Source organism: Saccoglossus kowalevskii, chromosome 16, assembly GCF_978046115.1.
Source record: "Saccoglossus kowalevskii chromosome 16, keSacKowa6.1, whole genome shotgun sequence".
NCBI lineage: Eukaryota > Metazoa > Hemichordata > Enteropneusta > Harrimaniidae > Saccoglossus > Saccoglossus kowalevskii.
In genome coordinates, this window is record NC_140656.1 from 8,737,254 (window position 1) to 8,859,510 (window position 122,257).

Genomic DNA, 122,257 nt, shown 5'->3' on the forward strand with positions numbered 1-122,257 from the left:
TTGTGGCCCTGGATCAGTTTCAATATCTCTAATAAGAACAAGATTACTTCTCATACGACAATGATACAAATAAAGTGCAAAAATCCAGAAGAATATTATCAAGTTTTTATTATCATACATTAATATTAACAAATCGTGTGAAATTTTATGTACAGAGAAAACACATATTTACACCTTGGTTGACAGAACTTCTCAAAAGTAAACAAGTCATTGTCAATGACACGTCCCCGTTCCGTTCATATTTGAGTGACACATACATTCAAAGCAGATCATGACCAAAATGCACCTGCATATGTACAACACATTGTACTAAATCTGAACAAAATCCATCCATGCATGACTGAGATCTGGTTCCGGAATTGTGAAAATATGTGATTTTAATGCATTTTCGGTCTTAAAATGGCCATCATTCAGCTATTGTTAAGCGGATCATGAAACAAATGCACATATCTATTTGTGACATGATGCACCATGTGTGTGTGAAGTTTGAACTTGATCAATCCAGACATGTCTTGGATACGGATCCAGAACTGAATTCTTTAAGAAAATGGCCGCCAGTCGGCCATTTCGAACTTGATCCGGGAAAAAAAAAAGACGTGCATCAAGGTCCTATTTTGTTTAATGTAAGTACCAAATTTGAACGAAATCCGTCCATGCATAACTGAGATCCGGGTTCAGAATGGTGAAAATGTGCGATTTCAATGCATTTTCGGCCTTAAAGCGGCCGCCATTTGGCTATCGTTAATGGGATCATGAAACAAATGCACATACATATTTGTGACATGATGTACCTTGTGTGTGTGAAGTTTGAACTTGATCAATCCAGACATGTCTCGGATACGGATCCAGAACTGAATTCTTTAAAACAAAATGGCCGCCAGTCGGCCATTTCGAACTTGATCTGAAAAAAAAAATGACGTACATCAAGGTCCTATTATGTTTAATGTATGTACCAAATTTGAATGAAATCCGTCCATGCATAACTGAGATCTGGGTCCGGAATGGTGAAAATGTGCGATTTCAATGCATTTTCGGCCTTAATGCGGCCGCCATTTGGCTATCGTTAATGGGATCATGAAACAAATGCACATACATATTTGTGACATGATGTACCTTGTGTGTGTGAAGTTTGAACTTGACCAATCCAGACATGTCTCGGATACGGATCCAGAACTGAATTCTTTAAAACAAAATGGACGCCAGTCGGCCATTTCGAACTTGATCCGGAAAAAAAAATGACGTGCATCAAGGTCCTATTATGTTTAATGTATGTACCAAATTTGAACGAAATTCGTCCATGCATAACTGAGATCCGGGTCCGGAATGGTGAAAATGTTCATAATGAATACCATAAGCACAGTTTCTTACCTTTGAGATAGAATTTAATCTATGTAAGCCTTGTGCAAAGAAAGATACAGTTCGGAATAAAATATCCTCAGACGAAATCGCCGCCGATTTCCTCAGCGGTTGGACTGGCGCATGTGCAATACGGTATGCCAGTTCTCTTGCGAGATGTCGTTAAAACTCGGATTTTTCCGGCAAATTTCGGCATTTGTACTAGTAAAATGTTGAAAATCACAGAAAAACACAATGAAACTTTGGCGAATCAAAAAAATACTTGGCGTGCATATGTATGGCATTGAGATATACATTTGCACCAATTTGGAAAAAAATTGGACAGAGCATATCAAAGTTATAAGAGGTAAAAGACAGACGCACGGACGAACGGACGCACGGACAGAACCCAATCTATAAGCCTTCAGCAGATCTCGTCTGCGAAGGCTAAAAAAAATTCACGAAAAGTGCCCACGAACCTGCATCTCTACCGTAACAGTGTACAGTATAAAGAATGATATTTTAAAGAAAACCTTCAATTTTTTGTAGCAAAGATTACATGAGAATAGAAGATTCAATTTCCATGACAACGGTTAATTTCTATGGTAACATTACCCGGTACTTACCCCTGAAAGTGCACAGAAAATTCTATCAAAACTTTCACCATGTGCTGTAATTGGAATCTTTTTGAAGTAATCATATCGTCCTAACCATACACTTGACCTTACTAAAATACCTGAAAAAACAAATCAAGGCGTGGTTAAGTACTGGTGTACTTGTTTTGTTTTTTAGCTACATTTTCAAGATATGACTAAGACTGTAGAAAGTCGGTCGTACCTAATATTAATCTGTTATTATTAATAAATATTGCGTATAAACGAAATAGGCGTGAATAAATTGCGAACGCCGGGACAGGAAGTATGGAGTACCGTAAGGCACGACCGACTGTCCGGTGTTGTAAATTCACTGGTAAGATTTCTTACCAGATCAGAGTACTTTCATATGCAAATAACAAGTCGCGCAGATGTCTATCATTTTATCGTGGCCAATCGTGAAAAGGGTCAGGGGTCGCTGGCTACTAGGATCGCCCATGACTTACGCGAAGTTTGTTTTGACTGTACTACATGAATATGCGATCGTGACACTTTCCACAGCAGTTTTTGATATCATGACACATACAAATCTTGACGAATGCATTATAAAAGTGCTGGAACTACCATGATACCGTACTCGACCGCGTTAGCGCCCATGCCCGGGCAAGCGCCCACCCCCAACTTTTGCGCAATTTTTATATTTGGGGTCACATTCGGCAAAGCGTCCACCCCTTCAAAATGCAACTAATTTAAAACTTGGTCTTGCGTAACGAATCTTGGTAATCATTTTTATATGATACAGCGTGAACATGTTGTGAATGCTTAGAACTTGGTAACTGTGCGTAAACTACGCTTCAAATATTTCATGCCATATTCAGTTTACCTCTCAAAAATGGCTAGTTACGTTTTTTTTGGAAAAACCATGCCGTTTGATCGCTGAAATCAATTCCAAAAGATAGTACTTTGACATCGATAATTCACCTCGCATTGCGTTACTGGAGAGTCTTCGGGAATTTCCAAAGAATTGCGTCAGTGCAACACAGCATTCTGATTGGTTAATAACCAACTTGACCCATTAGGTCAAAGAACGCTGCTGCAGGTTAAATCCGCAAATGCATCATGGTGGAAAGTGATTTTCATCAAGAGTTTGCGTACGATCCAACATCTTCATCAGTGGAGATAATATGACAATTTTGACTTTGACTGCGTTCCAACAGACTCCAATGTTTTTAATTTCATAAATTCTGGTGGTACGTAATTAATATTGTAATAAAATGTGCATATTTTTTGCGATCATTTCTGTTTTTTCATTGTGAAAATCAATGACTCAACTAATTTCGTAATTTGATTTTCCCTCAAAGACGTAATTTGTCACGTGAAGAATCAAATTATCCTTTGCACTCTTTTTCGAGGGGGGTGTTCGGGTAAGCGCCCACCCCTAAAAAATCATGATTTTCTGAGTTGAGGCCCCTGGGCGCTTACGCGGCCGAGTACTGCATTTCTTGCAAAAAATACCAGCGGGACACTATCACAAACTACACAGAGGGAAGAGACGTGTTCATCAGCATGCCGTGTTGACATACGTCTTGTCAAAAAGAACTCGTTTAAAAACCAGGGATCCCCCATTTTCAGTTGCCATTTTCTTAGATGAAAATGCCTGCGACCTTTCCAACGACCTTAATTTATGCATTTACAGTAACAGCCATATTGTTAATATTGCTTGGTATAATTCTTCTACGTTAATAATAATGCTAAGAGGTGTGCAGAACAGTTTAAAAATCTTGTAGAAGTTTAAAGTTTCTTCTTTGATAATGTTACAGTCACACACTGCTCAATATTTATGGGCACGTCATTTCATAATTTTGTGCAGCATTAATGAAAGTTGATTTTCCATTTGATAACTTAAAACAATATCCTTGAAGTAGGAACTGTGTTTTTGAAGGAAGATTAGGTGTTGAGGAGTGATGACAGGTAATCAGGAGATGAGTAATGTATATTGTGAGTAATTAGAAGATTTTTGTAATCAATACTCTTAGATATTTGGTAACCAGTGAAGATTATATAGACCAGTGATCAAAATTTTTTGTCTTTTAGTCTGGCTGCAGTATTTTGTATGTGTTGGAGATTGCTGATACTAGCAAGTGAGATACTGATTGAATGGTTTGGATGTGATGAGACAGCTCATTTACCAACTGTACAATACCTAGACAGCTCATTTACCAACTGTACAATACCTAGACAGTTTTCACTCAGGATGATTACTGTAAAATCTGTATTAGAAGCTGCACCCCAAATAGAAGTCGCACCCATTCTTTTTGTACAATTGAGAACCAAAAATTCATCATTTCTCATATTTGTAGAAGCTCTAATAGAAACCGCATCCCCTCTGTTGCTTTGTACCATTTTAATAGAAGCCATGGCTTCTAATACAGATTTTACAGTAGTTTCTGTTTTTAAAGAGAAGCAGAGGCTTTTGTCACTCTGTACATGAAATTTGAGATCTATGAATGAAGTCTGCCGATAAAAACAACTTGTATGTGATGCGAAATGCCCTAAATATCGGGAATAAAAGGGGCTGTGAAGTAGACAACAAACGTCCTCTTTGCCTGGCGTCATTTCACCTCTAGAGGGCCAGTCAATGATGTCACCAGTGAACACTGATTATTGAACCCATTCATTCTAGTACATCAATCCCATAGATGTGCCATTATGAAAGACATTGTTAACTGACAATTTAAAAGTTAAAACATAGCGAGGTGTTGTGCGTATGAATGCTATAATGATTCATGTTAAGCTTCTCAAAATTATGTTGTTGGTTGCAAGAAATCTGCAGAAGAACAAACCTGAAAGTGAAGACACAACATTCCAGCTATCAGTAAACAGTGATTAAATAAATATTGTATGAGTTAAAACCGAGTTAGAAATACGCTAACATCACTTGAAATACAGTAATCATTTCGCGTAACTTTCCACTTATGAATCAACCGCTTTTCACTTCATTTTTGATCGCATGGTATTTTCCGACTGGAAAACAACTGCATTAATATTTTATCCTTTTTATCAATTTCATATACAACAAATGCACTACTATTGGAGAGGTAGAGCAAATACTGACTTGCAAAAATGCTAGTGATGAAAGAGTCCAATTATGTGAGAAACAAACAACCTTACCTATACATGCAAGAAAATCAGCTACAGCCAACCAATCTATGATCTTCCTTTGCCTGTCCTGGCCAATGGATGTCCTTCTTCTAGCATTCTCTGGTACTTTTCGAGGCAGCAATGTGTAGACAGCTCCTAAAATACTTAGCGATGAGCTCACAATGCATGTAATGTTGTAAACTTTGGTACCAAGCATAAAATCATCTTTAGTGTCAGAAATGTTAATACAGCAAAGAGACTCAAGTCTGGGAGATGCCATAACGCGAGTCTGTAAATCTAGCTGTCATCAACGATCACTTGGTATTGAAAATCATTAAACCTGATTTGAAGACAAATGTAGTTTTTTTTTCCATCTTTGCAAAGAATCAAAACAGGATTATTAATAGAACTTCCTCCTCTATGATGCAGACCTAAAAAAATAAAAGAATACAAAAATAAGTTGAAACCATAAACACTACAATAGGGTGTTGAAAATCATTATTTTCCCTTTAACAATGTTTTATTTGTCATTGTTCTTGTGCATGTTAACCTTGGACGGAATCACATTAAGCAATTTGTTTTGACATACCCTTTCTTTGAAAAAAAAATGCTTAATCATAAATGTGTCATCTTTTCTTCAAACACTTCATGAATATTTGTTGTCTATGCTAACTATTTTGATTTAGTATTTCCCTGTGGAATAGTTTTGCTTCTGATGTAAAGCGATTTCTCATTGTGATTTTTGCTGCCGTCGCAAGGGTAATTAAGATTAATATTATTATCATCTTCGGCCACCGAACTGTTAATCCAGGTTGAATATATGCGTCCATGATTATGCTAATGCGTTAGGTGAGGGGTATGGTTTCCCTCGTAATCGGCGTCGTCCATACACTACCTCTGCATCCGGAGCCGTGTAACAGTATATATTACTTTGTATTGTGTCCCAAATGTCTTATGTCTTTAACCTAAAATAATTGAATCAAGACATGATCTTAATATAATATTACGTCACACATATTACCTGCGGCGAATTCGAGACTTTCGTTGGATCCTTAAACTTGAAGTTCACTCCCGGATCGCCGTTCCTCGGACAGTTCCTCTGTATCGCTGTAAGTTCACCAAATAACATCGGCGTTCAAAACTGATATGGCCATTCAAAGTGTCAATAATAACACTCAGTCAGTCACCGGAAAATGAGCAACTACCTCGTGACTGCACAGCTGGGTACATGACAGAAACTGCAGTTTCGTCTCGAAGTGAGTTTGGTCATGTGACGTTTTTTTATTAGGTCAATCGTGGTCATCACTCGATGAACTATAACCTCTGACATAGAAAGCTTATAACATATTCCCGTTCATCGGAAAATCTGGTTTCATATATATTCGAATTCATGGTATACAAAGCCATGTGAAACTATTAATAAAGTAATACCTTGCCTTTAAAAAAAAGTATAACTTTGGTATGCGCAGGTGCAGGTCATGGGGGAGGTATTTTCTGTTTTCAATGCGCTGAGGGACAAGGTACAAACGACTTAGCATCCGGGACATTCCAATTTAATCTGACGTGGCTTTTGTTTGGGGTGAAAAGTTACTTAGTAATTTTCATTTATACCCCGGTTTTGTGTTGTTTTGCCCCGTCTGTGAGACTGGAAGTCATCTTGAGTGTCAAGTAATCGGTGGTAAGTATGCCACAAAGAATATGTGTGTGGTGTTGTCAAGTTCAAACATTTGGCCACCATTTTGATGAAGTAGGCGCGTCCGTTTTGCCTTGTTCAACTTAGCCAGTGTTTACAAACACTGTTATACCGTAATGGCGGCTGGTCTCATCAGTTTTGTGTTCCGATGAGGAATATGTGAAACCAAAATATATGTACACAATTTATTTGAGATCAGAATCAGAATTTATTGAACTGGATCAAGTATTTCACACTGTTGATTGTCGTCTAATTGTTAATATTTATTTTGATTATTCGTATTTTTTGCGGCGTTTGGGTTCTGATCAGTCAGTCCATTTGCCGGTCAAATATATTTGGACTCCGAATGCCGCGGAACTGTGGAGCATTAACGTCCATGGTCTGAACAAATCTTACTTTTAAGCCACAGGGGGCTTGACGGTGCAAGTATGTTGTGGTTGCTTAATTTACAGGAAATATTGCTTAGAAATGCCCAAAATGTCACAACTACGATTTATGCAGGGTTCATTTACAGTTATATTATCTTTTCTGAAACAACAATGTTCTGTTACACTTGGACAACAAGCCGCATACTTAGATCGTGAAGCTGCCATGGTTTTACTATATGACTCTTATAAAAAACAACGTAGTGTATATTCGCACACAGTGTGCAAGCCCTTAGAAACTATGACTAGAATATTGTAGTACAGAACATTACATCTCTTTGCATACATGATAAAAAAAAAACAGACAACAAATTTTGTAGCCCAGTCAGTAACAATTGCTACTGTGGTTGTTGGTAAATAAAAGTGTAGAATAAATTTCAAATAAAAACCAAACACATCAGTTTAGTAGAAAATGATCTCAGTAGTGTAAACTGGCCACGCTATTTTACAAGACGAATAACTTGTTTTCAAGTTGTTACATATTTTGATTATTACTCAGTAGTGATTATAAAATAGCATACAAAATATCACTTCATTGGTTTATGAAATGCAGGTAAAATTTGCATGCAAATATTAAATGCAAAATGATATTCGTCATGTTTTTTTCATGCACTGAAGTGATTTTATAAGTGTTGTAGTATGATCTTTTGGCTTTGATTTCGATGACAACTAGCCGTATACTTAGATCGTGAAGCTGCCATGGATTTACTATATGACGCCAATAAAAAACAACGTAGTGTATATTCGCACATAGTGTGCAAATTCATAGAAACTATGACTAGAATATTGTAGTACAGAACATTACATCTCTTTGCATACATGATAAAAAAAAGCAGACAAAAAATTGTGTGGCCCAGTCAGTAACATTTGCTACTGTGGTTGTTGGTAAATAAAAGTGTAGAATAAATTTCAAATAATAACCAAACACATCAGTTTAGTAGCAAATGATCTCAGTAGTGTAAACTGGCCACACTATTTTACAAGACGAGTAACTTGTTTTCAAGTTGTTACATATTGGCGATCCGCTCCGCTAGGATTGCCCTTATAATCACTTTTGTCGTTTTGTGTGTGTGTGTGTCTGTGTGTGTACATTTCCAGTGTTCCAGTGTTCACGTATTATTTCTTCTGTGATTTTTTTGGCTTGGCCGATTTCGTTCAAACTTGGCAGGTAGGTCACACCTTAACCCTAGTTATAAGGAAAAATCTGGAAAATTTTGTTGGCCCACCGTTGCCATAGCAACAGCCAAAAAACTGATTTTTGGATAGCTTCGCGCCAAATGTATCTCCTTCTACAAATTTGGGATAAAATACTTCAAACATAGCTCATTCTACTCAGCTTGAGTGTGGGCACAAAGTTACCATTTGAATTTTTGATATCTGTTTTCATTACCGAGAAATTTGACCCCAAAGTTGGGGTAACTTTTCACCAGCAACGGCTCGGCTGGTTTTGTTCATACTTCACAGGTAGGTCGTGCCGTCACTAATTGGAAAAAAATCCTGGCCCACCACTGCCATTGCAACATCCAAAAACTGATTTTTGAATACTTTCGCCCCAAATGTATTACCTCCTACCAGTTTTGTACACAGTCAGCTGGCATCGGTGTCGCTGGGTGTATATGATAAAGGGAAGTTGTGCAACCAAATTTGCCGAGTTCGCAGTTTTTCGCCAATAAAAAAATAACTAAGACAACAACTCACGGTTTTTCAGCATTTTTGTAATAAAGACATTATTCTCTATCAATAATCCGCCCAAAACAGGAACATTTCTACTAATTCTTGTGTTTTTTAGACGTTTTTCGAAAAACCTGCTATTAGGCTGCAAAAGTAGAACATTCCGGAGGGGGCGAAAGGGAAGAGCCAAATTTAACGCGTAAAAATAGAACGCGTATTTTGACCTCTATGCGGTCGTTGCCAAAGAGCCCTGCGTCCATCGCCTGGCGATGCTCTTCTGTTTCACCAGTTGCGTTTTTTGACTAAAATTTGGGCAGTACTGTCAGTCACGAAAATTGATGAATAAATTAATACACATAAAATATGAATCACGGGCTAATTCAATGGTCACCGAACACTCCACTACTAAACAATCTGTGGCAAGATAGTAGCGTACTGTATATTTGACCCAGATTTGACAAGCGTGGTACAGTTTTTTGCGCGTGTCCGTAATAATGCGCACAAAGGATTGTGGGACAGAGTCCTTTATTTGCTGGCATTCTTGACTTTTGACTGCAGTTCTTTTTTTATATTTTAGAGTAAATGCTTCTGATATGCTCTTAGGTTGCTTAATATCCGTCTGAAATTCTGGACTGTGGTCATATTTTTCGATTAGGAGTCGTATATTTAAATTACTCACTGTGACTAGTGTTTTGCATTATGAAGTATATTGTTATGAAGGTCAACACACTGCAATTTAGGTAAATATTTACCATTTCGTTATTTCATTATTTCGCTTTCCAGCATTTCCGGGAAACGCTTCATTCTAAAAAATGCTATCGCAAAACGGTTGGAAATAATAAATGTAACAGCAGAATACGTCCTAGCATGTATAGTCACTCTACTAGAAGAGAGTAACTCTGGTCCTAGTACTTAACTAAGTGACTTCTAAAGACTGAATGGTGTTTGCGAACTTCGTATTAGTTATAAACCGACGTCAGCTTCACGTTTATGTCACCATGGAAACAGCCAAAAAACATGTTGCTTGTTTTTGAGCGGAGCGGATCGCCAACCAGCCTACCGGCTTGTTTTGATTATTACTCGGTAGTGATTATAAAATACAGTAGCATACAAAATATCAGTTCATTGGTTTATGAAATGCAGGTAAAATTTGCATGCAAATATTAAAATGCAAAATGATATTCGTCATGTTTTTTTATGCACAGAAGTGATTTTATAAGTGTTGTAGTATGATCTTTTGGCATTGATTTCGGTGAAAAATACACATTAATTAAAGTGAATTTAATAAATAGAACTCAATCCAGACCACTGAAAGAATTCTTATACATGTAGTGGTCTCAACGTGGTAAACTTTTGTTATTAAACACTTGTAAACATTGTTACAGAGTTTGAATACAGTGCAATTTCAATATAAAATAGGAAATGTATACCTATAGAGCCTTGCATAACAAAAGTGTACTCGTTTGAGGTTTATGCCTTCCTGAAATGGGTGCATCTCCTGAATTTGAACTCTTTCTGCAGTTTTGCAAATGCTACTTCAGGTGCACCCAGTGTTGTATTTGAAGTGCACTGTATACAACATGTGAATGCTGACAACACTTTGCATTCAAGTTTAGTGTAATTTATAGCAGGCAAACATTTGCTGAACAGTACAGAATCAAACAATTGTAACAAAGTATAGTTGCTCTTTCACTGTAATGTACACATATTTACATGATAAAATAGGTCATAATCTCATTTGAGGTACCTATACATAGGTAATCCGACAATTTCAAGAACCTGGCACACCAATGTATGCATTGTAACTATTTATATATATATCTATAGTCAGCACAACATTTATGAGCCACCCTTCAACACTTTCAGACTGATTTACTAGTCCATTATTTGAGATTTGTCAAAGTCCCTTGAACATACACATCTAGTCTCAATCCATGAGAAGTGTCTAGAAAAAGTTAATATAACAGCTACATGTATATTGTCGCAAAAATACTGACAAATTCAAAGAAAAATTCACATGTAATTTTAAATTGTAAACAAAAAACAACACATTTTGATACTTATTTGTTTGTTTTCACCTTGTTTACTGACCAGTGCATGTGCAATAACATTTACTGTCATGTACTAGTACCTGTCGTCACACAAGTAATTACATTTATATATAAGAAATTTACATTTATATATAAGAAATTTACATTTATATTGGATAATTAGAATACTGGCTTGATGGAAACCCTTTCACCCTCTTTAATTTTCAACAATGAAGTTGCTTTTATAACTTTAGATCAAATCTTACTTTTGTATATCTATAGTAAACGTATTAATTATTCACTGGTTTTTAATTTTGCTATACATGTATCATTGATAATTAAATCCACATGAATATGTAAAATAACAATAGAACTCTTTGTTTCTCTGCCAAGTTCATGAACTTAAAATCCAGTGAAAATACTGAAATACCCAAAGATCATCAGGTGAAAACAAATTGTGTGGTTCCTATAACCTACCCTATTTTTACTGCCTGATCATAAACTTTTTTTTGCCATTTTTGAGAAAATGTCACAAAATCACAGGCTTTGAATGAGATTTTATGGAAATTCGCAACTTTGCAAAACTGGGTAATGTAAACACTTTCAAACATCTGCAACAGTCCTCATCTGTAAGAGAAAAAAATTATAACCATGAAAAAAAAAATGTATAGTAAAATTTAAAAAATCCCTACTTCCCTATTCTATTTTTGAAAAGCATGGTACATGTATAACCTCAACTTTTTTTTTAATTTGGCCTTACACAGTGTTGAAAAAATCCCATAAAATTATTTCCACTGGTACCACTTATATATCAAGTGCATGATGTAACCTTGATATGCACAATAATTTTGTTTCCCTTGCTTTGTATTAATTATAGTTTGATGATCCTGGCTTTGTAAAATAGTTTTTATTTTATTAATGAAAATTTAAAATACAGATAAATTATTTACCCTAGAAGGTAAAAACTTGATTTAAATTAAAACTGCACATTTCCAGTACACTGCAAATCTATATTGTTGGTTTAAAGAATAAAAAACTGCATTTGAAAGCTGATACTCTAACATCCAGGTTTTTTAAAACTATATTACATATGGGTTATAAAATACATTTATTCGTAATATATAGTTCAGTTCCAAAACGTGATCAAGCTTTGGCTCATCTGAGGTGTGTGAAACATCTGTTGATATATCATGAGACCATTATCATATGGGAACACCAGAGGGCTTGAAAATATCCTGTTTATCATGAGTACAACGCTGAGTTGTCCTTAGCTTATTGGTCTATATACCCGAGCAAAAAATACATGCATCACATTGTTGTTATCGTCTGATAATATACTGTACCCTGGAATCAGGCCGTATTATTGTGTGTGGCCGGAAAACAACTTGAAATTACGTGAAACTCTGGTAAAATTTATCATATTAGTTTCATTTTAGGTGTTAGATTTTGTACGTTGCGGAAATTTTAATTATTTTTGTGTTTTTAAATAGCAGGATGTGATTGTTTATATCACCATATGTTTACATTGAGGACACATACATGTATTCATGGCCAGGAATGGTGGGTGTTTGTTTTAATCGTTTGTAATTTTGGTGTTTTTGTGAGTGTTAAAACTGATCATTTGCCTTCACCTTAGTTAGTATGCCTATTATTTTGTTATTGTAAGTTTTCTTCTTGTTTACAATTATTTTAAATTGTAAATTATAATTGAAATAATTTTCTGATGACATCAATAATTAGCTTCCAGCATGCTTGTTATTTTTGGATAAATAATGATGTTTTTGTGCCCATTTCATAATTTTAAAATAATGCTATAACAGTTTTGAATGTCATTTTAGTCAAACCAATCTTCACAAATATCTACCCCAGACCATTCGTCCCGGTGTTATCGCTATCGCCACACGAGACTCCAGCTTGTCTCCTATACAATTTTCCTTCCGCCCACTTAATTTTAATATTCATATGACCTTTGCACTGACATCGATAGCCAATCGCATTCGACCGCGGACGTCACTCTAAATAAACAACTGAATAAATTAATATACCATATTTGGAAGATAGCGGGTAAATTCAATGTTGTTGGTGTGTTCCTTCGGGTTCCGAAGTCGCACGAAACGAGTTCATGTTCCGTTATCTTTCGCAAGTAAAACAGGTCGATATGTATTAAACATGGCATTTGTTTTCTTGTTTTAACCCCCTTATTACGCAAGCTTCCGTCGAAGTGGTGTTTTTTTCGACGATTTGTGGCATGTTGCAAAACGAACGAAACATTGCGGCATTCTTAGCGGTGGATAAGGGATCGACTATGTCGTCACATTTATGTCTCGACGTTCAAATTTCAAAAGGATGTTCGATTTGCAATGACGACCGTTCATATGTACTAGGCGACGTTACTAATTACTACTAGGGTCGGTGTTTGCATTAAGAATTATAGAACAAAAGATCAGCAAAGCGGTGCTTTTGTCGGCGATTTTGTCAAAGGGAATATTGATAAAATGTTGCAAAACAGAATCGCGAGTTGGGTGAAAAATTGCGCCGGCGGCATTCTCAGCGATGGCGACACCCGAGAAACACCGTGTCACGGTGCATTCGTGCATCAGTACACCGAAGAAATACATACATATTGTTGCGGACGACTATTGTAGACTGTGTTCGTGTAGTCTTCGAGTTTGTGGACAGTTAAAGTCGTGTGTGAATTTATTCAAGCCAGGAAAAGCAGGAGGGATAACTTATGGAAATCGTCTTTCCAATTTGATCCAGTGCGACGTTGTGAAAGGAGCGACTCTGTCGTCTCATCTATGTCTAGTTTGTAAGAGAAAGATTGATAGCGCAGAAAAAACCGCCAATAATGTAAAACAGTGGCGTGAAATTGTCAGTCATTCTAATATCTCCCAACCTGTGAATGAAGGGTTAAGCGTGCTGCCTTGAAATCGCCTGCCAAAACTAAAATGGCGCGTGTCACGTGACTTTGTTTACTAAAGATAGCGTGGGCGTTTGATTGACACTCAACTCATTAGTATTCCACCAATCACAGCTACATCTACTTTCTGGATGTGCGCAGTCAAATTGTATAGGAGACAAGCTGGAGTCTCGTGTGGCGATAGCGATAACACCGGGACGAATGGTCTGGGGTAACAAATATCTGACTCAAATGCTGAATTTGGTACACCTTGGACATTTGTTTTTATTAACTCTTTGAAGGCCATAATTTTCGCCACCATTTTTATGCAACATTTTGAACATTTTTTTTTATATTGTTCTATAATTTCTTCGTCAATTTTAGACGAGATAGTCATTATTTGCTATTAGCTATAGCAGGGGTTTTTCTAGAAAAAATAAACAAGGGGGGGGGGGAGCACACACAGGCGATTGACCTGGAAACGTCATATCGGAAGGTTTCTACGCCGTTTTAACAGTGTATCTATCACCATTAAAATATTTTTGAAGTAATTTGAGTGTATTTAGTGTCCAGACACATTGTCAGCTGGTGTTGCTGAGAAGTTTTCATGAAGACAAATATATTTGAGAAAGATTTCATGTTGTACGGCAGCACAGAAGTGCACTGCTCAAGAAATATTTTTATGACTTGAAAGTTCAATCGTCAATTCAGTAAAAGGATGCCAGCTGAGAGTATCAGGACGCTGTGCCCCTATTCCCCGGTTTAGAAAAAAACCTGGCTAAGGTCTTTATCAACCTTTCTGAAAACATATAAAAAAAATATGCAGATTAATTTTGTGAACGGTGACAAGTCTACTTTGGTTCTCAAAAAGTTAAACATCAAAACACTCAAAAGTAAAATGAAACAGTTTACAATTGAAGTCGCATCATATTTTTTTCTGAATTTAAATCCCATCATCAGATAATATTGTTCAACACTTTGAGTGCCATTGGCAACTTTCAGCACTTATATTTACAAAATTATTTTGTATAGTCTGCTCTTCCCCATCATGAAATGTTCAAAAAATGACAAACCTTTTGATCAAAAACTAAAAGCAATCTGTGAAACTGTCTGTATGGCCCAAAATAGTGATGAAATTCACTAAAAATTTTACAAAATGTGAAGATATTTGCACTGAAGTTTTTGCGGGAAAAATATCTGTCATTCGAAATGTTAAATGGATGTATGACAGTATTTATTGACAGATGTACATGGTGTTTTGTTTGTAGGTGCCAGAATTAATCTGGATACATACACATCTGTTATTCTGTACAGTACTGGATCACTAAATTGTTGCCATGGCTGAAGGTGGATGGGATCCGTGTGAGTGTATATGGAATCATGAACATGCTATGAGAAGACTTATATCACTGGTAAGTTTGTTGAAAACACCATCCTTTGTCACATCCCATTAAATAAACCCACAAATGTTTTTTTCCATACATGTATTTTTTTAAACAAAATTGTAGCTACAGTGTAATGGGAATTGTGACCATTTGTTCCAGAAAAATAAGTGACAGAAAAATGTGGGAAATGTTTGAGAGACTCAAACACTCAAATTAGTGTATTGTATTATTTTTGCTGATTTAGATATGAAGATGACTAGAATTATGAGCAGTATATACCTAATGTTGTAACTGATGCCCTTTGGTTGTTTTTTGTTTACTGGTTGCAGTTTGACCTATGACCTAATTGTTATTGACCACAGTTTGATTCAAGTGATTTTGGATGCATTTTAACCCATGACTTCATGGAGGGGATAATAATTTCATTATGGGAAGATTGTAAATACAAAACAGTCCGAGTAGATCATATCTATAGATTATATATGTATATATTTTTGGAGAGTTAAGTTTTGTGTTTTTGAAGACATTCAGTGAGTCCTGTCAACAATCCTGCACTTTACTGGTCACTGGTAGCATAGCAGTTGATTCATCAGACTGTAGACCCAAGTTAAAATTCTACCTTAGGCTGAACACCAAAATGGGTCGACCACTACCCTGAGTGAGTGTGCCAAAGACTCAATGGGAAGGCCAATTCCACTGGCCGAGATTCATTCACTAATGAATGCGACTTTGAGAACCTTGGTTAAAGTCCACAAGTGCTTGTGTTCGACAGAGCCTGGTTGACGCCATTTGATAGGGAGATGGCTACACAGCCCCGTCATGTAGTCCTAAACATGAATATGGCTTCTGTGGCAAAAATGCACTAAGTGTCAGCACTTGCACTTGTCAGGAGAGACGACAGTGACATTCACAATGTCTGGAATTGTCCCCTGGCACAAAAACATTTCCAAAAAAACAATCCTGCACTAATTTCGTACTGAGAAAGAGGTACCATGCCCCTATTTTCTAATTAATGGAGTATGCTATGAAAGTGCTAAAACATGAATTACATAATTTGAGTATGCAGCATATCTATATATCTCAATGGGCAGCATGTCTGTCACATGGATCATTATTCACTCTGATTTTGAAGCTCACCTTAAGGGTTCCTACTTAGCATGACAAAAATTGGTCAGTGTTTGTTTCACATGATTTAGGACAATGTACGAGAACAAAGGCATATCAATGTCCTAGGAAATTTATGATATAATAAAAATGCTAGGACAATTTATGAGAGTGGAGATTTGACTTGAGGAAACAAATCAGATTCAGGATCTAGGACATTTAGTGTACATAAAGTCTTGTAATGGAACATTCTGATTGGTCCAAAAGCACTAGGTGGGTTTTAATACTACCAGTAAACAGGTTTTTTTCTAGAAGAAAACTGCAAGAGGGAGCACTGCAATTCAGCGGTTCTCCCTACCAGGGTGTGGAGTTTTTGATGATTCTAAGTTAAAATGGAGCATTCTATGGCTTTCTTGGGGCCAAAATTACTGTCAGATAGGTCACAGTTCAAGACTGTGGCCACATGTGATCCCTGGTCAATCATAATTTTATGGTTGCCAGAGGATCTGCTCTCCAGGGTAAGGAGCACATGGCCATGGCATGAGCGCGCTGCTCCCCTGTTCCCATGTTTAAAAAAATACCTGGGTATATACAAAATTTGAAAAATGTGTTGCCATGCCTTTAAAAGTTTGATATTAGTATGACTAGATACATTTTATATTAATATTTTACAGAAACCTTCGTAACCTTGGGATTTTTTTTTTTTTACAACTTACCCATCCACAATTTCAGTGTGCAAGCAGAGTTTATTTTATTATAAGAAATTTATGACCCATGGCCTGAATACACTGTAAAATATGTATTATGTACTATAATATTATGTAAAGTATTTTAGCTGGAATTAATTTTTGCTGAAAAGACTTTTTGGGTGTTTTGTATTTTCAATAATTTTTGATAAGTGGAATGTAAAGAATAAGAAAAAAAGGTTTATTCGCTGGATTTTAATTTCACCTAATCATTCCTTCATAAAAATAAAGTATTTTACACTACAATGTAGATGTATTTTCTCTCTGTGGAATGTCACATCAAAAAATGTTTCCATCATTTGTGTAACTATAAATTCCATAAACGTCACAGATAAAATAAATAAAGTGATATTGATTATATCATGGTACTTATTAGCCCTGCTGTTGACTTTGTCGAGCGGAGCTTATCATATGAGTGATTGTCCATCTCTGTCGTCCATGTCAATGTTTTACTTTTTCGACTTCTTATTGAAAACTACAAGCCTGAATGCTTTGATTCTTGGTGTATATGTACCTTGGGTAGACCTCTCTCAGATTTGTTCATTTCATGGTGATATCTTCAATTCTCTAATTTTGGTGAATATTTTTGTCATTTTTGGTATTTTAGCGGGAATTAATTTTCGCTGAAAAGGCATTTTGGGTGTTTTGTATGGAATTATTTTCACTGATTTTTGATGAGTTGAATGTGAAATATAGGGTAAAAGTATATTCGCTAGATTTTATTTTCACGGAATCATCCTGTTAAAAACCGCAAGTCCAATTGCGTTGATATTACATATATAGGTACTACATGTGGACCTCTCTCAGATTTGTTCATTTCGTAATGATATCTTTAATTCTCTAATTTTGGTGAATATTTTTGTCACTTTTGGTAAAAAGTGATATTTTCGACTTCTTGTTGAAAACCATAAGTCTGATTGCTTAGCTTGAAAAAGTTGGAGGCATTCACTTTCTTTTGAGATGTAATTTCAACCTGAAAAAATTGAATATAAGGGTGTCGAGAAGCCTTGAATCAATGCTAAATGAATGGACTAAAATTAAAACAAAAATGTCAATTGAACGAGAACCAAATGAATTACAGCAGATAATATGGAATAATGAAAAAATCCTATTTGCAGGAAAATCAATATTTTTCAAAGAATTTGTAGAAAGGGAAATTATATATGTGGGACAACTTTTTAAAACTCCTGTAGAATTAAGGACATGGAAGGACTTATTACAGAATGGAATCCCACAGAATTCAATGTTACGATGGTTTGGCATTATCAATGCCATTCCACATGAATGGAAAACTAATGTAAACAGAAAGAAACTACAAAATTTTGAAATAACTGAAGAAATTATACAGGTGCAAATAGGTAATATAAATGTTCATTTAAATGATTGTAACACTAGAAATATCACGAAAAAACTTGTAGAATTTTATTTTATACCACCAAGATCTGAACTGTATTTCACCTTGACATTGAATGCACAAATAGATTGCTGGTTAGCATTATATTCACTACCATTTATAACAACAATTGACACAAAATTGAGAACTTTTCAGAACTTTTCAGTTTAAGATTTTACACAATATACTGCCAACAAATGTATTATTGGCGAAATTCAAACCATGTATTGTTGAATCTTCAAAGTGTTCCTTTTGCGGAGAACAGGATGATTGTATTTTTATTAGGGAATTCTGGGATGGTTTTTGCATGCTGTGGGGAAGGAAAATGGGATTGGTAAATACACTTAATCCCATACAGGTTATCCTTGGAGATGAAGATTTTTCCATTCTCCTAAATTTTACATTATTGGCAGCCAGATATTACATATACAGTGCAAGGTGTAAAAAACAGAAGCCGGATTTAATGGCTTATAGAAAATACATGCAAAATGTTCAAAGTATAGAATTTCATATTGCAATCAGAAAAAATAAATTAAAAGGACACCTTAAAAAATGGGGAAATTTTCTGAAAGTTATGGGTTAGACTGATGTAATAAATGTACCTGAGGTCATTGAAGCTAGTTATAAACCAAGTATTGGAACTTATAAATGAGCAAGAAAATACAAGAAATGTAATCCTATTTTATTGTGTATTTCAAGTATTGTAATTCATATGAGATACCCCAATAAAATATTACTAAAAACAAAAAAAACAAAAAAAGTCTGATTGCTTTGCTATTACATATATAGGTACTACAGGTAGACCTCTCTTAGATTTGTTCATTTCGTGATGATATATTTAATTCTGTAATTTTGGTGAATATTTTTGTAATTTTTGGTAAAAAGTGATATTTTCAACTTCTTGTTGAAAACCACAAGTCCAATTGCTTTGATATATTATACATATAGGTACTACATGTGGACCTCTCTCAGATTTGTTCATTTTCTAATGATATCTTCTGTTCTTTAATTGCCATGTGCATTGCTAACAGCGGAGCTATCTCAGCCGATAGGCTGCTTGTTTTTAATAAAAAAAAGGACTTCAATTACAAATTATTTCAGCTGGATCGCAGATTGTCACTCCTAACATGTTATTCCGGTTCAATACACAAGTGTAATGCAAGTGTCCTGCTGTTCCTGGTTTTCATTTGTTTGATTTGTAATACTTTTAGCAATCGACACCAGCAGCTTTCAACTTTGTACATCAATTTTATAATTGTAAATTCTAAAACAGTTTCTATTATTATTTCCTGCATACTAAGTCATTGAAAAACATTCAAAATTAACAATTCAATAATTGATTAACATTTGTTCTGTGGTCCTGTATTTGATAAGGGGAATTGTGCTAATTCAATTCCAATTTGAAATATTTATGGACGGACATAAATGGGTATATATGAGGCAGTAAATAATTGAAATTTGTGCATAGCAAATGTAATCTTTTAGTTCAACATTCAACCTCTACCTCATAAGTCAAGTTGAAGCATGGAGCTAAAAAAAAGAGCTCCATGGTTGAAGTTACTTTGATAGCTAAATTCCAGTGTTTTCTGAATGTTCAAGTATCATAGCTAATTTGCATGAGCTTGCCAACATAAAACTATTTTTCCCGTAGTTATCAAAATGTATATATAAACTTTCACATGCTTTAGGTAGCTCAAACATTGAAAACTAGTTTGCCAGTATGGGGACAATAATATATACATTTTCCATCTGTCCTGTATTAACCTTTTCACCACCAGACTTTCTTGCCCAAATTTGCGCTTTTTTCTTGTATTCTTCAATATTTCTGGAAATTAACCTTAATTTTGGAGCCAACAGACAAAATTTGAGTAAATTTCAGTTTCTATTTTCACTTGGCTATTTTTGTCCTAATTTTCTGAAGGAAAATTCTGACCATAAAAGAGACCATTTTGTGAATTTGTGATGAAAATAGGGAACTAGTGGTGAAAAGGTTAACTCTCACTGTGCTAAGGAGAAATTTCCTCGAAGTCAATGTTTCTGTTTTGAACTCCAAAGTCAATTATTGTCACCTTACATAAATCAAAACTTCTGTCCTGAATTTTTTCAAAAATGTTGTTGAAAACCTGTAGTTGATAAAAATTTATATTCATAAGGTTTATAATTAACAAATAAATTATGGAAAAATACATCAAAAAGGGCAAATTGATGCAACTAAATTTGGAATGAAAAAAAAACCTGCCACTCAAAGGGCCTCAGTTACTACAATATTACAAACATTGCATCCCGTAAATTTACAGTTTACAGTACCAAGTACTGTGAAAACATTTGATATTTTGAGCATATACACTGGGTCACTAACAATGGGATTTAGTGTTATTTTACATGTTCACATGGATTTATTTTAGCAAATTTCACTTAGCAATGATAACAAAATTAAAATCTAGTGAATAATCAATGCAATAACAGTAGTTTCATTTAATTTCGTAGATGGGATAATTGCTTTCTGTTTTATTCACAGCTGCGAAACTCACAGAATTATTGTACAGACATTGAATGTGTTACCGATTGTAAGTATTTACAGAAAGTATTGTCATTAATTATTCATGAACTTCAGGCATCATTCAAATTTAATTTAAGAGTTTAGATTTTACATACAAATATTTTTTTTTCATGTGATAATAATTTTTATTCAGAGTATCAAATTTAAAACAAATGCTTCAAAAATCGAAATAATTATGCCCCAAGTATTTATTCAATATAGTGACATTATTAGAGAGCAATGAAATACCATGCACACTTTTGAACACTGGTGGCGCTCCAACTTATGAACCATTTTCATAAACATTAAATAGATGTAGAGGGCAGTATAACACAGTCCTGTTATAATTTTGAAATAGAGGGCGGTATAACAACACATTGCAGCAATAGATCTCTTCAGTCTAATTGTTGTATCATAAAGAATTATGAGTATTTTTCGAGTGAAATCAAAACATTACTGCTATTGCTTGTATGACTTTGCCTTACAAAATACCCATAATTCTTTCTGATAGAACAGTTTTGCTTTATGCGAACATATTCTCAAAAGACTCTTGAGATCTGCTTAGAATACTAGGCTGAGGTAACATCTGTACTGATTTCTTTACATACAGTACCTGGACCCAATAGTGAGGGTGCTGATGGAGGCTACACAATGATGATGATCATGGTGGCATGGATGGTGGTTGCTTTTCTACTTTTTCTATTCAGACCTGCAAGTCTAAGACTTCGAGGTGATGAAAAACCAAGGAATGGTAATCAGGTATGTCTCCCATTTCGCCAACAAATTTCTGTAAACAGTTAAATTTTTGATGCCTGAAATGTTTAATGGGTGGCGGTCATTAAGCCATGCATGAGCTAGATATTGGTGCCATATTAACTTTTATCTCAGTGCAATGCGCACACATCCATAGAACCTAACTGAGTGTTATGCAGATTGGAGTATTATAAAGAGTTGGTACCAAGATTTATATAGATAAATTATGACCTGTTGCATATTTCCTGACATGAGCACTTCGTCTAATTTGTTCGGATCAAAACTTGCACATATTTGCCACAATTTTGATTTGTTAATAAAGCGCTGAGTGTTGAGAGCAAATCAATGTGTTATCATTATAAATCTCATACATGCATAATGTAACGACCACTGCCCTTCAATCATTTCAGGGTATTTGCAAGAGTGAAATTTCTCGACGTAAAATTTGCATAATTCTTTTTATTGCATTTTTAAAAATCTGAGCCTCTTTTCAATAGTTTTGTTTATACATGTACTTGTGGGTCCATAGTTCTTCATATGTCGGTCTTTAGTCTTTGTGATGGTATCCTAGTTATTTCTGATACATTTGGTGTTATTACGCAAGTCTATGGGAGGAACCCTAGCTCTTCTTGTGTTCATAAAAACCCCAATGTCTGAAAATAACAAATTTAATGGCACCAAATATGTCAGAAATAACTACAATATCATCATTACATTATCATAATATTCAGTTCAGCTGCCAATGTATGAATTAAAAAAGAAAACTAATATTTCAATATAATTCTTTCACCAATATAGGATTCTGGACCAGAGCCACCAGCACCGCCACCTGTTGACTAAAATTAAAACTATCACCGTGACAACCAAGCATCAAGGACACCGGATTACGAATTTGTCTGTATCTGTCACTACTGATAATGTACCAGGTCATTCAGAGATTGATGCCGGGTTTATTCAAGAACTCAACCTCCGGATAAACTTGGAGAACTTATCCATTGTCAGTTGTCATTTGAAATCTCATTATATTGTTAGATGATTACAATGTGCCATCAGTGGTCATAAGTAGCTTTCATTCATTGCATTACTTCTACTAAGTTACAAGTAATGTTATGCTGAAGCTAACATAACATGTACAAAAGCAAAGCTAGCTACAGATTTAGCTCTAGATTAAAATGCTATAATAGTCGTTGCACTGCATTGTGTTTGATATGGGACTTATACAACGTGTGTAAAATTCGAACACATACTGTGCGGCGACTGTAGCTCTTTAATTAATATTCATAAACAAACTCACACAGACATTGGTATTGTAGTAAATCCTGATTATTGTCTGGAAAGCTTTCAGCTTTAGCAGAGCTTATGATAAAATGCAGACCTGTATTAAGATTCAGATATGTAGCTGCTGTAAGTCATGTTTGTTTGTTTATTTTTTCCAAAATCTGAAGCTATCTCTTGTTTCTTAACTCAATCATGATTCTATTGTGCAATTTACTTTATTTATAAACAGTGTTTTGCAAACATCACTTTGTACTGGATTGATACCATATCTATCAATACCAATATAAGTACACAATTTGTTTCTTGTTTTAACCTTGGCTAAATCATTCAATATATTCCATACACTCGTACCATTATAAGTTACTATAGAGAGGGAAATATTCACTGATTTTCATTTTAGCAGATTTAATTGTTGGAGGGGTATTTTAAGTTTTAAATTCACTGGTCTATTAAGGAAATAATATATTCTTTACATATTGACTGGGTTTAATTTAGCACATTCAGCTGTCAGTGAAATAAGTGAAAATAAAATCCAGTGAATAATTAGCCCTATACACTATTTTTGCGGTATAATATCTTAGTAGTTAATTAACATAATAATTAAAATTCATGTCAGAAATTGTTTTTCTTACATATAATATATGGAGGGGATTTGAATTGAGAAAATCTGTCAATAAGCAAGCTGCGCTCTGATTGGTCTGACTGTTATGTGTTAGGATTGGGTAGCCAATCAGGCACAATCTTCAAAGTAGCTTCACATTGACTCAAATTCTGAATCTCGCTGATGAAAAAAATGCATTACATGAGGTTTGTTACTTTGGCACAAGATTTTACACAAAAATTTCAGTATGCCCTTAACAAGTGAATGAGTATTAAAATCTAAATGATGAGTTTTTAAATGAACTTGATTTCTAAACTATTTACAAATTACCCATATGTGGATATTTCAAATTTTTTATTGACTTTATCTTGGTGTCATATTGCAAGGAGTCATTTACTAAATATTAGGCGGGTTAATATTATGCCTAGGCTCAAAATGCCTTTTTGGGGGAATTTAGTATTGTTATTGTTTGGCATACATGTTTTACTCACTGATTGAAAATCCATCAGAAATTCGGCATCAAGTGTGCCATTTTGAAGAACTGTCCATTTCATTTTTGACCGCAGACTGACAATGCACTTTTCATTTATGCTTTGGATGGTTCTGGGCCTTCATGCACTAAAGAAAACTTTGGACCTGTGGATAAAACAGGAGTGGCTAATTTTATTACTCTGCACTTGCTTTGTACATTCAAATTTTCGTGTATGAACAAAGAAATTTATGTAAATAAGAGGGTTGAAAATATAATCACCAAAATGTTGTTGTTTTGTACGATGACCAGATGTCTGACGGTCAAGAATAAGCAGCAGCATTGCTTGTGGGTTGGCCTCATTCAGTGTTTGTACAATGCCCAGTACCCTTGCCCTCTGTGTGTTGTATCTATTCGCTTGATAATATGATTTACATATAATTTCTGTGTAAACAAAACCATGTGCAATTGTCAAGGATAATACAACTTGTATTAATTGTTATCATAGTCTTGAATGGTATGCTGTATACAGGACAGTTTATCAAATACTACACTGTGTCGAAGGTCAGGTGAGATAAGTTGTGTCAACATGTATGTGATTGGCTACAAACCCTACATATGCCTGGCAGAGCTCGGTAGATTTCCATGTTCAGTAACTAGTTTTTGTTATCACCAATAAGATTGCTGACCTGATCATGTGACTTGTCACTAATTGCATGATATCAGTGCTGAATGACAAATCCTCCCCAATACAAAATTGTAAATATTCCCCACTTCTAGGGCTACCCTGTTTTTGTTCTGTTCGATTTGTTTTTTTCTCTGATATTTACAATATTTATTTAGATTAGAAAATATATGTTAAGCTGATAATCTTTTCACCACCAGTACCCTCTTTTTATCACTAATTCACAAAATAGTCTGCACTTTTCTTCAGAAGATTGGAACAAAAATAGCAACATTTTTCGAGTAAAAACAGAAAATTTACTCAAGTTTTGTCTGTTGGCTCCAAGTTTTGAGTTCATTTCCAGAAATATTGAAGAATATAAGTAAAAAGTGCAGAAATATTTCGACTAGAAAGTCTGGTGGTGAAAAGGTTAAATTAACATGGGTATATTGAAAAACAAACAAACATATTTTTTTTTTTGCCAGGCCTTGTATGTGGAGCTCTATGATATCAAAAACTATGGTATAGCCTGCACCAATTACGTTTATTAGAAAATTATGAAATACACTACAAATAAAAATGTACTGTAAAAGCATTAATGTTTACTATTTTGATCATATTCACTAGATTTTGAATTCATGAATTTTCAACTGTAATTTTAATGTAGTTGAAATCTATTAGTGATGAAATTAAAACCTAGTGAGTTTTTATTGCATTCACATTCACAGTATTGGTATCCTACCACTGTACTGAAGGGTGCCCTGTGTAACCACGGTTACTAAAAAAAGATAACCGTGGTGTAACCATTGTTGATAGGGTTGTCATACTCTTCATATATAAAACAGTGTTCATAATGCTATTTTTCAAAAGACCACCTTAACCAGTATGCAGAGCTAAGTTTTGAGTATTACTGTCACCTCCATATAGTTTCAGACACCAACAGCATTTTTGCCAGCTTACTTGACAACTGATTTGCTATGCTTGTGTGTCTCAAGAATGTTATGTGATTAGATCAAACCATTTTTATAAGGGTGTGCCATTTGGCTAAAAGTGTGCCCGGTGTGCTTGTAGCACAAACTATTTACTACACACACACACACATGAGGATTGTTTCCTGACATGCAAGACTGTTTTATATTTGTCATTAATGATTTTATATTAATATTAAACATGTCCCTCAGTTTGATGTCTCCTGTTATTGGTTTGACCCAACTTGTTCAAATCAGGTAATGATCTTCAAGTTGACATGTGCATAACAATGCAATGTTGCTGTTTTGTTGTCAGAAACAATATAGCGACACGTGATTGCTAAACATACCAGTTGCAGGTTTCTTGTGCGCGATATCCTATATAGAGTACATTGACAAATTGTTGGCTCATTCAGAGATTGATGTACACGTTTGTCTTGTACATATATAATTACTGTAAAATCTGTATTAGAAACTGCAGCTTCTATTAAAATGGCACAAGCAGAGAAGATGTGGCTTAAAATAGAGCATCTAAACATATTAGAAATGGTGAATTTTTGGTTCTCATTTGTTTGAAAAAATGTGTGCGGCTTCTATTAGGGATGCAGCTTCTAATACAGATTTTACGGTACTTCAAATGACTACAACTCTTTTAGGATTTCAAAAAACATTCATCTGTCACGTCATGGCGAAATATATATTTGGAGATTTTTACCGTACATGAACAAGGCTACGAACAAGACTGAATAAAATGACGGATGTTGTGTCATAATCAGATAATAATATTTGACTCTGGAACCCACCAACAGTCTATATGCTTTTGCAGTTCACTGCAGACCCTATTTATGTACTGGATGTTCAGTTCCATCACAAACTTGTTTTTGCCTAGTGACATCAATTTTCTCAGTGAATCTGCTTCATCTATGAATAAATACATTATTATTAAATAAATTATTATCAATAATATTTATTATCCCATGAATGCTATTAATGGCAATTTCCTGTTATAGAGGTAGAAGTACTGATCACAGAAATGTTCATGCAAGAGTCTGTATTCAGTACTTCACACAGTGAAATCCACTATAAAATTGGTAATCAGAATCTCATTTCTCAAAGAAGAAAATTATTTCATTCTGCATTTTATTTACATTTAGATGTCATTTACTATTTGTGTTTTGGGATTCAATTGTTCATTAGACATAATGCTTCTACCCCTAAGATATACAGTGGAATAATCCTTCACGGTCAAACCATACACAGTCATTGCTACTCGTATATTTTTCTAACATTTAGTTTAAGATTTAATCAAGCGTAAATATTCTAGTTTTTTTTCTTGTTTTTTTCTAATCGGATAATGTATTTATAGTTTCCAATGACCAATAAAACTAACCCTGGTGTTATTCTGCTAGGGGGTTTCCAATAGTATATGCTGTTGGTGTATTTATTTAGCTTTCCTCGAATGGATATGAATAGAAAGACAATTTGTGGCATGTGACATGCTTGATTTTGATACATTTGTAACATTGAAATGATAAATACATGATTTATGTATAAATTTTGAACATGTCAGAGATGCATCTCTAGAACCGCATTCATTAAAACAAAATGGCCACCAGTTGGCCATTTTGAATACGATTTGAAAAAAAAATCTTGCGCAAGATCCTGTGTCAAATTCATGTATCAGGTTTGATCAAAATTGATCCTTGCCAAGAGCCAACCTGTTTCTGGAATGGCAGAAGTGATAATTTTAAGCACAAAAGTAGCCGACATTTGGCAATTTTAAATCCCGAGGTGTAAAATGGATGTGTGAAGTTTGATTGTGACTGGACTGGGCTTGTCCGCGATACGAAGGTCAAGCATGTCCACACAGGTAATTCTCCATCCGAGCTAGTATGCAGGTACAAACTTGAGTAGCACAGTGGATATAGCTGACATACCATGCGTGGACACAAACGTGTTCTCGGCATAAATATTAAAAAAAATGTAAAAGTCTTCCTTTACCAAATGGCTTCTATATCCAATGGATTTGAATGTAGCAAGGGCCCCCCTGGATAAATGTATTATAAATATTATATAAATGTAAATAAAGCAAATTCATGTATACATGTATGGTGTTCACAAAACACGTTACGTGTGGCGGGGAGTTTAAATAACTGAGTTTAAAACCCTCTGGGGTGTATTAGCATAGGCGTAACTATTGCATAATGGGTACGTCAGCGTAAAAACACAGGCTCATATGCCAGGGGACACAGCCGACCATTTGCAAAACGTTTTTGAATCCACTCACAACTACTGTAACTACTTAATTACTGTAACTGGGGCAATGGTCGTCGCGCAGCGCGTGTTGGATTTTCATGTAAAACAAGCATTGCAATTTACACGCTTTGTGTATGTCGCTGTGAGTCCCACGTCGAACAGGACGCGGCGCGACGACCACTGCCCTTTAAAGGCACAACATCCGCGCCGGTGGCCAATATTCGCTAAATACACAATTGGCGAAATTAATAAACCTTGCTATAAAACTAAAAAGATACATTTTCAGTACACTCAGGCTGGAAAAATGAAATATGTGATGATAATAGAAGAAAGGGTAAAGGAAGAAATAAACTAAGAACCTACCGTCTTTAAAAAAATATAAGTTTAGAGGATTATTAGACAAACAATAAAATATTGAACTCCGGGAATTAATTAGTGAGTTTCGTCTAAAAAGTAACAGTAATAGTAGAAAATATTCCAAATGAAAGTATAAGAAAATATGTCTTACAATCAATGATTTCTTTACGTTTGGTTCTTCAACTATTCGTGCAGTTGCATATAATAGCATTCTTGTCTTGCTGCGAATGTGTGTTCGTTTACTCACGTGTCACCTGGCACTTTTAATATTAGCTGTACAGTAGATCTGCATTTCTCGTTTGTAGAATAGCTTAAGCAGGTAAAACTATATGCTTAAGCAACTATGTATTAAATATTTCTGTAAACAACTCTATGCCGACATCATAGACTATGTATTAAATATTTCTGTAAACAACTCTATACCGACATCACCTAATAGACTATGTATTAAATATTTCTGTGAACAACTCTATGCAGACATCACGTAATAGACTATGTATTAAATATTTCTGTAAACAACTCTATGCCGACATCATAGACTATGTATTAAATATTTCTGTAAACAACTCTATGCCGACATCATAGACTATGTATTAAATATTTCTGTAAACAACTCTATGCCGACATCATAGACTATGTATTAAATATTTCTGTAAACAACTCTATGCCGACATCACGTAATAGACTATGTATTAAATATTTCTGTAAACAACTCTATACCGACATCATAGACTATGTATTAAATATTTCTGTAAACAACTCTATACCGACATCATAGACTATGTATTAAATATTTCTGTAAACAACTCTATGCCGACATCACATAATAGACTATGTATTAAATATTTCTGTAAACAACTCTATGGCGACATCACGTAATAGACTATGTATTAAATATTTCTGTAAACAACTCTATACCGACATCACGTAATAGACTATGTATTAAATATTTCTGTAAACAACTCTATGCCGACATCACGTAATAGACTATGTATTAAATATTTCTGTAAACAACTCTATACCGACATCATAGACTATGTATTAAATATTTCTGTAAACAACTCTATACCTACACCATAGACTATGTATTAAATATTTCTGTAAACAACTCTATGCCGACATCACGTAATAGACTATGTATTAAATATTTCTGTAAACAACTCTATACCGACATCATAGACTATGTATTAAATATTTCTGTAAACAACTCTATGCCGACATCACGTAATAGACTATGTATTAAATATTTCTGTAAACAACTCTATACCGACATCATAGACTATGTATTAAATATTTCTGTAAACAACTCTATGCCGACATCACGTAATAGACTATGTATTAAATATTTCTGTAAACAACTCTATACCGACATCATAGACTATGTATTAAATATTTCTGTAAACAACTCTATGCCGACATCACGTAATAGACTATGTATTAAATATTTCTGTAAACAACTCTATACCGACATCATAGACTATGTATTAAATATTTCTGTAAACAACTCTATGCCGACATCACGTAATAGACTATGTATTAAATATTTCTGTAAACAACTCTATGCCGACATCACGTAATAGACTATGTATTAAATATTTCTGTAAACAACTCTATACCGACATCATAGACTATGTATTAAATATTTCTGTAAACAACTCTATACCGACATCATAGACTATGTATTAAATATTTCTGTAAACAACTCTATGCCGACATCACGTAATAGACTATGTATTAAATATTTCTGTAAACAACTCTATACCGACATCATAGACTATGTATTAAATATTTCTGTAAACAACTCTATGCCGACATCACGTAATAGACTATGTATTAAATATTTCTGTAAACAACTCTATACCGACATCACGTAATAGACTATGTATTAAATATTTCTGTAAACAACTCTATACCGACATCATAGACTATGTATTAAATATTTCTGTAAACAACTCTATGCCGACATCATAGACTATGTATTAAATATTTCTGTAAACAACTCTATACCGACATCATAGACTATGTATTAAATATTTCTGTAAACAACTCTATGCCGACATCACGTAATAGATTATGTATTAAATATTTCTGTAAACAACTCTATACCGACATCATAGACTATGTATTAAATATTTCTGTAAACAACTCTATACCGACATCATAGACTATGTATTAAATATTTCTGTAAACAACTCTATGCCGACATCATAGACTATGTATTAAATATTTCTGTAAACAACTCTATGCCGACATCACGTAATAGACTATGTATTAAATATTTCTGTAAACAACTCTATACCGACATCACGTAATAGACTATGTATTAAATATTTCTGTAAACAACTCTATACCGACATCATAGACTATGTATTAAATATTTCTGTAAACAACTCTATACCGACATCACGTAATAGACTATGTATTAAATATTTCTGTAAACAACTCTATACCGACATCACGTAATAGACTATGTATTAAATATTTCTGTAAACAACTCTATACCGACATCATAGACTATGTATTAAATATTTCTGTAAACAACTCTATGCCGACATCATAGACTATGTATTAAATATTTCTGTAAACAACTCTATACCGACATCATAGACTATGTATTAAATATTTCTGTAAACAACTCTATGCCGACATCACGTAATAGATTATGTATTAAATATTTCTGTAAACAACTCTATACCGACATCATAGACTATGTATTAAATATTTCTGTAAACAACTCTATGCCGACATCATAGACTATGTATTAAATATTTCTGTAAACAACTCTATGCCGACATCATAGACTATGTATTAAATATTTCTGTAAACAACTCTATACCGACATCATAGACTATGTATTAAATATTTCTGTAAACAACTCTATGCCGACATCACGTAATAGATTATGTATTAAATATTTCTGTAAACAACTCCATGCCGACATCATAGACTATGTATTAAATATTTCTGTAAACAACTCTATGCCGACATCACGTAATAGACTATGTATTAAATATTTCTGTAAACAACTCTATGGCGACATCACGTAATAGACTATGTATTAAATATTTCTGTAAACAACTCTATGGCGACATCACGTAATAGACTATGTATTAAATATTTCTGTAAACAACTCTATGCCGACATCACGTAATAGACTATGTATTAAATATTTCTGTAAACAACTCTATGCCGACATCACGTAATAGACTATGTATTAAATATTTCTGTAAACAACTCTATGCCGACATCACGTAATAGACTATGTATTAAATATTTCTGTAAACAACTCTATGCCGACATCATAGACCATGTATTAAATATTTCTGTAAACAACTCTATGCCGACATCACGTAATAGACTATGTATTAAATATTTCTGTAAACAACTCTATGCCGACATCATATACTATGTATTAAATATTTCTGTGAACAACTCTATGCAGACATCATAGAGTATGTATTAAATATTTCTGTAAACAACTCTATGCCGACATCACGTAATAGACTATGTATTAAATATTTCTGTAAACAACTCTATGCCGACATCATATACTATGTATTAAATATTTCTGTGAACAACTCTATGCAGACATCATAGAGTATGTATTAAATATTTCTGTAAACAACTCTATGCAGACATCATAGAGTATGTATTAAATATTTCTGTAAACAACTCTATGCAGACATCATAGACTATGTATTAAATATTTCTGTAAACAACTCTATGCAGACATCATAGACTATGTATTAAATATTTCTGTAAACAACTCTATGCAGACATCATAGAGTATGTATTAAATATTTCTGTAAACAACTCTATGCAGACATCATAGACTATGTATTAAATATTTCTGTAAACAACTCTATGCCGACATCACGTAATAGACTATGTATTAAATATTTCTGTAAACAACTCTATGCCGACATCACGTAATAGACTATGTATTAAATATTTCTGTAAACAACTCTATGCCGACATCATAGACTATGTATTAAATATTTCTGTAAACAACTCTATGCAGACATCATAGACTATGTATTAAATATTTCTGTAAACAACTCTATGCCGACATCACGTAATAGACTATGTATTAAATATTTCTGTGAACAACTCTATGCAGACATCATAGACTATGTATTAAATATTTCTGTAAACAACTCTATGCAGACATCATAGAGTATGTATTAAATATTTCTGTAAACAACTCTATGCCGACATCATATACTATGTATTAAATATTTCTGTGAACAACTCTATGCAGACATCATAGAGTATGTATTAAATATTTCTGTAAACAACTCTATGCAGACATCATAGACTATGTATTAAATATTTCTGTAAACAACTCTATGCAGACATCATATACTATGTATTAAATATTTCTGTAAACATCTCTATGCAGACATCATAGAGTATGTATTAAATATTTCTGTAAACAACTCTATGCCGACATCATATACTATGTAATAAATATTTCTGTAAACATCTCTATGCAGACATCACGTAATAGACTATGTATTAAATATTTCTGTAAACAACTCTATGCAGACATCATAGACTATGTATTAAATATTTCTGTAAACAACTCTATGCCGACATCACGTAATAGACTATGTATTAAATATTTCTGTAAACAACTCTATACCGACATCACGTAATAGACTATGTATTAAATATTTCTGTAAACAACTCTATACCGACATCACGTAATAGACTATGTATTAAATATTTATGTAAACAACTCCATGCCGACATCATAGACTATGTATTAAATATTTCTGTAAACAACTCTATGCCGACATCACGTAATAGACTATGTATTAAATATTTCTGTAAACAACTCTATACCGACATCACGTAATAGACTATGTATTAAATATTTCTGTAAACAACTCTATACCGACATCACGTAATAGACTATGTATTAAATATTTCTGTAAACAACTCTATACCGACATCACCTAATAGACTGTGTATTAAATATTTCTGTAAACAAATATACGTAAATTTGTATGTTCTGCCATTTAGTCCCCCACAGCTTTACCCTAATGTGATACCAAATAAAACATAACACTGTTATTGTTATGTAATAATATTTTCCCTAAAATACATCCCGACCAAAGAAAACAGTTTTTCCAGAATATGTTCTCAATAAACCTACAAGACACTACGCATTGTTGTGTTGTAGTGTCTTTTATATTTAGTTGAAGTAATTTGGCCCCTTACATGTGATTAAATCCAACAATAATATTAACAATAAAAGTGGTAAAACGTGCTTTTTATACCACCTCTGTTTGCTAGATGAGATACGGAGATATTTCTGTATGGCTCCACTAATGTCGGCAATATTACTTGTAACGCTAATTTCACATACTCACAGAGTACTGGAGATCGTTTATTTTATAGAAGAGAGCCACGGGCCGAAACGTTCGAGCCGAAACGTCCGTCCACCATGCCCAACACAGAAACATCTATTCACGGAAGCAGCTTGAAGGAAAATATCCCCAAATTTCAATAAAATAAACCATAACGACAAAATCAGATTTATCTTGAGCAATAAATCTCTGTCAATTCCTTTAGGTCAATATTAGCCAATTTGTTTTGAATCTCGACGGCAACACCTAGACAAGGATGTCACCTAATGACCTTCAAAATTCTTTGCCATTTTCATTTTTAATTGTCGTTTTTTTCTCTGTGTGTGTATTTGCTTTGTCATGGCACTTTTCTTGTTTTTTTGTGCGTGTATTGTATTTTATTGTATTGTGTCGCATCGCATCGTGTCGTATTGTATTGTATCCATTATCATTCATTCCAATGGATGTTGAAGGATTAAATAAATAAACAAATTGTCTTACGTTGTTGTTGTTGTTGAAGGGCACCTGTGAGTTTAAAATCAACAAAGATGCTACCATCGTTCATTCTAGGGATTATAAGCAATGACAATCACGTAAGAAAAACAAGACTTGAATAATTTGAATAATCCAGAATGACAGGTGAGTTGATCTTCAGTGGAAGTGTCTATGGACGGACGTTTTGGCCTAAGCACGGTTAGTAACCGTGGCCTAAGTAACTGGCGATGGCGCATACAGTGTTTGTCATGGACGACTGGCGAAAAAAAACGACGGATTTGCAAAGTCAAGAGTCGAAATATGCATAGATTCCTGTGAAAAAACACACTGTAAAGCACAGCCGTTTACACCACGAAAAAAAAAACACACATCCAAACTACGATACCATAAAAAAAGAATGGAGTCGGAAACGAGTAAAATTGAAAAATTTGTAGTTACGATATTCGACAAAAAATAACAATTTTCGCTAAAAAAAAAACAAAAAAAACGAGAGACATATCTATTCACACAGTCTACTGACAGAGCTAGTATTAACAGTTGCCAGTCAGGAGGAAGAACAGGAAAAGATGACCATCATTGCGTAAACTGAGTATGTGGTAATTCGCCATTCGCAGGGACACAACAACTTTCGGTAAATCAAAAACAATGTAGTTTCTGTGCGAGTAGAAGATTTAACATTCTGGCGGTCGATATCACATATATCATGGATCTATAAACTATGGTTTATAGTTCCATGCATGAATCAAACAGATAAGCAAGACAAAGTAGTGACCAGCAAAGACAAAAGGTGTTTAATTCTTTTAATCTTTGCTATTCACCCATGACTAGAAGCTAATCTACAAGCATCTGAGGAGATAACCAAAATGCTCACTGTATAAGAGAGTTATCTTAATCAGGTGTGAACACTGGATTTTGAGATCGTTATATTTTACATGCAAATTGCCGGACACAACTTACAACTGCAACCACGTAACTTTTTTCTAGTGAGACCACGATAGAAATGCGCACTTAGTTAAAGACTACGATAAAGACATTGTGAAATTCTTTCGTTTTTTGTGAGAAAAACAAAACTGAAAAAATGTTGACAAGATAATTCAGAAATTTGTATTAGAATAATTCATAACGAAATGTCTTTCCTATTCACCCATAAATTTTTTTTCATAATTGCTGATTATACACTAATATTACAATATTTGCTACATTCTCTCTATCTTTGCCTTTTATTTGTCTTGAATTATGACTGAAAGAAGTTGAATGAAATTACAAAATAAGCAGTGTGTTCAACAACTCGTGTATTTCACTTGGTAAAATACTGTGTTTTTCTGCATAAAAACGAAAGAATTTCACAATGCCGAAAACAGAAGTCTTTGTCGCAGCGTTTCAGTGTAGTGGCGAGTAACGCATGTTTTTGTATTTGGAGTGTGGTCAAATTCTTTCACCCTTTGCCTATAGATACTTTTATAAACAATGATTCCATATGATGTATGTGTATGACAATTGCTTCTTTCAACTTTTTCTTTTGTTCTTAGTCAACAGTACCCGTAATCTTTTCGCTGTTTGGTTCATGATCCAACTCATCAGAGTAACAAAGGCTCACTGTGTTTTTATCAAGTTTGACATTTTTAGATTACGTAACCATGTAAAGCTGCATTGTAGGGGCTTATGAATGTTTATGTGGATCACATGAAAACCATCTTTTCCTATTGTAGTCTAATGTGTCAATAAAATACTAGTAGATATTTTAAATTAAAAAAAATATGATCTAACTTTAGCTAACAAATTCGGATAATTCAATGCGTAATATACCCGCACTCATACGACTTACTTCCTTTTAACAAAATTAATTACCTTGCATTTCCTTCTTCGACAAAAGTATGATACCAGTTTATGCGAAGTAAGTGACGTAATTTCACGTCTGCAAATAAATCCCCTCGCATCGCGCTACTATATTGTGTGTTATGAATCATTATAACTTGTAGACATAGCATGGCTATAGCCAGGCTTCTGATTTGACATTTTCATATATACGTTGTAGTTGTAAGTTATGGTGTATAGGAAGAGTATGAATTCGAGAGAAATTTTTTTAGGACGATGCTGATCTACGATTATATTTCCTTTATCAAATGTACTTTCACACACAGGTGTTGAGGGACTGTGTTTCACAGTAGGATTTGTGCTTTCCAAATTGTACACACAATTTATATCTAAATTTCAAATGATTATATTATGTCCTACATATGCTAAATATAACAGCAGTCTATGGGCATTATTAACACGTGATGCATTACTTCCTAATTGTCCGTTTTTGTGTAATAGTTTAATTGGGTGCGTGCATGGAAGGTACCTTCCATGGTGCGTGTGAGAATTGTGATATTCCAAAGGGTTTTTTAACTTTTATTTTAATATTCGATTTACTCTAAACTCATTTCAGAGTGTTGGCCAATGCATTAGATACGTACGAAATGGAGGTAGTTTTTGTCATTGGATACGAGTTTTGTCATTTGCTGAACATGCTCAGACCATGCTCAGACCATGGAACTATAATTATAGTTCCATGCTCAGACACACTGAGGAACTGTGCCTCAGACTACGATAGAAACGTGTGTTAATAAACTACCAGCAAGGTCTGACATGGCACGCATCCTGCGGGCGTAATGCCCAATTCACACCTACGATAACAGGCGTTGCTAGTCTGTTCTATAGTAGTCTGAGGCGTAACTTACACACCAGGCCTGTCCATGGTAGACGCACTAAACCAAAATACATTCAAATTCATTCATTGTCCATGGTAGACGCACTAAACCAAAATACATTCAAATTCATTCCTTGTTTAGACTGTTCTTGTCAGAATAAACTTACTCTGCTGAACCTACGCATTTGTACCACTCCATTTATATATATTTTAACATTAAAAATTTGCTTTTATTCTATTTTTATTTGTCTTGTGTTTGCATTGACATTTGTTTCCACAAAATCCCCAGCTCCCCCCTCTCAATTTTCAAGTGGTCCAACCCTAACTAAAACTGTCAGCTGTCGGCTGATTAAATACTAAGCGAGTCGACGTATTTTGTTGTTGTTGTTGGGGGGGGGGGATATAAAAGATCAGAACCAATATCACATCCTTGTGTCGAGTTAGGCGCTGTAAGCTTAGGTTTAGGTTTCGCACCGTCCCTCAACCGTCCCGTTGAGGGACGGTGGGTTTCGCAACAAATTCACAACAAAACTTATTATTCAAGTGAATTATTAGTAAAAACCCTGTGAATATGAATATGACCAAATATATACATACTGAACTTGAACACAGGCGAAAATGAGGGCTTTTACGTGATCTTCGCCAACCAAGTTCCGTTCGGCTATTACATCATCACTATTCCTATGTTTACACCCATACCAGGTCCCAGTACTAAACAAGTCGATTCGGGCGACGTTTTATGCAAACATGGGAGTTTAGTTGAGCGGCTGTGACCACGTAAACTTTCAGGGTTATAATCACATCTGAGTGTTTGCATGTGAAATTTAATTCTGTATTTTGAGGCACGTGATGAAAGGCGTACAACGTCATCCATGTCACCGTTCCATATCATTCAGTTCGTTATTATGAGTAATGCCCGTACAGATAGGAAGATCACGCTATCCAGATAAGATTGTGAATGAAATCTCGCATGTGGGTCACAATGACTGCAGTCAGTATTGTTGCATCACACTGTTTTAATAATCACTGTTTTTAATAAATCAAAGTTCCTTGAACGCGTGCGTTACAATGTACCTTGAACCACAGCCCCTCTATCCACGGAGGGACTGTGCTTGAACGTACATTTTATTTGGTTCTCGTCCATAGAGGACGCTGTCATTACGTTTCGTACCTGACCTGGAACACGCAACTTTCTGATTGCGGCCGGCCGCACTGATGTTAAATAATGATGCAATAAAGAATGAAATTACAAATTTTTCTACTTGTGTTCCACCTGTTGACAACGAATTTAATTACTAGTATCGTAATTTACCACTGTTTACTTTCCGGCGACATCTGATCGGACAACCACGTGATCGTGATAACTGACCTTATATTCATAATTTAGTGGGCACAAATGTAATGTATTAAATATATATTTATTTTCACTGTATTTACGTGAATGTTAATTATCTCTAACAAAGTATGCGAACTGCGTCGTAACTTGAAAGAAAAAAACAAACATATTTTGAGTAAAATATAATTTAGCAACATCACCCCAAACAGGGAATATCTAGTTGTTCCTCCCCTTTATTGTTGCTTATAACCATTCTCTAATCACGTTCTCGTATTTCATTTCGTCAAATAACATGTACAGATAACATGATAAATATGACGCCACCTTTCTTGGCGTTACATCACGTGTGGAGCGTCAACTCGGCGTATCACGGTATGGCATATTTGTGTCTGATACAAAACCCGGGTACACATTACCACTGACCCGACCACTGACACAACATTGAGAAGCCGAACTGAAGCGTTCTGACCTTTATAACATAACACGCATGTCTGAAATAATGGGAAGTCAAACAGCGAATATATGCAATTCCATGTGTTCGTCCATTTTAGCTTGGAACACAAACAGAACATCTGAACGGAAGTTCATTGTTTTCATTTTATGCTTATACGCAGTGAAAACTGACAATACCCGGCACAAAATCAACACATTTGGTTATTTGTTGGGTATTGGCTGTGCATGGGGGTGTGTACGCCATTCTTGCCTAATTTGGAAGTTAGACTTCCTAATTTGGTTATATGCAAAATATGTCTATATATGGATCGTGGTGCCCTCTTGCGTCAGGGATGTATTCTTTACACGTGTAGTCGTCTTTGCTAAGCTTTACATGACAGTGATGGCTGGTGATTTTGAGACGGAAAATTCGCGATCGGAAGAGAGTTCCCAAACTGAGATTAAATCAGATGAGCCGGGAACACCCCCAGAAGGGATAAATAGGATAGGAAGTACAAACTCAGACGGTAAGTGTCAATATTTTTTCGTGAAACCGTGAGGTCAATCACCAGTGCGACCTCAGTCATCTGAGCGAGCACGTAGCAAACACCGGCATGATGAATAGCCTTTTCCCGAATAAAAAAACACAATAATTGGAAGGGTACTGCCATATATTGTGATATAAATTAGATTTGTATAGGTACGTGTTCATAAGTGTGTTTTGCTTTGAACTGTTTCTAACAGAAAATCTCGGTTTTTGTGATCGTTCGGCATAACACTGCATGGGACTGTGCCAGTTTTTCACGTAGCCGAAAAATAATTCCATACAACCGGCAAATCGGCTTTTGTAAATAATATCACTGATGATATCAGCGACTTCAGCTGCTTTCACCGTCCGATTACTGCTATGTTACTCCAGTCTGCATATCTAGTTACAACGGTTTTCATGAACTCTGTAAACGGCGATCTTTGCCCTTCTGAAAAAATCAAATGACCTTTTCTATCGAACGCGTAGGCAACATTTACATACCGCTGGTTGAATTAAAGGTCACAAATCATGCAATCGCGTCTTACTCGATCATTAATATATGTGTAATTCGGCAATGACACCCGAATGATTCAATTTGTTCATAATTATTTACACCATGTACGACCAAAAAAAAAAAATCCTCTCCAAAATGTATCGTATAATGGGTTCGATGCAAATCAGTTTATGGCCAAGTTCACTTGCCACCATGTGACAATGATATCTCCACGCACGTGATCTGAGATTAACAATTGTAATTGAAATCGTACAACCGTCAATTTGTGTTCAAACAATGTATTGATGTATAAATATCCAATATAGTGAACCTGGTGTAGTTTGAGGCATGAGTATTTTTTATTACCTCTTTTTTTTAAAGGCATGAAGGTCACAGTGTCCTGTTCATTGATGTTGACATAATTTACAACCACACGTGCTGTACCTCTTATTTTAAACATAAAACTTGTATTTTAGAAGTGCCAGAAAAGTTGAAAAGTTGTAAACTCATTCTACCATGCATTTCAGCATAATTTCCTTATCACACAAGCCATCGTTGTAAAAACGGAATCTTTTTTTTTTGGCATCTCCTTTTATCCAGCATGCTCATAAAAACATGTACTGCCATTGCACTCAATGCTAGCTACACGTGTTCTCCCTAGTAATCAGTTTTTGGATTTGGTTTGTATAAATAAATCATAGATACAGTGAGATGAAGCAAAGCTTAGATAATCTTAGATTTCAAAACTGCATGGCTGTGTCTGTTACAATCTTGATAACATGTATTCTATTTTTAAATGTAGCCATGTGCGTGTACACAGTATTTTGATTGCCGTGTCAGATCATTTGTAAGGGTACCACTAATCTAATTATAATATGTACTCAATGCTTCAAGATAATTCAGTGTTCTACATGTGAGTACAAGTTGAGTTGGTTAGACCATGGAAATCTGTTCTATTTGCTAGGTTTACCAGCAGCATTTTATCAGAGGCTAACTTGGTAACTATGATTCCTCCTGCTAATTAAACGGAGATTATCTCTTGTACTATGGTTGTGGCCGAATGTAGTCAGAAAATCTGCCCGTTATTCAAGAGCTGAGCTAAGACAGTGTGCCCTTGAATGGGGTTATCATTGACATGGTCAGGCCATGATGAGGCTCAGTCCTATCAAAGTTAAATTCAGAAGGTATATTGGGGTCAGATTCTACTTTGATCTAAATGCATTTACACAGCTATTTTTTCCTGAAAACGACATATTAATCTACTGGTTTACATGTATTGAATCAATAAAAATTGGCCATGGCCATCTATATTGCCTGAATAATCATCCCTAATCTTACTACTGACCTTTGAACTACGACTTTCAATTTCCATCTAGTCTGTAAATCTAGTCTGCCTTAAATCAATGTTACATCACATGTTGACCTTGTATATGCCTTATCTGTTCTTTTAGTAAAATATTATTTGAATGACACAGTCTATGATAAATGTAATATTTGCTTTACAGAGGCTCATATTAGAGATGCGCTACAGTACCACTGGTAACGCTACAATTTTGACAAATATTCCCAACTGGCTCCATCTTGAGTAAAAGCCATTTGTAATGCATTAGATTTAATGCGTACCTGTACATTCTTGTCTATTCACATGCAAATGAATCAGGTTGCAAATAAATTCACCATAGTGATTATGGCAGCCAGGTGTCAAACTTTAACAAATGTTATTGTGAGTATTGTTGTGTACGTTAATCAATAACATTTATCTCAAAGCCAGGTTGCACTTTAGCTCTGTCTGGGCGAATCCATTGATAGGAATCATTGTTGGACGGTACAACGCTGCCGTCCTCTGGCACATGTCGTAATTAGTGGATAAACACATACATACATCCAGGGACGCCGGTTGTTACGTGTAATCAAATGCTTTCTCATAGATCTGTTTCAGATGGTTGTATATTTTTGTTCTTTACAACAGACAATGTCTGTGGACGAGACTTTTGTTGGATTGACACCCGCCTTGTTCAAACAGTCTAGGTTCTCTAGAAACGACATGCATAATCCATGTGATGATCCACCAGTAAACAAATTCTGATTTGCAAGGCGCTGTGCACTCTTTCATGCCTGGACTGTGTAGGCGTAATTGGTAAATTGATTAGGGTTGTCCCTAGTCTTGAGTAGTGCCCCTGGCTTCAAGGGAATGCTGCTCGTCATGGATAACTACATAATGCTGCAATTTGTTTTACTTTTCATACTGATTATCCAAAATTGATGATAAAATAATCTTTGTACTGTGACAATAAAATGTATGCGCATATATAATTACATCTTCACTAATTGATGGTACCATGTAGAAATCTTCAGTTTATTTTCCAGTTGTGTTTCAAAGTGACTGTTTCAAAAAATGCACCATAGTTTTCAGTCAGGGTTACAATTACTCGGGCATTTTGCCAAACCATTGTCATCTTTTGTTCTTTGGGCTGACCTTGTTTTGTGTCCACGTGTGCAGAGAACCTGAGGGATTGTGTGCTAGTTCGTACCTGTACTATCTCGGATCTTATTACTAAATGTACTAGTTTTAAGATTGTATATTTTTGGCGGTAATTAAAAGTGGTGAATTTGGAAGTAAAAGTAAATCTTGTTTTGTGTACTAGATAATTGGTTACATATTTATTTATTTTTATATACGATTTTTTAGTAAATTATTTATCTAACTCAACAGTATTCAAAAAAAAGTAAGGGAAATGCATCTTTCATACTTTCCTCTAAATCCCCAATAATCTTTGCTCATATTTGTAGTGTCGCCTGCCCTATACCGTAATTGCTCTATTACAAGCGCATTTCCAATAGGAGCATGCATACACCAGAAATTGCATTCATACTGGGTTATTAAAATATGAATTTGTTTGACCATACACACATTTAAGTGCATGCACTGTTAATACAGTAGTCCTGTTATTAAATTAGTGCATTCTGAAATATTTGATAGGTGTATTAAAAATCATACATGGTATACAACTTTAATTCACTGTTCATAATGTTATTATGCTTCTGTAAGCAAATCCTAGAACACTGAAACCAGGACACTTGCCCAGAGCAGCTGCGTTTTTTTTTTTTATACCATTCTGTCTAAGGAGTAAAAAAATTCCAGGTTCAGTTCAAATCTGTTTTACTGTGTACCGTATTTGCTAGATATTAGTAGAGCATGCACTTATTTAAATTATAGAGATGTTGCTATGGTGAAAATAAGTCTCATTTTAATGATTTAGTTTACAACAAAGGCATTTTTTATTTTATATATACATTTTTACAAGAGATTGATTCTACTCATATCAAAGTAAATACGGTAATTGAGATGCAATATTAAATATTTGTGCATATTCCCTATCTTGTGTATTTATTGTGTGTCTGTGGGACTGTTGTATCATGTATGTGTATTCTGTGCCCCATTAGGAAAGGGTATTCATTGACAGTGGAAACATTTGTTTGCCTGCATGCAGGCCTGAACATGCTAGTGGTTAGGCCCTGCTTATAGTGTCACAGATGGTGTGCCGTGAGGGAGGATCATTTCAGAATTCTGATGGTATTAAATATACTTCATTAAAGTCATTTTGTTTTAGTCCGAAAAATAAACACGTTTCTGCAAATTGAAAAAAAAATAAGGTGGATACCAGAAGGGAACTTTTTATTTTATCACAACTTTTTTGAAAACTTCACTTTCTAATTATTATCGACACCATGCTGCTATGCATGTTGGCAGTATATTGTGACTGAAATGTATTTATATCACGTGGATTGCAATTCTAGTTTGAATAGGTACAGCATGCAACTGGAAGCATGATCTTTTCCTAAGTGGTTGGTTTTCAGTTCAGCCATAAAAAGATGCAGCGTGAAAATTTCAGGCTTGTCTGCGTTTGTAAATTTTGTCTTGCATTAGTATAGTTAACTATAGTGTGTATATATATATATATATATATATAACTACAAATGCTTAATAAATTATGGAGACAATAAGAGAATACATTCCTAGTGAATAGTTACATCTATTGCCAGCATGGCTACATTCAGTGCATAGCATGGCACAGCAAAATTATTCATAGACTCCAAAATGTTTTGTTTGTGATTTGAACAAATACAGAACAAGAAATAAAAGTGATTTATATAACATACTTGTATATGGAAATAGAATAATCTAAATTGGAAATTAATCTGTCTGAAAATAGATATCATTGATTTCCACTGTTTCACTGACAATGAAATGCTATGTAACTACTGGATATACATTAAAATTTCTGCTTTTAGAACAATTCACATGTGACCCCCGAGTTCATCTGGGGTTATAGCCGGTTATAGTGATTTGAATGAGGTTTTTATAAATCTGAATGCAGCGTGGTGTCTGACTCGTATCTGGGGCTCAGTTTATTTGTGCATGAATTGATATTCGTCTGCAAAGCACTTAAATTGCTTAAATGGTATAATCTCATGCAGCAATGTTAGCTTATATACAAACAACAGAATTGAGAAATCTGCTGGAACTGTTAATACCGGTATTATAAATAAAAAAATGGTAGGTAATTGTAGTGCTTGGTAATTATTCAATATAATAAGGCATTTCAAACAATAGCTCCTTTTCAGTGTAATATTTGAATAGTGCTAGGTAGTTACACTGAAAAAGAGTTATTGTGAACTGTGATAAAAGTTGATATTAGCACTCAAAGATTTAAACTCCTAATTAGAAAATTATATATTATTTAGTTTAATACTTCCACAGGCAAACATTCAGAAAAATATTTGGTATTTTTTAAAAAAAATTTGATGCTAGCAGACAAAATAATATGCAAAAAATTTAGCTATTTTGGTGAAAGAAAACATAAAATAAAAAAACTGCAAAGTTTTAAAAATGTTTGATCAGTGAAAATTACAGAAAATGTGAAGAAATCTTCCCAATTTTGAGTGGAAAAATTTGACAATCATAGAGTAGACTTGCTTGTAGTCTGTTGCGATTCCGAAGAAAAAATCATGAAAAATAAATATAAATTGCGTAAACCAGGGGTGAACGCGAAAGTCACGTGACTGCAAATCCTAACAGACTTGCCATCAGAGTAAGCGCCCTCACATTACCGGCCAGATTCGGGCTTGTAATGATTTACATCTCTAATATGTTTCAACCAATCAGAAGACAGGCTAATTAACATATCATGACTGCACACAATACATATAATTTCTTGTGTTCTTCGAGAAACGATGGTTGTTTTACTCAATTTTGTTATCGTCAATAACATAGTAACATGCGATGTCCGGTTTATTGTTATGATCCATGGCTTGGCTGCTCCACCCACCGAATAACGAATATGCAAATTCTGTTGTTTGTATATAATGTGAAGGCGCTTACACTGATGACAAGTCTATTGGGATTTCGTGGTCACATGACTTTCGCGTCCACCCCTCGTTACGCAATTTATATTTATTTTTCAAGAATTTTTCATCAGAATCGCAACAGACTACAAGCAAGTCTAACTCATAGAGTTGAACTCTAGGTATTCCATTCCCAATTTATTTACATGTTATTTATGTCACCTCTAGAGTTTTATGGTGGTCTTGGGACAATTATTTGATGGTCGGTATTTGTTAACGATCATCTTGACCTTCCATTTAATTGTGCCAACACTTTAGTGTTCAATAATTCTGAATTTGCATCGGTTCTGAAAAATTTCAGAACACAAGCAGTGTTCTCCCCAGGCTCAGAGGCAAGCATGGCGGTCTAATTTGCATGCTAATATGCATACTAATTTGCATATTTTTCAGGATTCACTCTCACAAAAACAAACATACAAGACAGTATTAAAATGTATGAGAGACTTTATTTAAATTACATAATACTTTACATAATATACCATAATTTGACAAGATCGTCATTTAATGTGAACTGTTCCATAAAACTTAGTCTAAACTAATCCTTCTGACTTTGTTGTGCTCCAAACATTGGCTGCCTTACTGTAGTTAAACTCGATCGTCATAGACTTGCACGGGACTTTGTTCCATAAAGAAGATCCACTCTTTGCAATCATGTTGTGCTTTGAGCATTAACTGCACAACATTCCTAGTGGGAAAAAATGATAAATAATAAAAAAAAAAAAATGAGGATTGAGGTTCAAATAAATGTAAACATAACGATTGAATTGTGCCACGATCGGGAACCCAGTGCCGTATGGATAGCATTTCGTCTGCAAAACATGTTGTTTACATGTTGGTTTTGTCAGGTCAACGACAAGGAGACTCGGGGGAATTTGGAGGAAAAAAAACATGAGGTCACTATTCAATTAAAATGAAAACGTAACAATAGAATTATGTATACAAATCGGGATTCCATCGATCATAGCGCGTGATGATAGCAGCTGTCGTTCGCAAGACGTTGACAGGCCGCCATCTTGGAAATACCTACACAGGTCAACATGTGACCGGAAGATTACAAAATTCGATTTTTTTTTTGCTTGGACAAATTATAACATACGCGTACCCATTAATCTATGAAGATATCCATAAATAATCTAAAAAAAGTTGACAGTAACGAGTGATGTTTTTTTTTCATGTCGTGTCTATACCAGCCTCGTGTCTAAGATGTTGATTGAAATCGGTGTAGGCCTACCATGTTCGGTGTTCTTACGATCGGCAAAACATGCACACACTGGCATTTTATTTCTAAAATTACGAAATCTTACCTGAACAATTGACCTTAACCAGGGAAATGTCTTTTTCCACGACTCATCAAAACCAGCCTCACGCCGTTTCTGTGTTTCTACACGCTTCCGTTTCTGTGCTGTGCTAGCGGTGATTGTATGTTTTAGCCGGGCGGCATCACCTTTTTTTCCTTTACATGTTTTGTCATATAGCATCTCGGTGTTTGCAACTTGAGTGACAATTTGTTCCCCATTGACAGCGTCTGTACTTCACACGTGTTTAACAATGGGACTGTTTAATTCGTCCCGGCAAGTTCAAACCGCCGTGGCGTAGACGGTGATAATTTATGCAGTGCTACGTGTGAGCGGGTCAAATGGACGTAAACAAAGCATCCTATTAGCATGGCGGTGAAGTTGTAAGCATGGCGGTCCGAGCCCAAGCGTGGCGGCCGGGTCGCCAAGCATGGCGGTGCCGCCATGCTTTGTTCTATGTGGGGAGAACACTGATTGTGCCAACACTTTAGTGTTCAATAATTCTGAATTTGCATCGGTTCTGAAAAATTTCAGAACACAAGTGTGCACGGATAGTCCTTAAATATTACCTACATTTTCATAGCATTAAATACATCCCATAATAATCTCAATTAAGTCCCATGAGAGCTTAAAGTGCGGTGGTCGCAGCGCAGCGTGTGTTTGAATTTCATGTAAATAAACAATGTATTTTACACACGTTGTACACTTCCCTATGAGTCCCATATCGAACAGGACGCTGCACGACGACTGCCGCCTATTAAGGAATGTTCTCAGAGTGAAAATTCAACAGTCATTGCATATGTTACTTATCTGACATAATGTCATGCGTATGTTATTTATCATCGTCTTGGTAACACTTTAGTGTGGGCAAAACTACCATAAACAACATTGGTGTTTCTGGTGATGACGTAAAAAAAGTATTACTGTAAAATCTGTATTAGAAACTGCGGCTTCTATTAAAATGGTACAATGCAACAGAGGGGATGTGGCTTTAATTAGAGCATCTACACATAGGAGAAATGGTGAATTTTTGGTTCTCAATTGTTCAAAAAGTATGGGTTTGACTTCTATTAGGAATGCGGCTTCCAATACAGATTTTACGGTACTGAGTAGGGATTTTAAGATTACCCCCCTCCCCATTGAGTTGTACTTTTTATGTTGTTGTTTGAACTACAGATGTGAAAAGTGACATCTTAGTTAATTTTCAGAATATATTTCCCCAAAACAACTAGTCATTCACTACATAGAAGGAAGTTAAAAATATGCAATATCGATGGAATGACCTAATTTACATAGAAATAAATAATTTTTAACTCATTTGCGCACCCCCCCTCAATGTAGATTTGGCAGGAACTTTTAGCAAATTCAATGGATTAAACATAAACTTAATTATCCGTGGCCCTGTAATTTATTCACCTACATGTATAGACCACTTTGTGATTTGTGGTTCAATAACCAGTGTCATGACACATTTATTTACTATATGAGGTTATTACACTTAGTTTTTTGAATAATTAGCATATATACATGTATCACAAGCAGTGGGTTCATTGTCTGAGATTCACTGTTCAAAACTTGTATGTCCCCTATGCACGGGAATCAAGTTCAAAATGCCTCTATAAGATTTTAATATCAAAATGAAATGTCCCAAGTTTCTTTAAAAAAATGCATTTTGAGTATGTACATTCTGGTATGTTGGTGATTTAGACCTTTTTCAACTTCTTAGCTTACTTTTCAACAAAGTTCACTGAACAGAGCTTTTCGTATTTACCTGGTTGTCAGTAACGTGTTTGCTGTTCTACTTTTGTGTATAGCAGGCCAAGTTACTAGGATGTTACCAAGTGGTGTTTAATTTGTTAAGTTGTCATGCAACGTGTGTGTAAACAGAACACGTTGCATTGCATTGTAGACGTTGCATGGGACACACGTCCAACAGCATAACTATGGCTTGAATTTTCATGAAATTTATCTCATTTTTTATTTGGGTTCATTGCTTTTAATTTCTGTGTTAACAATGTTGTATACGTCGCCAGAGACCTATATTGACCATGACACAGTACTTCAAACATTGTCTTTCAAACAAAATTTTGCTGACAAGACAACTTTAAAACAAATTTATATTTCCTGAAACACTGGTGCAAATGAGTTTGCGATTGTCTCAGGCTGTTTGTTAGTGCCTTTGCTTTTGAATTTATTTATTAAAAAAACGTGCATCTGATAGAGGGAAGCAAAATGATTTGTTTCCAGGAATATCATGGTAAAATAAAAATCTAGATCGACAAAACAAAATGAAGGGAAGAGTACTGTAATACATGTAATACTTTTTTGCAAATTTAGCGAGAGAACTGATTTGCTAATACAAGATGTCGCTAATGACTTTATTATAAATTCAGAATGGCCGCCAAACAAAGAAATCAACAATGACGAGAGATTCGCTAAATCAACATTTTGCTATTACGTCATTTTACCGCAATTCGCTAAAATTGCATGCCGTTTTTTCAACATGTTTTACAGTGTTTAGAGCAGTTATATTTAAAAGATCGATTACAATTATCTTGGCTAATCTATTGACATAATTCCACTATTATATCCCTGTAAATAGATTTCAGTTAAAAATTAATCTTGCATTATAGCAGAGATTCAATATTTTTTTCTAATTCCGCTGATTTTTTGAAAATTGGTGTAATAAAGTACACCGAAAGTTTGTAAAAGTGTTTAGGATAATTTCCCCAAACGTTTCAAAATGAATGGCTGTTAATGTTAACAGATAGTGTTTACGAAAAATTTGAATGAATGTTTTTAATCATCAAATTAGTAATACTATATACGACGAATATGTCAAAGATTATGCATTTGCATAATTGGGGGGGGGGGGTTAACTAAACCATGATATGGTTCAGTTTTCAGTTTGAATGTTAATTCTGATTAATTCTTAAGTACTGTAGATTTAATTTTGTTTGGAGTTGCACATAATAGGACAGATTAAGATATTTGTCTTTTCTGTGATTGCCAAGATATTACATAAGTTTGCTTTATTTTGTTGGCATGTGCAGTAGCGGCATTCCGTACATGGTTTGGTTCAGTGACCTGGAAACTTAACGCAGACCTCCTGTTTCAAGAACATTAAACATTGGTGATTAGATTTAAAAATAAATCCAAGTCTGAAACGCAAGTTTACTGTACTTTGAAATTATCTAGGTTTACTAATTACATCCTAAAAATATTAAGAACGTCTGAATAAAAATAAGTTATAAAATAAAATAACACAATACTGTAATATATTTTATTTTCGCTGTTTTTGCTGAAGGGACGATTTAGTAAAAATAAATTCCAGCGAATATACCTTTTTTCTATATTTTACATTTAACACATCAAAAATCAGTGAAAATAAACTTCATGCAAAACACTCAAAGTCTTTCCAGCAAAGATTATTTCCTGCTAAAATAAAGTATTTTACAGTATTTTACTAGTCATGCAGTAAGCTACATTGTAGATTATGAATTTAATTTTGTGGTCTGTTATGAGAAAATTACTTTCTTTCCTGTTGTGAGGATTATTAGTTATCAGTGTGAAAACAAACATTGGTTTGCTTGTTTGCATTGTTAATAATCATTCCTCCAATGAATATTCACAGTCCCTGTGGTTACTTCTGAGATATGTTCCCTTATGAATGTCAAAGTCGACTTTTGTTTATCATTCACAAAATTGAACCCACATACATGTAATTTTTTCATTTTTTCATTTTTCCAAAAAATTAGTCTAAAAGCCAAAGGGAACATAAAATTTTGTATTTGGTCAAAAATTAACAAAAGAAATTTTAGAACAATGTAGAAATATGTTGTACTTAAATTTTGGAGAAAAAAATTATGGTGTTCTAAAAGTGACATACATTTTTCTACAAAATTTGATGATTTAACCAAAATTTTGGTGAAAATTTCTATAATTTCTTAGTTACAATTCCCATTGGTTTCTTGTTTTAATGATATTTTGACAAACTATGAAAAAACTTCTGTGGATTGATTTTGTGAAGGCGATTCTTGATTATTTGTGTTCATTCATTTTTCCGTATTTTATCTTATTTACGGTACGTTCAGTTTAATGCAGGATTTAACATTTTATCAGAAAAATATTGCTGTCACATGATTGATCATATTTATTAGGTCTTTATGTGACCCTGATATGACTGACCTTTGACTCTGTTATATCTGACCTATGACTCTTGGTATGTCTTTTTTAAGCCCATGCTGTTAAATGTATTCTTAATGGTATTAAAGGAGATGTCAGAAGATAACTAAGTAATTTAAAGATTGTGAATACTGATAGATTTCTTTTAAATGGCTGGGTATACACAATGTATTAATTTATTGGGAAGCACCCGCCTCTGACTGAAAATGTATAAAACGTTTCAGTTAAGATCAAAGGAAAGACTAATTAGTCTTATTAATGAAATAATTCATATCTTATATACCATAATCAAATAAAAAAATTATTGTTATGCAAACATGTGTATACCATGCATTAAGTTGTTCATAATAGATGCACAGCTGTGGCCTTGATGGTCTAAATTGTTATTACTAAATAGGTATATGATACAAACTTAAGTACACTACTAGTATATTGTTACTACTGAGTACATTGACATTATTAAAGGACTGTATTCAACAGTTTTTTCAGGTGTTGCAAATTTGTTGCAAATTTTGCGTTATTAATTAAATGTAATTTTATTACTTAAATAGTTAGTAAAAATTAAGTTTTATACATTTAGTTGTATTCAACATCTTTTGCCTTGTGTGCTTTTTGACTCCCGTGTGCGAAGCACAAAAGGGAGTCTTTGCAGTTACCCTGTCTGTATGTATGTATGTCTGTATGTATGTATGTATGTATGTATGTATGTCACTTTTTTTGTTCCACCGTTATCTCAAGAACCACTAATCAAATTTTGGTGAAACTTGGTACATAGATGTTCTGGGATAATGCGCAGAGTTGATTAGGTTTGGGTAAAAATCTATGAATATTAATTACCTAATTTGCATGATAATTAGCTTCTTTTTAGCTGTTCCAAGACTGTTCCACTAATATCTGAAGAACCACTGATTGGATTTTGATGAAACTTGGCACATGGATGCTCAGAACTAGTGCGCAGATTTGATTAGTTTTGGGTAAAAATCTATGAATATTAATTACCTAATTTGAATGATAATTAACTGATTTAAAGCTGTTCCATGACTGTTCCACTGATATTTGAAGAACCACTGATTGGATTTTGATGAAACTTGGCACATGGATGCTCTGAACCAATACGCAGATTTGATTAGATTTGGGTAAAAATCTATGAATATTAATTACCTAATTTGCATGATAATTAACTGATTTTAAGCTGTTCTATGACTGTTCCACTGATTTTTGAAGAACCACTCATTGGATTTTAATGAAACTTGGCACATCGATGCTCTGAACTAATGCGCAGATTTGATTAGTTTGGGTAAAAATCTGTTAATATTATTAATTACCTAATTTACATAATGATTAATCAATTTTCGGCTTTTCCACTGATATCTCAAGTACTAATCATAACATTTCAATAAAACTTGGTACATAGATGGCACTGCACAGACCTGATAGTTTTTAGGGTAATATCAATACATATTAATTACCTAATTTGCATAATTAATTAATTTTCAGCTTTTGATATTTCGAGTACTGGTATTAATGATCACGTTTCAATGAAACTTGGTACATAGTTACTTGAGGACTGTGCAGAGATCTAATTAGTTTTGGGGTAAATATTTGTGCATATTAATCACCTAATTTGCATTATTAGTTAATTTTTTGCTGTTCTATGGCTGTTGCACTGATGTCTAAAAACCACTCATTGGATTTCAATGAAACTTTTAAAGAGTACCCATCACATTTCAATGAACCTAAGACTACACCATATTAGTTTTTGGTAAATATTTATGCTTATTAATCACTTAATTAACATAATTAATTAATACTATATCTCAAGTATTGATCATCACATTTGAATAAAACTTGGTACATAAATGCTCTAGGACAATAGACAGCCTGATTAATTTTGGGTTAAAATCTGTTCATATTAATTCTCTAATTAGCATAATAATTAATATTTTTTGGTTCTAATCACATTTCAATGAAACTTGGTACATTGTGCAGACCTTATTAGTTTTACACTTAAATCTGTTAATATTAGTTACCTTATTTTCATAATTGGTTTTCTGCGTTTCCATTTTGAATTAATTGTTAATGTGTCTCCAATACTCTCAGCACACGGGAGTTCTTTCTAAGCTTTCTTTGATTTTAAAATAAAAATTGACAATCTTTTGGTTCTAAATATGTCGAGTGTTTTGTCTCAGTTCACAATATTGTTTATTGTAACCAATTTTTCAGAAATAGCCTTCATCATTAAAGTGCCTGTAAAATGGCTGCTATTTTCCAGCCTAAAATCATTCATAGGTTCATCAATATTGTTAATTTTTATGTTTATATTTTTTCAGCAAAAAAAATCAGTAACTGCATATTTCAGTGGGGCACAGATCTAAAATAGGAAACGTGTAGGTGGGCATTTCACACGCACTTTAAAGATGTGAGCAAATTCCTTCCACTGAGCAGAATGGTAGCGAATTTTACCTTAAAAGCGAAAATAGCGAAATTAAAACCCAGTGAATAATTACTGCATTTACAGGTATATTAGACTCACTGATGCAATTACCATATGTGTATGCTCAAGTAGAAGCAAGTCTCTAATAAAATCAAATAAAATGATAGCAGGTAGAAGCACAAAGATGTAAAACAATGTTTTTTTGGCATCACCCATATCAACGACCAAAAGTTCATTATTTTCAAACTTAGATTTCTTTCCTATTCTCTTTTATATACACTAGTTATCTGTATTGCTTCTCTCACAATCATTATTTCTGTGATTCATTTTCTTAGGTGGTAGTGATACGCCTTCCTCTTCTTCTGATCAAGCTGATAAGATTGAAAATGAGGAGAAAACTGAAGACAAGAAAGATTCAGATAGTCCATTTCTCATCAATGAAAAGTTTTACGTTGTCAAGGTGATAGCACCGGGATGTGATCCTTTTGAGTTGCAGGTAATTCATTTGTGTTAATCACTGAATGTTATTAACAGTGAGCGATGTTTTCTGTGATAGTTATCAGTGTCCATCCGTTCGTATGTCCATCCGTTCGTGTGTCCATCTGACTGTACCAAGTCGTATCCATAGCAGCTTCCACAAAGTCGTATCCACAGCGGCTTGCACGAAGTCGTATCCACAACGGCTTACACGAAGTCGTATCCACAGCGGCTTACACGAAGTCGTATCCACAGCGGCTTACATGAAGTGATATCCACAGCGGCTTACGCAAAGTTGTATCCACAGCGGCTTGCACGAAGTCGTATCCACAGCGGCTTACACAAAGTCGTATCCACAGCGGTTTGCACAAAGTCGTATTCACAGTGGCTTGCACAAAGTCGTATTCACAGTGGCTTGCACAAAGTCGTATCCACAGTGCCTTGCACAAAGTCGTATTCACAGTGGCTTGCACAAAGTCGTATCCACAGTGCCTTGCACAAAGCCGTATCCACAGTGCCTTGCACAAAGTCGAATCCACAGCGACTTGCACGAAGTCATATCCACAGCGGCTTGCACAAAGTCGTATCCACAGCGGCTTACACGAAGTCGTATCCATAGCAGCTTGCACGAAGTCGTATCCACAGTGGCTTGCACGAAGTCGTATTCACAGTGGCTTGCACGAAGTCGTATCCACAGTGCCTTGCACAAAGTCGTATCCACAGCGGTTTGCACAAAGTCGTATCCACAGCGGTTTGCACAAAGTCGTATCCACAGTGGCTTGCACAAAGTCGTATCCACAGCGGTTTGCACAAAGTCGTATCCACAACGGCTTGCACGAAGTCGTATCCACAACTGCTTGCACGAAGTCGTATCCACAGCGGCTTGCACAAAGTCGTATGCACAGCGGCGTGCACAAAGTCGTATCCACAGCGGCGTGCACAAAGTCGTATCCACAGCGGCGTGCACAAAGTCGTATCCACAGCGGCTTGCACAAAGTCGTATCCACAGCGGCTTGCACAAAGTCGTATCCACAGCGGCGTGCACAAAGTCGTATCCACAGCGGCGTGCACAAAGTCGTATCCACAGCGGCGTGCACAAAGTCGTATCCACAGCGGTTTGCACAAAGTCGTATCCACAGCGGTTTGCACAAAGTCGTATCCACAGCGGTTTGCACAAAGTCGTATCCACAGCGGTTTGCACAAAGTCGTATCCACAGCGGTTTGCACAAAGTCGTATCCACAGCGGCTTGCACAAAGTTGTATCCACAGCGGCTTGCACAAAGTCGTATCCACAGCGGCTTGCGCAAAGTCGTATCCACAGCGGCTTACACATAGTCGTATCCACAGCGGCTTACACATAGTCGTATCCACAGTGGCTTGAACAAAGTCGTATCCACAGCGGCTTGCACAAAGTCGTATCCACAGCGGTTTGCACAAAGTCGTATCCACAGCGGCTTGCACAAAGTCGTATCCACAGCGGCTTGCACAAAGTCGTATCCACAGCGGCTTGCACAAAGTCGTATCCACAGCGGCTTGCACAAAGTCGTATCCACAGCGGCTTGCACAAAGTCGTATCCACAGCGGCTTGCACAAAGTCGTATCCACAGCGGCTTGCACAAAGTCGTATCCACAGCGGCTTGCACAAAGTCGTATCCACAGCGGCTTGCACAAAGTCGTATCCACAGCGGCTTGCACAAAGTCGTATCCACAGCGGCTTGCACAAAGTCGTATCCACAGCGGCTTGCACAAAGTCGTATCCACAGCGGCTTGCACAAAGTCGTATCCACAGCGGCTTACACATAGTCGTATCCACAGTGGCTTGAACAAAGTCGTATCCACAGCGGCTTGCACAAAGTCGTATCCACAGCGGCTTGCACAAAGTCGTATCCACAGCGGCTTGCACAAAGTCGTATCCACAGCGGCTTGCACAAAGTCGTATCCACAGCGGCTTGAACAAAGTCGTATCCACAGCGGCTTGCACAAAGTCGTATCCACAGCGGTTTGCATGAAGTCGTATCCACAGCGGCTTGCACAAAGTCGTATCCACAGCGGTTTGCATAAAGTCATATCCACAGTGCCTTGCACAAAGTCGTATCCACAGTGCCTTGCACAAAGTCGTATCCACAGTGCCTTGCACAAAGTCGTATCCACAGCGGCTTACACAAAGTCGTATCCACAGCGGCTTACACAAAGTCGTATTCACAGTGCCTTGCACAAAGTCGTATTCACAGTGCCTTGCACAAAGTCGTATTCACAGTGCCTTGCACAAAGTCGTATTCACAGTGCCTTGCACAAAGTCGTATTCACAGTGCCTTGCACAAAGTCGTATCCACAGTGCCTTGCACAAAGTCGTATCCACAGCGGCTTGCGCAAAGTCGTATCCACAGCGGCTTACACATAGTCGTATCCACAGTGGCTTGAACAAAGTCGTATCCACAGCGGCTTGCACAAAGTCGTATCCACAGCGGCTTACACATAGTCGTATCCACAGTGGCTTGAACAAAGTCGTATCCACAGCGGCTTGCACAAAGTCGTATCCACAGCGGCTTGCACAAAGTCGTATCCACAGCGGCTTGCACAAAGTCGTATCCACAGTGCCTTGCACAAAGTCGTATCCACAGTGCCTTGCACAAAGTCGTATCCACAGCGGCTTACACAAAGTCGTATTCACAGTGCCTTGCACAAAGTCGTATTCACAGTGCCTTGCACAAAGTCGTATTCACAGTGCCTTGCACAAAGTCGTATTCACAGTGCCTTGCACAAAGTCGTATTCACAGTGCCTTGCACAAAGTCGTATCCACAGTGCCTTGCACAAAGTCGTATCCACAGCGGCTTACACAAAGTCGTATCCACAGCGGCTTACACAAAGTCGTATTCACAGTGCCTTGCACAAAGTCGTATTCACAGTGCCTTGCACAAAGTCGTATCCACAGCGGCTTACACAAAGTCGTATCCACAGCGGCTTACACAAAGTCGTATTCACAGTGCCTTGCACAAAGTCGTATTCACAGTGCCTTGCACAAAGTCGTATTCACAGTGCCTTGCACAAAGTCGTATTCACAGTGCCTTGCACAAAGTCGTATTCACAGTGCCTTGCACAAAGTCGTATTCACAGTGCCTTGCACAAAGTCGTATCCACAGTGCCTTGCACAAAGTCGTATCCACAGCGGCTTGCGCAAAGTCGTATCCACAGCGGCTTACACATAGTCGTATCCACAGTGGCTTGAACAAAGTCGTATCCACAGCGGCTTGCACAAAGTCGTATCCACAGCGGTTTGCATGAAGTCGTATCCACAGCGGTTTGCACAAAGTCGTATCCACAGCGGCTTGCACAAAGTCGTATCCACAGCGGCTTGCACAAAGTCGTATCCACAGCGGCTTGCACAAAGTCGTATCCACAGCGGCTTGCACAAAGTCGTATCCACAGCGGCTTGCACAAAGTCGTATCCACAGCGGCTTGCACAAAGTCGTATCCACAGCGGCTTGCACAAAGTCGTATCCACAGCGGCTTGCACAAAGTCGTATCCACAGCGGCTTGCACAAAGTCGTATCCACAGCGGCTTGAACAAAGTCGTATCCACAGCGGCTTACACATAGTCGTATCCACAGTGGCTTGAACAAAGTCGTATCCACAGCGGCTTGCACAAAGTCGTATCCACAGCGGCTTGCACAAAGTCGTATCCACAGCGGCTTGCACAAAGTCGTATCCACAGCGGCTTGCACAAAGTCGTATCCACAGCGGCTTGAACAAAGTCGTATCCACAGCGGCTTGCACAAAGTCGTATCCACAGCGGTTTGCACGAAGTCGTATCCACAGCGGCTTGCACAAAGTCGTATCCACAGCGGTTTGCACAAAGTCGTATCCACAGTGCCTTGCACAAAGTCGTATCCACAGTGCCTTGCACAAAGTCGTATCCACAGTGCCTTGCACAAAGTCGTATCCACAGCGGCTTACACAAAGTCGTATTCACAGTGCCTTGCACAAAGTCGTATTCACAGTGCCTTGCACAAAGTCGTATTCACAGTGCCTTGCACAAAGTCGTATTCACAGTGCCTTGCACAAAGTCGTATTCACAGTGCCTTGCACAAAGTCGTATCCACAGTGCCTTGCACAAAGTCGTATCCACAGCGGCTTGCGCAAAGTCGTATCCACAGCGGCTTACACATAGTCGTATCCACAGTGGCTTGAACAAAGTCGTATCCACAGCGGCTTGCACAAAGTCGTATCCACAGCGGTTTGCATGAAGTCGTATCCACAGCGGTTTGCACAAAGTCGTATCCACAGCGGCTTGCACAAAGTCGTATCCACAGCGGCTTGCACAAAGTCGTATCCACAGCGGCTTGCACAAAGTCGTATCCACAGCGGCTTGCACAAAGTCGTATCCACAGCGGCTTGCACAAAGTCGTATCCACAGCGGCTTGCACAAAGTCGTATCCACAGCGGCTTGCACAAAGTCGTATCCACAGCGGCTTGCACAAAGTCGTATCCACAGCGGCTTGCACAAAGTCGTATCCACAGCGGCTTGAACAAAGTCGTATCCACAGCGGCTTACACATAGTCGTATCCACAGTGGCTTGAACAAAGTCGTATCCACAGTGGCTTGAACAAAGTCGTATCCACAGCGGCTTGCACAAAGTCGTATTCACAGCGGCTTGCACAAAGTCGTATCCACAGCGGCTTGCACAAAGTCGTATCCACAGCGGCTTGAACAAAGTCGTATCCACAGCGGCTTGCACAAAGTCGTATCCACAGCGGTTTGCACGAAGTCGTATCCACAGCGGCTTGCACAAAGTCGTATCCACAGCGGTTTGCACAAAGTCGTATCCACAGTGCCTTGCACAAAGTCGTATCCACAGTGCCTTGCACAAAGTCGTATCCACAGTGCCTTGCACAAAGTCGTATCCACAGCGGCTTACACAAAGTCGTATTCACAGTGCCTTGCACAAAGTCGTATTCACAGTGCCTTGCACAAAGTCGTATTCACAGTGCCTTGCACAAAGTCGTATTCACAGTGCCTTGCACAAAGTCGTATTCACAGTGCCTTGCACAAAGTCGTATTCACAGTGCCTTGCACAAAGTCGTATCCACAGTGCCTTGCACAAAGTCGTATCCACAGCGGCTTACACAAAGTCGTATCCACAGCGGCTTGCACAAAGTCGTATCCACAGCGGCTTGCACAAAGTCGTATCCACAGTGCCTTGCACAAAGTCGTATCCACAGTGCCTTGCACAAAGTCGTATCCACAGTGCCTTGCACAAAGTCGTATTCACAGTGCCTTGCACAAAGTCGTATCCACAGTGCCTTGCACAAAGTCGTATTCACAGTGCCTTGCACAAAGTCGTATCCACAGCGGCTTGCACAAAGTCGTATCCACAGCGGTGTGCACAGAGCCCATAGAAATGCATTGTACAGTGGTGCACGTCTTGGTAACATACTGTGAAATACTTTATTTTAGCTGAAATTAATTTTCTCTAAAGACTTTTTGGGTGTTTTGTATAGATTTTATTTTCACTGATTTTTTGGCGAGTTGAATGTGAAATATAGGAAAAAAAGAATATTCGCTTGATTTTATTTTCACTGAATTGTTCCTTCAGCAGAAATTAATTCTAAGTGAAAATAAAGTATTTTACAGTAGAACGTTCTATGATGTAGCAGGGTTCTCCCCAGAAAAAATGCATAGCGTCGGGGCTAATTTGCATAATAATTTGCATATCATTTACATATCTTTCCTTCATTGATTAACAGAACTTATTTACAATTATGAATATTAGTGAGCTCAGTCACAGGGCAAATATTTTTTTTAATGGAATCAACACATTATGTTTCACAATTTAGAAGAGTTTGAAACATTCTCGAAATACAAATGCTGCAGACTAAAAACAAACACAAATACATTATTGTTGCAATTTAATTGTTTTGTAAAACGTTGAAGGAAACTCATTCAAAACGTTAAGCCAGATTTATGTTCACGAATCTCATAATTTTATTCACTCCAAAAACATTCTCCTTCAAAAAATCAATCACGTAATTAATTGACGTATTGTTGTAATTTATTATTCGTATCATCAACTTCTAAAACGTTTAAAATTACAGTAATGAGCGAACAAATAAAGCTTCAAAACTATCATCAAAGTTACGACGTGACATAACTTACTTGGCCATGTTATACACCAGTTATAGCAATAATTCCTCGACAAATTTTACTTTTTTTTTTTTTTGATATGAAATGTAAGTAAAATCCGACTTATTTTATCGGGAGCGATTATTTTTGATCACTTGATCGCTTTGGTAAAAAAAAACAGACCCGCCATGATGTTTGTGAAACATTAGCATGTGTCCTTTGACCCGATGGGTCAAGAATTCCATTAACCAATCAAAATGCCGCATGGTAATGCCGGTAGAACCCGATGTTTTCCGAATGGTAGTGATCATAAAAATTACATTGCGGAAGTAAAGCGATGTCGTAGCACGATGTGTTGGCATCGATTTCAATTGAAAACTGCATGACAGCTTTCGAAAGAGGTGATTTGCAATTTTTAAAAGGTAAATTAGGTCTTAAAAGAAGAGTTTTTACATGATTCGCAATGATAACAGTTCAAATGTATTTTACCAAATCACGCAATTAACACGTTGTTTTTTTCTTGAGTAGCGTGAACTGATCGTGAACTCCGATTTGACCATGTTATATCGAGGTGGAATTGATTTTGAAATAATTTTAGCTTTCAATCTAAAGACTGTGTCTATCGCAGAAAGTATTTACTTACAAACAAAGAGGTGCTAATTCCACAAATTTGACTAGCCGCTACGTATCGTGCGACTAGGTCTATTGTTTATAAATTATAATCCACGACTGGCAGGATGCGTGTCGGTCGGTACGTAATTATACCAACAATCAGACAATAGTCCTCGTCGGAAGCATGTTCATGGTGGTCACTAATTTTGAGTGACGGTCGGGGCCGACCGGCGTGGCGAACAAAGCTTTTTCACATCTGATATTGGCATGTCAAATATGAAATCAAGCGCCGAGGTGGGAACACATAGCGCCGAGGTCCCAAGTGAAGCGCCGAGATTCACAGGTATAGCGCCTCGGACCTCGGCGCTAAAAAGCCCTGGGGAGAACCCTGATGTAGATCTGTCCCGAGTCTTCAGTGTTCTAACCACATAATCCTCACATTTTAAAAACGGGGTCATATGTTTTTGGTATGTACCGAGTATTCATAATATGCATAGTTTTATAGTTCAGCAAATCCTGCTCAGAATAACTTTTATCGATGCTGATCTATCTGTGTATTCTGACACAGCATGTCTGCATTTGTTACTGAATCCATGCATTAGAAAGAAAAAAAAATGTAACTCGGGTAACAAAACACCAATCAAACCTTGATAATTGTTGGGTTTACACAGGTATGAGCAAGTTCATAGAGAATGGCCGGGAACAGTTTAAGCTTAATAGCTATATTACACCAGCATTTTCATTTTGATTGGGCGAGAGTTTGTTTTAAATTATGCAAGCCATATTTATATAGAAGATATACCATGGATTTTTTGTTTAGGCACCAAGCATGAGTAAAACATAGTAGGGGATTTTCAGCTGTCAACTAAAATCAGCAAATGTATTATTTTGTACACTTTGCATCCATCCTCCAGTATTTTTGTTTCAAAAAGGAATGCATACGTAAATTTAATTCAAATGACGCCAGAAAAATTGTTGTATGCAGTGGCTGGTTGTAATCCTGGAAGTTTTAAAACGTGTAAACTACTCATTGCACAGTTCTAGATACGCAATTGCCTGCGATTCGTTCAAGTATGTAAATGAGGGGTGCAATATCTCTTCATATCAAGCGAGTAAATAAAGAAAGCACAGGAAAATGTATTCAGGTTTTCTGAGGTGTTCAGTATTTAAACACGTCTATTGTGAATGGACGAGAAAAAATGGTTTTTGAGATGGAAGACTCATAACAATTTGCTGTTAAAATGTGTATTTTGTTAATATTTTTCAAGGTTGGTGCTCAGGAGATGGTGCATGAACTTCACCAGCTCTTGATGGACAAAGAAGAGACATGCCATAGAACATGTTTTACTCTACAAATGGACGGCAATGTTCTCGATAATTTCACTGAATTGCGCAGCATCGAAGGATTGACTGATGGATCCGTTATCAAAGTTGTCGAAGGTAAAACTTCAAACTTATTGGAAGAATTGTTCACTTCTTAATTACTTTTGATTGGAACCACATTCCATATTATGCATTTACCATGTCTGTTAATCCCTGTTCAAGTGCAGTCCGAATACGGTGAACTATTGTTTGACCTCTGCCCATGTGTCTCCAGTCATATCTCGGACATGCCAGCACTGTTCATATTCAAACTTCACTTCATAAATAGATCCTGTGACAAATGTTCATGTCCATTAATTTTACGATTTGATTCAAGACAGTGCCCATTTTGTTCGTTTTTCCCACCAGACTTTCTCGCTAAAATTTGTCTGCACTTTCTTCATGTATTCTTCATTATTACTAGAAATGAATCCTAATTTATGAGCCAAATTATAAATTGTAAGACAAAATCTGAGTCAATTTTCAGTCTTCACTCAAAAAATTTGGTTTTTGTCTCGATCTTCTGAAAGGAAGTGCAAACTCCGTAAACAGGACTATTTTGTGAATTTGTGATGAAAAGAGGGAACTTGTGGTGAAAAGGTTAATGAATGCTGTTTTGGAGCCTACCATTCATGTTCAACCCTTATACATTTCTTAAACTTGATACCACACAGTAATTGTTAGGCAAATACTTGTTCATAAAGGTTTAAATTTTGTCAATGTTAAATTGGTGTTAATTTTAATATGGCTTCTGTAGTTTTGAATATACACCAAGAAAATTGTTAATTATATGAATAATGTTGCTAAAAATGTGTTTTTATGCCTATTTTTCACATAGCCAGGGGATCATTTAATTAAATTATCAGTGAATCAGTTTAGATTAAATTCAGTAGATTAGATTAGATTAGAAGTTGAGGTACGCAGAGTTAGCATGGGCTAAGAGACGCAGAGTACGGGTTAAATCTGATCCGTTTTTAAGACCCAGTCTAGATGCTTAGCACAGGCTATCCAAGTGTGTATGAACTCTTAGCTTTGACTAAGCATCCAAAATGCCATTTTATTTAATGTCCATTTGGAAGATTTACTTTTATACTCATAACTGTTAATTTTGGTATGATATTTCCAACCAGATAATAAACGTGAGCACATGTAGGGACATTGTTCTCGACATTATTCTCCGTGTCACTTCCTGTTATACTGTACTGAGTAATAATAGTTGAAAGGACAGAAGATTTGTGTATTCCTAACAAGTTTGGGCATTTGTTAGTTCATGCTAACGATGTTTCCTCTCGTGCATGAAACAATTTGGTCTATCAGATATGCAAATACACAAGATTAGCTTAAATCATAGCCCGTACTAGGTGTAGCATGAACACGACCATTATAATTAATCTGTCATCATAATGACAGTCAATATTATTTGCAGGAAGTAAACGGACGTTTCTTTCTTTACACGTTCTCCTAAACAACCTTAATTACATTGTACTTAACCTAACTATTAACAACTGGAGGTTTGGTACATCAAAGTGACCTAAAATAGAGTAAAAACGCTGACCAGTGAATCACATGAGTGTTCTACTTTCTATTTGCGTAGTGTTGTTTATCATCACCAGATGATTCTTTTTTTACTTGCAAAATTGGCACTACACAGAATGACTTACTTAACAGTATTAAATTTAAAATGTTCAGACCTCTCGGGTGGCTGGAAAACCAATTACAAGTTTTCATTTACAACCTCTTGATGTGGCTCTGCATAAAATTGTAGCCAAATTTGTAATTTTATAAGTGTATAGTGATAATACAAAGCAATTATTTATGCGCATAATGTGTGTAACTTCACAGTGTGAAAATACATATTACCAAACTTTTTTTTAACTGTACCTGCTACAAGAATAATACGTCTGGGTAAAATGCTTTGTGTTGGCAAGGTTTATTTTCTGTATTCAGTCGCTCAAAAAATTTTAAACTAACGCGTATAATCACCACACATCAACAAAATTAGCATACGAGGCATGTACATATATAACGATATATTCCTATTCAGTGTCATTTCAACAAGTGTTTCACTTTGAACACTCCGCCGTTTCAGACTATAGAAATATGCGTGTGATAAATATGTAATAAGGTGATATTTTCTCTGTGGTTGACGTAAGCAGACACTCATGATTACCAGCAAAGTAGAATCCATCCACGTCTGCTTCAATTGACAAAAATGTTGTCGGTAATCACACACGTGTCAGCTTCTATATGTAGGTTGAATATATTGCAAACAGATAATGAGACGTAGAGGTTGAAATTGAAACGTGTCACCGATTGAATTGGTGATCAAGTCTCTTTCGCTTAAAATTAATAAATTTCTCAAGCCATTAGAATATTTGGGGGCTCAGTTTAGACCCCTTAGGTTGCTTCATACTGTAAACAATTTCATTTTGATGAAGATACCTTAATTTTGTTGCAGTTTCATGTGGTTCTTTCCTCCCTGAAATGTAATCCTAGTGAATATACTGCAATTTAAGTTCTATGCTGTTTTTATTGTATCCCTGGAGTAGTAATTCTTACCTTCGTAACCCAGGTGCCTGGAAGCATTGGGTAGCAACTGCTATTTATCGGTGTGATCACCGTGTGACCTAATTTATGGATACTGATACATAGTACGTGTATTGTTTTGCTTCCCGCACTGGATATTTATATGTGCTGAACTATTTCTGACTCTATCAGACAGTCTAATCTTTCAGCAAATTTAGTTACTTTGTATTCTTTAGTAGACGCAAGTCCCAGGAGTTTATGTATGTATGTATGTCAGTCAGTTTGCTGCCCTGATGCGATACAATCATGTATCATGTATTAACCATGCAGTACATAGCAAAGTATGATGCCATAACAGTTTGCACATTTTTATTTTTATTAAATCGTTGTTAATTTTGGACTAAATTTTTTTTATAGTTATTGATTACATTTTAAACATGGGAAAATTATCAACAAATTATGCTAATTAATTTTCATTCATTATTCATGCTGTGTGTCTGAATATGTTGAGAATATTTGAGATGTTTGATTCTTGATAAAATAATATAATGCCATTGGTGAATAAAATATTGCCACTGTTAAATACAATAATGCCTCTGCTAAATACAATAATGCCACTGTTGAATACATTAATGCCACTGTTGAATACATTAATGCCACTTGAATACAATGCAACTGCTAAATACAATACTGCTACTTCTAAATACAATAATGCCACTGTTAAATACAATAATGTCACTGCTAAATACCTTAATGCTGCTTCTAAATACAATAATGCCACTGTTAAATACAATGTCACTGCTAAATACAATAATGCCACTGTTAAATACAATAATGCCACTGCTAAATACAATAATGCCACTGTTAAATACAATAATGCCACTGTTAAATACAATGTCACTGCTAAATACAATAATGCCACTGTTAAATACAATAATGCCACTGTTAAATACAATAATGCCACTGCTAAATACAATAATGCCACTGCTAAATATAATAATGCCACTGTTAAATACAATAATGCCACTGCTAAATATAATGCTACTACTAAATACAATAATGCCACTGCTAAATATAATAATGCCGCTGTCCTCACTAAAGCTACAAGCATCTGAAGGGATTACCTAGAATGCTTTTTGTTGGGTCTTTAATCTAACTCTAACCTCTGCTATTTCTGTACCTTGCTTATAAACCTTTGATAAAACTCAGACTAGTAATACAACTCGCCTATTAAAGGTGTTAATAGTCATAATTGTATATGCTGTGTATGCCACGCTCGGTAGTATTAACATAGACACCGTCAAAGTTTACCGAACGCTGGATATTCTGCACACTTTGCGCTTATTAAAACAACGGGAGATGCATTCTCAACATTTTGACCTATGCAGCTGTGTACTAATTTTAAGAATCAACCAACATTTAGGCGAGTTACAAGTAACTGAATGTCTTAGTGTATACCTCAAATGGTTTTTGAAAATATAATGAGCAACTTTTAAACAATATTTCTCGTTGTCGCAGATTTTGCAGAAGGGCATATTGCTGCGTTTCGACCTATGTCTCGCGATAGTTGATTGGAATATGAATAGATCTTGCGTTATTTTGTGATAACCTTGTTGCTCCGTAACGTGTACTTGGTATGATAAGAACTGATAACCTAAGCAAACGAGGCACGTGTTACTTCAAAAGAAAACGCCGCGTTGCGAGTCTCTTGTATTACTAGTCTAAGGATAAAACATGCAACCTTCTCTGTATTCAATGAAACAAACAACTATCTCAATATATTGTTCGCTTATAAAGACAGGTTTCACTCCACATACTGTGAAGTACTTTATTTTAGCTGGAATTAATTTTCGCTGAAAATAATTTCTTGGTGTATTGTATGGAATTGATTTTCACTGATTTCTGATGAGTTGAATGCAAAATATAGGAAAAAAGGTATTTCACTTGATTTTATTAGTCCCCGTTCGGACGAAGTCCGAAAACGGGGACTTATAATATGGTCTTCGTGTGTCTGTGCGTCCGTCCGGAGTCATATCTCAGAATCCCTTGAACGGATTCCGTTCATTCTTTGCATGTGCCTAGTACTTCATGTGGGACATATGCACATGCAGTGGTTTAGCGATTCAATTCAAAATATCCGACTGGCAGCCATCTTGCTTTTTGAAAATGTTGTATTTTGGACATGCTTTGTCAGTTTTCATTCAAACTTGGTACATAGATCATACATGCTAGGATACATGTCCACGACAATTTATTTCACAATTGGATCAAAGATGGCTGACTGGCAGCCATCTTGTTTTTGACTCCCATGTGCGAAGCACAAAATGGGAGTCTTTGCAGTTAGTGTGTCTGTATGTGTGTATGTGTGTATGTGTGTATGTGTGTATGTGTGTGTGTATGTGTGTATGTGTGTCCGACTGTTCCACTGCTATCTCAAGAACCATACATCGGTTTTTGATGAAACTTGGTGCATAGATGCTCTGGGCCAATGCGCAGATTTGATTAGGTTTTGGTAAAAATCCATGCTCGTTAATTACCTAATTTGCATGATAATTAGCTAATTTTTAGCTGTTCTATGACTGTTCCACTGATATCTAAAGAACCACTCTTTGGATTTTGATGAAACTTGGTACATAGATGCTCTGAACATATGCGCAGATTTGATTAATTTTTGGTAAAAATCCGTGCATATTAATTACCTAATTTACATGATAATTAGCTATTTTTTAGTGGTTCCATGACTGTTCCACTGATATCTAAACAACCACTCATTGGATTTTGATGAAACTTGGTACATAGATGCTCTGAACTAATGCTAGGTTTTGATTAGTTTTTGGTAATAATCCGTGGATACTAATTACCTAATTTGCATAATGAATAGTCAATTTTCGGTTTTTCCACTGATATCTCAAGTACTAATCATCACATTTCAAATGAAACTTGGTACATAGATGTCATACGACACTGCACAGACCTGATAGTTTTTATGGTAATATCAGTACATATTAATTACCTAATTTGCATAATTAATTAATTTTCAGCATTTGATATAAGTAGTTAGCATTACATTTCAATGAAACTTGGTACTTACATACTCAAGGACTATGCAGAGATTGATTGTTTTCGATAAATATTTGTGCATATTAATCACCTAATTTGCTTAATTAGTTAATTTTCAGCTTTTCCATGGGTATCTCAAGTACTAATCATCGCATTTCAATGAAACTTGGTACATAGATCTTTTAGGACTATGCAGAGACCTGATTAGTTTTAGGGTAAATAATTGTGCATATTAATTACCTAATTTGCATAATTAATTTTCAGCTTTTCTACTGATATCTAAAGTACTAATCATTTACATTTCAATGAATCTAGAATTATGCAGACCCAATTAGTTTCCGGTAAATATTTTTGCATATTAATCACCTAATTTGCATAATTAACCAACTTTCACACTGATATCTCAGGTACTATACATCACATATCAATGAATGTACATGGATGCTGTAGGACAATAGACAGACCTGAATAATTGTGGGTTATTAATTAACCAATTTTAAGCTTTCACACTGATATCTAAAGTACCGTAAAAACTCCAAAATTTCGACCGGTTTTAAATAATTGGCGTTAGAAATGTGACATGTTTTTAGAGTCGTGGCCGAGTTGTAACTCAAAATCTAAACAAAGTCATCAATCAGTGAGTATTATGACAAGCAAAACAAAACATCAAGACGCGCAGAAGAGGTCAGCACAAAACTAATAGGTCAAAAGACAAAGCTGTCTCGCACTACCTAGGAAAACTTGCGAATGTTCAAAGTACAGGTACCCATTGGACAAAAGATACATGGAAGTTTAGCACACTATCTCCCCGACCCAGTGCAATGTATCCGGTTAGAATCAAAGCTCACGTGTCCCTTATTTGAGGGACCAAATTCTGCCGTAAATTCGCCCTTGGATTAAAAAATAAAATGGGATTTAAGAAAATAAAATGGGACTTTTAAGGTGTATTTTGGCGTCATTTTTCGGACATTTCAATCAATCCTGCCGGCTAAAATAGAGTCTAAGTTTTACCGTAGTCATTGACGTCTGTCTATTCAAGAGTACACGTGTATGATTTTTATCGTGACTAGCGTGAGCGGGTAAGCTTCCTTTCGAGAATGAGCTGTTATCACTGTGAACAATGTTAAATTATTCTTCAGATGACCAGTTTATTTTTTAAAAACAACTAATTTTTTTATTTAAAAAAAAATCATGCCGTTTTCGCATCAAAATCCAAGCCAAAATATCGTACTACAACATCAATCTCTTCGCATTGCGTTCAATAACATTAACATATTTAAATAAGCTATGGTAATTTGAACACGTTGGCATCATCCAGCTTTTTGATTGGTTAATTAGCGATTTGACCTATTTGACCTAAGAGAACATGGCGGATATCCTACAGCATCAAACGTTTATACGAGACCGGAATCATTCGCTTACGATGAAACTTAGTTGACTTTTATTTGTATTTCATAACCATTCAACAAATTTATTTTGTGTACATTATTATAATCACTACTGAGTACAGTAATAATCAACAATTCAGAAACGCAGCATGCCGAGATTTTTGTGTTCGTATTTATTTGAAACTTCGTTTATTTAGAATATATTTTCGTTACCAATAAAATAAAAATCTCTCAGTCAATCAGAAACCCGGATTCATGCCTTCGAGGAAGGTCCCGTTTGAACGCTCACATCGGTTTTTTTTTTCGTTTGGGGGAAAACTAAAACTGGTCGCAATTTTCGAATAAGAATGAGTCGGCAATTTTTAGTGGAGTCGAAAATTTGGAGGTAAATAAAACACCGAAACCCGGCAAATAAATAGCCAATCGAATTTTTAGAGGGGTCGAAATTTTGGAGTTTTCACGGTACTAATTATTCCATTTCAATGAAACTTAGTACAAAGATGCTCTAGGACAATGTACAAACCTAATTAGTTTGGGGTAAAAATCTGTTCATATTAATTCCCTAATAAGCATAATAATTCATAATTTTTTGGTTCTAATCACATTTCAATTAAACTTGGAGACATAGATTTTCTGTTACATTGCGCAGACCTCATTAGTTTTACACTCAAATCTGGTCATATTAATTTTCTGATTTGCATAATTAGTTTTCAGCTAAGTAATTTCGAATTATATTTAATGTGTCTCCAATACTCTCAGCACATGGGAGTTCTTTCTAAGCTTTCTTTGATTTGAAAATGTTGTACTTTGGACATGCTTTTGAGTTTTCATTCAAATTTAGTACATGTATCCTAACATGTATGATCTATGTACTAAATTTGAATGAAAACTGACAAAGCATGTCCAAAATACGACATTTTCAAAAAACAAGATGGCTGCCAGTCAGCCATCTTTGATCCAATTGTGAAATAAATTGTCGTGGACATGTATCCTAACATGTATGATCTAAGTCCCCAACCGTCCGCAAGTCTTAGTCTGTCCGTCCGTTCATCCGTGTGTCCGTCCGTCTGTGCATCAGTCTGTCCAGAGTCATATTCCAAAATCCTGTGAACCGATTCCATTCATTCTTCGCACGTGCCTAGTACCTTATGTGGGACATATGCACATGCAGTGGTTTAGCGATTTGATTCAAAATGGCCGACTGGCAGCCATTTTGTTTTTTGAAAATGTTGTATTTTGGACATGCTTTGTCAGTTTTCATTCAAACTTGGTACATAGATTATACATGTTAGGATACATGTCCATGACGATTTATTTCACAATTGGATCAAAGATGGTCGACTGGCAGCCATTTTGTTTTTGTTTTTTTATGCGGTATCTTGTATGTGCTCTGTCAGTTTTCATTCAAATTTGGCACATACATGTACTTTATACATGTTAGGATGCATGTCCATAATAATTTGTTTCAAAATCTGGTCAAGGATGGCTGATTGACAGTCATCTGACTTTTTGGCCTTACTACTATATTTCCACAATTCATGTACCATTTTCATTCGTATTTGGCACATACATCATACATATCAGTGTGTTTCATAATCAGATCAAAGATGGCTGAATAACAGCTGTTTTTATTTTTGGCCATATTACTACTACATGGAACACGCGTTTTTATGTAAATAAACAATCTGTTGTATACGCCACTTGGAACTCAAATTTCAAGGACACGCTCGCAACAACCCCTCCGCTTTAATATGACGAGCACAAAGAGAACTTTCAAAAATCTTGACGGGGACTGTGTCATTTTCAATGACTTGTTTTCACTGAATCATTCTTGCAGCGAAAATAAAAGTATTTTACAGTAGCTTGGAATGCATGGAAATATCGTGGGTATTCCAACAATTGTCATCCATAATACTGACAGTTTTTCTGGCTTCAAGCCCGAAAAATTCCTTGGCTGATTTACACTGCAATTGGTGTAAAAATGTGTCTCTTGCAAAACTGTTTTAAATGACAGTACAAGGTCACAACTGCTATAAGTTTACAAAGAGTACTACACCGGGAATACTTTAATGGGTGTTGTATTTATTGCTATTTTGTTCTCAGTTTGGTGTCATATTTATTTGAAAAGTTTGTAAATGTCTTGCAAAGTTCGAGTCTCGTTCTGGTAATCAATACTCGCTGTGTTTGGGGAACATTAGCTGGCTTTGGTGTAAGATTTCAGTATCAAAACACAGTTGTTTTGCTTTGTTAGTAATTAGGCACTTGGTGTGTTTTATACTTTAAAAAGAACTAGTGCTGATTATCCCAGCGATAGATTATTGATTGCAAGTCAAGTTTTTTTATTATGTACAAGTTGTATGAAAATGATTGAAGAGTATAAACTAAATTTCTTGGGCTATTTGCAATTTTACTTTGATTTCTTCATTTACTGCACTAGCTCTTTTTCACTGATTAGAGATATTGTAATCTTTGTTCAAGGTTCATTATATAGTCAGAACAGGGTTTCAATATTGCTGTTTTCTTTACATTATGATGTCGCAGTTCACCAAAAAAATGATAATGGAAATGGTTTCCACGGTAACAAATTTATTAGATTCTCAGCTTATAGTTAGTGACCATTTTAAAGTATAAATTGTCGACGACAAAGTCAAATTTCTCAAAAGTGTGAATTTTTATTGTAGCGTTGCATTTCTCTCACTTTCCAGAACCCTACTCAGTGCGCGAAGCTCGTATTCATGTTCGTCATGTCAGAGATTTGTTGAAGTCGATAGATCCTACAGACGCTTACAATGGTACAGATTTACAAGCGCTGAGTTTCCTGAATGCCGTCATTGTCAGAGACAGCCCAGGTGAGTGACAACAATAAACAGTTTTGGATTAGTTGATCCTTCTCCTGAATTCACGGAGTGCACTTATGCAATGCTTAGATGCCCCAACTGTGTGGATTTATTGCTCTACAAAATAGTTTCCTTCACAATATCAATCCAGTGAAAGGCGTTTTATGAGCAGTTTCCACCAATCAGATCACAGTGTGCCGATGTATTTACCAACGTATAAATTTGAGGAATTTAGGAATTATGGATGTCATTTGAAATGAACAGCTGTAACTTTATTATGTGTTGCAATTATATCCAATGCTGCATTTATTATATATCTCTTTCACCATCGGTATCAACACAATTGACATGGGGGTCGACAGAATACTGTAGAATACTTTATTTTTGCTATTTTCGCTGAAGGGATGATTCTGTGAAAATAAAATCCAGCGAATATACTTTTTTTCCTATATTTTACATTAAACTGATCAAAAATCAGTAAAAATAAATTCCATACAAAACGCCCCAAAAAGCCTTTTCAGCAAAAATTAATTCTAGCAAAAATAAAGTATTCCACAGTATACTAGTGATAAACTTGACTTTGATTGCAGTCATGTTATAGAATGACTAGCAGCTTGTCATTCTATACCATATACTTAACAATTTTAGATTTTAGGTGTCCTAGCTGGTATCTTTGACATCTAGTGATTGTATCTATTTTACATAATACAAACATCTTGTCATACTTTAATGACATGATACTGTACATTTTCAAATAAAAATGTGTTAGCACTGCCTTACCACCATGTCCGCTGTGCTCCAAACCCAACACACTCCTGACAGAACGATGTAGTTTTTCACTTCCCCTGACGATTTTTCGTCTGTACCAATCAAATTGCAGGAACGTCAGATAGTGACAGCCATCAAAGAGTAATCATTCACGGCAGAGTTTATTTGTTTGTTGACATAATGTGTGATAAAGTGCTGGCAAATTTCTGCCCAATGTTTATCATGATTTTTGCAGACAATGCAAATACGACTTTGTCTTCCTGGTTATGAATGAGCGTCTGCACAAGAAAGACGGTCTTTTGCAGCCTGCAAGTTGCGCCCTCTGCACTATCTTACCATGGCCACCAAAATGAATATTCATTGAAATTTATTGCAAGGAGGCGTGAGCTTTGCGTATTTCGCAGTATTGTTTTTCTGTCAGGAGTTAGTGGGGTCTGATGCCGTTTGGCCGGTGAGTGCGTCACTCATATGTACATGTCAGGCTAGGATAATTAATGCACATATTATTGCTGGACTTGTGTATGTTAAGTTGTTTCTCTGGTTTCTTGCAGGCCGCAACAAGAAGTCTGACTCGGTTGACTGTACACCGCCTGATTTTATCATGCCAGAAAGTGCTGAACGTCCATTGATGCCCCTTAACCCATTGATAAAAGAAGCCAAAGCACCCCTATGTTTACAAGTATTCACAGCTAGTGGATGGAACCCACCCCCGGGTAACAGGAAACTGCATGGTAAGTTTTAAATTAATAACAGTAATAGTATGAATAGCCAGTGGATGTAACCCACCCCTGCGAAGCAGAAAACTCGTCGGTATAGTTTAGTGAACAGTAATAACATTTGCCCCAAGATGCAAGGAAGCAAAAAGAATTAGATATCTTGCATGAAAATACAATTCTATGGTATACCTTTGGCTTGAAGTCATAACCCTCTAAGAACCCATGGCATAAAATCACTAACCACTAACCCACTCACATGAGAAATTCTTTTCTTTTTAATTGATAAGGCACATTTGTGCTTTGGCGTAAAACAATATTTTGTACTTCACCTTGTATTCAATTACTATTATATGTATATCAGTTCCAATTTTGGTTCTGTCAAGTTTCCATGACAATGTAGACACCGTTTCATTTACAGCGATTTATTCTGTTCACAGGTGATTTAATGTACCTACATACAATTACCTTAGAGAACAATTCTTACCACATTACGGCTTCTACCAAAGGATTTTATATTAACAGGTAATATTCATCTTTCTTTACTTTGTTTTGTTTTACTTCATTGGTTTAAGTATTAAAGTGTGAAACCCACTTGAGTGTAGGCTTTTTTGGAATCTAGAAACAAAGGTACATTTCTTCTACATGGCCAATACTGCCAGTGCCAACAACAATTGTTTTCATAGTTTGATTTCACAATCAAATTCAAGATGGCTTAAATGCCTGCCAACTTAAAGTAAAAATGCATTAAAATCGAGAATTTTGGCCCTGGAAATTTTTTGTTCATCAATTTTTTATACATATACGAGTCCTTGATGCATGTCATCTTGTTTTTATATCTGATTCAAAATGGCTGACTGGCAGACATGGGAGTTATGACGACTGTATCATTTTAATATACACTAGATCTGAGGAAGATATTGTTTCAAGCAGATCTTGCCACCTATAACCTATATAAACATAACCATGGCAACATCGAGGGCAAGCAAAATTTCCAAAAATGCTTTTCAAATCTACCAACCATGACAACAATTAATAAATTTTTATGAGTTAGACTCTGGTAACTATAGCAACACATCATAATTTGTTGCGGGAATGAAATTTGTACAATCTAGTAACATATTGGTGTTATGGTTTAAACTTCATTATATAAAAAAAATACATTGTATGCATGCATTTTCTTGTAGCATAGTTTCTGCAACACATTTATTAGCTGTAATTAGTTGTCGTTTAATTTCAGAAAAGAGTCGTAAAATTCAGACATGTTTTGCGAATCTCTGAAGTCAGAAAAAAATTAAAACTTACAGCTTATAAAAAAATTATACTTGATGTGAAAGGATCTTGCTCGATGTGTAAGGTTTTCAAAGTTAGGCAGCCTCGGACAAGCAACATTAATCGCCTATCCTCGTAACTCGGCCTGTCATTGGTATCTGACCTTTGACTGACCTGTATCAATAGATTGTTTTCACAAGTACCATAAATCAAAGTGTAACTTGTTATATTTTTATCATTTTGATGCACATTTTCTTTTATGTCAGATCAACCTTAGAAGTATTTGATCCCAAACCATCAGAGCCTAAGCACCTGTCTCATTCATTGGTGGAACTATTGCAGAAAATCAGTCCATTATTCAAGAAAAACTTTACACAGATGATAAAAAAGAGGTTAGTCAAATTTTTACTTCCACAAGCGCTATTGGTTCATTTCTACGAGTCCTTTTATTAGAATTTAAAATATGATTTCTTGTAACAAGATTTTTCTGTTAACCATCTGAATTTACTGTTCTGTTGTCTCTGCAGAAGCCAACGCCATCCATTGGAGAGAGTCTTGGTACCTTTCCAGATCTACAGCTGGACTGCACCGGTTACAGAACACACTATTGATTCAATACGAGCAGAGGATTGTGAGTCATTATTTGTTGAGTAAAGTACCAACCAACCAACCAACACATGCAATCACATGATTGAGTTTTTCTCTATTCTATTCCGTGCCGGTAACTTATATGGCCTTCCACGAAACAGTCCTGTTAGTCCCAAATAGTACAAAATTCATGGCACAAAGTTTTAACATGGTTTACAGGCGTCCACCACTTAGATGTCCGATTGGCAGCCATTTTAGTGGTAACAGAAATCAAGCCTTGTCAGTCTTGTGCAAACATAATGATAGCTTTCATACAAACTTGACTGCGTCTAGTATTTTGCTTACAACTGACATTAAATACAACTTCTTTGTTACTCTTAAATAGCTCACAATTCCAGACTTGGATATGAAGAACACATACCAGGACAGACCAGAGATTGGAATGAAGAAATTCAAACCACTCATGATCTACCCAGAAAGACTCTCCCTGATAGAATTATCCGTGAAAGAGCAATATTTAAAGTTCAGAGTGACTTTGTACAAGCAGCCTTACGTGGTGCTACTGCTGTTATTGATGGCAATATCATGGCTATAAACCCTGGGGAAGAATCTAAGTAAGTTGAAAATCACTTTGCGCTGTACTGTAAAGGGGGTAATTATTCACTGGGTTTTAATTTAGCTTATTTCGCTGACTGGAAAAATGCGCTAAATTAAAACACAGTGAATATGTAAAATTTAGCATAGAACACATTATCTAAATGATAAAACCGTGAATTTAAAACCCACTGAATATGCCTGAAATGATAAATCAGTGAAATTTAAACCCAGTGAAAATTAGTCATTTTACAGTATTTCAGTTTGTCAGTATTCAATGGTTCATTGGGAAATAAACATTCATTTTGAAATAAATCGTGACATGACCAATATTTATATTGTGTACTTTGCGCGTTGACCTGTGTACAGGTGAATATAAGGACATATTGATCCAGAGCACAGGTGCTTATTGACTCAGAAATCACATGTTGAATTGCAATTGCAGGAAGAAAAATGTGTGCATGTTCACTTCAAACCAACCACGCTCAGGAAACCTGTATTGAGCATTCTTAATGGGGAGTGGCAAAAAAGCAAAATTTTCGCACCAATACATGTTGCCAAATGCAAACAATTATTTTATTTAAACAAAATAATGCATACTGTAAAATGACTAATTTTCACTGGGTTTAAATTTCGCTGATTTACCATTTCATGCACATTCAGTGGGTTTTAAATTCACTGTTTTATCATTTAGATAATGTGTTCTATGCTAAATTTAACATATTCACTGAGTTTCAATTTAGCGCAATTTAAAGTCAGCGAAATAAGCAAAATTAAAACCCAGTGAATAGTTAACACTTTTACAGTATATTTACTCCCATACTCGCATGTGTCTTGTTCAAACTTTAATATGGTTTCTGCAATGACGTGATCATTGTGTAGATCTATAACTTGTTTGTGTTTTTTACAGAATGCAGATGTATATATGGAATAATATTTTTTTTAGTTTGGGATTTGACGTGCGTGATCACTACAAGGACTACGGCGGTGACTATGCAGCCTACGTGGCACCGGTAAGTCGTATGTGATGACCGAATGAGCAAACCTCGATTAAAGCACAACCAGTCGCAGCAAGAGAACCTTTAAATGTTTGATAATAGATGTTATTTCCTTTTGCTTTTGCCTTTTCGAAAAGATTAGCTTGTCCAATATTCTTGACCATTATATTTCAGTTTGCTTCACTTGAATTGAACGAGATTTACTTTTTCATATTTAGAGTATTTATTCACTGGAAATTGAATTAAATTAATTCTTTGATTTCAGAGTTGTGATCTGCAAGGTGTCAAAGCATACAATAACATTGATGTGGAGGGATTGTATACCCTAGGAACGGTTGTCATTGATTACCGTGGTTACAGAGTCACAGCACAATCCATCATTCCGGGAATATTGGAACGTGAACAAGAAGAATCAGTAATTTATGGTTCGATTGACTTCGGAAAAACAGTCGCTACAAATGAAAAGTTTGTTGAGTTGGTGAGTTTAGTTATATATACTGAAATTACTCTCCACGTAATGGCTGAGTTCGTTATTGGTGTCGTAATAACAAAATTTGGCAGTTAATAGTAACTTTACTATCAATGGTGAATTGACTGCATGGAGAACATCGAGATTGGCTATTGATCATGCCTTTTAGTGACGAACCAATTCTGCAGTGTGATTGGATGTAGCGAATGCCATTCCCAGCGTCAATAGTGGTTGTCTCTCCATAAAAATAGTTTTCAGAGATTTATTATATATGACAAATGACAACACCAAACAGTTGCATATTTGAATGCCATTACTTGCTTCTATTCTGCCATTTCAGAACTGGATCTATATCAAAATGTGAATGGATGTTGTTCAATCTCTGTACATTATGGAACCTTGATGCTTTTCATCTTGTTTTGCAGATTGGATTCAAAATGGCCAAATGGTGGCCATTTCATTCAAATGAATGCAGTTCTGGAAACTTATCTCTGACATGCTCTAAATCATTCTTATTCAAACTTATAATATTTCTTAAACTTGGTAACTCACAGGGTCTATTAAATACTGTACAATTATTTCTTGTGGTTGTCTCTTACTGACATTCTTTCACTTTTCAACAATTCATTTGTTTTACCAGCTGCTATATCTTACAGTATGTCCTTCATAATCCTTCTCCTTGTAGTTAAGTAAATCAGCACAACAACTGAAAATCCTTCCACACAAGGTGTTAAATGAGAAAAACGAATTAGTGGAACTATATTCATCCATAGAGTGCAAAGGAATCAAAGGAAATGATGGACGTTACTATATCCTAGATCTACTCAGGACATTCCCTCCTGATATACACTACCTTCCAAGTGAGTATCTCATGCAATTACCACCTAATCAATTTGAAATGGTTTTTTGAACGAAATCTGAAATTTCAACATTCCATGACATTGGTACTGTTTCACAAAATAGTTATCTTCGATATCAACAATTTTGATTAAAACTTGTGATGTCAAAAGTTTAAGTGAATCATCGTTAGAATTTTGTGTGATAATTGTATGTTTTGATGTTTCAGTGGAAGGTGAAGAAGTAAGTGAAGAAGCTCAAGCCATGGGCTATCCCAAGAAACACAGACATAAGCTGTGTACCCTGAGACAAGAACTTATTGAAGCTTTTGTTGAGTAAGTCGTGCAATTTGCACTTCACTGTGGTAACTAATATCTTACCGTAAAATTTCTAATTGAGGCCGCAGCTTTAATTTAAAATTCATTTTTTCAATGGACGAATTCAGATGCGTGAAGTCTTGGTGCGGCTTTAATTAGAGCATTCACTTCGGTAACAGTGGGAAATTTTTCGCAGAAAACAAAGGCCAGAAGGGATAATGATATGCTAATGAGATGCACTACACTCGATTGCAACTTTGTTGCGATTCTAAGGCACTTTCCGATTTTTACACACAGACAAACTTGACAAATTTCACACTGTATAACATACTGCACAATAAATAATATCTACAAATAGATTTGTATGCATTTGCATATTACGGGACTGTATACTACAATCTCTTGAATTAGCACCGGTATAGGTCACAAGTGAGAGACAGCCGTCTGACACAGTCGATTGCGGCATGTTCGACTTCCGGCAGAGTGACTGTACATTCCATGTTTAATTTAGACATCGGGGAAATAAAAAAACAAAAAAAAGTCAATCAAAAAAAAAATGTTCGCATGATAACAAAAAAAATACTCTATTAAATATATTATTTAATGTAATATATATTTATTTTCTTGATAATGAAAAGTATATTCTAAAAGAAGTCAAAACAAAAACGAATGCATTCTTAATACCAACTGATCATGGTAACGGTCATGCTGCGTTTCACACAAGTGAATAACTTGCTTGTTTTCAAAGTGACGTACAATGACGCACAAAAAATAAATTCGTCGAATTGTTGTAAAAATTCAACTTAGTTTCGGTCACATATAAACGCTCGATACGATATCCGCCATGTTTGTTCAAACATCTTTAGTGACTTGAAACTGTTTTGTTGACCTGATAGGTCAAGTCGCTAATTAACCAATCAAAACGCTGGATGGTGCCAAAATGATTAAATTACCATAGCTCATTTAAATATGTTAATGTAGTTCAGTGACCTCATGGTAAACAAAACACGGAAGAGATTTACCGTTGTTGTCGTGCGGTCATTTGGCTTTGATTTTGATGGGAAAGCGGCATGATTTTTTTTTAAATCAAGAAATTAGTTGTTTACGAAAGATAAGCTGAGCATTGAAAAAGAATTTAACACTTTTGTCGATAATAACAGCTCATTGTCGAAACCCAGTCATGCTACCCACAATAAACCTGTACTCTGGAATAAGCGTCAATGACTACAGAAAACCTTAATTAGACTCTAATCTAAGCGTCAGGAAACATAGAAATGTTAGAAAAATTATGCCTTAATTTAAAATTAAATGGTATATCTTTTTCTGAAATATGTGGTGGCTGTTTGGTTTGTGAAAGTTTTGGGTGCGGTTTATATTGCAGACTTTTTCCTGGGATCAAAACTTGTCAATGTCTCAAGTTAGGGGTGCGGCTTCTATTAAAGCTGTGGCCTCGAATATGATTTTTGCGGTACTTCTAAATTTCATAACTACTAGTATATTTATTTGATAAATCTATTTTGGTGATAGTAGCAAATTACATTCACCAAAAATTATCAAATCTGATGTATCATAGGTAATATTTTTGTTTATTTATTTCATAGACACAAGTACATGGTATTTGTGAGGCATGCAGCATTTCTATTGATGCAGAAACAACAAAACTCAAAAGCATCTAAAGAAGAAACTACCAAACCAAAGCAGGAGCAACTTCAAATTCAAGATATTCCCATTGATGAGGATGATGAGAACATTGCCATGGAGATTGAATCTGATAAAGTAATAAAAACTGATGCCACCGATTCTGAATCTGTTATCATGGAAACTGATTCCAATGCAAATAAAACTAAGACATCTGATTCAAAAGAGAAAAACAATGATAATGAAAAGTCTCCTTGCGAGATAGAACCAAAATCAACTGATGAAGAGAAACTTGCGAGTTGTGATGAAACCATAGTAAAAAAAGTGGAAAAGAAGATGGTGAACGGAGATGAGGTTCTTGTGAATGGAGTTGAAAAGGAATCTAATGGAGAAGAAACTCTTGTGAACGGGGTGAAAACAGATTCCAGTGATCCAAAGGAAATTTTAGGAGATGTAGCTCTTGTGAATGGGGTGGCAAAAGAATCTGAGGGAATTAATCAGGAAGTGGAAATTGCCGCGAAAGAATTGGCAGAAAGTATAGACACATGTAAGACATTTCTTTATTGCTTGTGTTGAACCACTTTTAGGTGTGTAATGTAGCAACAAGGCTTTACATGATTTTAATTCTGTTATTACTGTGATTATGTCGGAGACAAATCTTGGTTTGTGCTGTACTCTCATGACCGTCATTCATGTGGAATCATACATGGTTTAGAAACCGACAAAATAAAAATGATATCATGATCTGCTAGCACACATGGCAATGCCACCCAGCTCACACACTATCCATTCTGTTGATCACGTGACATGCAAAGGAAGCACACAGTATGCCAAACAATTTTATATTTAGTATGGACAAATAATGTAACTAGGTTGGCAGCACATACTCTTACATTCTACTGTTTTGTCAAAGTTTGAATGCAGTTTGAAAACAGGAACCTGTCCCACAGAACATGCCTTGATTGATCTTTTTCAAATTTGTGCACATACATTGCACGCCGTCAGATGCATGTGCACACTCATTCATACAATGATCAGATTCAAGATAGCCGAATGCAAGCTGTTTATGTACTAAAAAATCATTGTAATTTAGCTCTTTTATCATCCCAAAAATTAATCTCGGTCACATATCGATCGATTTAGTTCAAACATGGTACACACATCACCTAACAGTATCACGCATGCATTGAACACTGTGACCATGATGCACATCATTTTGTTTTTCTGGTCAAATTCGAAAGTATAGCCATTTTGTAACTTTATACATGCACCTTGTCACACGTTTGCACATGCATTTGTTTGATGATTCAATTCAGGCCACTTCTTTCTTGCATAAGGTACATTGTTTATCATATAATTATAATCTTGTTTACTTTGACCTTTCAGATGACCAAAATCAAAAAGAGATAGTGCTGACAGCGTCCAGAGCAGCTGGCTCTCTTAGTGATACAGAATTTGATGTTCGGTTTAACCCCGATGTTTTCTCACCCGGTGTTAAACACACAGACCCAGAGGTCAGTCTTACACTTTTCCCACATGTATGCAGTATCCAATTCATGAGCGTGTTCCGTCAACAGAATCAACTGAGCCTAACCACCTATACATTGAAACTACTATTGCTAAATAAATTTAATTTGCCATGTTATATATATATGCACTTAAACTCCAACCAAACTTGTCCTAACTGTGTGGCAGAATGCTTCAATGGTTTTACAAAATGTGTTGCCACGGCAATATATTAATGTGTTCATCATTCAGTGGATGGCAATTACCTATTATTGAAATTTTGGTTGGAAATCAACCAATTAAAGTGAAATAATCTAGAAGAAGAAAATCTATTTACGAATTTTCGCTGATATAATTCCAAATAAAAAATAGTCTAGCAAAACTTGTTCTTTGATTTTTAATAAAGAGTACACCAAACCTGTTTTTCTTTTTAATTTCTGCAGGGTGAATATTTAGTCCGACAGAAGCAAGTGGTACGAGATGCTGCCCATTTTTTGATTACATACCAGATTCCAACCATGGTAAGTACATTTTTTGAATTTTGAGAATTAAGTAACATTATTTGACATTCTAACATGGATATGAACTAATTATTAACTCAAATACATGTATTATTATTATTATATACAATAGTGGCAATAGCTTACTGGTTAATTACTCTTATTATTCACCATAATTTGTTGTTGATTACTCCCTCAGATCAAGGATTGTTTAGAACACAACATTGCTCCTATAGATGGAACTTCACTATCAGAAATTATGCATCAAAGGTACGATTACACAATTACAATTTGCATTTTTATGTGTTTACGATATATGGTTTATAAAAATCGAAAGATCTACTGCAAAATACTTTATTTTCGTTTAGAATTAATTTCAGCTGAAGGAATGATACAATGAAAATAAAATTCAGCGAATATACTTTTTTTCCTATATTTTACTTTCAACTCGTCAGAAATCAGTGAAAATAAATTCCATACAAAACACCCAAAAAATCTTTTCAGCGAAAATTAATTCCAGCTAAAATAAATTATTTTACAATATGATATTTTGCAGTTAAGTTGACACTTGTATATTTGTTGCTGTGAACCAATCTGTTATTTAAGACTGCGGCCATTACCAAAGTTAAGCCGGATTTTGTGCTCTGTGCGATCGATGTATGAAATTGTTCTTGATAATGAACAGATATATCAGCTGAAAGGCGTGTTAGTAAAAATATTACTGTCAGAATATTGTCATTTACAAGGAAAACTTTAGCCTTCTTTTTTGACTACCCTTGATTACGGTGAAGCTGGCTTAATAGTATGTGACATTTGAATATGGTTAATAAGATAAAGCGGCCATTGATCCTAGGCGATTGTAGGGGGTTGATGTGATGTGACATGACATCTGAATACATTTGCATGGCTAATAAGATAAAGCGGCCATTGATTCTAGGTGATTTTAAGGGTTGATGTGATGTGACATGACACATGAATGCATTTGCATAGCTAATAAGATAAAGCGACCATTGATCCTAGGCAATTGTAGGGGTTGATGTGTTGTGACATGACATCTGAATACATTTGCATAGCTAATAAGATAAAGCGGCCATTGATTCTAGGTGATTTTAAGGGTTGATGTGATGTGACATGACACATGAATGCATTTGCATGGCTAATAAGATAAAGCGACCATTGATCCTAGGCAATTGTAGGGGTTGATGTGATGTGACATGACATCTGAATACATTTGCATAGCTAATAAGATAAAGCGGCCATTGATTCTAGGTGATTTTAAGGGTTGATGTGATGTGACATGACACATGAATGCATTTGCATGGCTAATAAGATAAAGCGGCCATTGATTCTAGGTGATTTTAAGGGTTGATGTGATGTGACATGACATCTGAATACATTTGCATAGCTAATAAGATAAAGCGGCCATTGATTCTAGGTGATTTTAAGGGTTGATGTGATGTGACATGACACATGAATGCATTTGCATGGCTAATAAGATAAAGCGGCCATTGATTCTAGGCAATTGTAGGGGTTGATGTGTTGTGACATGACATCTGAATACATTTGCATAGCTAATAAGATAAAGCGGCCATTGATTCTAGGCGATTGTAGGGGTGGGTGTGGCATACTCTGGAAAGCACATAAATTGTAGATTTGGTAATAACTGATGTCATCACTGATTCATTGCAGGGGTATCAATATACGTTATATCAGTAAAGTTGCTGATCTTTCAGCTAAGCTACCAACCTTGAGTTATTTACATGTAAGTATATCACTTCAGTTTATTTGCCCACCAAATAATTTGGTTCGAATAATTAAAAGATGGTGGGGTTTTTCTCTAAATTCAAGATTCATTTTGAACCAACCTTAAAAAATGATAATGCAGATTTATTTTGATAATCTTTATTATTTACATCATTATCTATGAAAGCAGACTCATTTTGAACAAGACCTTTTTGTGGAAGATGCCAACGTGTGAACAGTTAACACTTGCGTTTCTCAAGATGTATGGTGAAATTTCGTTGTGGCCTAATTTTGAACGCCTACGAATCATCTAATTTCAAACCTATTTATGTACACAAAGAAATATTTTGCTGTCGTTTTTCAAATTATAAGAAAACCTTCTTCAAGCACAATTTACATAGCTATTTACAATCTTTCTTCAGATGCAAATTCATGTAGACATCAGGAGTCAATTTCTCTTGTTATTTCTATTTTCAGAAACTTTGTGTTTGTGAAATAATCAGTCGATCAGCGAAACATATTTTCACATCATATCTACAAGGTGTGAGTCAAGTTAGTTTATCAGCTGCCATCAGTCATTTTCTAAACTGTTATCTTAGTTCATTTCCATCACCACAACCACAGAAACCTGAAGACAGGGTAAGTTATGTTAATAATACTACTAATACTAATAATGCTGTACTATATACAGTCAAACCTGTGTTAACGACCACCTGTGCAGAGCGGACACCTGCTCATAGCGACCACCTCAGTACAGTCCCTTCACAATTTACACGTTAAAGACACTGGCTATAGCGACCACCTGTCCAACGCGACCAGCGACCACCCTATTGTAGACCTATTCACACTTTAACCTTTGTATAACGACCACCAACATGTCCATCAGACGGTCTCAGCAAAAAGACAATAGCTACTTGCGAATCGCTAACAGGAAAGTGGCCATATGTTACGTTCAGATTACCGAGTACACAATCTGTAGACAGGGGTGACAATCGCAACTTGGATTGTGAAGTTGCGAAAAAGTAAAAAAAAAACAAAAAAACAGTTGAATATCATCTGAATGTAACGTCTGGAGACTGGAAAGATTTTAACAACAAATTAAAACAGTTTCATTCAAAGTTGGAAATGAAAAACTAGCTTGTTTCCGATCGGTACTACCCCGGTATACTATCGATCCCCAGCCGGCCAGCGGCACTTCTGTGGACTGTCTCGCACATGAAGAGCACATTCCTCCCGTCCCGAAAACAAGAAAAATGAACCAGTTTAATTAAATGAGAGATGTTTTATTTACCCTGTCGACATGAAATACCCGAACAAAATAATAAAACATTCGCTATTTCGTTCTCATCGCGGGATTGCAAAATCCGACCTATTTTGGCCGCCATGTTGTTTGTTGTTGATCGTTATAAATTATGCTAATGAAGCTAGCGCATGGGCAAAACTGAGGGGTCATCTCGGGGTTATTCTCAACGAAAAATGATTTCTATTTTGATCCTCTTTTTTCATAAACGGTAATATCAATAATTCGAGAAAAAATCATTTCGTTTGGGCAGTTTTGATGCGTCGATGCTTGCAACAAATAACTGTAAAATTGCGTGTACGATCATCGTGTTTCATTTCCGGTTCGTTTGACTTTCTGATTCAACGCCGAGAGTTGGAGCAATCGTTACGAGTTTGGTAAATTTTGTTTATTACCAATGCTTCTTCATTTTTAATGCTTGTTTGTTTGTTTTTTCAAACACGGCAACTTTGCCTGTGCATTTTGTCACAGTGTACAATCGACAATACTAACGATGGGACTGATTACCGCCTGTGATGGGCTGGGGAATAAGACTGCATGGCGAGAATGTGAAAGTCCGAGCTGAAACACCAATGCGGCCGATCGTTGACAATCGTTCTTATGCATTAAATACACCAATGAATCCATGGGCAGAATCACTTGGTTTCAGTGAATTTACATGATATAATTTGTAGTAAAAAAGTAAAGCTGTGTAATTATCCAGATGAAAATGAGTGACTTATTAAAAAGACCAATTCATTGTAGGTTTGTTTTGCTGATGATCTCCCTTAAAATTCCCACCCTAATTAATATTCATGATTACATGAATAAATTAGGCCACCTCCATATAAAGACCACCTGTCTATAAAGGACAGTTTGGCTCAGTCCACTGACTGTCCTTTATAGACAGGTTTGACTGTACTTTATATATATAATAAGCTAAATGACAAATGCCTTTAGGCTGAGAAAAAAAATATCTGTTTCTCATTTTTTCCTTCTAAAGCATTTCAAATTTTCTTCCATATGTGCTTTATTGAATCAACTGCAGTATTTTGACATGCCGAATTTTGGCAAAATTCCAAATCTTTGCGAGTCAGAAACTGTCCTTACCCCAACACCTCTATTCAGCACCTTCTCTATAGACTTGTCGTTTATGACCCATATAAACTGATCAAAATGCTCTGTTGGTGGTTAGTTTCATTGTATACTTTTGTGTTCAGCATTTAAGTGTCACTGGTCACTACAAAGTACGATTTGATGACAGTATCACCTAAAATGGTTTTGTGATTATTTTACAGCATTTTTACAACCACAGTAAAAAGAAGAAGAATAAGAAGAAGTCCAGATACATATCAGCCTTGTTCCAAGGTATCTTGTAGTTGAATAAATTGTACAGACAGACAGACAGACAGGCAGACAGACACAGACATTACAACATGAAATGCAGGATGCATATTCGTCTTCACGGCAATCATCTCGCCACTGCTGGTAGATGCACTACTCACTGCACCATATATAACACAGTGTGTCCATCTGAAATCATTTCTTGGTCAACTTGGTACAAAAAGAGATGTACTGTTTTCTGTTTTTCTTTTGTTTGTTTTGTTTTTTGAGCTGATCCAAATTTGCCAACTGGTTTTTGTCAAAAAATCTTAGTGATAACCATTAAACACATTGAGACAGATTTTTTAAAAAACATAGTACTGTGAAAGTAGCCTCTTTGTAGTCCCTTATATTAGATACATATAACTTTAAACATTTTCACTCAACATGGCAGACATTTGCATTAAACAAAATCAGTGGTAATCTTTGAAAATAATTGAGACAATCCTTGATGGTTTTACTCTATTTGTTGTATTAATAGACAGTATGGCCTGGACGACTCTAACCCCAGCAGAAATGTGGACCAATATCAAAGCAGAGGCTAAGGAGTACTATATGTATGAAATGCAATGGTAAGTTGGGATTCAAGCCCTCTAACTTGGCTGTGTTTCATTAGTAATAAAAACAAACTTAGAAAATGTGCAATACTCTATAGTTGCGCTATGTTCTTCATTGGTGCTTATAGCCCAGGTTCAGAGAATTCATTAAATTCAAAATAAACAGTTGTATCCCGTTTTCAGTGATTTTATGCATCTATTTTTAGTGTTTGAAGATTCCACAGAAAGACTTTCCAATGTTACCCCCCAACCCTTTGCCCTGATTCTAACCAAATCTGTTGTATACCCCCCCCCCCATTTGAGGGTACATATTGGGTTAAAGTTAGATCAAAAGGTGGGGGATTCACTAGAAAGTCTTTCTGTTGCACTGGTTATGCCTAACATTCTGTCATTCCTGTTTATGTAATTTTCACTTCACAGCGAAAGCGTAGATGCCGTGGTTGAGAAGTATCACATACAGAAGATATCGCTGCTACGCGAGATTTGTCTCAAAGTTGGTATACAAATTATGCTGCGAGAATACAACTTTGATAATAAGCACAAACCCACGTTTACAGAGGAAGACATTCTTAACATGTTTCCTGTTGTTAAACACGTTAATCCTATTGCCAGTGATGCTTACAGTTACTTTCAAACAGGCCAGGCTAAAGTACAACAAGGTAAGAGCATTTAGACACCTGAAAAACATTTCTATCTTGATATCTGCATAGATATTACCGTTCAAATTCATAAGTTGGTGATTATTCACTATAAGAAGACTTATCAAACAATGTATCCTTTTTCAATGATAGATATGAATGGAGTGAGAGGTCATTGAAAAATAAGACGAAAAAATGTAATAGAATATTATAAGCTTGTAATTTTTTGTCTGATCTCTCACTCTAATCATAACTATGATTACCTACTACCTTTTTCTGTATATTGCATATATTACAGCTTTCATTGATTTTGAATTCAGAATGATTGTTTTCCTCATAACTGGGTGATAGCTAGCTGTGAACTTGTATTCACACTGCTCATCAGACATCAGCACTGATGAATCATGGGAAGTAAAATACTCTCCATTGATTGGCTGGTTTAGTTGATACTGAAGAGGGTCTTGATGACACTTACATTGAAGTCATTTTCAACTGACTAAATACTTTTTTTGTGTGGAGAGACTAGATGATTATGTACAACAAATATTTGTTGTGATTTAGTATTGCATCATTTTGTTGTGCCAAATAGATGGATATTAATATTTTATAATTGTTTTTTATGTTTCCAGGTTACATAAAGGAAGGGTATGAATTAATTAATGAAGCACTTAATTTATTCAGTAATGTATATGGTCCTATGCATCCTGAGTTTGCAGCATGTTTGAGATCGCTAGCAAGATTGCACTATATTATGGGAGAACTGAATGAGGTATGAATACAAATATTTCATACTACTGATTATATTTAGGGATTTTATTTCTCCATATCCAGACCATTGTCTATATTTAGGCATTTATGTTGTCATATTTAGACCATTGTCCATATTTGGGCATTTTATATCACCATATATAGACCATTATCCATATTTGGGCATTGTATGTCACCATATATAGACCATTGTCCATATTTGGGCATTTGAGATTTCTATAGCTAGACATTTAATGACATAATTATTAGATTTTATGTCCTTATTTGAGCTTTGTAGGGTACAACATTTCATTAAATTACCGTACCCCTATTTGGACATTGTTGGCATGATATGACAATAACATTAGAAAAGAACCTGCATGCACATATGTGTGACATTGTGTCTGTAATTGTAGGCCATGGAAATGCAACAGAAGGCAGTTATCATGAGTGAAAGATGCCTGGGAGTGGACCATCCAAATACTATTACAGAATATGTAAGTATTACTTTATTTACTAAAAATATATAGAAATATTTCAAGTGATAAGTAGTCTTAGATAGTCGAACCCAGCAATACCCCGAAAAAATAGTTCTCTCAGACTCATTGGTAGCTAGATTGAGACATGTATAGATGTATATGTGTGAATTATTACTGAAACATGAATTAATAAACAGCTTGGCTCAACGTTACTTTTTATATTTTTGCAATAAAGAAAAATGTAAAAATGACTGTCTATACAAGATCAAAATAATGATCTTTAAATACAATGTTTGGTGTTTTATGTGAATTTTCAATACACCAAATATAATATTCCTTGTATCATTTATTATCCATATAAAACTAATCACGAACTTTAATTGCAGATGCATCTTGCCTTGTATTGTGCTGCAGGACAACAGATTGTGACATCATTAAAACTAATGTACAGAGCGAGATACCTTGCGTTATTACTTCACGGTGAAAGTCATCCCGAAGTTGCCCTTATTGATGTAAGTACAAAATAATTAACTTGATGTATAATTTAAATTGTGCATATACAAACGGTTGTACCCTCAAATCCCGGGAATAAATTTCAATTAAATATTTCGTCACTTTGTTCACTATTAAAATTGTCCCGAGTCACTAGATCACTATATAAGGAAGGTAAGTGTATGATATTGTTGAATCTGGGGCCACAACAAGAGTTTCAAGATGTGCAAGATTTTGTATTATTTTTATGAAATATGTATATTTTTAAACCTAGTCTAGTATTGTTTTGTAAAAGTCTTAAAAAAAAAAAAAAAAAAAAAAAATTGTGTCTGTGATACAAGAACAAAAAAATGGATGATAAAAAATCTACAAGCACAAAACAACAAATTAGAAATATGAGCTTACTTCAATACTACTAAGATCAGTGAGAGGAATATATATGGAATTGAAAATATATTTGGTACGGTTTCACAGTTGAGTTTACAACATTCTATGCACTGACAAATACAAATGAATAGATACTATATCTTTACCATGACAGCGCCCTCTACCGACAAGTTAAAATTATATAGTTAGATGAAAATATTCAAATTTATGCATGTTATTATTTCCTTTTCTTAGAGCAATATTGGTTTGGTGCTACAAGGTGTTGAAGAATACGACTTATCATTAAAATTCTTACAGAAAGCATTAGAAAACAACATCAAATTCCATGGCCATATGAGTATGAAGACGGCACTGAGGTATTTACTGGTTTTTAAAGACACAACATTGGTGCAGTGATCACTGTTGTTTAGTATTGTTAACGTAGAAGGGGGTTTGTGTAGTCTAAAATCCACATTTACCACATTGACACAACAGCATTTTAATAGAGCCCAGCAGCTTGAGTGTGTTGAAATGCGCTCAACTTGAGTCGAGTTTTGCTACACTAAACCCTAAAGGTTGAACACCAGTATGACCATTCAAAGGAGAACTCTATTTCTAGGACACTATTCCTGTTTGGCTCTAAACAAAACGGTTCAAAATCAGGACTATGTTTAACCACTGGCATATCATTTGGACAAGAGGTGATCACTGTTAATTTATGGGAGTAGCAATCAATCGACTCGGATAAAATGCAGTCATGTAAACCTAGCAAAAGATGTTACCTTTGTTTACATGGGTCAACAATCATAAGATTCCTAGTGAAAGCTGAGTTGTATTTCAGTAGGAGTGTTCACTTAATTTCTTTTTTGTCACAATTCAACATTTCCCAAATGTTCATAAACAGGATTATGTACATTTCACATTGCTTCAGCACCTGCAAATAATTGGGGAAATCAGGGATGAAACTACGTCATCCTTACTAGATGCTAATCTGCAATGTACATCATATAAAGTATTTGTTTAATTCTACTGTGTAATATAGGCCTCATTTAAATTAGTTCCCGGACTTTCGACCTCCAATTAAGGTCAAGGTCAACAAAATTGAAAACTAGAAATGTAATAATTACACAACTATATGCAGTAGTTTGTCATAATATTTTTTTGTTTTCCTAACAACTATAGTTACCATTTGGTGGCAAGAGTGCAGTCATGTAAAGGCGATTTCAGAGCAGCATTACAAAGTGAAAAGGAAACCTACAATATATACAAACAACATGTAAGTTACTAATTTGTTATGCGCATTTTAGCATCTTGTGTTCAGGCTAGCATGTTGGCTCAAGCCTTTAACATTTTCACCACTAGTTCCCTCATTTCATCACCAATTCACAAAATAGTCCTGTTTATAGTCTGCACATTTCTTCAGAAGATTAGGACAAAAATAGTCAAATTTTGTGAGTAAAAAACGGAAATCAACTAAATTTTGTCTTCGCTCCAAAATTTGGGTTTAATTCCAGGAATATTGAAGAATATTGGAAAAAAGTGCAGAAACAATTTGGGCAAGAAAGTAGTGGTAAAAAGAAGAAATGAAAAATTGAATTTTTGTAACAAAAATTGTAACTTTAAAATGTGCAACTTTAACATGCACTGCATAATATATACTTTTAATTTCCTTGAAACAATTCATGGTTTAAATTCATAGCCATTGGTGGCAAAAGTGACATAATTTGTTGTTGCCCAATCAAATATTATTTTTCAATTGGTGAAGGAGTTCATAGAAACCACAGATATTGGCTACTGATGAAAGGTTAGTGGAAAACCAGCCATTAAATAAATTTGCTTTGATACCTACAGCTCGGTGAAGAGCATGAAAAGACGAAGCAGAGTCTGGAGTGCTTGAGACACCTCACTCAACAAGCTGTTAATCTTCAAAAAGCTGTAAGTACTCACATTTTTATTTTCCTTTCTGTAACTTCACATTGACATACAATGCTCAAATGGGAGGTTATGTTGCACTTATGTCTGTCTTTCTGTCTGTCTATACAGATGGATTTGAATAAAACTTGGTCTATCACCAACTCCGGGCCTGATTAGTTTTGATTCCAATCCTATATAATTTGCATTATACAAGTTTTAGCACATGGCAAGTGCCTAAATCAAATAAAACATGTAGTATATGCATTTTGTTTAGAAGTTTGTCTGGTCTGATAATAGTTTGATATAATTGTGCATTTGAATTAACTCTTTCCCCCTCATTACAAGATTCAGTATTATGCATGAAATTGTATGTAAAAGCAAGACAAAAAAAAAAGTGTCATAGTGGTGTTAAAACCCTGCACGATTTGACAAACTCAAAGTTTTTGGGTACATTTCCCGCATCTAGTAATGGACAATTTTTGTTTTGCCATATCTCCCTCTAAAGACCCGCAGTGTGACATTGAGCTATAATAAATTTTGTTTACTATACCTTGTCGCATGGTAGTTGTGAATTAATCTGTACAAACAGTGCGATAATAATAATGAATCAAGGTTGAGGCTTAAATTGCTTGTTTTTGATTGTTCGTTGAATATTGAATTCATTTTGTGCCGGAGCATTTTCTAGATTCTTTATTTGTTCCCCATAGATGAATGAACTTTATAAGACTGGTGCAAAGGCAGCCGTACAACAGTTCAATATCTCACCACCTCCAATGAATACAGTTATTGAAATGATGAACATTATCAACGGGATTCTCATAATCTCTCTGAGGTGAGTATACAAATGCTGTGTACTGAAAGTCCCATCCAAACAAACATTTTGAGCTATTTTGGTCCTCTTTTATTCGGCAAACCGCGACTTAGATTTAACTTTCTATGCATTTTCATTGAATTCCCCTCATCATACGTCAACTTGGGACAGACATTATAGCATAAGATGTGTGTATCATTTTCTTCCTGAATTGGATTCAAAATGACAGTGTGGAATGATACACTGCTAAGAAAGACAACATATTACATTACATGCTTCTAATAGTGAAAATATACTGTTCTTTTGCAGCCAAAAAGATATTGAGAAAATTGCTGAAGAAATGGAGAGAGACATGTCTGCCGAGCCGGGTACAATAAAGATAGCGGAAGCCGAGAGCAGTTCTCAAGTTGAGGAAGTTACAAAGTCATCTGAAAATTCCAAAGCACAAGTTGGTGGAATTCCTGTGGACACACCAATTGAAGTGGTTGCAAACTGAAACGTCAATTTGTGAAACATGGTGGTCACATGGTGGTCACATGATAGCAGTATGCTGCACACTGGTGCATCAAAATGATTTCATCATTTCAATGTTTGTTTGCTGTGTGCTATAGAAGCTTGTTTCTCCAGTGAGAATGTTTTATTTACAGTAAATTAGAGATTTAAAGATTTGACAAATGCGTCTTATTTGTTCCTCAGTGTTTCCTTTCATGTTCCTCAGGTCATTAAAGTTTGAATGAGATCAAGATATTTCCTGGCCCGAAACAGTACTATATCTTCTATATTTACCCACAATGCATTGTTCAAAATGGCCTCTACACTACAGAGTTTTCCCTTTAAAATATTTAGATTTGTAACATAAAATTTTAATTTCTACAATTCTCATTTTGTTCAAATTCAAGTGTAATAATTCAAAACAATCTGTTTGCTTAATTTCTTATAAGCAATAATACAGTTTATAAATTCACTTATTCATGAATTGTCGTTTGATATCGACCGGTAGATAGCTGCTTCTTGGGTGTATTTGAGGTGGTGTAATAGATACTGTAAATATTTTATACATTTCTGGATAGGTGAGGTGTTTTCAGTAGCTAACTTGATAGGTTCTAATGCCAGTTGTGAGTGTTTGGATGAAATGCATTTAACTTGAGTGGTTAAATGTTTTTGTGAAAAGTTTGATAATTTTTTTTTTTTTTTGCTCGTGAGAAACATACCATTGGCCAAAATTCAAGGTGGCCAGTATTGTCGATGACTTAAAACTCCATCATTTATACATAATGCTGAAAACACATTATGATTTAAGCTCAATAATTTTGTAATATTTATATGAAATTTTTTCAATTTTCTGTATGGGAAAAGTCCCATAAAATTAATATGATTTTCATTTAAGAAATTAGTTATGATTTTGAAATGATTAATCTGCTGTTAATATTCATATACAGTCTAGGTTATTATTAAGGTTAGAATGTTTTTGTGCACGTTTCATTTTGTGGATCAAAGTCTTATTTGAGTAAAAATAAAACCCAGCCAAGTTGAACACACAAAATACGCTTTTCGGTTACCCAAATCTTGAAATTAAAATAAAAACGATGACACTTTACAAATGAAAACTATGGTGTCCCATGATTTCAAACCCATTGTCCCTTTAAAAGTTATTCTGTTCAATGTGATAGATTTTTGCAAGTGTTCTGACATCCTCTGATTGAAGAAATCACTGAAATAAAACATCCGCCATTGGTGCTATTTATTCTATAGTGATAGAAACCATTGCAATTTGACTACCAGTGTTCCAGGCATTTCTAACTGTTGCCACTAGGTGGCGCTGTTCATACTGCAATGTATGAGTGCTGTACACGATTCTTTTCGATCTAGAATGCCTGATGTAATTACAGAGTTAATGAATCATTTGTTAATCGTGTTTTATAATCTTAATTTTACTAGAGTGGATTAATGATAATCCAATGTTCTGTTCTTGTATCTGTCTAAGCTGTTTGACAGATCTTTCATTAATGGCGGGTTGCTGGTGTCTTGTATGTTTACTTTTATGCAGCAATGGAATCAAAATATCTTGACTTTTAGAATTCATGTTTGAGATGACTGGAGCCAGACTGAGCAGTGTTGGCCATAATGAAAGGAAACATAGTTAGCAAAAAAGAAGATAATTTGAAGTTTTACATAGTGAAGTCATACTCGCCAACCACCCCCGCCTCCCTTCACAACATCCCCTGTGAATACCTCAGTGATGTAAAGAATAGAACTGGAGATAGGGGTACTGGACCCCCTAGGTGATTGGACCCCCTAGGTGATTGGTTTTACTGACTCTGGCGTTTTCTGAATTTTCAGACAGGGCTAACTGTTACAGTAAGCCCACTGGTCCATTGAATGTTAAAACTTTGGATTTTGGTAAAGCAAGTATAATCTTGCTATGTAAAATTCAGAGGGATATTTTTTGTAAATGTTCTGACGTCTAGGTGTATAACTTGACTTGTGTAAGACACATTTCAGAAATTTATATTAGGAACATAATAATGTAAAAAAAAAGTAATATAAAAAAAACACAATAAATTAGAAAAATTATCGTTCCAAATTAGGTGCTAAAGTTTAATAAGCATATGTATATAAGGAAAAAGAAGGGTCAAATTTTTTCTGGAGTGCTGGTATTAACTTCAAACATGTGCAGGCCCCAGAAATTTAGTAAATCGGGTTTCATGTGTACACGGTTGACTCCAGTGTGCAAAAAATACTCCATTCAGAGTTGCTGCAGTTACCCCGTCTGTATGTGGGTTTGTATTATGTTCAATGTTTCCATGGATATCACAAAAACCACTTGTTGAATTTCAATGAAACTTTGTACATAGATTCTCTGAGGTTTTGGATGAAATCTATGAATATTAAATAATTAGCCAAATTTAAGCTTATCCACTGATATCTCAAGAACCACTTCACAGATTATATGACGTAGTTGCTTAAAGGTGCAAGTCGTATCTGTGGTGGTTTATGGTTGAAACCATGCATATTATTTACATAAATTAGCCAGTACACTTAACAAATTTTGATTAAACTTAATACTGAGATGCTCTGGGATGATGTGATTAATAAATTGGTTAAGGATCCAAATCCACATGCATCATAATTGTCCAATTTCAATAAATTTTCTGCTGCCCTACACATTTCTCAACCAGTTATTATGATTTCAATCAAACTTATCAGACAGACTAGTTATCAGTTAGGCTAGTCTTAAATTTTTGATTAATTTGAAATATTTCATCTTTCTAATACTTTCGATACACAGGAGTTCTGTAATGAGCTTTCTTTAATTTTTGATTTAATAAGACTTATTGTGAACATTTGCTATTTCTCTTAATTATCACTTGTTTGTTTGGTGAAGGTATACGTATAATAACTGCTAAAAGTTAATGCATGTTAAGCAGGTATTCTGATTGGTTGTTATGAATTCAATCTGATTAGCGATTGGCTGTTTTGAATTCCGATGTGTTTTATTGGTTCTTTTCTGTTCAATCTGGTAAATAATTTCCTGTTAGTAAAAAATTTCTTATTGAAATTGAAATATCTCGTACCTAACCCCTGCTTCCCTGCCCACTTCATATGTTCTTCCAGCATTGCTCTGCTAGTATATTTATTCCCTGCTATCATGTTTGAGGGCACTGTCCATGTCTCGGCTCACTGTTTGTTGCAATGTGTGTGCCTCTAAGTGTCTATGTCTCCACCGTTTTTGCTGATGTAGATCTGAACAGAAACGGCACTGTCATTTGTCAATGTTTAAAGATTTTCTTGAGTGTGCATGTGTGCAATTCTAATGTTTAATTTAAATATAGTTTAAATGTAATGTATGGTCTAACCGAGTACTCAAGTTGTGTGTACTGAGTTATACCAATACTTGATAAAGTTGTTTTTTGTACATTTCTGTTTTTAAGGCGGGTGTGTGTTTGCACCTGCTGACCAACCGGGAGAAATGTATATTGTTTTTGATATTCGGGCAATGATTGGTAGTAGTCTTGGAGAAGATAGTAAATTTCGGGATTTTAGTGATATAGAAATGAATGCTTAGCAGTTGATAATTCAATAGATAGATAGCCCTTGTACCTTTTTTGATCTTAATTTTGTATAGTCATTCATGTGGTGGGATTTTTTTCACATATTGTTGGCTTATTAATTTGTTTGTATCATGTACTTGTAAAATGTTATTTTTTTAAAGCAGTATTGTAAATCGCTGTTGCCTCATCATTTAATTAAAAGTAACAGATTTATTCACTTTTTTTTTTAATTTTCTATTCTCAACATTTTTCATGTGATTTCAATAATTGATACAAGTATTCTCAAGGAGCATGGAATGAGTTCTATGAGTAACATCTGATTTGTTGTTTATGTAGGCCTTTATCAAATTTATACCCAATTAACCAATCACAAAGCGCCTAACAAAGGCATTTGGTCTGGGTCTATATATTTCAAATGTCCTCCTTGTCCTCAAATGCAAATGCTGTCTGTCTGTCACTTTTAACCAATGATCTTCTATGCACTTTATCTTTCGTTTTTGATTTTAATCTGTAGTTTGATTCAAAGACAGGTCAAAGGTTCCATGACTAGATTACACATGTGTGTTTTTTTTACTGTGTACGCTTTGCGATTTATTGACCTAATTTGAGATCTGCATACTATAAATAGCAATTTGCATACTATAAATAGCAATTTGCATACTATAAATAGCAATTTGCATACTATAAATAGCAATTTGCATACTATAAATAGCAATTTTCATACTATAACCAAATATGGAATTTTAGTTCATAACATGTTTGTAGTATGCAAATTACTTGCTCCAAATTGCACAGTATATATATATCATGCGAGTTGTATTTCTTTTGTTTTCACGTGTTTGAGTTAGAAAATAATGGTGTGAAGGTAACCTGTTGTGCATGTTATGCAGCAATAAAAAAATTAATAAATATCTATGTGAGTAGTTTTATATTATAAATAATATATAGAAAGTGGTAGTAGGAATCCTTAAAAATTATTTGATGTAACTAGACGTTTTGGTTCTGGCTCTTCATCAGTTCATCTGAATAGTATATTACAGGTGCATTAATATATTACAAGGCTAACACTATGAACTTTATTAGGTGCATAGTTGTATTCTTGGAACAATAAAACCTAATGGAGTGGAACAGTTCTTGTCATCCCATGTGTTAACTATGTAATTAATACATGTGTAAATTTCAATTGTTCTAGTCATTGAATGTGTTCACTTTCTATTTCTAGAAACTTTGTTATATTGAATAACTACCAAAAATCATGATTACTATTTTCTATATATGAAAAGAGTGAATATGTAAATGAGGTTGATTTGAAGAGGTGGTAAACTGCATTCAAACGGGGACTTATGTTTTTACCTTCGTCCGTCTGGACCTGTATCTTAGAAATGCCTGCACCAATCATAATCAAACGTCACACATCATACATGACATAATACATATGCACATCAAGATGATTCAAGATGGCAGCCATGTTTATACTGAACAATTTATTGGCCGTTTACAGATGGATTTTGTTCAAACTTGGTATATTCATTGGACATTATAGGACCTTATCTTCAGACCTTGATGCACATTTTGTTTTTCAGATAAGATTCAAAATGGCTGGCGACCATTTCACTACGTTCAATTACCCACCATAGACTCCGGTCAGTCAAAATTTTCAACTGTAGGCATTAATCAGCAATTCTGCCAATGACTGAGAGACAGAATCTAGGTCAGGGGAAGACCCCAAGATTCTTTTCCCTTACGTCACAAACCAGGTGACCAAGTCCATATGGCGGCGCCATTACGGTTGGATATCCACTCTTCTTTTTCTCCGCATCGAGGGGGGATGAAGTTTAGAGGCTCAGCCAGGATTGCTTGCTTTTTCGTGTCTGGGTTTCTAGCTTGGGCTGTTGCCGCTGCCGCGGCATCCAACATTTTAGCTGGTAGGATAAGTTTTCTTTGTCATTTTTACCTTCGTGTCGTTTTCCCATTTGTGTGTAGCATTTTTTACAACAAAGAAATAAAAACCTGCATTGTAGCTTAATCACTCATTGATTTTGTTGCGTCACCTTTTCCCAACTGTAAATCGCTTCCCTCATGCATGTCGTCTTCATTTTATGCTTGATCTATGTATTTAGAAATGGATAGATGCAATGACAGCACCAGAAGCTCTCTGCCGTTTTTTTTCTCCTAGTTTTTCGAGACGACTGTGCAGTGGTTATATTCAGAATTTACCATAGAACCCGCATCCGAAATGCTTTTGCCATGGCTGCGTGCAGGTTCTGGGTTTTTGCCTTGAAGGCGTGTATTTTTCACTGGAGTTCTGAGGCAGAGACTGAGGGCATCCTCACAGTCTGTGTTTTCAGGCATTGGTTTACCTGATTTTACTGGCTACCTGCCCCTGGAGGTCTTTCCTCCTATGGGGCCCGTTGCGAGTCTCTTTGTGGATCCTTCCTCACACGCCGCCGGGTTTGCCTCCGAGATGAGGGCTTTGGACGAAGGACTGTCGGGCAAAGTGCGTCCCTGGCAGGCTAGGTAGAACTGACGCAGTCGGAGCCAGCTGTCTGAGAACATTTTGGGAACAAGACTAGTCGATTGTCCTATCTTGATTTAACTCTTATACCATTGTCTACATGCCATATATCCCAGCGTTACACATGGCGTTGTCGGTATATGAAGTAGACAATGATGAGTAGTTCACTTTACGGGAGATCCAACAAGTTATCCAAAATACATTCTCAGTGACGTCATACTGTCCTTATTCGACCTGAAGAAAATAGCTGCCACGGCATTTACTTGTGGTTCAGAGCACTAAATCCCAGGAAAAAGAACATAAAACTAATTTTTGTCATGGTTTAGATTTTAGTGAGAGTTTAATAAACATATTATCGATTGGCGTTAACTTTGACGGTGTTATGCGAGAAAATATTCTACTTTTATCGACTTTTATTTGTGATACCATTTGCAGTCGCACGTTTGTGTTACGCAAGCCTTTGGAAGGAAACATAGCTCTTCTTTGTCGATAAAAATCCTGATGTCTGAAAATATCAGAAATGACTAAAAAATCCCATCACAAAGACTGAGTACCGACACAAGAAGTGCTATGGACCCACAGCTATCACTTCAATTCACACGAGGATTGTGGATCACTTTGTAGATTACGACTCATTAAACAGCAATGACAAAACCATAATATTTTTTTACATGAGGGTTGGGAATGACTTTTTGGCATATACTATGAAACGAAAAAGTGCTAAATATTTTTAAAATGTGGATATTGACAGCTTTTGCATGAAATGGTACATGCATATATGCATCCTTATGATTAAGTGATGCAGCGGCAGTGTGCATGAGCTGGAAAGTTTACTACATCACCTACCATAAAATCCGTGAAAAAAATAAAATTCATTTATTACTCGTTAGGCTCAATTACAGATTACAGCCCCAGACGGAAACTATTAGAGAATATACCGGGTCCAAAGGGAACACCCTAGGGTAACATTCTCTAAGAAAAAGGCCTCACCTAAGGGGTCATCCCCAAGGCGATCACGCGCTTGATACCTCTACGTTTCCATTCTTTTTTTGTTTCTGCCGCGACCACAGAAATATTGCCCAGCGTTTGCATAACAAAAGAGGCAGTTTTTAGTCTCCTTTCTTATTTCTGGTTTCTTTCCGTCCACCCCCTCTATGTCTCAAACATTTTCTCAGAAATTCTGCAGCAGATATCAATGAAACTTGGCAGTTTGATGAACAAGTCTCTGTTGAATATGCATGTATTTTTTTTTTCAAGATCTGAAAAACCTATGTGCAATTACCTCTCCCTACTGCACTGAGAGAACAACTGAGCATGCTCAGAATAAATAATTAGCTTGGATTGTAATGCAAGGGTTTTTAGTGATGTCATGACCTTGATCTGAATCAGTGACAGATGGGTCGTACCATTACCAATCTCAGTTTAGAATGTAGAGGGGTGTCAGGGCTACATTTTGATGGGAATTATAGTGGTGATACTGAAAAAAACCGAGTCATAGTAATATACAAAGACCTGAATTAACAAAGAAGTCAAGATGTTATTGAAGGTACAGCAAGGTTTACTCAGATTTATGAATGCAGTTTCTTGAGCATGTATGAGACATAGTTTGGTTGCACTTGTGTACTCTGATATTTTGGACCTGAGTCAATAAAGTTTACGGTTATCAGATTAAGGGAAATCACTTTATGAAGAGTTGCACCCACATAAAGTACATATTAATTAAATTTTTGCAGATGTTCCATGTATTATTTTATTATGAGTATTTTATAATTGAATAACTGGGACTGTGACATTCATATCTTGTTTCTCAGTTTGAATTCACTTCAATTCATGTTTTGGCAGTGTGAATTTGCTTGTTTTGTTTTTTTGCTAATCTTTTCTTAGACTGCATCATGCCTAAGTCATTGAAAAAGAATAAGAATGTGCCGACTAGACCTATGCCACATAAGACATGTTCATCTTGCCACTTAGCGATGCCACACATGGAACCCACACATGTATTTGGCACTCCTACCTTGGTTGCGAACGAGATTTTGCAATCTGTGGGACTCTCAATCGTGGAAGCACTTTGAGGTGGGGTTAAAAGCTGAAGGCAAGCGATCGCGAAAAGCTTGTAAGCGTCGCGCTAAAAAGGGGAAATCCCTAGTCGCATCTAGCGATGTGTCTGATTCTATGAGTGTAAAATCTCTCTCTCCCCTTGGTGGCCGAGACAAGACTTTCTCCCATTGTGGAGTTAGTTTTTTCGTGCGGTATTACTGAAGCAGGCATGCATCGTTCCACCACTTTTGCAGGGGAACGGAGTTGCCAATCACCACGAATACCGATATCTGGATACAGCATGTTCCTACTGGGGCGCTGACATTGATGGTGAGTACCGAGGTGGGATCGGTACAGCCCTTAAGGGCTGAACTGGTCCAATCCATCAACACTCAGTACGCACAAGTACAAGTACAGGGACAGACCTCGTTGTCTTCCCTTACCGATGTTAGTCAGAATGAAAGGGGCTCCTCCCATGGTGATGAGACCGATTGGAAGGCCTTGATGTTTAATCTGGCCTCCAAAGTGAACTCCTTCCTGCAGTCGCAGGGTATGACGCAGGAGGACCGTGGGTGAGAGTCAGGTGGGGGCGTACTGCCTGTCCCTCCTCTGCCAGGATTTGGGTCAGATGTGTCCCATCCTCCTGTTGATCTCTCCCAGGAGGACAACACACATCAGTGGGACAGGGAGCGTCCAACTCTCCAACGAGTTTCCAACACCTTCCTCAGGCATGGTCTGACCAGGCAAGAGTGCCCCTACTTGTGAGGGGGGACTCCAGTGTTGGTACCCCTATGCAGGGTGGTATGTATCCCCTCTGGGGACACAGCTACCAGATCTGATGGCTCCCTCACTGACTTTTAGTACAGATGCATCACTCCAAGGGTGGGGTGGCCATCTGATGGACCTTTAATTCCAAGGGACGTGGCCGACCATGTATGCGGGCCACATCAATTGTCTGGAGTTGCAGACCGTCCCGAAGAATTTTCAGGAGGTCACACACCACCACAGAATCCTGTTCGGACAGACAACACCTCAGTAGTGTCGTACATCAGCAGGGAGGGGCGCATTCCCTCACGTTGTCGAAGCTAGCAGCGGAGATCCTCCTTTGGTGCCTGGAGAACCAAGTGGAGCTAATGGCTCTCCACCTTTCAGGGATACGCAACAGCACCACGGATGCCCTCTCGGGACGTATTCGGTTTCAGAGCACTGAGTGGCATATCCCTCAGTGGGTGGCGGATCGCCTTTTTCATCTCGGGACAGGCCCCAGATAGATCTGTTTGCCAATCACCGGACGTATGTGTCACTGCTCCCAGAAACGAGCGATTTTGCCACAGACGCTCTAGCAGTCTCTTGGAGTCACATGGACGCTTATGCCTTTCCACCCTTCCAACTAGTGCACCAAGTGTTGGAGAAACTGCGACTCAAGCCCACCTGTCTTCTGACACTGGTGGCGCCCAACTGGCCAGTGAAAATCTGGTTCCCAATGTTGCTGGACCTTCCAGTCGAGTCCCCAGTGGAGTTGCCGGATCTTCTGGATCTGTTGTCCCAGCTGGATGTAACTTTCCCGATGAGCCTGCATTATTCCATCTAAACTCATGCAAGTGCAAGGCTTTTCTACAGAGTTGTCCAAGTTCCTTGCTTCAGCACAGTCGGATGGCACCAGACATTTGTTTGAGTCCAGATGAATCTCTTGATTGGTGTAACAGAAAGGAGATTTATCATCTATTAGTGAGGTAGCAGATTTTTCCTTGCATTTATTTGATCAGTGATAATCAATATCGACGATTCTTGGATATCGGTCAGTTTTGTTCCCAGTTTTATCAGAATCTGTGGGACTGAAACTGGCCTCAAGTTTGGTTATGCAACAACTGTTTAAGTCTTTCACTCAAAGAGACCGCACATCAAAAGGCTAATGAGTCCTCCAGACTGGGACTTGTCTTTGGTCCTGGCGGCGTTACGACACCCCCATTTGAGCATATGGGAGTGGCACACATGAAGTAAGTCACTAGGCGGCGTTCAGAGAACGAAGCACTGTCTTTTAGTGACAAATGTGCTACCTTTATGAACTTGCAAGTTATTTTGAAGACTTGGATGGGCTTTTTTGCCAGGAACCAATTCTCGGGGCGTGACCCAGAACCGATCGTCATCCCATGCCTCACTAATATAGTAGACACTGACGACCGCCAGGAACCAATTCTATGTCCTGTCCGAGCTCTGAGCTGATACTTTGATGGTGTCTTGAGAAGTACAATGAGAAGTACATATTTGTCTGCTATGGGAAGGGCAAGCTCGAATATGCCTTGAATATCACCATTTCACGGTGGATTGTCAATACGGTCGTGGATGTGTAGACTATAATGGCTTCTTCAATGACCAGATTGGAACATCACCATGGGAGGGCACACAAAGCGGGCGTAGTAGCGAATTCATTGGCCTTGATGTCTGGTGCCTCCCCTGCAACAGGTACTTCAAGCAGGGTTCTGGAGATCTCAGGATGTCTTCATTAACTATTACCTGAGAGACATCCAAGCTATGGAGGAGGGTCTCTACAGGTCAGGGGAGTGGTGACGGGTCTGACACAGTGTTCTTGGACCCAGCCCGCACCACAAAGGGGCCCCATGTGTGAAAGCATTAGAGCGATGACATCTTCAGCCATAACCAGCCATTTTTTGCTTGGCGCTGCTGGTTCAGTCTGCTCTATTGAACCAAAACAATATACCGTTTTAATACATTAAAATTGTTTGAAGCCCTATTTTATTATTCAGGGGGTCTAATCTTTAGGCACCCGGTCCCTGAAAAGTTACCTGAGTGGTTGTATCCCAGGACATAACTCCTTGTTGGTGAGTAGTTTTAAATTTCTCTCAGTTTTTTTTGAATATTTCACCACAGGGAGCCCAGGAACTATAATCAACTGTAATACGCAGTCTCTATGAGCGGGCGGGGGGGGGGGGGGGGGTCGGCTGGTATCTAGTGCAAGAAATAGACAAGGGATGAAGGCTCCAGCCAGCTCATATTCTTAAACTGGAAAAAAACAGACGAACAGAATGAAAAATAAAATCTATAAAAAATACCAGGTTGAAGAATATTAGTTGCTCTTTCAAATTTCGCCAAAGCCCAATCTGATTAAAATCTGATGTAGTGTACGGGCTTTAATTATTTTGACTATAAACTTATTTTAATTTTATTTTTTATTATATTTGTTATTAATGCCCTTTTATTTTATTATTTTACTTTGATTTTGAGATTTTTTTTTTAATTCCGCCCTACCTACATCTGATCCGACGCCTATGTAAGTCCCGTTCAAGTCTCGCGTAAGTAACAGCCAATCACAGCCCCCCTTTTATACAGGCTGTCGGTTGCTTACTTTTCAGTGTATACGGGCAATCTTTCTGTACATCATATTTTGCCCACTTGAATAAACCATTAATAGAAAATTGCTAGTATATTTTTATTTGCAAAAGAAATTCCACAGCATTTTACAATTTTTCTCATTACATTGAATATTTTTTTCACTTCCAACAAATGTGTACACTTCCAGATACATCTTCGCCAGCCAAGGTTCGTTCATTCAGTCATCGCTTCAATTTTACATCACTGAGCATAATTATCTAGAATGGAAGCAACAAAAATAAGTAAATCGTAATGATTAGAACACTGTAAACAGCTATAGTAAACAATGCAAACTGATTTTAAATTGTATAACGGTCACCGGCCCACGGCATCGACGCAGAAAATTGGAGCAAACAAATATTTCATGATCAATTGCGATGTGTTCCAAATAAAAAATATTTTATTCCAGTCCAAATCAGCTCAATTACTTTAATAAAGAGTTATTGTATAATGTACAAAATGTTGATACAATTTGATGAATATTTACAGCTTCAATACCGTAGACGATTTTGGCCCGATCGTCAAACAAAACATCACCCGTCTCCAGGGCAGGCGACTGGAAAAAGACACTGGTGTTCGGTCGAACCGGTGGAAACAAAATCAACACTCCCAGAATAACTATGCGGAATAACGATCTAAAGTCGAACCATTCGAGTCACAATATTAACATAAAAATGACTTTCGTTGCATTTGACAATGATAAACTTACCGAAAAGCCGTGTTATTCACGGTCGCTAACGTCGGTATAATTCGCCATTTTATTTGAGTGTGTTTGCCACCCGGTGACGTCATCATGTGCGCTATAAAAGGAGGTATGTGATTCGTTGACTAAAATCGTTGAAATCTCGTTACATAGGCGTCGGATCAGATGTAGGTAGGGCGGAATTAAAAAAAAATCACAAAATCAAAATCAAAGTAAAATAATGAGATAAAAGGGCATTAATAACATAAGTAATAAAAAATAAAATTAAAATAAGTTTATAGCCAAAATAATTAAAGCCCGTACACTACATCAGATTTTAATCAGATTGGCCAAAGCCTTGCCTATATTTTACCTATATCTGCAGAAAAAATCAAGACGACTACACAAATTGACTCCATTTACGAATAATTAACGGTTTGCCCGAACGCACGGCACAGTTGGAGGCGAAGAACCAATCACGAGACTGGTTACGAACCAGTTGAGCAAGGCTAACTGGTTCGTAACCAGTCTTGTGATTGGTTGTTGACAAACGCTGAATAGGCCACGCCTCCAACTGTACCGTTAAAATTTCGTCGCCATGTTGGACATCAGCAGACGCGTTGTACTAATAGTAACCGTGGTTGAATCCAAACTCGTTCTCTCACCATCTAAACACTTCTTGTAGTAGGTGCCACATATTGCCACAAACACGTTGCTATGTAAGCCAAATGGCTGCACTGACTCACTATAACAGACACACGCGGAATTATGCAAATGTTGTACACATAAATACATACATAAAAGTATTATTTCAATAAAACCCAAACTTGTTTTAGATTGCTATATAATGATAAATATATATTTCTAATATAAACCTTTATTTATATTCACATGTTTTGATTGTTTCAGGTGTTCAGTACTTCTGCGAAATATTTAAAAATTGGTGGTGTTTTTTTTTCAATTTGTTGCCCATGATCATACTTTAGACACTTTTATTTATCACATGACTGTGACATTCTAAACTTACAAATTCACATGACCAGAAAATTATATTATTTTTATGGGGACTATATCTTTCATGTCACCAATATATGACAACGAAAATATAAGTTCTTGTTTTCATAACCCTATCACGTGTCAGGTGATTATATTAAAAAAATGACGCAATATTATTAGGAACAATTTCATAATGCTAAGCAAAGCATGATAAAATTAAAACACATTTCCAAAAAAATATCCGAGATCTTAGAAATGAATATGTGATAAAACGTTGTGAATGATTGATTCCAAATTGTGCATCAATCCAATTGAAGCGGGAGGGTCGTCACCCGCGAACGCGCGAAAATTGAGTCCCAAGCGACGATAACATCACACGCTAAAAACACAAAGGCTCATGGGTAGACGCTTGTTTGTAAACAATGACACGCTATGGCCGTCTGTCGCATGCGCAGGCGACGACTCCCTCGCTTTAACATGCTTTGAAATCTGTTACACTAAATTCGCTAATTACACACAGTTTTTATAAACTGAATTCTCGCAGTGCTCGTTCCTGTGCTATGTATCTGCGTTGTTCTTTAGTTAATGATTCTCCTTCAATGGCGTAATTCAAATCGTTTTCGTCATCTTCATCTTGCTCACTGCCATCCAGCTCTCCAGGAGATATTTTGTAAAGAATTATTATGAAAACAAAAATTAACACTATTCCGGGAACGATTGCATACAAACCGACGTTGACTTTGTCAAAACCTGTCAATAAACAAACAAAAAACAAGTCTCATTTGTTGTATATTTCCTTTCTTATACATTGTACTATACGTAACATTGATCCATTCGTCACCGAACACCAATTCGTTATGTTACAGAACGTAATATAGTTTGCACATTGGCTATGTTAGTTAACTTGGACAACGTTTTTAATAGGACAAGCAGTAAGCTACCCGCATTTCAAAATTATAAACAGCATTTAGCAGTGAGTGAATGCAAGCATAATGACATCAAAATAAATGCCCCAGTTCATATCCTTAGTTAGAATCATGATTTAAAACCATTTGACACGTTTGTCATATTTGACACGTTTGACACATTTGACACACAAAATGTTCTATATACTGTAAAACATGTTGAAAAAGCGACATGCAATTTTAGCGAATTGTGGTAAAATGACGTAATAGTGAAATGCTGATTTAGCGAATCTCTCTTGTCACTGTTGATTTCCTGTTTTCACAATACTTGTCGCGCGTCAAAACAAATGCGCAGTTATCACCTGTCAAGTGTAATTAGGAAGCGCCCCATATTTTTATGTTCCGGATTACTGTTTAACAAAAACCCAAGCCTTGGCCATTATTTATGATAAAGTCATTATCGACATCTTGAATTAGCGAATCAGTTTTCTCGCTAAATTCGCGAAAAAGACAACTTTTCATATTTACCATAATCGTCATACATTTCCGTTGTTCTTTGTTTCATAACAATACGTTTACTAGTTGCTTGCTTTGAGGTGAAGACACGGGGTAGTCTTGTGGAGCGCTGTTTAGTGGTTGGGGAGTAATCTATTGCTCTCCCTGTTGGCTTTATGGTGGATGTTGTTGGGTCAGTCGGCAGTGGACCATCACAATATTCACCACGGACACCTATGTCACAGTATGCTACACCATCATCTGTGTAACACCATGCATAGTCCTTGTCAGTTGGATTCCTACAGAAGCTATGATTTCCAATCCCGAGCTGCTCAAAGAAACGTTGTCGACGATGATATGTACTGTCAGGTTCGGTTGTTTGAGGTGGCGTGGTGACAACGCCACTATGTGTCCGGTGAATTTCCATGGTCTGAAATACATCATTATTAATTGTAATATTACCATACAAACCGTTTTTAGATATCATTTCTGTTTTAGTCGAATCTTCTTTCACCATGGCAACAGTAGTTGAAAGAACAGTAGTTCGTGTTGGTATTGTTATATTATCCAGAAAATCCGTCCAAGGTAGACATAAATTTCCTTCAGACGTCACAGAAGCAGTTCCGCGATAATCCGAACCATCTCTCTTATAGAAACATTCTGATTTAGTGTTTAAATCTGCAAAAAAGTACATATAAACGAAACACTACAATTTTGATTTCTTTCAAATTCTCAACTCGTTTCCATTAACAAAGCCAATGAAATCTCTAACCCTAATCTAGCAACATTATGGTTTACCATCAAAAACATGTTAATGAAGCTGATATTCAAGCATTTGTATGGATGAATATAGTCTGACACCTTTTTCTCTTGAATGATATAATACAACTACAATAACCTGTATATCAATATGCAATTACATTAGCCCAAAAATTGCCAAGTGATGTTCCTCTGAGACATAGATGGTGATACAATGAGGTAAAATGTTGTCACGTAGTTTTATAATATCTATATCTTGGCCGATCGTTTTTGCGTTCTACTAGATACATCTATCTACTTGCTTATATTTATGTGAAAAAGGGCCATATTTTAATCCAACTGAACTGACACTGAGAACGAATGACTGTATTATACCCCAAGCTGTATATTAGTCACTATGAGTACGCAGGGTACGTAATATTGAAAGAAAACGCACAATTAGTGGTAAATATTTGGCCGGACGGCTTCCAATTTTAAAGGTATAAATTGCAGTTTTTAAATATTTACTTCTCGAGAAAAATCTTTGTATAACAAAACACTTTTTAGTTTTTCCCATAGCAGGAATGAAACCGTGGTACATTTCCCATAGCAGGAATGAAACCGTGGTACATTTCCCATAGCAGGAATGAAACCGTGGTACATTTCCCATAGCAGGAATGAAACCGTGGTACATTTCCCATAGCAGGAATGAAACCGTGGTACATTTCCCATAGCAGGAATGAAACCGTGGTACATTTCCCCAGTGAGGCTGTTCGTCGTGCTGTGCGTTCTGTCTTTTTATTGTAACCAACAAATAAAAAATACCTACATTGGAGGCTCAGTTATTGTAAGTTGAGACATATAATGAACATATAAACATGCACACATGAGATTCGAATTCACGACCTCGGCAAATCGCCTTGCTTCCGTAAGTAGATGCCTACCTCAGTACTAGGCCACAATCACCCACCCCCTCCTCAAAGTCTGTTCCATACAGCGTCTTAATGAACGCGTCCTCACAGTGATTATATGTGTATGCCCGATTGATAACGTCACAGACAACCACATACATAAAAAGCATGGTATTCATGGTCAGTATGGTCTGCTCAGTTAAATTACTCCTCGGGGACAAGTTACATAATGTCCACCAGCAGTTCAATTAATGTAACTACTTGCATATTACGAACATTTAACAAAAAGTAATTGTTCAATCCCCATTTTGTGTACAAAAGTTTTAGTTGATCCCGAGAACTAAGTTAATCTATTCTTATATTCATTTGTCATCGAAGTATTCATGTAGAAAAGACCACATGCTATCGCATAGTGATTTAACTCATCATACTCACCCATACAACGTTGTATTGCTTCCTCTATATCTTTATTATTTAGGCTAACATTATAAACCTGAAAACAGTATACCAGTCCACGGAATCCCCCACCACCAATGTCAATATGATGCAATGAATTCGGTAGCTGCCAGTTACCAATCAGACGTGTGAAATGTTGTTGTCCATTTACCCATAACTCTAGGTATCCGGTTTTATGGTTACGACTCACAACAATTGTGTTCCATTGATCCAAGTGTATGCTGCGATATGCAGTGAACCTGACATAGTCTGATCCATCCTTTCTCACAAGCCATCCATAAATATCAATATTTATGCAATGCAAAACAAAAACGTCATTCCATCTAAAGATTGTTTGATTTAAAAGGGACTCCTCCAGTGAAATCGGCGATGGGATGTAAACACGTAAAACAATTGAAAATGAATTCTTAAGATGTATGGTTTTAGTTATTCTCATTGTGATTGAAGCAGGTGGACCATCACTGAAGTCATATGCACCTTCTGAAATCCCCTCTGCAGGCTGTAGAATATACACATTATTTAACATGGCATCATTTCCATTTTCACTGATATCTTGATTCAAATAATCGGCATTTAATGGCCAAAATCCAACCGGTAGTGGGGCTGTAAGATACCATTTCACAATCAGAATCAATATAATAGAATGTTTGAGAAAAGAATCTGTCCATTTCTATAACAACGCTTCTTGTAATCATGAAACACATAATCACAAGTTATGTAGTGATTCATAAATCGGCTTATAAATGAATGCACTTTATAACAGCTAGACTTTCTGGCAGGTGTCATGAATTTGTTTTCGCGTATCTGTTGACCGACTTAATTAGTTGATTATTAGCTGAATTGCTGTGTTATGTCTGTCATCGTTCAGGTCTAATTGAAGTTTTGGACGGAACTTGGCTCAGTGATTTGGAACTAATTACAAGATACCGTCGCTATTCTGACATCCGTAGTTATTAATGTAGTGAACGATTAATCAAAAGATATGACGTATTCAGTACTTAGTGTGATTGGCTTTATGATTGAAGGTTACGCCCTAGAGTCTTTTTACTGCATTGTAATTGGTTAGAGTTATGAAAATGAATAAAGAGAGTTTGAGTTGGTCTTGGCGAATACTCCACGATAGACGCAGAAGAGAGAGAGTCCAGTCGAGAGTACAGTCCAGGGGCGAGCCTTGAGGCAGTCCAGTCTTGGGGCGAGCCTTGACGCAGTCTAGTATTGGGCGAGTCTTGGTTCAGCCTTGTGAGAGTCTTGGGGACTTTTCCCCAGGGCGCTGTGTCTTATAGAGTGCTCCAAAAGATCGACTAAGACGAGAAATGAAACGTATTTCGTTGTGTGTGCCTTATTTGACTGTAAAGTTAAAGTGACTTTCCCGATCCCGTACCTCAAGGGGACGAGATAGAGAGACGAGACGAGTTTCCCCCCTGACAAGTGTGGAGAACCCCGAGAGAAAAGATTTCCCCCTGATACAGGACTCAATTAATTCAACTGATATAAATCAAATCAAATCATCGCGCATGTACATGCCATTTTATAATAATAATAACAACAATAATAATAACTTTATTGATATTATTCATTTTTATTGGAGCTAAGCATAATTAAATTAAAAAATCATGAAAATATATGTCAGTGAACAAACAGTAACATATGTAGTAACAGCAACATAAACTATTGTAAATATTACCGGTAGATTTCTATATATAAATCAGAGTTTCTTTATGTATGTTGATATATATGAATTTAATATCATTATGTAATCAAAATACGCATAATCAAGTTTGTGTGCAAATGATTACATACTTTATGGTACATAAATATGAACACGAAACAAGGAATATAAACTCACCATCTAAACAATTCTGACCTGGCTGTCCAATGGAGCAACTTTCGGTTTTCTTATCTGGCGCAGTTGTGTAACACCAAGTATATGCATGATTTGGCGACCTACAGTAGTTGTGGTCACCCAGTCCTCTGCCAGGATACTGAGAACCCACAAATTTTGACAAATGGGGCTCTCTGTCCATCCAAGATTGGCAGTTTCTTCCGCTTTTGGTGATATTAATTCTTCCACGATAATCTAACCCCATTTCCTTATAGAAACACTCATCGGTATCTTCATACATTTCTAGAAATAAGACACATATATACATGTATATATGTGTATATGTGTATATGACGTAACGTGACGTGTGTGCTGTATATGCATGTATATATGACGTAACGTGACGTGTATGCTGTATATGCATGTATATATGACGTAACGTGACGTTTGTGCTGTCTATGCATGTATATATGATGTAACGTGACGTGTGTGCTGTCTATGCATGTATATATGACGTAACGTGACGTGTATGCTGTATATGCATGTATATATGACGTAACATGACGTGTGTGCTGTATATGCATGTATATATGACGTAACGTGACGTGTATGCTGTATATGCATGTATATATGACGTAACGTGACGTGTGTGCTGTCTATGCATGTATATATGACACACGTGACGAGTGTGCTGTCTATGCATGTATATATGACGTAGCGTGACGTGTGTGCTGTCTATGCATGTATATATGACGTAACGTGACGTGTGTGCTGTCTATGCATGTATATATGACGTAACGTGACGTGTACGCTGTATATGCGTGGAAATATTACGGAACGTGACGTGTGTGCTGTATATGCATGTATATATGCCGTAACGTGACGTGTGTGTTGTATATGCATGTATATATGACGTGACGTGTATGCTGTATATGCATGCGTGAGTTTTGTATTAGGATCTTATTTCACAGAACAACTGACAATAATTTAAAATAATTGAATAGAAGAACAATTATGATATATAACTATGAATGCTAGATGATTTAGGGACTGTGGGAGAGTAGAATGATATACATATATATGATAGGTAAATAATTTACATGCTGAAAAATAAGTTGTACGGAACTGAGCAGAAATTACAGCAGGAGGGCTGGTGGAGGTAGCTTATTCAATCATGGTGTGGGCGATAACCCGAACATCTAAATAGACAACTGTGTGGATGCATGCAAACACTTATATCCTACGAGAATAAACTAAACAACAGTATATTGTATATTTTATCATGGTATATTTAACCCATGTAGTCTTCGTACATTGAGACAATGATATACAACAGTACATCATACCCTATACCACGTTTGTACCATGAGACACGATCTATACATACTATAGCTAATACACAGTACATTCGTACCACGACACAAAACCAACCATACAACATATTATGTCCAATACACAATACAGTTTATACCATATCACATTCGTACCGTGATACAAACCCATACAACTATATCTAATACACAGACGTTTATTCCATGGAACTTTCGTACTATGGAAAACAAAGAAAGGTTAAAAAAAACTCCTGTGTGCTGGGGAGCGTATTGGGGACATATTAAAAATGAGTCCAGAGCACCTCTACCACAAGTTCAATTTAAACCTGATTTATTAAGAGAAATTGGCTAATAATAATTGCATAATCTATATGTATGTTCTTCTATATTACACTAATTAAGTCTGGGGATTACCCCAGAGCATCTATGAACTAATTTCAATGACATGTGATGATTATGCACATTGTGCAAATTTGACAAATAGTATGCTCGAATTTTAATGCAAAACTGATGCATTATTCCTAGGCAAAAAATGGGTTATTATTATGCAAATTGATCAATTATTTTGCATAGATTTCAACCCCAAACTAATTATGTCTGTGTATTGTTCCAGGGCACATTCCAAGTTTCATTCTAATGTTATTAATTCTTTAAAATTATATTATTATGCAAACTAGGTAATTATTATGCATCTATACACCCCCAAAACTAATTAGATCCTCACACTGTCTTAGAGAATATATGTACTAAGATTCATTGAAATAAGATGATAAGTATTGAAAAGCTGCAAACTGACTAATCAGTTAATTAATATGCACAGATTTTAATTTACTAATTTACGCATTAGCCCAGAACATCTATGTATGTTTCATCAAAAATTATCAAATGGTTCTTGGGATATCAACTCCCATTGTTTGCTTTTAAAATATTATATCTAATACACTGTACAGTATACCCCATGTCACTTTTGTACCATAAAACAAAATCATATAACATATCTAACACACTACAGTTTATCCCGTGTCACGTTTGTACCATTGGTCAAAACAATGCAACAACATAGTATATCAAATAAGCAGTACAGTTTATCCCATGGCACCTTTGTACTGCGAGTCAAAACCCAAATACACACACACACACTTATTCAAAATCTGGGAGGAACTTTGTCATCTACCATTGTACTGGTTGCAAATACAATATGGCCTACTGACCTGGACAGAGATTGTAAGATAATGCTTGTTGTCGGGATGAGAGTGAATCATTGTAAATCTGCAAGCACTTTATTAGGCCTTTCCATTTCATTTCTGTAATCGCACTATTTCCAAGGAATAAACTTGATACATTTGACAAGTTAATTTCACTTCTGAGGGTAAATATTCTGTCTGAAAGTAATCCATTCAACCACAGTTCAAAAACACATCCTAAGTAGTTAAAAGACACACCCACAAAGTTCCACTGAAAAGCAGACAATTGTTTGCCATCCAGTTGGATCAGATCACCACTTGTTGTCTGTATGCTGGCATGTAGAAATAAATGGTCGAACCATAAAACAAGGCTTCCATCGTCAGTTGAGAAAATAATTCCACTATAATCCTCCACGTACAATGCTATTAATAGAGTAAATGATCCTTCAACTTCATCAAAGATATTCCCAGAAAGCTCGATATATGAAGTTCCAAGTCCAGACATGAAATATGCCCCACTGTAGATACCTTCAGCAGTCTCAATGAGGTCAACGTCATGTAATACAGCATCGATGTTGTTTCCACTAACATCTTCACTGAGATGAGTCTTATCCAGAGGCCATAATCCCAGAGGCTGTGGTATATCTAACCCAGAATAATTATTCATGTATTACTTCTATGATATTACATTATATATTTTTGTGTTGCGATACCCATGGTGCAGCTGACACATATCAAATACAATCGATAAATATTGCAATTGACAAAAAACAACACAACATCTCATGACAGACCAGCATATGGCTTCGATTGAGTCTGAATTTGATTTGTTGGGAGAAACAAACAAACAACCTGCTCTCTGATTGACCACAGTAGGAATAATATATATATAATATTATAAAATATAGTCTTTTAAATTTTATTTACCCCTCCCCCAATATAACGTACTGTTATATTTCCCATTAACCTGTGTCGCCTGTTTACAGAATGGAATGTTCCGCTTATCATTGAATGTTATCATTAAACCTATGGCCTACCTGGTGTTGGACAGCTGCTCTTTATATTGTCGCACATCGTTTTTTCAGAATAATAATAGCACCATGGATGCGATGATCCATCAGGGTTTCGACAATAATTGTGATGGCCAAGACCAGTATATGGATAGTGAGCTGACTGAATACGTAATTCTGTCCAATACATGCATGAATCATCTCCTCTTGTTCCTCTGTAGTCCTCTCCATTGTCGTTAAGAAAACATTCAGAGGTAGTATTCACTGTAGTAAAATAAACTGTTTTAGACGATTTTATGTCCACAATACCACATCTTGAACAGCCAAGGAACGTTTGTTTCGGATCACCCCTCCAAACTAACCCTTGGCAGATTGGACCACTACAGTGCGTATTTAATAGGCGCCCTTAACGTCAAGGAAGGGAGATGTGACAAAAATAAACAGCCAATCAGCTATCTTGTATCAAAATACAGCTGAGCGTTCTTTTTAACAGGCGACCCAAGCAGAACAGATCATGCAGTTTGTCAAGATAACCATGCAATTGAGGCATTACTAGCTGAAAGATATGGCTTTGTTACAACGAAGACAGGGAGTAGCAAATCAGGAAACTGTTCAATGTTCAACAGTTAAATTTTTGAATGATCCGTCGAGAGGAGTTTCTGAGATATTCTTTCAGAGTTGACAGTTTCATTACTTTGTTAAAACATGGTCGACATAAATATTTGTCATTTTGCTGACGAAGTATGCCACGAACAGCCTGCAACCTCGGCATACACAGTTTTTGACAAATACAGCGCCTTCCCAACAGGTGTATCCAATCAAACTTGACCATTTGTTTAACATAAAATACGCGTTTACCCAGGCTGGTCCCGCACGGGTTAGTGGAATCGGCAATGAGTTGGCAGCAACAAACCGTTCGATTCGGACGATGACAAGACCATATCCAACGAACTAGAGTATAACTCTCCAGCGTCAACATAATATAGATAGATATATAAGAAATATGTTGTTCAAATTATTCAACACTGACTGTATGAAGAAACACATTTAGTAACTTGTTTGGCCTCCAATGTGTTAACGTCTTGGCAACATTATAGCACTGTATGCTACCCATAAATTATAAAGTAAAATTTGTGTGGCCTCTATACCGTAGCACTACTGCTAATAACGCATGGAAGCCTAAATGTGCCAATGATTCAATAATGGTCATGGTGAATGGCAAACCCGGTGGTGAGACAGTAATAAAAATAAGCACAGGTTTACTCCGCCCACCCCACTATGAATTAAATGGCTGATTATAAGGCCATTTTTGAGGGTTTCATGTTTCTTATGGGTAACAATTTTAATGTTAAACTTCTATGCTCTTGTACCCAACCGTGGGGATCCATCATACTAAATAACAGGTGTCAATATTACTAAGAATATTGTCCTTCCTTTTCATTAAAATTACTGATATATAATAATAATAACTATAATATCTCTGAGCTATGAATTTAAACAATGTTTTGATCCCTATTTAACACTTAAAATGAGAATTGCTTGACTCATCAAAATTCTTCACAAACGACTTGAATTTAACTTCCTCATTTTTTGTCCAAACTATGGAAAACAATTTAGTCGCAAATGGTCAGTTACCCTTTAATAGTAATGTGCTTAGATATTATTTGATTTGGACAAGTTTTTTTAAATAAGGAAACTGACGATAACAAATGACATGCATAAAGGGCCTGGAAACAGCTACTAGAATAGTCAGTTCGTTTGTCCCCAGATCGAGTTGACATGAACATGAACCACTGAGTAAATCAGTGTTTACTGCATTCAATTTGTTTCATCACTTGCTATACAGGGTTTCACAAACTGAGAGATATAGCGTTCATTACTGGTTTTATAACAATTGTATCGAATACTTGTGAATTGATTATGGGTTCAATATTGTGTATATTGTATCTCCCGCTGTCATCACAAATTGGCCAACCTGCAGATACTTTACCATCTTGAATTTTTAAGGTGAATGTTCCGGCGAACCACTCCACTATCACCTTGAAGTATTTCATTAGGACTATGTGTATGTGACAATGCCCTCACAGTTTAGAATCAGTTTACCAACAGCCAATCATATTGCTTCTTTCTACAACGCGCTTGGAAAGCTTTCAAAATCTTCAAGGCGGGGCAAAGTCACGAGACGCGCACCACTCTACCATGTATTTCCACAGGGAGCCCAGGAACTACAATCAACTGTAATACGCAGTCTCTATGAGCGGGGGGGGGGGGGGGTATCGGCTGGTATCTAGTGTAAGAAATAGACAAGGGATGAAGGCTCCAGCCAGCTCACATTTTTTAAACTCGAAAAAACAGACGAAAAAAATAAAAAATAAAATCTAAAAAAATACCAGGTTGAAGAATATTAGTTGCTCCTTCGAATTTCGCCAAAGCCTTACCTACATTTTACCGATATCTGCAGAAAAATCAAGAAAACTACACAAATTGACTCCATTTAGGAATTCCTAACGGTTTGCCCGAACGCACGGCACAGTTGGAGGCGTGGCCTGTTCAGCATTTGTCAACAACCAATCACAAGACTGGTTACGAACCACATCGAGGTCACGACTCGGTTAGCCTTGCTCAACTAGTTCGTAACCAGTCTTGTGATTGGTTGTTGACAAATGCTGAACAGGCCACGCCTCCAACGGTGTCGTTCGTTCGGACTAACCGTTAGGAATTCCTAAATAGAGTCAATTTGTGTAGTTTTCTTGATTTTTCTGCAGATATCGGTAAAATGTAGGTAAGGCTTTGGCGAAATTCGAAGGGGCAACTAATATTCTTCAACCTGGTATTTTTTTAGATTTTATTTTTAATTTTTTTCGTCTGTTTTTTTCGAGTTTAAAAAATGTGAGCTGGCTGGAGCCTTCATCCCTTGTCTATTTCTTACACTAGATACCAGCCGATACCCCCCCCCCCCCGCTCATAGAGACTGCCTATTACAGTTGATTATAGTTCCTGGGCTCCCTGTGGTAATAGTGTTGTCGTCACTGCTGAGTATTATAGAAGACTAGGTGTTATATTTCAAAGCTCATGATGTCACTGCAACATATATTGGCAGAAATTAAGCCAAAGACATCGGAAACGCAAAGCTCCAAGCGCATTCTCCCTCCCAGAGTTCCTTGCGGCTAGAACACTGATATATTCGTAGAAATAGAACTCTGCTCGGGAGATTGGCATCGACCAATCAACGACGAGCATAAGATCTCGTGGTGGCAGAGATATATTCGTAGAAATAGAACTCTGCTCGGGAGATTGCTCCAAGCGCTTACTGGCAGTCATTGTAACAAAGCTTTCTATTGGTCGGTAAACTTTCTATCGCGCAACCACTTGACATACACGGTTATGAATAGAATTACCGCACGGTGTTGTAGAGGGAGGAATGTCCGAACGGAGCAACACCGTGCAGGCGGACGATGATACTTTACTAAATCCTTAGTATAATTCTATAAGTTTAATGGGGCGTTATTTCGTCATTTAATTCCTTATTGCAGCAAAAACTCTCTGTTAATTTATTGTATGTATTTTTTTTCTTTACTTGGATAAGACGGAACCATGGTCTTAGCCTCGGCTCTTAGCATAGCTCTGTCCACCCATGGCCTATAGTGTCAGATTTTTGGGCTGTAATTTAAGTGAGCATCCCGGATCTGTTATCACACTTTAATTGGAAGTGCAGAGTCCTAATACCAAGAAATGTCGAACAATTTGTTTATTGCTAAGTCACACAATTCTGTTTGTTATGTATGTGCCTTGACCTCAAGCACTACTCGTTCAATAACTGCACTTACTAATCAACCAATGGTAAAGCTGCGTTTCAATAATAGGCGGCGCTCGGTCTTCTAATTGGGTGATATTAATGCATGGTAACTGGGTAACCTGGCGATATGAGTTTCAATATTCGGGGAAAACACAACAATCTACAGTAATCACAAATCATATTACCAATGTCGATTTAATTAACACCGTGAAAATGATTGTAAACAATTAGGTATTATTACTTATTATTATTTTATTTGACAGAAAAGCAAGACTAATTAATATTAAATTTCGTCAGAACTTTCAACGTTTAATTAACGTTTGTGGTTTCTATGTTAATTGCATGAATGAAGACATTACAATTATTAAACAGTGCTGGCATATTGGTTGGCATCTCTTAGTTCGTCTATTCTGGATAGCGATGAGAGACTGTAATGGCAAGCTACTGAAGTTACTAGCATTAATGGGGGCAGTTAGAATTAGATAAGTTTGGACCGTTTACAGCAAAAAACAGGCTGTTTCTCTGTACACCGCAAGCTCGTCCTTTGGGAGTTGCCGGAATCGGTGGCGCTGCAAATTATTAGTATTACAATAAAAATCAAATTTAGCTACAGGATACTTTTCTTCTTTCATTTCAATTTTCCTATCCACCGTAAGACAAACAATATGTCGTCTGATGATTGTCATGTTTCAAGCCGCTAGCCGCGTTCAATTCATCGATCCCTACATCAGCCATATATCGCGTGATATACCGCCCTCCCGTATATATTATATTATATTATATTATATTATATTATATTATATTATATTATATTATATTATATTATATTATATTATATTATATTATATTATATTATATTATATTATATTATTTCTGGTTTATTTTTTTTATAGCGGAACCTTACCTTCTTCACATGTGTGAAATGCTTCAACAACTTCATATTGGACGAACGCTGCCTTAAATACTTGCAAACAGTGAACCATTCCCTCCAAAGGATCAATGATGTGTCCAAAAGAACCGACTCTGAGAAATTCTACATTCGACAGTTGACGAAATGGCGGTGTTATGTATTTGATCACCAGTTTCCCATTTCGATAAATACGTATTTCCCCTCTCCGGTGATCATAGCATGCACCCAGATATTGCCATTCATTTGCTATGATGATATCTTCAGCAATTACTTCAAACATAACACCGTCTAGTTTGATTTTCAATAAAAGGTCGCCCCCAGAGTACCAAAGCTGCATGACCACGTCATCGTTAGTGTGAAGGACTGCGATCATTCCATGATTCTCAATAGATAATAGATACACTGTCACCAAGAGAGTCATCGAACGTTGATTGTTCATGACACCATTAATTGGTATTTCGATGTACGAGTTCCAATCAGCCTTGAGGTAAAATGCACCATCCTGCACTAACGTTGCTGGTTTCACCAAACTTACATCACCAAATATTGCATTGTTACCATTTCCAGAAAGATCTAATCCCTTCGATTTTTCATTAAACAACCATATTCCTATAGGTTCAGTTTTTTCAACTGTTGAACAAATATTTGTTGCATATTAAACATAGCTTCTAGGTGTTGCATCAGTTCGAATAAACATAATTTTCCATTGCCTACAGAAATTGATCATCGTTGAAACATGCAGCCAAATTATAGAAATACCTGGTTTAGTTGGTATGTGTTGTGCCAAGAATTAAGTTTTGAAATCTAACCTTTTGGACAGAACTCCTCAGGTGCACCAGTGTCGCAATACTTATTACCGTTATATGTTTTACAATATGGTTGTTCAATCGAATTTTCACCTCTACAGTAAGCATCCGCATCATCAGACACTTCGTTACTCGTAACGTGAGTTTGGAGTCTACATGACTCTCCACTTAATGTTGTTTTGACGTGTCCTCTGTAGTCTAAGCCTTGAATATCGTGGTAGCATTCGTCGTTGATTTCTTTTGTGAATAGAATTAACAGAGACAGTGTAAGTCCATAATCAGAATGTTATTATACACTAATGGAATACAAAAATGCCAACAATGTTATTTTATTGTATCGTTTTAAAGACATGCGATATTGTATTGATTTGTATTAGTGACAGAAAACAGTTGAGTACTGTTTCCTTTGAATAAAGTATACCAGGTTTATGTGGTACTGACATATTGACTGGTAGTCGTATGTAATATCAATATACTTTGATAACGGCACTTACCATGTCTACATGCAAAGGAGGCTCTTTGTGAACAATTTACTTCTTTCCATTTATAGCCACTTTCAAGTCTTAGAGAAAATATGAAATTAAGTCAATTGTTCAAAGTTATATTGAATTATACATTTATATTTAACACTAACTCGAACAAACTCAATTAATGCAGGTATTAATTAATTAATTAATTTAAAAAAAACTCAATGAGAGTTATGCAGATGCCTACGTCTGACAATTAATTACCACGTTATACCATAGTTCTTACAACGGAATGATACTAAATACATCCCTTAAATCAATGTCCTGGAGGATTATTTAGTATAGTACATTAATCCTTTGTTTGAATATTTGGAAATCCCTTAACCCAGTACGAGATATTCCCGTATTTTAGTAGTCATATGTAAGAACAATGCTCATATTGTGTGGACTGGTCATGTATATAGAAGTCATACCAGGTTGTGTTGGATATGATGAATGTGAGTTTATTGGTGGAGCAATACTGCGAAATATTGTTACTAAATGCTGAATGAGTGCTTATAAACATGACTATTTCAACTTCCTTGCGGAGTATTGATGTTAATGACTATTGTTCTACAACAGAGGAAAGAAATTCAACTATGTTCCAATGCAGGTACTTCACAAAAGACGCGTGTAATATACATGCCAATGCTGTTTTATTACAGGGGCGGTGGTCGTCGCGCAGCGCGTGTTTGAATTTCATGGAATCATATATTACACGCGTTGTATACATGTTATGGGGCGCGATGACCACAGACCCGTTCCTTTAATCACTGCGTCTCATGTAATGCTTTGTACTTTCACGCACTTCATAGGAATCGCTGGGCAAAGTACCGACCACAGTTGACGCAACAAACATTGTAGTACTCTTAGTGTGTGTGCATGAGAAACCAATGTGATAGTCTTTCCTATGTTGTATTACAACATTACTCCCGTATGTACACATATAGTCACGTGGTACTGACTGTAACATTGGGCAAAACTCCTCAGTAGAATCTTCACTGTATTTCTGGTGACCAGGTGCCCAATAGGTTGATTCGTTTGCAGTGTCGTATACCCATACACTATCTGACAAGAAAGGCAGAAAAGAGTGTAATTATTCGACTTGTTCTTTCATGCTGAGATTAGTGTTATATATGTTTTACTTTGAGCTTTCGTTTTGCATTGAAGTATGTTTATCGATGGACATTACTGATAAAAAAATGTTTAATATGTAACGTGTTCATGAGCCTAAGTTCAGTTAATAGTTAATGAAATTTGAGTTACTAAATTGAACGATAAAAAACAATTTATGTTGTCTTTAACTTTTGGTTAATTATTAATTAAAGTTCCACTTACGAAATGTATATTGCCCGTAATTCGAAGTTCTGTTAACTGTTAATTGAATATAGATGTTATAGGGAATCCGATTTTGTTGGATGGAGATTGTGTGGTCAGGGACAACTGGGGATTTTAATACGGCCGCTTCGAATTCGTTGAGCCTGCTCTCTGGGAAATGTTTCACAAACTATTTTTGCTTCTGAATAATGCATGAAAATTTTAAATAACCATTCCACATGTTTCCGGATTTTGCCGAGAATAATTATTGTATTCTGCCTTTAGTTTTCAGTATTTTTTTTTTATGATTTATATGGAATTTGTATACAGCCTAATTTGTCATTTTCATAAACTCGCAATGTGAACGTCGGAGAAACCACATATGACTATTTCTGCTGTATTTCTCCCTCCATTCATATCGCGGTATTTTAAATTTGACAGGAAAGTACTCTAG

The 122,257-nt window shown here is 36.0% G+C and overlaps 3 protein-coding genes and 3 long non-coding RNA genes across 7 annotated transcripts; 2 read left to right on the forward strand and 4 right to left on the reverse strand.

Moving 5' to 3' along the window:
* Positions 1-1,749: 1,749 nt before the first annotated feature.
* Positions 1,750-6,326, reverse strand: LOC100373919 (G protein-coupled receptor 143-like). Its single transcript, XM_085491502.1, has 4 exons — positions 6,091-6,326; positions 5,100-5,500; positions 1,962-2,071; positions 1,750-1,782 (listed from the first exon to the last, which is right to left on the reverse strand). Exons 2-4 carry the CDS (start codon positions 5,347-5,349, stop codon positions 1,750-1,752), a joined length of 393 nt encoding a protein of 130 aa, XP_085347628.1. The 5' UTR covers positions 5,350-5,500; positions 6,091-6,326.
* Positions 6,327-6,583: 257 nt separating this feature from the next.
* LOC100373771 (small integral membrane protein 14-like) lies at positions 6,584-25,900 on the forward strand. Of its 2 annotated transcripts, none has more exons than XM_085491729.1 (5): positions 6,584-6,747; positions 15,056-15,199; positions 20,934-20,982; positions 21,565-21,713; positions 22,506-25,900. In XM_085491729.1, exons 2-5 carry the CDS (start codon positions 15,125-15,127, stop codon positions 22,545-22,547), a joined length of 315 nt encoding a protein of 104 aa, XP_085347855.1. In that variant the 5' UTR covers positions 6,584-6,747; positions 15,056-15,124; the 3' UTR covers positions 22,548-25,900. The 2 variants fall into 2 exon arrangements, with proteins under 2 accessions (XP_085347855.1, XP_085347856.1); XM_085491730.1 differs by lacking the exon at positions 6,584-6,747 and adding an exon at positions 12,179-12,294.
* A 465-nt stretch (positions 25,901-26,365) lies between these two features.
* On the reverse strand, positions 26,366-28,593 carry LOC146733638 (uncharacterized). Its single transcript, XR_014926747.1, has 2 exons — positions 28,452-28,593; positions 26,366-26,608 (listed from the first exon to the last, which is right to left on the reverse strand). It is a non-coding gene; the product is annotated as an uncharacterized LOC146733638 (long non-coding RNA).
* Positions 28,594-38,848: 10,255 nt separating this feature from the next.
* On the forward strand, positions 38,849-96,909 carry LOC100373618 (clustered mitochondria protein homolog). Its single transcript, XM_085491731.1, has 30 exons — positions 38,849-39,136; positions 53,287-53,447; positions 61,431-61,602; positions 71,204-71,347; positions 72,655-72,834; positions 73,257-73,341; positions 74,355-74,480; positions 74,616-74,719; positions 75,062-75,290; positions 76,181-76,283; positions 76,534-76,746; positions 77,423-77,597; positions 77,804-77,909; positions 79,493-80,076; positions 80,916-81,043; positions 81,479-81,556; positions 81,735-81,805; positions 83,225-83,297; positions 83,756-83,917; positions 85,856-85,925; positions 86,422-86,512; positions 86,918-87,156; positions 87,765-87,904; positions 88,299-88,379; positions 88,748-88,873; positions 89,475-89,596; positions 90,402-90,495; positions 91,071-91,154; positions 91,841-91,965; positions 92,254-96,909. The coding sequence occupies exons 1-30, from the start codon at positions 39,004-39,006 to the stop codon at positions 92,438-92,440; spliced, it is 4,386 nt and encodes a 1,461-aa protein (XP_085347857.1). The 5' UTR covers positions 38,849-39,003; the 3' UTR covers positions 92,441-96,909.
* On the reverse strand, positions 45,464-46,452 carry LOC146733639 (uncharacterized). The gene is made up of 2 exons (XR_014926665.1): positions 46,342-46,452; positions 45,464-45,722 (listed from the first exon to the last, which is right to left on the reverse strand). It is a non-coding gene; the product is annotated as an uncharacterized LOC146733639 (long non-coding RNA).
* A 7,073-nt stretch (positions 96,910-103,982) lies between the features above and the next one.
* LOC146733640 (uncharacterized) lies at positions 103,983-104,755 on the reverse strand. The gene is made up of 2 exons (XR_014926666.1): positions 104,648-104,755; positions 103,983-104,156 (listed from the first exon to the last, which is right to left on the reverse strand). It is a non-coding gene; the product is annotated as an uncharacterized LOC146733640 (long non-coding RNA).
* Between the last annotated feature and the right edge of the window lie 17,502 nt (positions 104,756-122,257).

Bases quoted from the DNA above. Each gene is read 5' to 3' on its own strand.
- LOC100373919 (XM_085491502.1), bottom strand. From the start codon at position 5,349: ATGGCATCTCCCAGACTTGAGTCTCTTTGCTGTATTAACATTTCTGAC. The intron at 2,072-5,099 runs GTAAGGTTGTTT...TTGTTTTTTCAG, and splicing joins TGATTTTCTTGCATGTATAG to GTATTTTAGTAAGGTCAAGT. The intron at 1,783-1,961 runs GTAAGTACCGGG...AATTTTTTTTAG, and splicing joins TTTTCTGTGCACTTTCAGGG to CCTTCGCAGACGAGATCTGC.
- LOC100373771 (XM_085491729.1), top strand. From the start codon at position 15,125: ATGGCTGAAGGTGGATGGGATCCGTGTGAGTGTATATGGAATCATGAA. The intron at 15,200-20,933 runs GTAAGTTTGTTG...TTTTATTCACAG, and splicing joins TGAGAAGACTTATATCACTG to CTGCGAAACTCACAGAATTA. The intron at 20,983-21,564 runs GTAAGTATTTAC...CTTTACATACAG, and splicing joins CATTGAATGTGTTACCGATT to TACCTGGACCCAATAGTGAG.
- LOC100373618 (XM_085491731.1), top strand. From the start codon at position 39,004: ATGACAGTGATGGCTGGTGATTTTGAGACGGAAAATTCGCGATCGGAA. The intron at 76,747-77,422 runs GTGAGTTTAGTT...TTCTCCTTGTAG, and splicing joins ATGAAAAGTTTGTTGAGTTG to TTAAGTAAATCAGCACAACA. The intron at 81,044-81,478 runs GTCAGTCTTACA...TAATTTCTGCAG, and splicing joins TTAAACACACAGACCCAGAG to GGTGAATATTTAGTCCGACA.